Source organism: Triticum urartu, chromosome 6, assembly GCF_003073215.2.
Source record: "Triticum urartu cultivar G1812 chromosome 6, Tu2.1, whole genome shotgun sequence".
NCBI lineage: Eukaryota > Viridiplantae > Streptophyta > Magnoliopsida > Poales > Poaceae > Triticum > Triticum urartu.
In genome coordinates this window covers 502,167,448-502,311,626 of record NC_053027.1, presented here as the reverse complement: position 1 = coordinate 502,311,626, position 144,179 = coordinate 502,167,448, and the positions used below count along the sequence as shown (strand labels likewise).

The 144,179-nt window shown below is 46.6% G+C and overlaps 1 long non-coding RNA gene across 2 annotated transcripts; it reads left to right on the top strand.

Annotated features, from left to right (window-relative positions):
* The first annotated feature begins 67,050 nt into the window (after nt 1-67,050).
* On the top strand, nt 67,051-126,939 carry LOC125514608. Of its 2 annotated transcripts, XR_007286534.1 has the most exons (7): nt 67,051-67,332; nt 67,895-68,138; nt 69,988-70,081; nt 70,272-70,355; nt 125,232-126,047; nt 126,214-126,354; nt 126,676-126,939. It is a non-coding gene; the product is annotated as an uncharacterized LOC125514608 (long non-coding RNA). The 2 variants fall into 2 exon arrangements; XR_007286533.1 differs by having other exon boundaries at nt 125,232-126,354.
* Nucleotides 126,940-144,179: the final 17,240 nt, after the last annotated feature.

The window sequence follows — 144,179 nt, the reverse complement described above, 5'->3', positions numbered from 1 at the left end:
TTAGATAGACATCCCTCTAATCCTCTAAGTGATCACGTGATCCAAATCAACTAAACCATGTCCGATCATCACGTGAGATGGAGTAGTTTCATTGGTGAACATCACTATGTTGATCATATCTACTATATGATTCACGCTCGACCTTTCGGTCTCCATGTTCCGAGGCCATATCTGTATATGCTTGGCTCGTCAAGTATAACCTAAGTATTCCGCGTGTGCAACTGTTTTGCACCCGTTGTATTTGAAGGTAGAGCCTATCACACCCGATCATCACGTGGTGTCTTAGCACGAAGAACTTTCACAACGGTGCATACTCAGGGAGAACACTTCTTGATAATTAGTGACAGATCATCTTAAAATGCTACCGTCAAACTAAGCAAAATAAGATGTATAAAAAGATAAACATCACATGCAATCAATATAAGTGATATGATATGGCCATCATCATATTGTGCTTGTGATCTCCATCTTCGAAGCACCGTCGTGATCACCATCATCACCGGTGCGACACCTTGATCACCATCGTAGCATCGTTGTCGTCTCGCCAATTTTATGCTTCCATGACTATCGCTACCGTTTAGTGATAAAGTAAAGCATTACAGCGCAATTGCATTACATACAATAAAGCGACAACCATATGGCTCCTGCCAGTTGCCGATAACTTGGTTACAAAACATGATCATCTCATACAATAAAATTCAGCATCATGTCTTGACCATATCACATCACAACATGCCCTGCAAAAACAAGTTAGACGTCCTCTACTTTGTTGTTGCAAGTTTTACGTGGCTGCTACGGGCTTAAGCAAGAACCAATCTTACCTACGCATCAAAACCACAATGATAGTTTGTCAAGTTGGTGCTGTTTTAACCTTCGCAAGGACCGGGCGTAGCCACACTCGGTTCAACTAAAGTTGGAGAAACTGTCACCCACTAGCCACCTTTGTGCAAAGCACGTCGGGAGAACCGGTCTCGCGTAAGCGTACGCGTAATGTCGGTCCAGGCCGCTTCGTCCAACAATACCGCCGAACCAAAGTATGACATGCTGGTAAGCAGTATGACTTATATCGCCCACAACTCACTTGTGTTCTACTCGTGCAAATAACATCAACGCATAAAACCAGGCTCGGATGCCACTATTGGGGAACGTAGTAATTTAAAAAATTTCCTACGCACACGCAAGATCATGGTGATGCATAGCAACGAGAGGGGAGAGTGTTGTCTACGTACCCTCGTAGACCGACAACGGAAGCGTTATGACAACGCGGTTGATGTAGTCGTACGTCTTCACGGCCTGATCGATCAAGCACTGAAACTACGGCAACTCCGAGTTTTAGCACACGTTCAGCTCGATGACGATCCCCGGACTCTGATCCAGCAAACTGTCGGGGAAGAGTTCCGTCAGCACGATGGCGTGGTGACGATCTTGATGTTCTACCGTCGCAGGGCTTCGCCTAAGCACCGCTACAATATTATCGAGGATTATGGTGGAGGGGGGCACCGCACACGGCTAAGAGAACGATCATGAAGATCAACTTGTGTGTCTAGGGGTGCCCCTTGCCCCCGTATATAAAGGATCAAGGGGAGGAGGCCGGCCGGCCCCTATGGCGCGCCAAGGAGGAGTCCTCCTCCTAGTAGGAGTAGGACTCCTACTAGGAGGGGGAAGGAAGTGGGGAGGGAGAAGGAAAGGGGGGCGCCGCCCCCCCTCTCCTAGTCCAATTCGGACCAGGGGGGAGGAGGCGCGCGGCCCACCCTGTCTGCCCCTCTCTCTCTCCACTAAGGCCCATATGGCCCATTACTTCTCCCGGGGGGTTTCGGTAACCCTCCGGCTCTCCGGTTTTCTCCGAAATCACCCGGAACACTTCCGGTGTCCGAATATAGCCGTCCAATATATCAATCTTTATGTCTCGACCATTTCGAGACTCCTCGTCATGTCCGTGATCACATCCGGTACTCCGAACTAACTTCGGTACATCAAAACTCATAAACTCATAATATAACTGTCATCGAAACCTTAAGCGTGCGGACCCTACGGGTTCGAGAACAATGTAGACATGACCGAGACACGTCTCCGGTCAATAACCAATAGCGGAACCTAGATGCTCATATTGGCTCCTACATATTCTACGAAGATCTTTATCGGTCAGACCACATAACATCATACGGTGTTCCCTTTGTCATCGGTATGTTACTTGCCCGAGATTCGATCGTCGGTATCTCAATACCTAGTTCAATCTCGTTACCGGCAAGTCTCTTTACTCGTTTCGTAATACATCATCTTGCAACTAACTCATTAGTTGTAATGCTTGCAAGGCTTATGTGATGTGCATTATCGAGAGGGCCCAGAGATACCTCTCCGACAATCGGAGTGACAAATCCTAATCTCGAAATACGCCAACCCAACATGTACCTTTGGAGACACTTGTAGAGCTCCTTTATAATCACCCAGTTACGTTGTGACGTTTGGTAGCACACAAAGTGTTCCTCCGGCAAACGGGAGTTGCATAATCTCATAGTCATAGGAACATGTATAAGTCATGAAGAAAGCAATAGCAACACACTAAACGATCGGGTGCTAAGCTAATGGAATGGGTCATGTCAATCACATCATTCTCCTAATAATGTGATCCCGTTAATCAAATGACAACACATGTCTATGGTTAGGAAACATAACCATCTTTGATTAATGAGATAGTCAAGTAGAGGCATACTAGTGACGTTTGGTTTGTCTATGTATTCACACAAGTATTATGTTTCCAGATAATACAATTCTAGCATGAATAATAAACATTTATCATGATATAAGGAAATAAAATAATAACATTATTATTGCCTCTAGGGCATATTTCCTTCTCACCCGAGCGCTATTTGCGGATGTCCTAGAGGGGTCTCGTATTGTAGCCACACAGTGCGGGCAGGACATTATTTTCGAATGAATACAGTCGTATTTTGTCTTGTATGATGACAACAAATCCGCTTTGTGATATAATTTATGTTTTGATTGTGTCCTCCTGTGCGGCCGTGTTATATGAAATCTGGGGGTTGGCTAGTCGTCGGCTTCTTCCCTCACGTAGGTAGTATCGAGGTGTTCGGGATGGTATCTATACAATCTTGATCCAATTATATGGTCCTTGAAGGAGTTGTTTAGCGCAACGAACCAGGCAACCAGACTATATAGCTTGAACGCCCTCACTTAGCCATAGGAGTTTTATAATAAAACATAGGCATAGCCCCTGCTATACGAACCAGGGTGCTGTCAGCGTCTGATCGGGAAGTACCGATCCTTCGCGTAATGCGGAAAAATCTCCAACGATTTGAGACCTCCGAACAGCTGACCGGCTCTCGCCATATCATGACAATCAGTTTTCGGCTTTCTCTACTGAGGTGCTCATCCGGTTTAGACCAGGGCACAATCGCAGTAGTTCTCCCTTTACTACGCTAGCCGATGTAGCAGAACATAGGATAGCAAGCACAGGAGCCGGGCAACCCAACTATTGACCAAAGACATGATTCGGAGCCAATGCATATAATGCTAAATTCGGGGTGCCAAACTATACATACAAGAAGTGTTCGGACTTTTGTTGCCGTAATGTGGGGTGCTATAAAGCCCCTGGAAAACATCAAAATGTACCAAAGTGTACGGGTGCTACCTGATGGGGTTATCCACGGGGAAACTGAAAAAATAAAGAAAAGAGAGAAAGAAAACAGAAAAGATGTAAAGGTAAAAAGCCGGGGTCCTACAGCTCCAGCTACAAATGTTTTCACCGTAATGTAATTGGTACGTCAAGGCGCATTGATACAAGTAGTGCAATAAGCAATAGGCTATTTAACATGTTGAAACTAGGGAAGAGCTGCATGTGGGTCTTGGAAGACAGGTAGAGTTATCCTTAATGGAATCACCTAAAAAGTCCCCGTATGTCTGCGCTCCTCGCCATCTTGGTGTGTTTATCCTTCAAGAGGACCGATAACCAGACCACCCGATGGGGTCTGTGGGATTAAAACCTGAAATAAAACAAGAAAAAGTGAAAGTATGTGTGTATCCGATGTCAGTTGAGCCGTGCCGTGGATCACAAGCTAGCTATGCCTCCGTCGATGCCCATGGAATTTTCAGTGCGTAGTTATGTATGCGTGGCACGCAGGCCACCGCTTGATCGGGACTGAGACGGAGGCTGGATTGCTAGTTGAGCTCCTGACGAGCCGAGCTCTCCTGCTGCAGAGTAGTCCGGACCCTCTTAAGGGTGTCCGAGGGCTCGGCAGCCGAATGAAGGTTCTACTTGAGAAGGCCGCTTTGTACTTCTGCTGCTAGGGCAGCTGTGTGCTCTTCTGTATAGAGAGAGCGTTCCTTATTGCCATTGACTGTTATGACGCCGCGTGGGCTGGGCATCTTGAGCTTGAGATAAGCATAGTGTGGCATTGCGTTGAATCGAGAAAACACAGTTCGTCCGAGTAGTGCATGATAGTCGCTACGGAGTGGGATGATATAGAAGACTAACTCCTCGCTTCGGAAGTTGTCCAGAGATCCGAAGACAACCTCTAATGTGATTGAGCCCGTACAACGGCCTCTACGCCTGGAATGACTCCTTTAAAGGTGGTCTTTGTAGGCTTGATCCTTGATGGGTTAATGCCCATTTTCGCACTGTATCCTGATAGAGTAGATTGAGGCTGCTACTGCCGTCCATGAGGACACGAGTCAGGTGGAACCCATCAATTATTGGGTCTAAGACCAATGCGGCTGAGCCTCCGTGATGGATGTTAGTCGGATGATCCCGGCGATCAAAGGTGATCGGGCATGACGACCATGGATTGAATTTTGGGGCGACTGGCTCTATCGCATAGACATCCCTGAGTGCACGCTTGCGCTCCCTCTTGGGGATGTGGGTAGCATATATCATGTTCACTGTTTTGACCTGAGGGGGAAACTTCTTCTGTCCCCCTGTGTTCGGTTATCGTGGCTCTTCATCATCGTCCTCGCTTTGCGATCCCTTTTCCCTGTTCTCAGCATTTAATTTGTCTGCCAGTTTGAAAACCTAGCACTCTCTATTTGTATGATTAGGAGGCTTGTCGGGGGTGCCATGAATCTGGCATGGACGATCAAGTATGCGATCCAAGCTGTATGGGCCCGAATTGTTCTTTTGGAACGGCTTCTTCCCCTAACCGTACTTAGAGCCACTGAATCCGGCATTGACCGCCGTATCCTCGGTGTTGTCACTGTTGTTTCGGCGCATGTATCTATTGCGTCGAGACTTGTCTTTGTTGCTTTTAACTTCAGGGGTGTCGGCGTCGCTTGCATTGTTTTTTGCTATGGGCCAACCAACTGTCCTCGTCCGCACAAAAGCGGGTCATGAGTGTCGTGAGGGCTGCCATGGATTTTGGCTTTTCTTGGCCGAGGTGGCGAGCAAGCCATTCGTCGCGGATTCTATGCTTAAAAGCTGCTAGAGCTTCGGCGTCCGCACAGTCGACAATTTGGTTCTTTTTAGATAAGAACCTTGTCCAGAATTTCCTAGCGGACTCTCCGGGCTGTTCAACTATATGGCTTAACCCATCAGCGTCCAGAGGTCGAACATATGTACCTTGGAAGTTATTGAGGAAAGCCTCTTCCAAGTCCTCCCAGCAGCCAATAGAATTTTCAGGCAGACTGTTTAGCCAATGTCGAGCTGGCCCTTTGAGTTTTAGAGGGAGGTATTTTATGGCGTGGAGGTCATCTCCGCGGGCCATATGGATGTGGAGAATGAAGTCCTCGATCCACACCGCAGGGTCCGTGGTTCCATCGTATGATTCTATGTTCACGGACTTGAATCCTTCGGGGAATTCATGATCCAGGACCACATTAGTGAAGCAATGAGGGTGTGCGGGGCCTCTATATCGAGCCGTATCGTGATGCAGCTCTGGTAGAGTCCGTCTGCGGTGTTCGGCCCCCGCATGACTGGGTTTGTCACGTCCGAATAGGTGGCCGTGGTCACGTGTCGAGGCGCGTCCTCGTGATCCGTAGATTAATCTTGTATGTCCTTCTTTATTGTTCAGCTTCTTCCGGAGGTCACATGTATGGACGTGGGCTAATTTACCTCTGCCTGAGTGATGAGGTGGGGCGGGCTGGTGTTTGGCATGAGTTGCTGTTTTGTCCCGACCACGTGGTGGTCGGTCGGCCATATTGTGCGATGGTGGTATGTACTCCGGCGCCTCCTCGTCGAACTGAGGTAGCAATTTGCACTTTGGGTAGCTTTTGGTTGGGCTCTTGAGGCTATATTCTTCGGCTGCTAGGACATTAGTCCATTTATCATTGAGCAGATCTTGGTCAGCTTGAAGCTGCTGCTGCTTCTTTTTCAGGCTCCTTGCCATGGCTATTAGCTGGCGCTTGAAGCACTCCTGCTTAAGAGGTTCCTCGGGCACGATGAAATCTTCGGTGTCGAGGCTCACCTCATCTTCGGAGAGCGGGAGGTAATTATCGTCCTCCGAATCTTCGTGTGTGGCCTGTTTAACAGGGCTAACCTGCTCATCTTCCCGTTCATCTTGTTTGTTTGCTTTATCGACGGGGTCTTCGTTGTCTTCAACACCTTCAAGAGTGTCATCTTCTCCTATGCCGGTGTTGCTGTCTTTACTGCGGCGTGACTTAGAGCGGCGCCGATGACGCTGGCGCTTGGACTGTATTTCGGAAGGTGATGACCCATAAGTATAGGGGATCTATCGTAGTCCTTTCGATAAGTAAGAATGTCGAACCCAACCAGGAGCAGAAGGAAATGATAAGCGGTTTCCAACAAGGTATTCTCTGCAAGTACTGAAATAAGTGGTAACAGATAGTTTTGTGATAAGATAATTTGTAGCGAGCAACAAGTAACACAAGTAAATAAGGTGCATCAAGGTGGCCCAATCCTTTTTTTAGCAAAGGACAAGCCTGGACAAACTCTTATATGAAGTAAAGTGCTCCCGAGGACACATGGGAATATCGTCAAGCTAATTTTCATCACGTTCATATGATTCGCGTTCGGTACTTTGATAATTTGGTATGTGGGTGGACCGGTGCTTGGGTGCTGCCCTTACTTGGACAAACATCCCACTTATGATTAACCTCTATTGCAAGCATCCGCAAATACAACAAAAGTATTAAGGTAAACCTAACCATAGCATGAAACATATGTATCCAAATCAGCCCCTTACGAAGCAACGCATAAACTAGGGTTTAAGCTTCTGTCACTCTAGCAACCCATCATCTACTTATTACTTCCCAATGCCTTCCTCTAGGCCCAAACGATGGTGAAGTGTCATGTAGTCGACGTTCACATAACACCACTAGAGGAGAGACAACATACATCTCATGAAAATATCAAACGAATACCAAATTCACATGACTACTAATAGCAAGACTTCTCCCATGTCCTCAGGAACAAAAGTAACTACTCACAAAGCATAAACATGTTCATAATCAGAGGGGTATTAATATGCATATAGGATCTGAACATATGATCTTCCACCAATTAAACCAACTAGCATCAACTACAAGGAGTAATTAACACTACTAGCAACCTACTAGCACCAATCCCGAACTTGGAGACAAGAATTGGATACAAGAGATGAACTAGGGTTTTGAGATGAGATGGTGCTGATGAAGATGTTGATGGAGATTTCCCTCTCCCGATGAGAGGAGCGTTGGTGATGACGATGGCGGCGATTTCCCCCTCCGGGAGGGAAGTTTCCCCGGCAGAACAGCCCCGCCAGAACCCTAGATTGGCTCCGCCAAGGTTCTGCCTCGTGGCAGCGGAGTTTCGTCCGAGAAGATGGCTTATGATTTTTTTCCCATCGAAAGAGTCCATATAGCAGAAGATGGTCACCGGAGGGCCACCAGGGGGCGCGCCCCCCACCCTCGTGGGCAGGGTGTGGCCCCCCTGGTAAAGTTCTTGAGCTTAATGTTTTTTATATATTTGGAAAACATCATCCGTGAAGTTTCAGGACTTTTGGAGATGTGCAGAATAGGTCTCTAATATTTGCTCCTTTTCTAGCCAGAATCCCAGCTGCCGGCATTCTCCCTCTTTATGTAAACCTTGTAAAATAATAGAGAATAGGCATAAGTATTGTGACATCATGTGTAATAACAGCCCATAATGCAATAATTATTGATATAAAAGCATGATGCAAAATGGACGTATCAAAAGGTTTATCCTCAACTGGGTCTTCCTTATCGTCGCCGCTTTTCTCCTTTGGTGCATCCACCATGTATATGTCATACGAGGAAGTGGCCGTCCAGTGTCCGATGAATGGCGGGTTCTGGGCCTCTTCTTCTCCGGCATCGTCGTCCATACCGTCGATGTCCTCGGAGTCATAATCAAGTTCGTTGGTCAAATCCTCGATCGTGTCTATAAAGTGGGTGGCGGGTGGGAAGTAAAATTCTCCATCGTCAGCCCCTAGTTCGAGCCGGATATAGTTCGGCTGAGAGTCCTGTTGGGGATCGTTGCAGAAATTAAAATTTTCTACACATCACCAAGATCAATCTATGGAGAGACTAGAAACGAGAGAGAGAGAGGGGATTGCATCTTCATACCCTTGAAGATCGCGATGCGGAAGCGTTACAAGAACGCGGATGAAGGAGTCGTACTCGCAGCGATTCAGATCGCGATTGATTCCGATCTAAGCGCCGAACAACGGCGCCTCCACGTTCAACACACGTACAGCCCGGGGACGTCTCCTCCTTCTTGATCCAGCAAGGGGGAAGGAGAAGTTGGGCACGACGGCGTGGTGGTGGAGCTCGCGGTTCTCCGGCAGGGCTTCACCAAGCTCAACGGAGGAGGAGGGGGTGTTGCAGAGGGGGAGGGTTGTGCCTTGGATGTGGTGGTGCTGCCCTCCCTCCACCCCTCTATTTATAGGGCGAAGGGGGGAGGGGGGCGGCCCCTCTAGATGATATCTAGAGGGGGCGGCGGCCAAGGGGAGGGGGCTTGCCCCCCCCCCCCCCAAGCCAAGGGGGCGCCCCCTTTAGGGTTCCTCCCCCAACCCTAGGCACATGGGCCCTAAGGGGGGATGGCGCCCAGCCCACTTAGGGGCTGGTTCCCTTCCACATACAGCCCATAGGGCCCTCCGGGGCAGGCGGACCCTCCTGGTGGACCCCCCAGAATCCCTTCGGTGGTCCCGGTACAATACCGATAAACCCCCGAACACTTCCGGTGACCGTATGATGACTTCCCATATATATATAAATCTTCACCTCCAGACCATTCCGGAACTCCTCGTGACGTCCAGGATCTCATCCGAGACTCCAAACAACATTCGGTAACTGCATACTATTTCCCATAACAACTCTAGCGTCACCGAACCTTAAGTGTGTAGACCCTACGGGTTCGGGAATCATGCAGACATGACCGAGACATCTCTCCAGCCAATAACCAACAGCGGGATCTAGATACCCATGTTGGTTCCCACATGTTCCACGATGATCTCATCGGATGAACCACGATGTCGGGGATTCAATCAATCCCGTATACAATTCCCTTTGTCTACTGGTATGATACTTGCTCGAGATTCGATCGTCGGTATCCCTATACCTTGTTCAATCTTGTTACTAGCAAGTCTCTTTACTCGTTCCATAACACATCATCCCGTGATCAACTCCTTGGTCACATTGAGCTCACTATGATGATGTGTTACCGAGTGGGCCTAGAAATACCTCTCCTTCACACGGAGTGACAAATCCCAGTCTCGATTCATGCCAACTCAACAGACACTTTCGGAGATACCCGTAGTGTGCCTTTATAGCCACCCAGTTACGTTGTGAGGTTTGGCACACCCAAAGCATTCCTACAGTATCCGGGAGTTGCACAATCTCATGGTCTAAGGAAATGATACTTGACATTAGAAAAGATTTAGCAAACGAACTACACGATCTAATGCTACGCTTAGGATTGGGTCTTGTCCATCACATCATTCTCCCAATGATGTGATCCCATTATCAACGACATCCAATGTCCATGGTCAGGAAACCATAACCATCTATTGATCAACGAGCTAGTCAACTAGAGGCTCACTAGGGACATGTTGTGTTCTATGTATTCACACATGTATTATGATTTCCGGATAACACAATTATAGCATGAACAATAGACAATTATCATGAACAAGGAAATATAATAATAACCATTTTATTATTGCCTCTAGGGCATATTTCCAATAGTCTTCCACTTGCACTAGAGTCAATAATCTAGTTACATTGTGATGAATCGAACACCCATAGAGTTCTGGTGTTGATCATGTTTTGCTCGTGGAAGAGGTCTAGTCAACGGATCTGCGGAATTCAGGTCCGTATGCACTTTACAAATATCTATGTCTCCATCTTGAACATTTTCATGAATGGAGTTGAAGAGACGCTTGATAGGCCTGGTCTTCTTGTGAAACCTGGGCTCCTTGGCCAGGGCAATAGCTCCAGTGTTGTCATAGAAGAGAGCCATCGGGCCTGACGCATTGGGAATAACTCCTAGGTCGGTAATGAACTCCTTCATCCAGATTGCTTCATGTGCTGCCTCTGAGGCTGCCATGTACTCCGCTTCACATGTAGATCCCGCCACGACGCTTTGCTTGCAACTGCACCAGCTGACTGCCCCACCATTCAAAATATACACGTATCCGATTTGTGACTTGGAGTCATCCAGATCTGTGTCGAAGCTAGCATCGACGTAACCCTTTATGACGAGCTCTTCGTCACCTCCATAAACGAGAAACATATCCTTAGTCCTTTTCAGGTACTTCAGGATATTCTTGACCGCTCTCTAGTGTTCCATGCCGGGATTACTTTGGTACCTTCCTACAAACTTACGGCAAGGTTTACATCAGGTATGGTACACAACATGGCATACATAATAGACCCTATGGCCGAGGCATAGGGGATGACACTCATCTTTTCTCTATCTTCTGCCATGGTCGGGCATTGAGCCGTGCTCAATCTCACACCTTGCAGTACAGGAAAGAACCCCTTCTTGGACTGATCCATATAGAACTTCTTCAATATCTTGTCAAGGTACGTGCTTTGTGAAAGACCAATGAGGCATCTTGATCTATCTCTATAGATCTTGATGCCTAATATATAAGCATCTTCTCCAAGGTCCTTCATTGAAAAACACTTATTCAAGTAGGCCTTTATGCTTTCCAAGAGTTCTATATCATTTCCCATCAATAGTATGTCATCCACATATAATATGAGAAATGCTACAGAGCTCCCACTCACCATTTTGTAAACACAGGCTTCTCCATAAATCTAAGTAAACCCAAACGCTTTGATCATCTCATCAAAGCGAATGTTCCAACTCCAAGATGCTTGCACCAGACCATAGATTGAGCATTGGAGCTTGCATACCTTGTCAGCATTCTTAGGATCGACAAAACCTTCTGGCTGCATCATATACAATTCTTCCTTAAGGAAACCATTAAGGAATGATGTTTTGACGTCCATTTGCCATATCTCACAATCATAGAATGCGGAAATTGCTAACATGATTTGGACGGACTTCAGCTTTGCTACGGGTGAGAAGGTCTCATCGTAGTCAACCCCTTGAACTTGTCGATAACCCTTACCGACAAGTCGAGCTTTATAGATGGTCACATTGCCATCCGCGTCCGTCTTCTTCTTAAAGATCCATTTATTTTCTATGGCTCGCCGATCATCGGGCAAGTCTTTCAAAGTCCATACTTCGTTTTCATACATGGATCCTATCTCGGATTTCATGGCTTCAAGCCATCTGTTGGAATCTGGGCCCGCCATCGCTTCTTCATAGTTCGAAGGTTCACCGTTGTCTAACAACATTATTTATAGGATAGGGTTGCCATACCATTCTGGCGTGGAACGTGTCCTTGTGGACCTACGAAGTTCAGTAGTAACTTGATCCGAAGTTCCTTGATCATCATCATCAACTTCCTCTCTAGTCGGTGCAGGCACCACAGAAACATTTTCTTGAGTTGCGCTACTTTCCGGTTCAAGAGGCAGTACTTCATCAAGTTCTACTTTCCTCCCGCTTACTTCTTTCGAGAGAAACTCTTTCTCTAGAAAGGATCCATTCTTGGCAACAAAGATCTTGCCTTCGGATCTGAGGTAGAAGGTATACCCAATAGTTTCCTTAGGGTATCCTATGAAGACAAATTTTTCTGACTTGGGTTCGAGCTTTTCAGGTTGAAGTTTCTTGACATAAGCATCGCATCCCCAAACTTTCAGAAACGACATCATAGGTTTCTTCCCAACCCATAATTCATACGGTGTTGTCTCAACGGATTCGACGGAGCCCTATTTAAAGTGAATGCGGCAGTCTCTACATCATAACCCCAAAATGATAGCGGTAGATCGATAAGAGACATCATAGATCGCACCATATCTAATAGAGTGCGATTACGATGTTCGGACACACCATTGCACTGAGGTGTTCCCGGCGGCGTGAGTTGTGAAACAATTCCACATTTCCATAAGTGTGTGCCAAATTCGTGACTCAAATATTCCCCCCCACAATCTGATCGTAAGAACTTTATTTTCCTGTCACGTTGATTCTCAACCTCATTCTGAAATTCCTTGAACTTTTCAAAGGTCTCAGACTTGTGTTTCATTAAGTAGACATACCCATATCTACTCAAGTCATCAGTGAGGGTGAGAACATAACGATAACCACCGCGAGCCTAAACGCTCATTAGACCGCACACATCAGTATGTATGATTTCCAATAAGTTGGTTGCTCGCTCCATTGTTCCGGAGAACGGAGTCTTGGTCATTTTTCCCATGAGGCATGGTTCGCACGTGTCAAATGATTCATAATCAAGAGACTCCAAAAGTCCATCTGTTTGGAGTTTCTTCATGCGTTTGACACCAATGTGACCAAGGCGGTAGTGCCACAAGTATGTGGGACTATCATTATCAACCTTACATCTTTTGGCATTCACACTATGCATATGTGTAACATCACATTCGAGATTAAATGAGAATAAACCATTGACCAATGGGGCATGACCATAAAACATGTCTCTCATATAAATAGAACAACCATTATTCTCAGATTTAAATGTGTAGCCATCTCGCATTAAGCGAGATCCAGATATAATGTTCATGCTCAAAGCTGGCGCTAAATAACAATTATTGAGGTTTAAAACTAATCTCGTAGGTAAATGTAGAGGTAGTGTGCTGACGGCGATCACATCGACCTTGGAACCATTCCCAACGCGCATCGTCACCTCATCCTTCGCCAGTCTCCGCTTATTCCGCAGCTCCTGTTTTGAGTTACAAATATGAGCAACTGCGCCGGTATCAAATACCCAGGAGCTACTACGAGTGCTGGTAACATACACATCAATAACATGTATATCATATATACCTTTGGTATTGCCGACCTTCTTATCCGCTAAGTACTTGGGGCAGTTCCGCTTCCAGTGACCGTTTCCCTTGCAATAAAAGCACTCAGTCTCAGGCTTGGGTCCATGCTTTGGCTTCTTCCCGGCAACTAGCTTACCGGGTGTAGCAACTCCCTTGTTGTCCTTCTTGAAGTTCTTCTTACCCTTGCCTTTCTTGAAACTAGTGGTTTTATTGACCATCAACACTTGATGTTCCTTTTTGATCTCCACCTCCGTTGATTTCAGCATTGAATATACCTCAGGAATGGTTTTCTCCATCCTGCATATTGAAATTCATCACAAAGCTCTTGTAGCTAGGTGGGAGCGATTGAAGGATTCTGTCAACGACCGCATCATCCGGGAGATTGACTCCCAGCTGAGACAAGCGGTTGTGCAAACCAGACATTTTGAGTATGTGCTCGCTGACAGAACTATTCTCCTCCATCTTACAACTATAGAACTTGTTGGATACTTCATATCTCTCGACCCGGGCATGATCTTGGAAAACCATTCTTAGCTCTTGGAACATCGCATATGCTCTGTGTTGCTCAAAACACTTTTGGAGCCCCGGTTCTAAGCTGTAAAGCATGCCACACTGAAGCAGGGAGTAATCATCACTACGCGACTGCCAGGCGTTCATAACGTCTTGAGTTGTTGGGAAAACAGGTGCTTCACCTAGCGGTGCTTCAAGGACATATGCTTTCTTGGCAGCTATGAGGATAATCCTCAGGTTACGGACCCAGTCCGTGTAGTTGCTACCATCGTCTTTCAGCTTGGTTTTCTCTAGGAACGCGTTGAAGTTGAGGGCAACATTAGCATGGCCATTTGATATACAAGACATATTGCAAAGATTTTTAGACTATGTTCATGATAATTAAGTTCATCTAATCAAATTATTTAATGAACTCCCACTCAGATAGACATCCCTCTACTCATCTAAGTGATACATTATCCGAGTCAACTAGGCCGTGTCCGATCATCACGTGAGACGAACTAGTCATCATCGGTGAACATCTTCATGTTGATCATATCTTCTATATGACTCATGTTTGACCTTTCGGTCTTCCGTGTTTCGAGGCCATGTCTATACATGCTAGGCTCGTCAAGTCAACCTAAGTGTATTGCGTGTGCAAATCTGGCTTACACCCGTTGTATGCGAATGTTAGAACCTATCACACCCGATCATCACGTGGTGCTTCGTAACAACGGACCTTATCGACGGTGCACAATTAGGGGGGAACACTTTCTTGAAATTATTGCGAGGGATCATCTTATTTAAGCTACCGTCGTTCTAAGCAAATAAGATGTAAAACATGATAAACATCGCATGCAATCAAATAGTGACATGATATGGCCAATATCATTTTGATCCTTTTGATCTCCATCTTCGGGGCGCCATGATCATCATTGTCACCGGCATGACACCATGATCTCCATCATCGTGATCTCCATCATCGTGTCTTCATGAGTTGTCTCACCAATTGTTACTTCTACTACTATGGCTAACGGTTAGCAATAAAGTAAAGTAATTACATGGCGTTTTCAGTGACACGCAGGTCACACAATAAATTAAGACAACTCCATGGCTCCTGCCAGTTTTCATACTCATCGACATGCAAGTCGTGATTCCTATTACATGAACATGATCAATCTCATACATCACATATATCATTCTTCACATCCTTTTGACCATATCACATCACACGGCATATGCTGCAAGAACAAGTTAGACGTCCTCTAATTGTTGTTGCAAGTTTTTACGTGGCTGCTATAGGTTTCTAGCAAGAACGTTTCTTACCTACGCCAAAACCACAACGTGATATGCCAATTTCTATTTACCCTTCATAAGGAGCCTTTTCATCGAATCCGATCCGACTAAAGTGGAAGAGACAGACACCCGCTAGCCACCTTATGCAACTAGTGCATGTCAGTCGGTGGAACCTGTCTCACGTAAGCGTACCTGTAAGGTCGGTCCGGGCCGCTTCATCCCATGATGCCGCCTGATGTCTACTACACAACCTTCTTCTTGTAGACGTTGTTGGGCCTCCAAGTGCAGAGGTTTGTAGGACAGTAGCAAATTTCCCTCAAGTGGATGACCTAAGGTTTATCAATCCGTGGGAGGCGTAGGATGAAGATGGTCTCTCTCAAACAACCCTGCAACCAAATAACAGAGAGTCTCTTGTGTCCCCAGCACACCCAATACAATGGTAAATTGTATAGGTGCACTAGTTCGGTGAAGAGATGGTGATACAAGTGGTATATGGATGGTCGATAAAGGTTTTTGTAATCTGAAAATATAAAAACAGCAAGGTAACTAATGATAAAAGTGAGCGTAAATGGTATTGCAATGATAGGAAACAAGGTCTAGGGTTCATACTTTCACTAGTGCAAGTCCTCTCAACAATAATATCATAATTGGATCACATAACTATCCCTCAACATGCAACAAAGAGTCACTCCAAAGTCACTAATAGAAGAGAACAAACGAAGAGATTATGGTAGGGTACGAAACCTCCTCAAAGTTATTCTTTCCAATCAATCCGTTGGGCTATTCCTATAAGTGTCACAAACAGCCCTAGAGTTCGTACTAGAATAACACCTTAAGACACAAATCAACCAAAACCCTAATGTCACCTAGATACTCCAATGTCACCTCAAGTATCCGTGGGTATGATTATACGATATGCATCACACAGTCTCATATTCATCTATTCAACCAACACATAGAACCTCAAAGAGTGCCCCAAAGTTTCTACCGGAGAATCACGACGAAAACGTGTGCCAACCCCTATGCATAGGTTCATGAGCGGAACCAGCAAGTTGATCACCAAAACATACATCAAGTGAATCACGTGATATCCCATTGTCACCACAGATACGCACAACAAGACATACATCAAGTGTTCTCGAATCTTTAAAGACTCAATCTGATAAGATAACTTCAAAGGGGAAACTCAATCCATTACAAGAGAGTAGAGGGGGAGGAGAAACATAAGATCCAACTATAATAGCAAAGCTCGCGATACATCAAGATCGTGTCACCTCAAGAACACGAGAGAGAGAGAGAGATCAAACACATAGCTACTGGTACATACCCTCAGCCCCGAGGGAGAACTACTCCCTCCTCGTCATGGAGAGCACCGGGATGATGAAGATGGCCACCGGAGAAGGATTGCCCCCTCCAGCATTGTGCCGGAATGGGTCTAGATTGACTTTCGGTGGCTACAGAGGCTTCTAGCAGCGGAACTCCCGATCTATTGTGCTCCCTGATGTTTTTAGGGTATATGGAGATATATAGGCAGAAGAAGTACGTCAGGGGGGCCACGAGGGTGGAGGGCGCGCCCCCCTACCTCGTGGCCTCCTTGAAGCTTCCCTTACGTGCACTTCAAGTCTTCTGGGCTTCTTTCCTTCCAAAAATGGGTTCCGTCAAATTTCAGGTCAATTGGACTCCGTTTGGTTTTCCTTTTCTTCGAAACCCTAAAACAAGGTAAAAAAAAGAAACTGGCACTGGGCTCTGGGTTAATAGGTTAGTCCCAAAAATGATATAAAAGTGTATAATAAAGCCCATAAACATCCAAAACAGTAGATAATATAGCATGGAGCAATCAAAAATTATAGATACGTTGGAGACGTATCAGCATCCCCAAGCTTAATTCCTGCTCGTCCTCGAGTAGGTAAATGATAAAAACAGAATTTTTGATGCGGAGTGCTACTTGGCATAATTTCAATGTAATTCTTCTTAATTGTGGCATGAATATTCAGATCCATAAGATTCAAGACAAAAGTTTAATATTGACATGAAAACAATAATACTTCAAGCATACTAACTAAGCAATCATATCTTCTCAAAATAACATGGCCAAAGATAGTTATCCCTACAAAATCATATAGTCTGGCTATGCTCCATCTTCACCACACAATGTATTTAAATCATGCACAACCCCGATGACAAGCCAAGCAATTGTTTCATACTTTTGATGTTCTCAAACTCTTTCAATCTTCACGCAATACATGAGCGTGAGCCATGGACATAGCACTATAGGTGGAATAGAGTGGTGGTTGTGGAGAAGACAAAAAGGAGAAGATAATCTCACATCAACTAGGCGTATCAATGGGATATGGAGATGCCCATCAATATATATCAATATGAGTGAGTAGGGATTGCCATGCAACGGATGCACTAGAGCTATAAGTATGGGAAAGCTAAAAAAGAAACTAAGTGGGTGTGCATCCAACTTGCTTGCTCATGAAGACCTAGGGAAATTTGAGGAAGCTCATCATTGGAATATACAAGCCAAGTTCTATAATGAAAAATTCCCACTAGTATATGAAAGTGATAACATGAGAGACTCTCTACTATGAAGATCGTGGTGCTACTTTGAAGCACAAGTGTGGTAAAAGGATAGTAACATTGTCCCTTCTCTCTTTTTCTCTCATTTTTTTATTTGGGAATTTTCTCTTTTTTTATGGCCTCTTTTCTTTCTATATTTTTATTTGGGCTTCTTTGGCCTCTTTTATTTATTTTTCGTCCGGAGTCTCATCCCGACTTGTGTGGGAATCATAGTCTCCATCATCCTTTCCTCACTGGGACAATTCTCTAATAATGATGATCATCACACTTTTATTTTTCTTACAACTCAAGAATTACAACTCGATACTTAGAATAAGATATGACTCTATATGAATGCCTCTGGCGGTGTACCGGGATGTGCAATGACTCATGAGTGACATGTATGAAAGAATTATGAACGGTGTCTTTGCCACAAATACGATGTCAACTACATGATCATGCAAAGCAATATGACAATGATGGAGCGTGTCATAATAAACGGAACGGTGGAAAGTTGCATGGCAATATATCTCGGAATGGCTATGGAAATGCCATAATAGGTGGGTATGGTGGCTGTTTTGAGGAAGGTATATGGTGGGTTTATGATACCGGCGAAAGGTGTGTAGTATTAGAGAGGCTAGCAATGGTGGAAGGGTGAGAGTGCGTATAATCCATGGACTCAACATTAGTCATAAAGAAATCACATACTTATTGCAAACATCTATTAGTTATCGAAACAAAGTACTACGCGCATGCTCCTAGGGGGATAGATTGGTAGGAACAGACCTTCGCTCGTCCCCGACCGCCACTCATAAGGAAGACAATCAATAAATAAATCATGCTCCGACTTCATCACATAACGGTTCACCATACGTGCATGCTACGGGAATCACAAACTTCAACACAAGTATCTCTCAAATTCACAACTACTCAACTAGCATGACTCTAATATCACCATCTCCATATCTCAAAACAATTATCAAGTATCAAACTTCTCATAGTATTCAACACACTCATAAGAGAATTTTATTATTCTTGAATACCTAGCATATTAGGATTTTAAGCAAATTACCATGCTATTTAAGACTCTCAAAATAATATAAGTGAAGCATGAGAGTTCATCTATTTCTATAAAATAAAACCACCACCGTGCTCTAAAAGGATATAAGTGAAGCACTAGAGCAAATGACAAACTACTCTGAAAGATATAAGTGAAGATCAATGAGTAGTCGAATAATTATGCAACTATGTGAAGACTCTCTAACATTTAAGAATTTCAGATCTTGGTATTTTATTCATACAGCAAGCAAAACAAAAGGAAATAAAATGACGCTCCAAGCAAAACACATATCATGTGGCGAATAAAAATATAGCTCCAAGTAAAGTTACCGATGAACGAAGACGAAAGAGGGGATGCCTTCCAGGGCATCCCCAAGCTTAAGCTCTTGGCTATCCTTGAATATTACCTTGGGGTGACTTGGGCATCCCCAAGCTTAGGCTCTTGCCACTCCTTATTCCATAGTCCATCAAATCCTTACCCAAAACTTGAAAACTTCACAACACAAAACTTAACAGAAAACTCGTAAGCTCCGTTAGTATAAGAAAATAAATCACCACTTCAAGGTACTGTAATGAACTAATTATTTATTTATATTGGTGTTAAACCTACTGTATTCCAACTTCTCTATGGTTTATAAACTATTTTACTATCCATAGATTCATCAAAATAAGGAAACAACACATGAAAAACAGAATCTGTCAAAAACAGAACAGTCTGTAGTAATCTGGATCAAACGTATACTTTTGGAACTCATAAAATTCTAAAATAAATTTCTTGACCTGAGGAATTTATCTATTAATCATCTGCAAAAATAATTGACTAAATAGAACTGTCCAAATAAAAATGGCAGCAATTCTCGTGAGCGCTAAAGTTTCTGTTTTTTACAGCATGATCAACAAGACTTCTCCCAAGTCTTCCCAAAGGTTCTACTTGGCACAAACACTAATTAAAAGCATAAAACCACATATAAGCAGAGGATAGATGAATTATTTATTACTAAACAGGACCAAAAAGCAAGGAACAAGAATGAAATTGGGTTGCCTCCCAACAAGCGCTATCGTTTAACGCCCCTAGCTAGGCATGATGATTTCAATGATGCTCACATAAAGGATAAGAATCGAAACATAAAGAGAGCATCATGAAGAATATGACTAGCACATTTAAGTCTAACATACTTCCTATTCATAGGGATTTTGTGAGCAAACAACTTGTGGGAACAAGAATCAACTTGCATAGGAAGGTAAAACAAAGATAACTTCAAAATTTTAAGCACATAGAGAGGAAACTTGATATTATTGCAATTCCTACAAGCATATGTTCCTCCCTCATAATAATTTTCAGTAGTATCATGAATGAATTAAACAATATAACCAGCACCTAAATCATTCTTTTCATGATCTACAAGCATAGAAATTTTATTACTCTCCACATAAGCAAAATTCTTCTCATTCGGGATAGTGGGAGTATCATAAGAGACTTGAATACTATAAATTGTTTCCACATTAAAAGAGTAATGTTCAGAAAAGGGGTAACCATAATCATGGCAAGTTTTATAAATATAATCACTACTTTTTATAGCATAAGTATCAGCACAATAATCATCATAGGTAGGAGGCATGCTATCATCATTATAAATTTGCATATCAAAACTTGGGAGACTAAAAATATCATCTTCATTAAACATAGCTTCCCCAAGCTTAGGACAAACATTAATTTCAGAAAATATATTCTAAAAAACATCATCTTCATCAAACATAGCATCCTCAAGCTTGGGAATTTTCATATCATAAGCATAATCACTCTCATAATTAATAGTATGGATAGCACCAATAGTATAGCAATTATCATATTCTTCCAAGCAAGTGCCAAAAAGATTTTCAAGATCATAAGAAGTATCATTATCTTCCACAATTATATTTTCATGAGGTACAGTAGTAATAGGAGCAGCATTATTTGGGAGAGATATCTTTTTACCTCTCTTCCTTTTTCTTTTCTTCTTCTTCACCACATCATGTGTGGGTTCAATCCTCTTTTTGGAGCTCCTTATTAATGAGATTCGTTGAATAGGAGGCTCCTCCACGTTACCTGATTCATCATAAGAAATAATAGGAGGGTATTGGGAAGCCTCTTCCCTTTCATCAGTATTCTCTTCATCTTCTATTTGTTTTGTTTTCTTTATGTAATTGGCAATATAAGGGTTTTCAATACAATTCACCGCACAATACATATAAATTTCCTCTAGATCAAATCCAAGAAGTTTATAACAGGCAAGTTCTGGAAGATAATTAGTTATACGTTTCATTTCTTCGTAACTCATAAGCAAACTAAGTTCATTATGATGTGCAAGGGAAATCAAGTCATCACAATTTTTGGACACGATACGATCATGAAACAATTTGCATTGGGTATTGAAATGATCATGTTCATTGCAAAGCTCACAAGTATGGCCAATATAATTTAAATTTTTAGCACATTCATCTAGCCTTTCTTGTAACAATTTAGTTTCTAAGTACTTATGCCTCTTGCAATATCTATCTTCCCTATTTGGTGTGTGCGTACAAACCCAATGTACTCCACAAAAATTGACATGTTTATAGGAGACATCATCACTAGTGCAATCATCATTAGTATCATGGATATTCAAAGAATTCGTACTAACAACATTGCAATCATGATCATCATTCAAAGATTTAGTGCCAAACATTTTATAGATTTCTTCTTCTAGCACTTGAGCACAATTTTCCTTTCCATCATACTTACGAAAGATATTAAAAAGGTGAAGTGTATGAGACAAACTCAATTCCATTTTTTATAGTTTTCTTTTATAAACTAAACTAGTGATAAAACAAGAAACTAAAAGACTCGATTGCAAGATCTAAAGATATACCTTCAAGCGCTAGCATCCCCGGCAACGGCGCCAGAAAAGAGCTTGATGTCTACTACACAACCTTCTTCTTGTAGATGTTGTTGGGCCTCCAAGTGCAGAGGTTTGTAGGACAGTAGAAAATTTCCCTCAAGTGGATGACCTAAGGTTTATCAATCCGTGGGAGGCGTAGGATGAGGATGGTCTCTCTCAAACAACCCTGCAACCAAATAACAGAGAGTCTCTTGTGTCCCCAACACACCTAATACAATGGTAAATTGTATAGGTGCACTAGTTCGGTGAAGAGATGGTGATACAAGTGGTATATGGATGGTAGATAAAGGTTTTTGAAATCTGAAAATATAAAAACAGCAAGGTAACTAATGATAAAAGTGAGCATAAACGGTATTGCAATGATAGAAAACAAGGCCTAGGGTTCATACTTTCACTAGTGCAAGTCCTCTCAACAATAATGTCATAATTGGATCACATAACTATCCCTCAACATGCAACAAAGAGTCACTCCAAAGTCACTAATAGCGGAGAACAAACGAACAGATTATGGTAGGGTATGAAACCACCTCAAAGTTATTCTTTCCAATCAATCTGTTGGGCTATTCCTATAAGTGTCACAAACAGCCCTAGAGTTCGTACTAGAATAACACCTTAAGACACAAATCAACCAAAACCCTAATGTCACCTAGATACTCCAATGTCACCTCAAGTATCCGTGGGTATGATTATACGATATGCATCACACAATCTCAGATTCATCTATTCAACCAACACATAGAACCTCAAAGAGTGCCCCAAAGTTTCTACCGGAGAATCACGACGAAAACGTGTGCCAACCCCTATGCATAGGTTCATGGGCGAAACCCGCAAGTTGATCACCAAAACATACATCAAGTGAATCACGTGATATCCCATTGTCACCACAGATACGCACGACAAGACATACATCAAGTGTTCTCAAATCTTTAAAGACTCAATCCGATAAGATAACTTCAAAGGGGAAACTCAATCCATTACAAGGGAGTAGAGGGGGAGGAGAAATATAAGATCCAACTATAATAGCAAAGCTTGCGATACATCAAGATCGTATCACCTCAAGAACACGAGAGAGAGAGAGAGATCAAACACATAGCTAGTGGTACATACCCTCAGCCCCGAGGGAGAACTACTCCCTCCTCGTCATGGAGAGCACCAGGATGATGAAGATGGCCACCGGAGAAGGATTGCCCCCTCCGGCAGGGTGCCGGAACGGGTCTAGATTGACTTTCGGTGGCTACGGAGGCTTCTGGCGGCGGAACTCCCGATCTATTGTGCTCCCTGATGTTTTTAGGGTATATGGAGATATATAGGCAGAAGAAGTACGTTAGGGGGGCATGAGGGGCCCACGAGGGTGGAGGGTGCGCCCCCCTACCTCGTGGCCTCCTCGAAGCTTCCCTTACGTGCACTTCAAGTCTTCTGGGCTTCTTTCCTTCCAAAAATGGGTTCCGTCAAGTTTCAGGTCAATTGGACTCCGTTTGGTTTTCCTTTTCTTCGAAACCCTAAAACAAGGTAAAAAAGAAACTGGCACTGGGCTCTGGGTTAATAGGTTAGTCCCAAAAATGATATAAAAGTGTATAATAAAGCCCATAAACATCCAAAATAGTTGATAATATAGCATGGAGCAATCAAAAATTATAGATACGTTGGAGACGTATCACCGCCGAATCAAGATAATACTAGTAACGGCAACTAAATTGAAAAAATTGATGCCCACAAAATCTTGTATTCTACTCGTGCATAGAAACTATGCATAGACCTAGCTCATGATGCCACTGTTGGGGACCGTTGCAGAAATTAAAACTTTCTACGCATCACCAAGATCAATCTATGGAAAGACTAGCAACGAGAGAGAGGGGATTGCATCTTCGTACCCTTGAAGATCGCGATGCGGAAGCGTTACAAGAACACGGATGAAGGAGTCATATTCGTAGCGATTCAGATCGTGGTTGATTTCGATCTAAGCGCTGAACAACGGCGCCTCCGCATTCAACACACGTACATCCCGGGGACGTCTCCTCCTTCTTGATCCGGCAAGGGGGAAGGAGAAGTTGGGGAAGAGCTCCGGTAGCACGACAGCGTGGTGGTGGAGCTCGCAGTTCTCCGGCAGGGTTTCGCCAAGCTGAACAGAGGAGGAGGGGGTGTTGCAGAGGGGGAGGGTTGCGCCTTGGATGTGGTGTTGCTACCCTCCCTCCACCCCTCTATTTATAGGGCGAATGGGGAAGGGGGCTGGCCCCTATTGATGATATCTAGAGGGGGGCGGCGGCCAAGGGGAGGGGGCTTGCCCCCCAAGCCAAGTGGGCGCCCCCCTTTAGGGTCCCCCCTGTAGCGACCCGACCCGAATGGATCATGTCTCTGTGCTTAAGTGTCATCCCTCGATCGGTATGCTGACACACATAGTACTTGAGGATTTATAACAGAGGTAAATCACATGTATAAAGTAACGTAAATACTATTACCTCAATCCAAATAGAGGAAGTAACAACAAGGTTGTGGATTCCCATCAGCACCAACGGCAAAGTTGAGTGTAGAAATCGTAACCCTAACGCATCACTTACTCGTCGTAAGACTCCTACAACATGAGACATTGCAGCCACAAAGGGTCAGTACATTGAATGTACTGGCAAATTCACACCATAGGATAATGATGAATAAAGGCTATCACAACATGCATATATGGCTGGTGGAAAGGCTTTACGGTTATAATATTTTTGCGAAAAGCAATTTTTCCCTACATCAAAGGAATATAATTTATTTAACTACAAAGTTGGTTGAAAAATATTGAGAAGGTAAACCCCCTCTCAATCCCAATTAAAAGGTAATTAATAACCCAACAAAATTAATTTAGAGTGATGAGATCAACATGATAATCCAAGAACCAGATACTCAAGATGTCCATAACCGGGGACACGGCTAATCATGATTAGTTTGTACACTCTGCAGAGGTTTGTGCACTTTTCCCCACAAGACTCGATCTCCTCCGTTGGATTTCTCGCACTATAATATGTTTGAGAAACGGATGACTGAGACACAGTCTTTCCGAAGAGGTCTCCTTAACCGATAGATAGGCATGTACACCTACAATCCCCTACATCTGTTAGCCCATCATGGAAAGGTTTCCCACAACTTACTCAACTATGCCAGAGCCCATAATGGCATGTGGCTGCGCACGGAAGTTTCTAGCATGAATAATCTTATGATCCCTTTGAGCCTGGGTGGCAGTCCATAGGAGAATCACATGGTACCCTGGGATTTCCAAAAATACAGGCAATCACTGGGTTCCCCAGGTGCCTCAATCCACCCAGATGTGCATTAAAGTTGCCACCTCACGTTAACCATTAATTAACAACTCACATATGTCATGAAAACACTCACCCAATCCACGTCTACAAGCATAGCATAGCAATATAAGCAACATAGAAGTAACTCCCAAAGGTTTGATAATAAACAGGTGAATAGGTACTACCTCAACTACTTCCCAACCCATAATTTATTCAGATCCTAAACATGCAATTGTTTGAGGATTGAAACTAATGCATAAAAACTGGGTATGAAAGGGATATGATCAAAGTGTGAACTTGCATGTATTGTTGATGAAGATGATTCGCACTCAAAACTCTCGATAGTTCTACTTGTCACACTTCGGTCAATCTATCGTAAGCAAGTAATAGCAATCACACATGAGCAATCGTTCCAAAGATCGGAAAGAACGAAGAAAACAACTCGAAAAACTTCAAAAACAAGCAAATAAATCTTGCAACATAAAACAATTTCTAACGGTACCAAAATAAGTGAATTTGGCCTTATCAGAAAGTTTAGGTCAAGAGCTTCGATATGCAAAAAGAATCAACTCAAACAGAGTTATAAAACTCAAGTTATGATCAAACGAAGTTCAAATACAAAACTGTTTGAATTCAAATTTTAAAATTTTCAAAAACATGTTTAAGTTGAGAAGTGGGCATTGGTTTCGTTGAATTTGGATAAAGAGAAAAAAGATGTTGTCGTTTGAAAACCAGGGGCTAAATGGTAAAATATAACTACAACTAGGTCCTTGGCAGAAAACTAAAATAAAAGAAAAAGAATAAATAGCGAATGTTCGCTATCGAATGCTAACGAACGAAAACGTTCGCTAAAATTGTCTAAATGGAGAACGTTTGCTACTTAACGATCTAATAAAAATAAAATCGATCTAATAATACAAAACCGAATTAAATAGAAAAAACGGGCAGGTTAGCGGCTTATACTGGTTCACCAAATAAAACCGGCGGCGACGACGAATGGACTTCGGCGAGGGTGGCGCGGCTCCGGTGAGGTGCGGGCGACGGCGACTGCGGCGGGCGACGGTGTGGCGGCGAGCAGCGAGGCGGGGCGGCGGACTAGGTGGCGGGGCGGCTCGCTTGCGGCGGCGGCGGCGGCGAAGCGAGAGGAGGAGAGGGTCGGGGTGGCCTCGCCTTTTAAAGGCGGAGGAGGAGGCGGTTGCGTGGGGAAGGGGCAGAGGAGGCCGGGCAAAGCACGGCGGCGGCGGTTGCGTGCTCGCTCGGGACTCCGTCCCGAGCTGGAAGACAAGCGAGTCGCGGCGTCGGGCCAGCTGGGCCGTGGCCTGGTGATTTGCTGGGCTGGCCCTGTTCGGCAAAGAAGAAGTTTTTTTAAACACACGAAAATAAAATAAAATAGAACCTAGGCATATTTTATATCAAAATTTTCTACAACATGGACATTTTTGTCAAGTCAAATAAAATCGAGAAAAATTCAAATAATTCAAAGAGTGTTACTGCCCTACTAAACTCCAATAAAAATCATTTTAAAAATTACCAAAATTAATTCAACTTATTTCTCTCCAATTTTATGTCAGGACCCCGATTCCAAGTCACATCGATCTAGCCGGTAACACCTCATATCACATTGCGGCCTCACACACGGTATCCCACGGGTGTCGCCTTACCATGGCCCCGGACCGTTTGCGCCTTTTGGCTCACGTATATGATAGTGTCGCTAGCATCCATATGACAGAGAACCCGGGCTAACATGGCTAGTCGTGAACCCAAAGCGGCACAGACCTATGGAGACAGGCATACATGAATCACATCGAACATGTCGGTCATCAGCGAGTGAATCCAGGCTGCAGCACTGGGCTAACAGGACTCCGGATGTCACCGCGTGACATTTCCCCGAAGGGACAGACATAGGAACAAAGTGAAACACATGTCGGCCAGTCAAGTGTCCAGAGCAGTAGTGCTGGGCTAGCAGGACTCCGGTGAACCGGACTGTAGCGGACTACTATCGCTCAGGAAGCACTAGACTACATTTCCCCATATGAGAGGCTGCCAAGGATAAACAACTAGATTGTCGGATCCCGCTCATACCGAGCATTTCAATCATACACACAATATGCCCGATATGAGTGCATACAACATGGCATCACAACAAAACTCTACAACTCAAGTACTTTATTTAAAGGCTCCAGAGAGCCATACATAACATGTTCATACAGGTAGGGGTCACACGACCCGACACTCAAGTCATACAATCATACAAGCACATGCGGACGCAACTAGTCTGAGTACAGATACTAGAAAGAAGGAAGGCTTCTCGAAGCCTGTCTATCTACATAGGGCCCTCCATGGCCAGGATCACCACCTGGGTGGCTAGTCACTCGTCGACATCAAGGTCTACGTAGAACCCATCGGAGGGGGTGGTGTTGTCGTCTGAAAACAGTAATGAAGCAAACATGAGTACAAAGGTACTCGGCAAGTCTTACAACAGAACCTACTATACATGCTCTTTCTCAAGAAGGTGGTGGAGTTATTGCAGCAAGCCAGCTTTGACTCTTGGCTAAGCTATCCTACGAGACTCCACTAGTAAAATAGTTTTCGCACACGAGTCCACTAATCACCAACACAATACTCCACCAGGGATCCTCCCTCGTCATTCTACGAGAGGGCCATCCTCGGTACTCACACTTATCTTGAGTCTTTTAATAGTATCCATTAACTTGTCTATGAACTGTATAGGCAACCAAGTAGTCCTTTACTGCGGACACGGCTATTCGAATAGTTTTATACCCTACAGGGGTGTACTTCATCACACATGTTTCCACCACTTAGCGTCTGCACACGACATGTGCTCGGCAAACTTCAAGCGAAAACCGACGTGGGTGTAGACCACGACCTGACTAACCGCACAAGTCTCTAGTCCAGGTTTATCGCCTATTCAGGTTCCATCCGCAAGGAAATCCGGTCGGGGTGTCCTCAACGGCCCCAAACGATGTGTACAAGGTCCCGAGACGCCAAACGGGCGCCCGGCATACCCGGCCACAGTGTATCTACCGCATCATAGCCCACCCCTAGGGTCAGCGCTACGCACGGCCGCCAACACATAACCTACAAACACCAGAAACTAGTTGCAGCTCCTGGACAGAGGGCGAGAGGGGTCAGTAAGTCGAGCGGGGTCATATTTCAGGGCCCAATGTGTGGTAGTAGCTGAATCTTAAATCACGCATACAGATCTCAGTTCCTACAAACGGCCTCAATAAAACAACCCACCATGTACTCCTACATGACCTCTCATTGATACCTTTACCAAAACATGTTCAACACATCCCTCACATTACCGACATAATCATTTCACTCTAGCCCATCACCCAGATGAACCAAACCCAACACAACTCTAAGCATAGCAGGCATAGCAAGGTAGGAATCACACACATGGCTCAATCAACTCCTACACATGCTAGTGGGTTTCATCTAGTTACTGTGGCAATGACAAGTCATGCAGAGGATAAGGGTTCAACTACCGTAGCTCACAGCAGTTTGAATCGCGTTGTCTTAATATAGTAAACAAGAGCGGAAGCGAGAACATGGGATTGTATCGGAATGATCAATGGGTTGCTTGCCTGATGTAGTGGTAGTAGGGTACTGCCCTTCAGATGGATACTCGGGGTTATCCTCGGAGGCAGAACCTACCACGAAAGACACACCGAACATAATCAACACATGACAATATGCAACAATATGATGCATCCTATGACATGGCAAAATGAATGTGTCTTGGCCTAATGCAAGCTAAAACAGAAAGGAATGAACCCATTTGAATCAAAGATTCAAATGATAATTCATTTAACTTAGCCTTATTAGTGCATTATCTTATTTTGCTTAAACAGCAAGGTTAACTTGTTTTTTCATCCATGAAACCATTACAGATGGATAGATTGAATTTTTCTGATCATTTCTCATATATAAATCTTTGCATTTGGAGTTATGGTTGATTTTCTATGATTTTTAGAAGTTTTGGCTATTTTCTGGAATTTCCTATTAAAGAATAAATCCAGTAATTGAATTAATGCGTCAGCATGACATAGGTGTGACGTCAGCCGGTCAACCGGGTCGGTCAGGTCAAACCTGACTGGTGGGCCCTTTCTGTCAGTGACTCAGCTAACTAATAGGATTAAATTAACACTAACTAACTGTCAGTGGGGCCTGGGCCCATATGTCAGTGACTAAACTAATTAAAATTAGTTAGTATTAATCCTAAACTAATTAACAGGCTGGCCCCACCTATCATAGACTCAGGGGAAAGTCAACCTGGGCCCACACGGGGTCAAACAGGGTCAAACTCGCCGGCGTTTAGCCGCCGGCGAGGCCAGACGCGGCGGAGCAGCGCGGGTTTTGCACTCCGGCGACCAAAAGGACGGCGGCGACCATATACGTGATGCGGGGAATGATCCGCGTCGAGTGGTGGCAGTGGGTGGAGCTAGGGTGGCCGGAAACGACGCCTGCGACGAGTTTGGCGACGACCGGAGCTCGGGTGAGGCCGAAATAGTCGCTAGGGGCACGGAGAGGCGCGTGGTTTAGTGCGTTGAGCTCCTGGGGGTGCGGTAGGGCTAGTGGATAGGGTGGCGCGACCATTGGGTGGCCGGAGCGTCGTCGGCGACGAGCTCCGCGGCGGCGCGTGCGGGTGAGCTACGTGCAGTCGCTACTGGGCTCGAGAGAGGGAACAGAGAGGGTGGGGAGGTGGCTAAGCTCACGGGGGTCACGTCGAGGCAGTCGGCGAGGTCGGGGATGAGCTGATGCGGCGGGGACGGTGAAGGGGATCTCCGGTGGCCGGAGTTGAAGACGAGCTCGGTGCAGCGTCTCCGGGGCGAGCGAGCGCTCGGGGATGGGTCGGGGTGAAGCAGTGGACGACGGCGGACCTCGTGGACACGATGGCGCGGCGCGAGGACGAGGGAGGGCGCGGCTACAACGACGGTGCGGCGGCAGGGGCGTCGGCCATGGTGGGGAACAGCGAGGGAGAGAGGCAGGGGGAATGGCGTGTCCAAGGGCTTCGGCGCGCGACGTGGAGGCGTCCAGGCGTCCAGGGGCGCGGGCGGCAAGCAGGTGGTGCCGTGGCGAGCTCAGGCACACCGGCGTCACCTCCCTACCTGCCTGGCGGGGAAGAAGCAGCTGGCTGGCGCGGGCTAGCACAGTGCTGGGCCGCGAGGTGGGCTGGCTGGTGGGCTAGGTGGGCTGCGCCAGGTAAGTTCCTCTCTCTCTCTCTCTCTCTCTCTTTTCTGTTTTTTTATTTATTCTATTATTTCTGTATCTTCAGGGCTTTATTAAAAATGCCAGGGCATTTCCAAAAATCATAAAACTAATCATGGCTACCGCTTAGAATATATCCAACAGCAAACATTTTAGTTTATGATTATTTGAGCATTTAAAATATTTTATAGTATTTAAATTCCCAAATGCAAATACTATAAGAATTAATCCAATGACCTTAAGATGTCCTAGAAAAATGTGCACCATTTTTGTCAAAGGTTTTAACCCAAAACAAAAAAGGTGGGCTTTTTAGAAGGGCATTTCAGGTTCATTGAAAAAGTTTTTAGTAAACCCTAGTTGTTCCAGGGGGGTGCTGGGGGTTCTGTCATCCCCATTTCAGTTTTCTGGGAATTTAAACATGATGCACATGTTCAACCAATCCTAATGCATGACTAACACAGGGATGTGACAACTCACCCCCACTCAAAAGAATCTCGTCTCGAGATTTAGGATCCTCCGGGAAGAAGGTGGGGTACTCGAGTCGAAGACGATCCTCCCTTTCCCAAGTGGCTTCTTTCTCGGAATGGTGTGACCATTGAACCTTGAGAAACTTGATATTATGGCGTCGAGTGGTATGCTCGGCTTGATCAAGGATACGAACGGGATATTCCCGATATGAGAGGTTATCTTGTAGATCAAGCGTTTCATGGTCCACTCCATGGATAGGATCCGCGAAGCAACGCCTGAGTTGAGAAACGTGGAAGACATCATGAACTCTGGAAAGATGCGAAGGTAGTTCCAATTGGTAGGCAACTTCTCCTCGTTTGGCAAGAATGCGAAAGGGTCTGATGTAACGAGGAGCCAATTTGCCTTTGATACCAAAACGATGGGTTCCCTTTAACGGAGTAACCCGAAGGTAAGCCTTCTCGCCGACTTCATAAGTCATGAGCTTATGTTTACGATCATATTGGCTCTTTTGACGAGATTGGGCTGTTTTCAATTTCTCATGAATAACGTGAACCTGCTCCTCTGCTTCCTGAATCATATCCGGGCCAAAGAGTTGTCTTTCCCCGGTTTCTGACCAGTTAAGAGGCGTTCAACATTTTCGTCCATAGAGAACTTTGAAAGGAGCTTTGCCCAAGCTAGCTTGATAACTATTGTTATAAGCAAACTCCGCGAATGGAAGGCATTTCTCCCAACCCATTCCGAATGAGATGACAGAAGCTCGGAGCATATCTTCCAGAATTTGATTGACTCGCTCTACTTGACCACTTGATTGAGGATGGAAGGCGGTGCTAAAAGAGAGACGAGTTCCCATAGCATTTTGGAAACTTTCCCAAAATCGAGAGGTGAAGAGACTCCCACGGTCTGAGTTAATTTCCAATGGAACACCATGAAGAGACACTATTCGGGAGATGTATAAGTCAGCTAGCTGGCTAGCGGTGATACTCTCACGAACAGGTAGAAAGTGGGCTACTTTGGAAATACGGTCGATCACGACGAAGATGGCATTATTCCCTCTCTTGGTCCTGGGAAACCCAGTAATGAAATCCATACTGATTTTATCCCATTTCCACTCAGGAATAGCCAAAGGTTGAAGGGTGCCAGCAGGCCATTGATGCTCTGCTTTAACACGACGACAGACGTCGCAGCTAGCAATGTATTGAGCAATTTATATCTTCATCCTAGTCCACCAAAACCTCTGGCGTAGGTCTTGATACATCTTGGTACTACCGGGATGAATTGTGAGAGGGGAGTCATGAGCTTCCTTGAGAATCAACTGGCGTAGATGTTGTTTCTTGGGAACCACCAAGCGGTTCTCGAAGAAGACAACACCTTGCTCATCCATGGAAAAATATTTAGCAACTCCGCTAGCAATGTTTTCCTTAATCCGGAATATGCCCTTATCACGCTTCTGGGCAGCTATGATTTTATCCGTAAGGGTAGGTTTCGCCACCAGGGTGGATAGGAATCCTCGAGGAACAATGTGAAGATTAAGCTTACGAAATTCCTCATGGAGAAGTGGTTGACTTTGTTGTAACATTAGATTGATACAATAGGACTTACGACTTAGTGCATCAGCCATGACATTGGCTTTGCCCGGGGTGTAAGTTATTCCTAAGTCGTAATCCGAGATCAACTCGACCCAACGTCTTTGCCTGAGATTCAAATCCGGTTGGGTGAAGATATATTTCAAACTTTGGTGATCGGTGAAGATCTCGCAACGATTACCGAGAAGGTAATGTCACCACATTTTGAGTGCATGGACTACAGCTGCAAGCTCTAGATCATGTGTGGGATAGTTTTCCTCATGTGGGTGTAATTTCCGTGAAGCATAGGCAATTACCTGACGATCTTGCATGAGTATGCAACCTAGTCCTTGTCGCGAGGCGTCGCAATAGATAATAAAGTCCTTGGAGAAATCTAGTGGTACCGGTACGGGAGCAGATGTCAGGCATCTTTTCAGTTCCTGAAAGCTGAACTCGCACTGTGGAGTCCACTCAAACTTTTTATCTTTCTTGAGGAGTTCAGTTAGAGGTTTAGCAACCTTGGAGAAATTCTCGACGAAGCGGCGGCAATAGCTCGCTAAGCCAAGGAAGCTCCGAACTTGCTTGACCGTCTTAGGTGGAGTCCAATCAAGGACGGCTTGAACTCGCTCGGGATTGACAGCAATACCCTTACCAGAGATTACATGGCCTAGATTGGTCACTTCTGGCAACCAAAATTCACACTTGGAGAATTTGGCATAAAGGCGATGCTCTCAAAGTTTCGTCAATACCAGCCTTAGATGTTCGGCATGTTCCTCTTCATTCTTGGAGTAGATGAGTATGTCATCGAGGTATACTACGACGAATTTATCCAAATACTCCATGAAGACCGAGTTCATTAACCGAGAGAAGGTGGCTGGGGCATTGGTTAGCCCGAAGGACATAACGGTGTACTCATATTGGCCATAGCGAGTAACAAAGGCCGTTTTGGGAATGTCCCCGTTCCTGATTTTGATTTGATGGTAGCCCAATCTCAAATCCATCTTGGAAAAGACTGAGGATCCAGCGAGCTGATCATACAGATCGTTGATCCTGGGAAGCGGATACTTGTTCTTGATGGTGACCAAGTTGACAGGTCGGTAATCTACAACCATCCGATCCGTTCCATCCTTCTTCTTGACAAAGAGGACGGGGCAAGCCCAAGGAGAGGAACTAGGACGGATGAAACCCTTTTTCAAGGACTCATCGAGTTGGTTCTTAAGCTCGGCTAGTTCTAAGGGTGCCATCTTATAGGGTCTTCTAGAAATTGGAACGGTTCCTGGAACAAGGTCTATCACAAACTCGACATCCCTGTTAGGTGGAACACCTGGCAGTTCTTCTGGAAAGACATCCGGAAAGTCTCGGACTACCGGAATATCCTCAAGGTCTGGAAGGGGGTTGGCATTTAGGGAGTAAAGCTGGCGCTTGGCCACTCGAGTTAAGACATTGACTGTCTTGCCCGATGGGTGAGTAAATTGAACGGTTCTAGTGGCACAATCAATCTTAGCATAATGAGCTGACATCCAGTCCATACCCAAGATGATGTTTATGTCCGAGGACTTGAGAGCTATTAAGGATGCAAGGAAGACAAGTCTATCGACAAGAATTTCGTTCCCATGGCTTACTCTAGAAGTTTGCCATCTAGAGCCAGGGGTTTGAATTTCCATGGTAGCGGGCATGTCACAGAATGTCGTGTTATGCAATCGAGCATAGTTCTCGGATATGAATGAATGAGATGCTCCAGTATCTAAAAGAACAGATGTCGGATGGCAATTAACAAGGAGCGTACCAAGGACGACATTAGGATCCTCATGAGCCTCCTCGGCTGAAACATAGTTGACATGGCCACGTGCAGTGGTGACCGGCTTGGCGTAGATTGTCTTTCCCGCTAGCTTACCATGATCAACGGACTATCTAGACTGATTGGGGTTGTTGTTCTGAGGACACTCTCGACTATAGTGACCCGGCTCTCCACACTTGAAACATGTCACAACATTGGGGCGTGGAGCAGCATTAGCAGCGGGGCCACCATAGGGCTTGGACGGTGCAAACTGCTGGTTGGGATGAGGCGCCTCAAAGGATGGCCTCGGAATGAACCTGGGTGGCAAAACCGGCGGATCTCGGGTAGGGGGTCCCGAACTGTGCGTCTAGGCCGGATGGTAACAGGAGGCAGGGGACACGAAGTTTTACCCAGGTTCGGGCCCTCTCGATGGAGGTAAAACCCTACGTACTGCTTGATTAATATTGATGATATGGGTAGTACAAGAGTAGATCTACCACGAGATCGAAGAGGCTAAACCCTAGAAGCTAGCCTATGGTATGATCGTTGATGTGTATGTTGTCCTACGGACTAAAACCCTTCGGTTTATATAGACACCGGATAGGGTTAGGGTTACATAGAGTCGGTTACAATGGTAGGAGATCTACATATCCGTATCGCCAAGCTTGCCTTCCACGCCAAGGAAAGTCCCTCCCGGACACGGGACGAAGTCTTCAATCTTGTATCTTCATAGTCCAGGAGTTCGGCTGAAGGTATAGTCCGGCTATCCGAACACCCCCTAATCCAGGACTCCCTCAGTAGCCCCTGAACCAGGCTTCAATGACGACGAGTCCGGCACGCAGATTGTCTTCGGCATTGCAAGGCGGGTTCCTCCTCCAAGTACTTCGTAGAAGATTTTGAACACAAAGATAGTGTCCGGCTCTGTAAAATAAGTTTCCACATATTGCCATAGAGAGAATAATGTTTACACCAATCTAATCTGCTGACGTATTCTGTAGCGTGACACACCACGGCCAAGCCTTTATCCGAGTCATTTCATTATCCCACCTCAACGCGTTATGCGAGGTGGTTTCCTTGGCACGTCTTGTTAAAGCAGAGATCGTGTCCCCTTATCCCGGGATTCTCATCAATACGGGCGTGGGTAACCCAACCGCGCCATTGATTATGGCGCTTGGAGATAAGCGGGTTTTACCAGGCTGGTGGGGACATGTAGTTGCGTCCACCCATATAAGGGGATAAGGATCCACCCTTTCACATACGCCTTCTTCCTCCTTCGCCTATCCATTCTTGCACACTCGAGCTCCAGCGCCCAAGTCCGCACTCCCCACCTCAACCTTCTCTAGCCATGTCCGGAGCGGGAGGCAAGTGGATGGTCTCCTCCATCACGGAGGGACATATCAAAAAGCTGAGGAAGGCCGGATACCTATCTAACGACATCGCGTATCGGCTCCCCGAAAAGGGGCAGCTCATCCCCACCCCTAGGCCCCATGAGAGGGTGGTGTTCCTCCCCCATTTCCTCTGCGGACTGGGCTTCCCTCTCCACCCATTTGTCCGGGGGCTCATGTTCTACTACGGCCTGGATTTCCACGATCTGGCCCCGAACTTCGTCCTCAACATCTCGGCGTTTATCGTCGTGTGTGAGGCCTTCCTCCGCATCCGCCCCCATTTTGGCCTATGGCTCAAGACTTTCAATGTCAAGCCGAAGGTGGTGCGTGGCAACCAGGCGGAGTGTGGAGGCGCCATGGTGGGCAAGATGGCCAACGTCCTATGGCTCGAGGGCTCCTTTGTGGAGACCCTGAAGGGGTGGCAATCGGGGTGGTTTTACATCACCGAGCCGCGCGACGCCGAATGGGTCGCACCCCCCAAGTTCCGATCTGGACCCCCTACGCGGCTCACCTCCTGGAAGGAGACGGGCCTGTCGTGGGGCAAGAAGGGAGAGTTGACCGGACTCCAAACATGCGTCCAAACCCTGGTGGACAAGAAGCTCAAACTTGTCAACGTAGTCCAGGTTATGCTCATCCGCTTGATCCTCCCGTGTCAACAACGGGCTTTCAACCTATGGGAGTTCGACCCGGCGCGGCACCAAACTCTGAGCAGGCTCTTCGACACGACGTACGAAGATTCCTGGAAGGTGCTTTTCAAGGGTGCCGAGGCTCCCGCATCCGCTACCGAGGATCGCGGATTCAGTGCGCAGCGTCACGCTCTCGTGGTAAGCTGTTTTTTCCTTTTACAGGGTATCAGTTTTTCATAGTTTGACTCCATGCGGGATCTGAGCTCCCTTACCTTTGACAGGATTGGCAGGTGCCATCCGGACAGATCAACTGTCCGGCTCCTTTGCCCGAAGGCCCAGCGGACGCTCGCTTAGTGAAGCTACTGGTTTCGGCACCCTATGTGGTGCCAGAGAAGAAGGCCGCAAAAAAGGCCGTGGGGACTCGAAAGAGTGCCCGGCGCCAGGAGGTGTCGGATCCATCATCCGATGGTTCCGAGGCGCATTCCTCCCATGAAGACGAGGAGGAAGAAGAATAAACCTCTCCCCCTCCAGCGGGAGGAGAGAAGAAAAGGAAGGCCGCCCTCTCTGGGGAGGCCAGAGGGTCCAAGAAGGGGAAAAGCCTTCCTCTGGACTACTCCACCGACGCCGACGACGGTGGAGAGGAGTGGTAGCCCAGGGCCAAGCCCCTGGCAAAATTGTAAGTATCCGGATACCAGAGTAATTTATAGTATTCGTTTATTGCACAACTTTCCCTTACGTCGAATATGTTTATGCAGCCCACCCAAAGACCAGCTCGACGCATCGTCGAGCGGCTCACTGGACTCGTCGGATGTAAACTCGCTTCCGACGGCTTACTCCCCCCGCCCTACGGACGACACCGAAGTGTTGTCCCAACAGGTTCCAAGCCGGGAGGAGGTGGTCCTGGAGGCGCCGCAAGGCGACCTCCCGGACTCCAGGAGTAAAGGGGATGAAACCCCCCAGGGCTCCAAGTCTGGCTCTAGGCCGGACACTGCTCCGGAACCTTCAAAGGTTCCAGAGTCTGGCGGGGGACCTCCTTCCAAGAGGAGTAAGTCCATCGTGCCGGTGGCCCTCTTCCAACCGGAGGCACCGGACAATATGTTGGAGGCGCTCCAAGGCGCCTCCATCGACGAGGAGCACCGCACTATTATGAGTGCGGTGGTCCAGAAGGTTCAGTCCGCCAAGAGCGGACTGACTGAAGCTTGTACTAGCCTTTTGACAGGCTTTGAGGTAAGTAAAGAATGTGTAAATAATAGTACCGCATAGACAGTAGCCCCTGATGCTCTGTTGGGTGTTCGGGAAGAAAAGCCGAATAGAGGATCAAAATAGAATTCGCAGGAGTCTAACAAAAATGAGTCAATATGCATATGCAGGCTTCCCTGCTTGCGTCCGCCGCACTGACTGCGGAAGTGGACATGCTAAAGCAGAACCTCGAGCGGTCCGAGCAAGAGCTCGGGCATGTCAAGAAGCAGCTCAAGGACAATGAAGGTAAGAAATACCTTATTTTAAAATATATATAAAAGGTGCAATTGCAAAGAATGACAGGATTATCGTGGCTATTTTAGGGGCCACGTCTGAAGTGGCGACCCTTAAGCAAGCGCTGGTCGAGGCCGAGAAGAGGGCGGCCTCGGAGCGCACCGAGCGGGAGAAGTATGAGGCCGAGGTTGGCAAGGTGCGGCAAGAGCTCCAGGCTCTCATGGAAAAACATGAGAGTTTGGAGCTTGACTCAAAGACGCGAGCGTCCGAGCTCGCGGTGGCTATTGAAAATGCCAAGTCTGCCAAGGCCGAATCCCAGAAGACCCTCCAGGAGTTGGATGAGGTGAAGAAGATAGCAGCGGGTAAGGCATTCTTTATGCAAAGCAAACACATAAACGCGAGTTACTTGTTACTTACCCAAATCCAGAGCTCTCCAGGAGCGTTCGCAGATCTACCTCGGAGTGTGTCCGATGCCGCCGCATTCTATCGAGCCGAGGAGGGAAGCTCGACAGAGAAGGTGTTCTGGTCTCAGTATGCTGAGGCCGGACACCCCGTGCCCCTGAGCGACCAGCTGAAGCAACTGGTCGAGCTCCACAAGGCGGCCAAACAGGCCATGAAGGGCCTCATTGTTCGGCTATGGCCTGGAGGGGCTCTGCCTGGGAGCTATTTCGGGCTGGTGCGGCGGTTGGTGGAGGCCTGTCCAAGGCTCGAAGTCATCAAGCGCTCCGTCTGCATTGAAGGTGCCCGTAGGGCCCTTGCCAGTGCTAAGGTGCACTGGGGCAAGCTGGATGCTGAGAAGCTGGTGAAGGACGGGCCACCGTCGGGGAAAGAGCATCGCAAGCCCGAGAATTACTATAAGGATGTTCTGAAGGGAGCCCGCCTTGTGGCGGATGAATGTTCTAGGGATGTAATTTTTGAGTGAAACTTGCTCGTTTTGTCCTGTGCGCTGAAAACTTGTTCATATGCGCTAAGAAATTCTATTGGAATTTAAAATATTACCTTCTGTGCGGCTGTTTATCAATTCTGAGAGATGGCGAGTCGTCGGCTTCTGCCCCCGTGCCGCTAGTGCTGGGGTGTTCGGGGATAAACCTGAGCGCTCTTTTTCCCATGTTTGGGTCCTTCGAGGGAGGCGCTCAGCCCAACGAACAAGGCAATCGGACTATAATGCGTGAACACTCTCACTTAGCCATAGAATTCTATAATTTTAAATTTTCGGCGAAGCCCCTGGTATTCGGAAGACCGAGTTCGGGGCGCTATCCATGCCTTGGCCGGACAGAGCCGGCTCCTCGCCCTAAGCGGCATAAGTCTTTAAGGACTCGAAAAACCTCTCGAACAGCGACCAGCTCTCGCTTCATCATGACAGTCAGTTTTAGCTTTCTCCACTTAGGTGCTCGACCCAGCTCAACTGGGGCACAATCGCAGTGGTTCTCCTAGTGCTACCTTAGCCGATATAGTGGAACATAAGGCACCAAAACATAGGAGCCAGGCAAACCCAACTATTGACCCAAGACATGATACGGAGCCGATGCATATAATGCTATAAGTTCGGGGTGCCGCACTTGTTAAAGTGTTCAGACTTCTCACACCATATTGAGGGGTACTAAAGCCCCTGGGAGTTCCGTACTGCGGTGTGGCTTGTCTGCTTCCCTGGTTCTTACATCGTTTGTGCGGCAATTGAACTGCCGAACAGGCCTTCCGAAGGATGGAGTCCTAAAAGTAAGAGAAAATTAAAAAATCGGCAGCTCCTGGTACGGTTTAAGCCGTATTTTTGGGCGTTCCGTGATGGTGCCCCTCCCCCTGTACCCATGGTATCTCTAGAGCGTAGTTATGTACGCGAAGTACCGGCGTCACCTTTTTGCGAGGGTTGGGGTTGGGGCCGCGTTGCTACGCCTGCTCGGATCGTGCCAGGCGGTCTTGTTGTAGGTTACTCCAGGAGCGCTTGACGGTGTCCGGTCGTTTAGTGGCCGGATTGGAGAACTGCCTGGAGAGGCTGCTTTGTACTTCCGCTGCAAGGGCCGCCGTGTGCTCCTCCGTTCGGAGGGAGCGTTCGGTGTCTCCATTGACCGTAATTACTCCTCGAGGGCCTGGCATCTTGAGCTTAAGGTATGCGTAGTGCGGTACCGCATTGAACTTAGCGAATGCGGTTTGCCCGAGCAGTGTGTGATAACCACAGCGAAATGGGACTATGTCGAAGATTAACTCCTCACTGCGGAAATTATTCGGAGATTCGAAGACCACTTCAAGTGTGACTGAGCCTATACAGTTGGCCTCTACACCTGGTATTACGCCTTTAAAGGTCGTTTTGGTGGGCTTAATCCTCAAGGGATCTATGCCCATTTTCCGCACTGTATCCTGGTAAAGCAGGTTCAGGCTGATGCCGCCGTCCATAAGGACTCTAGTGAGATGAAACCCATCAATAATTGGGTCTAGGACCAATGCGGCGAATCCGCCATGACGGATGCTAGTGGGATGGTCCCTTCGATCAAAGGTGATCGGGCAGGAGGACCATGGGTTGAACTTTGGGGCGACTGGCTCTACCGCGTATACGTCCCTTAACGTGCGCTTCCGCTCCCTTTTGGGGACGTGGGTTGCGTATATCATGTTCACCGTCCGCACTTGTGGGGGAAAACCCTTCTGTCCACTGTTGTTCGGCGGCCGGGGCTCCTCATCGTCATCGCTATGCAGCCCCTTGTCTTCATTTTCGGCGTTTAACTTGCCTGCCTGCTTGAACACCCAACAATCCCTGTTGGTGTGATTGGCCGGCTTTTCGGGGGTGCCATGTATTTGGCACAAGCGGTCGAGTATTCGGTCCAAACTGGATGGGCCCCTAGGATTCCGTTTGAATGGCTTTTTCCGCTGACCGGATTTAGAGCCTCTGAATCCGGCATTAACTGCCGTATCCTCAGCATTATCACCGTTAATGTGGCGCTTCTGCTTGTTGCGACGCGACCTGCCACTATTGTCCCTGGTGTCCGAATTACCAGGGTTCTTGGTCATATTGTTGCTACGAGCAAGCCAGCTGTCTTCTCCCGCGCAAAAGCGGGTCATGAGTGTCGTGAGTGCTGCCATAGATTTTGGCTTTTCCTGTCCAAGGTGCCGGGCCAGCCACTCGTCATGGATATTGTGCTTGAAGGCTGCTAGGGCCTCAGCGTCCGGACAGTCGACTATTTGATTTTTGTTTGTTAGGAACCGTGTCCAGAATTGCCTGGCCGATTCCTCTAGCTGCTGAATTACGTGACTTAGGTCATCGGCGTCTGGGGGTCGCACATAAGTGCCCTGGAAATTGTCGAGGAATGCGGCTTCCAGGTCCTCCCAACAACTGATTGATCCTGTTGGCAAGCTGTTAAGCCAATGCCGAGCTGGTCCTTTAAGCTTGAGTGGGAGGTATTTGATGGCATGGAAATCGTCGCCGCGGGCCATGTGGATATGAAGGAGATAATCCTCGATCCATACCGCAGGATCTGTTGTGCCATCATATGATTCGATGTTTACGGGTTTGAAACCCTCGGGGATTTGATGATCCATTATTTTGTTTTTAAAGCATAGTGGGTGTGCGGCGCCTCTGTACTGGGCTATATCATGACGTAGCTCCAGTGAGCTTTGTCTACTGTGTTCGGCCCTGCCGAATTTGTGGCCGGCGTGACAGTTACCGTCTCGAGCCGTGGGGCGCCCACGCGATCCGTAGATCGATCTTGTTTGCCTTGCCTTGTCCTCCAACATGTCTCGTAAGTCCGGCGCATATTCCCGTGCCTTGGTATGGGGTGCGGCTTGAGTGGAGGGCTGGGAGGCTTCTCTGTCGCGGTCACGAGGTGGCCGGTCGGCCGCATCAAGTGCTTCCTCCTCTAATCGGGGTAGCAACCTGCGCTTTGGGTAGCTCTTGGAGGGGCGTTCGAGTTTATGCTCTTCGGCCGCAAAGGACTTCAGTCCATCTGTCGACCAGCAAATCTTGATCAGCTCTAAGCTGTTGCTATTTTTTCTTGAGGCTTCTTGCCATGGCCATAAGCCTGTGTTGAAAACGCTCTTGCTCGACGGGATCCTCTGGCACGACGAATTCGTCGTCGTTGAGGCTTGCCTCGTCTTCGGAGGTAGGCATATAATTATCGTCCTCGACCTCTCTGTCTGCCGCTCTCTCATGAGGGCTGGTTTCTCCATCCTCCTGTGCTAAGTCTTGCTGGAGGGGGTTTTCTTCGGCACTTTCCGGAGTGTTATTATCTCCCGTGCTGGAATCGCCATATTTGTTTTGGCGGGATTTTGAGCGGCGCCGCTGACGCCGGCGCTTAGGCTGTTTCTTGGAGGGGTCATCCTCCGCTGTTCCATCGCCATCTCCCTCTTTTGGGGTGTCCACCATGTATATGTCATATGACGAGGTGGCTTTCCAGGGCCTAGTAGGCGCTGGTTCTTCATCATCTCCTTCATCGGCTTCCATACCGTCGAGGTCTTCGGAGTCGAAGTCGAGCATGTTGGTTAAGTCGTCGACAGTGGCTACAAAGTGGGTGATGGGTGGGCTTTGAATTTCTTCATCATCTGTACCCCAACCTTGCTGACCGTAGTCCGGCCAGGGCTCTCCTGATAAAGAGAGAGACTTCAATGACCTCAGGATATCGCCGAAAGGCGAGTGCTGAAAGATGTTCGCGGTAGTGAACTCCATGATCGGCGCCCAATCGGATTCGATCGGCAGGGGCGCGGAGGGTTCGGAGTCCGGAGAGGAGTCCGGCTCCTTGGAGTCACGAGTCTCGCAGAGTACGGGGCTGGTGTTCGGCTCAATCACCGTTGGGGTCACAGTCCCCGGGGTGGCGTCCAACCGCCCATCCTCGATCGGCGCGGTTGGCTCCAAATTAAGGGTCGGAGCCGATGCGGGTGCGGCCTCCAGGGCACTATTCGGCGGCAGAGCTAGATCATGCTCGTCGTGACAGTGCGACGCGCTCGGCAGTGGCTCGAATCCGTCGAAGATCAAGTCCCCACGGATGTCAGCCGTGTAGTTTAAACTTCCAAATCTGACCTGACGGCCAGGGGCGTAGCTTTCGATCTGCTCCAGATGGCCAAGTGAATTGGCCCGTAGTGCGAAGCCACCGAAGACGAAGATCTGTCCGGGGAGGAAGGTCTCGCCCTGGACTGCATCGTTATTGGTGATCGTAGGAGCCATCGAGCCTGACAGCGACGACACAGAGAAACTCTCAATGAAAGCACCAATGTCGGTGTCAAAACCGGCGGATCTCGGGTAGGGGGTCCCGAACTGTGCGTCTAGGCCGGGTGGTAACAGGAGGCAGGGGACACGGAGTTTTACCCAGGTTTGGCCCCTCTCGATGGAGGTAAAACCCTACGTCCTTCTTGATTAATATTGATGATATGGGTAGTACAAGAGTAGATCTACCACGAGATCGAAGAGGCTAAACCCTAGAATCTAGCCTATGGTAGGATCGTTGATGTGTATGTTGTCCTACAGACTAAAACCCTCCGGTTTATATAGACACCGGATAGGGTTAGGGTTACATAGATTCGGTTACAATGTTAGGAGATCTACATATCCGTATCGCCAAGCTTGCCTTCCACGCCAAGGAAAGTCCCTCCCGGACACGGAACGAAGTCTTCAATCTTGTATCTTCATAGTCCAGGAGTCCGGCTGAAGGTATAGTCTGGCTATCCGAACACCCCCTAATCCAGGACTCCCTCAATGGCCTCGGAATGAACCTGGGTGGCAGTGTCGTGCTTGGAATCCACACCCGGCGCTTCTGAGATCCAGAGCCGGATGAAGAGCCAAAATCACGATAGTGCTTGCGTGAAGCGTCATAATCAGACTGGCCTGTGTCAGCACTGATGGCTTTGTTGACCAACTTCTGAAAGGAGGTGCACTCGTGCAGACGAAGATCGCGGTGAAGCTCAGGGCTAAGTCCCTTGCAGAACCTTGCCTGCTTCTTAGCATCGGTGGATACCTCTTCAGGAGCATATTGTGCCAGATTCCCAAATTCACGACTATATGCATCCACAGTCAGTCTTCCTTGGGTGAAATTGCAAAACTCTTCCCTCTTGCGATCTATGAGACCTTCCGGAATGTGATGCTCACAGAAAGCCTCACTGAATTCAGCCCAAGTAGTGATTTGGCCGGCCGGGCGCATAGCTTCAAAATTTTCCCACCAAAGGCTAGCAGGGCCTTCGAGGTGATAGGCAGCATAAGTAACCTTATCAGCTTCGGCTACGTTGGCAGAACGTAGCTTGTGGGTGATGCTGCAAAGCCAGTCATCCGCGTCGAGGGGCTCGATGGAATGGTTAAACTTTGGTGGGTACAGCTTGATAAAGTCATTGATTGACACCAAGTCATTTCGCTGATGGCGTGCAGTGTTCTGCTCAATCCGCTCCAGCAAGCGGTTAGTCTCACGCTTGTTTCTTTCCGCCTCCAGCATCACTTCGGCCAGAGAAGGCGGGTGAGGCAGATTTTCACCCCTAACTGCACTGGCTTCCCCCTGCTCCGGGGCAGCAGGGTTGCTGCGGGTGTTGACCATCCTAGGGGAAAACAAGACAACGGTTTAGATAAGGATGGCACAAACTTAGCAAGGAAGTGCAGAATGTAACGGATAACACGGAATGCAGAGATGTTCATCCGTATGTCATGGTAATATAGAACTGCCATATATATACCAACGGTCTTACATACCATACATAGTTTAGTACAAGCCCAGGCTACAGTACAACTATGATGAAAGATGTTACATCTCATCGGAGGCATTCCAAGCTCCTATACATTATTTGTCTACACCTCCGGGATTGATTACACACAAAGTCATATTCCACAATTCACGCAGGACAGTGGAGATACAACTATTACAATACTAGTGATACTACTACTAACTCAGACAGCTCCGTAGTAGTCCTCATAGAAGTCACCTCCATAGCCTGGAAGTTCAACGTGATCATCCGGGAACAGACGGTCCTGAGGAGCATGTGGACCAAAGGGGCTAGGATGAGGTCTTGGACCAACAAACGGTGGCCTGCGGGAACCATGGGGTGGGGTGATGCCTCCCACATCACGCCAATCCACCATGTCTGGCAGAGCAGATCTCACAGGATACAGATCCCTTGTATCCATACATCCAGCTTGCACCGCAGGTGCAAACCGAGTCAAAGTGGCCCAATGATCAGCACGGGTGTTGAAAAGCTCCAGTCTCACGGCCCGATTCTCTCGGTCCTTATCCTCGAGCATCTCGGCAGTGGTACGCGTTAGTGAGTCCTCCTGAGTGGATTCAGCATAGATAGCCTGGAGATACCCTTGCGCTCCCGGAAGTGAAGCTGGCATATAACGGAAGTCGGTGTTCCGAAGCAGGCCAGTCCGGACTCGCATGATGGTCATCATGGAATAGGCAGCATCCTGCACAGCCATCTCAACAGTAACCCCGAGTCCATAGGAACAGTGGAGGGGCTCGGTAGATCCAGGATAAGAAGGAAATATCCTAACGGTGCAGAAATATTGGCTTTGATTAAAGTCTCGGAATTGCTCTTCGACAGTGTATTCGGGATACCAACGGTAACCTGTCTTGATCATTACCCGGACTAACATAGCGGTATGACCGGGCACATCGAGGCACCGGGTCAGGCGAACCACTTGGTTTTGAGCACGAGTGGCCATCTGAAAGCACAACCACAATGCAAGACATTAGAATTTCTAGGGAAAATTGGACAGCATAACAGCTGTAAATGCTCAGGAAAAGATTTGAGACATCCACAACAGTTTGCAATACCACTCAACAACATCATATCAAGGTTCGGATTCAACTGGCAACATACTAAAAGTAGTAGAAACTGTACTGAGGCTTGTAACAACAATCCTATAAGCTAATACGGATTAGTAACACGTGAACCTGATAGAAGAAGAGAGCCTAGTCCTTAACCCATGTTGAATGAGAAGAGAATGACTCAGATCAGAGGGCATAAGGTAAAGGAGTAAAAGAGCCTTACGTTCCCTCCCACAATCAATTCCCCTACATATAACTAAAGCATTTCTAGACTCGACATCGACCAGTTTGGCTCAACGAACCTACAGGCAGTCCGGCTCTGATGCCAACGCTGTCAGGACCCCGATTCCAAGTCACATCGATCTAGCCGGTAACACCTCATATCACATTGCGGCCTCACGCATGGTATCCCACGGGTGTCGACTTACCATGGCCCGGGACCGTTTGCGCCTTTTGGCTCATGTATATGATAGTGTTACTAGCATTCATATGACAGAGAATCTGGGCCGACATGGCTAGTCATGAACCCAAAGCGGCACAGACCTATGGAGACAGGCATACATGAATCACATCGAACATGTCGGTCATCAGCGAGTGAATCCGGGCTGTAGCACTGGGCTAGCAGGACTCTGGATGTCACCGCGTGACATTTCCCTGAAGGGACAGACATAGGAACGAAGTGAAACACATGCTGGCCAGTCTAGTGTCCAGAGCAGTAGTGCTGGGCTAGCAGGACTCCGGTGAACTGGACTGTAGCGGACTACTATCGCTCAGGAAGCACTAGACTACATTTCCCCATATGAGAGGCTGCCAAGGATAAACAACTACATTGTCGGATCCCGCTCATACCGAGAATTTCAATCATACACACAATATGCCCGATATGAGTGCATACAACATGGCATCACAACAAAACTCTACAACTCAAGTACTTTATTTAAAGGCTCCAGAGAGCCATACATAACATGTTCATACAGGTAGGGGTCACACGACCCGACACTCAAGTCATACAATCATACAAGCACAGGCGGAAGCAACTAGTCTGAGTACAGACACTAGAAAGAAGGAAGGCTTCTCGACGCCTGTCTATCTACATAGGGCCCTCCATGGCCAGGATCACCACCTGGGTGGCTAGTCACTCGTCGACATCAAGGTCTACGTAGAACCCATCGGAGGGGGCGGTGTTGTCGTCTAAAAACAGTAATTAAGCAAACATGAGTACAAAGGTACTCAGCAAGTCTTACAACAGAACCTACTATACATGCTCATTCTCAAGAAGGTAGTGGAGTTATTGCAGCAAGCCAGCTTTGACTCTTGGGTAAGCTATCCTACGAGACTCCACTAGTAAAATAGTTTTCGCACACGAGTCCACTAATCACCAACACAATACTCCACCGAGGATCCTCCCTCGTCATTCTACGAGAGGGCCATCCTCGGTACTCACACTTATCTTGAGTCTTTTAATAGTATCCATTAACTTGTCTATGAACTGTATAGGCAACCAAGTAGTCCTTTACTGCGGACACGGCTATTCGAATAGTTTTATACCCTGCAGGGGTGTACTTCATCACACATGTTTCCACCACTTAGCGTCTGCACAGGACATGTGCTCGGCAGACTTCAAGCGAAAACCGACGTGGGTGTAGACCACGACCTGACTAACCACACAAGTCTCTAGTCCAGGTTTATCGCCTATTCAGGTTCCATCCGCAAGGAAATCCGGCCTGGGTGTCCTCAACGGCCCCAAACGATGTGTACAGGGTCCCGAGACGCCAAACGGGCTCCCGACATACCCGGCCACAGTGTATCTACCGCATCATAGCCCACCCCTAGGGTCAGCGCTACGCACGGCCGCCAACACATAACCTACAAACACCAGAAACTAGTTGCAACTCCTGGACAGAGGGCGAGAGGGGTCAGTAAGTCGAGCGGGGTCATATTTCAGGGCCCAATGTGTGGTAGTAGATGAATCTTAAATCACGCATACAGATCTTAGTTCCTACGGACGGCCTCAATGAAACAACCCACCATGTACTCCTACATGGCCTCTCATCGATACCTTTACCAAAACATGTTCAACACATCCCTCACATTACCGACATAATCATTTCACTCTAGCCCATCACCCAGATGAACCAGAGCTGACACAACTCTAAGCATAGCAAGCATAGCAAGGTAGGAATCACACACATGGCTCAATCAACTCCTACACATGCTAGTGGGTTTCATCTAGTTACTGTGGCAATGACAAGTCATGCAGAGGATAAGGGTTCAACTACCATAGCACACAGCAGTTTGAATCGCGTTGTCTTAATGCAGTAAACAAGAGCAAAAGCGAGAACATGGGATTGTATCGGAATGATCAATGGGTTGCTTGCCTGATGTAGTGGTGGTAGGGTACTGCCCTTCAGACGGATACTCGGGGTTATCCTCGGAGGCAGAACCTACCATGAAAGACACACCGAACATAATCAACACATGACAATATGCAACAATATGATGCATGCTATGACATGGCAAAATGAATGTGTCTTGGCCTAATGCAAGCTAAAACAGAAAGGAATGAACCCATTTGAATCAAAGATTCAAATGATAGTTCACTTAACTTAGCCTTATTAGTGCATTATCTTATTTTGCTTAAACAGCAAGGTTAACTTGTTTTGTCATGCATGAAACCATTACAGATGGATAGATTGAATTTTTCTGATCATTTCTCATATATATAAATCTTTGCATTTGGAGTTATGGTTGATTTTCTATGATTTTTAGAAGTTTTGGCTATTTTCTGGAATTTCCTATTAAAGAATAAATCCAGTAATTGAATTAATGCGTCAGCATGACATAGGTGTGACGTCAGCGGGCCAACTAGGTCGGCCAGGTCAAACCTGACTGGTGGGCCCTGTTTGTCAGTGACTCAGCTAACTAACATGATTAAATTAACACTAACTAACTGTCAGTGGGGCCTGGGCCCATATGTCAGTGACTAAACTAATTAAAATTAGTTAGTATTAATCCTAAACAAATTAACAGGCCGGCCCCACCTATCATAGGCTCAGGGGAAAGTCAACCTGGGCCCACACGGGGTCAAACAAGGTCAAACTCGCCGGCGTTTAGCCGCCGGCGAGGCCAGACGCGGTGGAGCAGTGCGGGTTTTGCACTCCGGCGACCAAAAGGACGGCAGAGACCATCTACGTGATGCGGGGAGTGAGCTGCGTCGAGTGGTGGCAGTGGGTGGAGCTGGGGTGGCCGGAAACGACGCCGGCGACGAGTTTGGCAGTGGCAGGAGCTCGGGTGAGGTCAAACTAGTCGCTAGGGGGCACGGAGAGGCGCGTGGTTTAGTGCGTTGAGCTCCTGGGGGTGCGGTAGGGCTAGTGGACAGGGTGGCGCGGCCATTGGGTGGCCGGAGCCTCGTCGACGACGAGCTCCGCGGCGGCGCGTGCGGGTGAGCTATGTGCAGTCGCTACTGGGATCGAGAGAGGGGACGGAGAGGGTGGGGAGGTGGCTGAGCTCACGGGGGTCACGTCGAGGCAGTCGGCGAGGTCGGGGACGAGCTGATGCGGCGGGGACGGCGAAGGGGATCTCCGGTGGCTGGAGTTGAAGACGAGCTCGGTGCAGTGTCTCCGGGGCGAGCGAGCGCTCGGGGATGGGTCGGGGCGAAGAAGTGGACGACGGCGGAGCTTGTGGACACGATGGCGCGGTGCGAGGACGACGGAGGGCGCGGCTACGACGACGGTGCAGTGGCAGGGGCGTCGGCCATGGTGGGGAACAGCGAGGGAGAGAGGCAGGGGGAATGGCGTGTCCAGGGGCTTCGGTGCGCGACGTGGAGGCGTCCAGACGTCCAGGGGCGCGGGCGGCAAGCAGGTGGCGCCGTGGCGAGCTCAGGCACGCCGGCGTCACCTCCCTGCCTGCCTAGCGGGAAAGAAGCAGCTGGCTGGCGCGGGCCAGCACAGTGCTGGGCCGCCAGGTGGGCCGGCTGGTGGGCTAGGTGGGCTGCGCCAGGTACGTTCCTCTCTCTCTTTTTTCTATTTTTTATTTATTCTATTATTTCTGTATCTTCAGGGCTTTATTAAAAATGCCAGGGCATTTCCAAAAATCATAAAACTAATCATGGCTACTGCTTAGAATATATCCAACAGCAAACATTTTAGTTTATAATTATTTGAGCATTTAAAAAATTTTATAGCATTTAAATGCCCAAATGCAAATACTATAAGAATTAATCCAATGACCTTAAGATGTCCTAGAAAAATGTGCACCATTTTTGTCAAAGGTTTTAACCCAAAACAAAAAAGGTGGGCTTTTTAGAAGGGCATTTCAGGTTCATTGAAAAAGTTTTTAGTAAACCCTAGTTGTTCCAGGGGGGTGTTGGGGGTTCTGTCATCCCCATTTCAGTTTTCTGGGAATTTAAACATGATGCACATGTTCAACCAATCCTAATGCATGACTAACACAGGGATGTGACATTTTATGATGTAGGGAATCATTTTACCCTAATTTCCATACATTTTATTTTTTGAGAAAAATAATTTGAATAAAAGTCAAATAACTCCAAATTGAAAATAAATTCCAAAAGGCTTTAAATTTAATTCTTTTAAAACTTCCAACTCATATTTCATATATTTTGAAGAAGTCATATTATCTTCTCTCGTGAAAACCATTGAGTTGCTTAAAGTTTCTGAATTTGAAATATTTTCAAATGAAATTCAAATGTTTTCAAAAACCCTTTTCATTTAAATAAATGGAAGAAGTCATGTCATCTTCTCTCAGGGGTTTTGTGATGAAAAGAATTTGAATTCCCGGGGATCACAAATGAAAAATGAAAGTTTGGGAAAGTCCTTTTATTCCCTCTCATTTAACTTCAAAAAGTTTCGAATTTCACTCAATTTCAGTCAATCAATCACACAACAATCAAACAATCAATCAAATCTATCTATTTATTATAACATTCCAAAATTTAGAATTTTGGGATGTTACACCCCCAACCCTAGGTGCATGGGCCCTAAGGGGGGATGGCGCCCAGCCCACTTAGGGGCTGGTTCCCTTCCACATACAGCCCATAGGGCCCTCCGGGGCAGGCAGACCCTCCCGGTGGACCCCCTGAATCCCTTCGGTGGTCCTGGTACAATACCGATAAACACCCGAACACTTCCGGTGACCGTATGATGACATCCCATATATATAAATCTTCACCTCCGGACCATTCCGGAACTCCTCGTGACGTCCGAGATCTCATCCGGGACTCCAAACAACATTCGGTAACAGCATACTATTTCCCATAACAACTCTAGCGTCACCGAACCTTAAGTGTGTAGACCCTACGGGTTCGGGAATCATGCAGACATGACCGAGACATCTCTCCGGACAATAACCAACAGCGGGATCTGGATACCCACGTTGGTTCCCACATGTTCCACGATGATCTCATCGGATGAACCACGATGTCGGGGATTCAATCAATCCCGTATACAATTCCCTTTGTCTACCGGTATGATACTTGTCCGAGATTTGATCGTCGGTATCCCTATACCTTGTTCAATCTCGTTACCGGCAAGTCTCTTTACTCGTTCCATAACACATCATCCCGTGGTCAACTCCTTGGTCACATTGAGCTCATTATGATGATGTCTTACCGAGTGGGCCCAGAGATTGTTGGGGAACGTAGTAATTTCAAAAAAATTCCTACGCACACGCAAGATCATGGTGATGCATAGCAACGAGAGAGGAGAGTGTTGTCTACGTACCCTCGTAGACCGAAAGCGGAAGCGTTAGCACAACGCGGTTGATGTAGTCGTACGACTTCATGGCCCGACCGATCAAGCACCGAAACTACCGCACCTCCGAGTCTAGCACACGTTCAGCTCGATGACGATCCCCGGACTCCGATCCAGTAGAATGTCGGGGAAGAGTTCCGTCAGCACGACGGCGTGGTGACGATCTTGATGTTCTACCGTCGCAGGGCTTCGCCTAAGCATCGCTACAATATTATCGAGGATTATGGTGGAGGGGGGCACCGCACACGGCTAAGAGATCAATGATCAATTGTTGTGTCCATGGGGTGCCCCCTGCCCCCGTATATAAAGGAGCAAGGGGGGAGGCGGGCGGCCTAGGAGGAGGGCGCACCAAGGGGGGAGTCCTACTCCCAACGGGAGTAGGACTCCTCCTTTCCTTGTTGGAGTAGGAGAGAAGGAAAGAGGAGGAGAGGAAGAAGGAAAAGGGGGTTGCACTCCTTGTCCAATTCAGACCAGAGGGGGGCCGCGCGCCTCCTTCCTTTTAGCCTCTCTCCTCTATTCCCGTATGGCCCAATAAGGCCCATATACTCCCCGGTGAATTCCCGTAACTCTCCGGTACTCCGATCAATACCCGAATCACTCGAAACCTTTCCGATGTCCGAATATAGTCGTCCAATAAATCGATCTTTACGTATCGACCATTTCGAGACTCCTCGTCATGTCCCTGATCTCATCCGGGACTCCGAACTCCTTCGGTACATCAAAACTCATAAACTCATAATATAACTGTCATCGAAACTTTAAGCGTGCGGACCCTACGGGTTCGAGAACAATGTAGACATGACCGAGACATGTCTCCGGTCAATAACCAATAGCGGAACCTGGATGCTCATATTGGCTCCCACATATTCTACGAAGATCTTTATCGGTCAAACCGCATAACAACATACGTTGTTCCTTTTGTCATCAGTATGTTACTTGCCCGAGATTCGATCGTCGGTATCTCAATACCTAGTTCAATCTCGTTACCGGCAAGTCTCTTTACTCGTTCCGTAACACATCATCCCGCAACTAACTCATTAGTTGCATTGCCTGCAAGGGTTAAGTGATGTGCATTACTGAGAGGGCCCAGAGATACCTCTTCGACAATCGGAGTGACAAATCCTAATCTCGAAATACGCCAACCCAACATGTACCTTTGGAGACACCTGTAGAGCACCTTTATAATCACCCAGTTACGTTGTGACGTTTGGTATCACACAAAGTGTTCCTCCGGTAAACGGGAGTTGCATAATCTCATAGTCATAGGAACATGTATAAGTCATGAAGAAAGCAATAGCAACATACTAAACGATCGAGTGCTAAGCTAACGGAATGGGTCAAGTCAATCACATCATTCTCCTAATGATGTGATCCCGTTAATCAAATGACAACTCATGTCTATGGTTAGGAAACATAACCATCTTTGATCAACGAGCTAGTCAAGTAGAGGCATACTAGTGACACTCTGTTTGTCTATGTATTCACACATGTATCATGTTTCTGGTTAATACAATTCTAGCATGAATAATAAACATTTATCATGAAATAAGGAAATAAATAATAACTTTATTATTGCCTCTAGGGCATATTTCCTTCAGTCTCCCACTTGCACTAGAGTCAATAATCTAGTTCACATCGCCATGTGATTTAACATCAATAGTTCGCATCTTTATGTGGTTAACACCCATAGTTCACATCAACATGTAACCAACACCCAAAGGGTTTACTAGAGTCAGTAATCTAGTTCACATCGCTATGTGATTAACACCCAAAGAGTACTAAGGTGTGATCATGTTTTGCTTGTGAGATAATTTTAGTCAACGGGTCTGTCACATTCAGATCTGTAAGTATTTTGCAAATTTCTATGTCTATAATGCTCTGCACGGAGCTACTCTAGCTAATTGCTCCCACTTTCAATATGTATCCAGATTGTGACTTAGAGTCATCTAGATCAGTGTCAAAATTTGCATCGGCATAAACCTTTATGACAAACCTTTTTGTCACCTCCATAATCGAGAAAAATATCCTTATTCCACTAAGGATAATTTTGACCGTTGTACAGTGATCTACTCCTAGATCACTATTGTACTCCCTTGCCAAACTCAGCGCAGGGTATACAATAGGTCTGGTACACAGCATGGCATACTTTATAGAACCTATGGCTGAGGCATAGGGAATGACTTTCATTCTCTCTCTATCTTCTGCCGTGGTCGGATTTTGAGTCTTACTCAACTTCACACCTTGTAACACAGGAAAGAACTCCTTCTTTAACTGTTCCATTTTGAACTACTTCAAAATCTTGTCAATGTATGTACTCATTGAAAAAACTTATCAAGCGTATTAATCTATCTCTATAGATCTTGATGCTCAATATGTAAGCAGCTTCACCGAGGTCTTTCTTTGAAAAACTCCTTTCAAACATTCCTTTATGCTTTGCAGAATAATTCTACATTATCTCCGATCAACAATATGTCATTCACATATACTTATCAGAAATGTTGTAGTGCTCCCACTCACTTTCTTGTAAATACAGGCTTCACCACAAGTCTGTATAAAACTATATGCTTTGATCAACTTATCAAAGCGTATATTCCAACTCCGAGATGCTTGCACCAGTCCATAGATGGATCGCTGGAGCTTGCATATTTTGTTAGTACCTTTAGGATTGACAAAACCTTCTGGTTGCATCATATACAACTCTTCTTTAATAAATCCATTAAGGAATGCAGTTTTGTTTATCCATTTGCCAGATTTCATAAAATGCGGCAATTGCTAACATGATTCGGACAGACTAAAGCATAGATACGAGTGAGAAACTCTCATCGTAGTCAACACCTTGAACTTGTCGAAAACCTTTTGCGACAATTCTAGCTTTGTAGATAGTAACACTACTATCAGCGTCTGTCTTCCTCTTGAAGATCCATTTAATCTCAATGGCTCGCCGATCATTGGGCAAGTCAATCAAAGTCCATACTTTGTTCTCATACATGGATCTCATCTCAGATTTCATGGCCTCAAGCCATTTCGCGGAATCTGAGCTCATCATCGCTTCCTCATAGTTCGTAGGCTCGTCATGGTCAAGTAACATGACCTCCAGAATAGGATTACCATACCACTCTGGTGCGGATCTCACTCTGGTTTACCTACGAGGTTCGGTAGTAACTTGATCTGAAGTTACATGATCATCATCATTAGCTTCCTCACTAATCGGTGTACTAGTCACAAGAACAGATTTCTGTGATGAACTACTTCCCAATAAGGGAGCAGGTACAGTTACCTCATCAAGTTCTACTTTCCTCCCACTCACTTCTTTCGAGAGAAACTCCTTTTCTAGAATGGATCCATTCAAAGCAATGAATGTATTGCCTTCGGATCTATGATAGAAGGTGTACCCAACATTTTCTTTTGGGTATCCTATGAAGACGCACTTCTTCGATTTGGGTTAGAGCTTATCAGGTTGAAACTTTTTCACATAAGCATTGCAACCTCAAACTTTAATAAACGACAGCTTAGGTTTCTTGCCAAACCATAGTTCATACGGTGTCGTCTCAACGGATTTAGATGGTGCCCTATTTAACGTGAATGCAGCTGTCTCTAATGCATAACCCCAAAATGATAGTGGTAGATCGGTAAGAGACATCATAGATCGCACCATATCTAATAAAGTACGGTTATGACGTTCGGACACACCATTACACTGTGGTGTTCCAGGTGGCGTGAGTTGTGAAACTATTTCACATTGTTTTTAACTGAAGGCCAAACTCGTAACTCAAATATTTTACTTCTACGATCATATCGTAGAAACTTTTATTTTTGTTACGATGATTCTCCACTTCACTCTGAAATTCTTTGAACTTTTCAAATGTTTCAGACTTGTGTTTCATCAAGTAGATATACTCATATCTGCTCAAATCATCTGTGAAGATCAGAAAATAATGATACCTGCCACGAGCCTCAATATTCATCGGACCACATACATCAGTATGTATGATTTCCAACAAATCTGTTGCTCACTCCATTGTTCCGGAGAACGGAGTCTTAGTCATCTTGCCCATGAGGCATGGTTCGCAATCATCAATTGATTCATAATCAAGTGATTCCAAAAGCCCATCAGCATGGATTTTCTTCATGCGCTTTACACCAATATGACCTAAACGGCAGTGCCGCAAATAAGTTGCACCATCACTATTAACTTTGCATCTTTTGGTTTCAATATTATGAATATGTGTATCACTACGATCGAGATCCAACGAACCATTTTCATTGGGTGTGTAACCATATAAGGTTTTATTCATGTAAACAGAACAACAATTTATTCTCTTACTTAAATGAATAACCGTATTGCAATAAACATGATCAAATCATATTCATGTTCAACGCAAACACCAAATAACACTTATTTAGGTTCAACACTAATCCCAAAAGTATAGGGAGTGTGCAATGATGATCATGATCATATCAATCTTGGAACCACTTCCAACACACATCGTCACTTCACCCTTAACTAGTCTATGTTCATTCTGCAACTCCCGTTTCGAGTTACTACTCTTAGCAACTGAACTAGTATCAAATACTGAGGGGTTGCTACGAACACTAGTAAAATACACATCAATAATCTGTATATCAAATATACCTTTATTCACTTTGCCATCCTTCTTATCCGCCAAATACTTGGGGCAGTTCCGCTTCCAGTGACCAGTCCCTTTGCAGTAGAAGCACTTAGTCTCAGGCTTAGGACCAGACTTGGGCTTCTTCACTTGAGCAGCAACTTGCTTGCCGTTCTTATTGAAGTTCCACTTCTTCCCTTTGCCCTTTTCTTAAAACTAGTGGTCTTGTCTACCATCAAAACTTGATATTTTCTTGATTTCTACCTTCGTCGATTTCAGCATTACGAAGAGCTTGGGAATCATTTCTGTTATCCCTTGCATATCATAGTTCATCACGAAGTTCTACTAACTTGGTGATGGTGACTAGAGAATTCTATCGATCACTATTTTATCTGGAAGATTGACTCCCACTTGATTCAAGTGATTGTAGTACCCAAACAATCTGAGCACATGCTCACTGCTTGAGCTATTCTCCTCCATCTTTTAGCTATAGAACTTGTTGGAGACTTCATATCTCTCAACTCGGGTATTTGCTTGAAATGTTAACTTCAACTCCTGAAACATCTCATATGGTCCATGACGTTCAAAAACGTCTTTGAAGTCCTGATTCTAAGCCGTTTAAGCATGGTGCACTAAACTATCAAGTAGTCATCATATTGAGCTAGCCAAATGTTCATAACATCTGCATCTGCTCCTGCAATAGGTTTGTCACCTAGCGGTGCATCAAAGACATAATTCTTCTGTGTAGCAATGAGGATAAACCTCATATCACGGATCCAATCCGCATAATTGCTACTAACATCTTTCAACTTAGTTTTCTCTAGGAACATATCAAAAATAAAACAGGGGAGCTAAACACGAGCTATTGATCTACAACATAGATATGCTAATACTACCAGGACTAAGTTCATGAAAAATTAAAGTTCAATTAATCATATTACTTAAGAACTCCCACTTAGATAGACATCCCTCTAATCCTCTAAGTGATCACGTGATCCAAATCAACTAAACCATGTCCGATCATCACGTGAGATGGAGTAGTTTCAATGGTGAACATCACTATGTTGATCATATCTACTATATGATTCACGCTCGACCTTTCGGTCCCCGTGTTCCGAGGCCATATCTGTTATATGCTAGGCTCGTCAAGTTAAACCTGAGTATTCGGCGTGTGCAACTGTTTTGCACCTGTTGTATTCGAACGTAGAGCCTATCACACCCGATCATCACGTGGTGTCTCAGCACGAAGAACTTTCGCAACGGTGCATACTCAGGGAGAACACTTATACTTTGATAATTTAGTGAGGGATCATCTTATAATGCTACCGTCAATCAAAGCAAGATAAGATGCATAAAAGATAAACATCACATGCAATCAATATAAGTGATATGATATGGCCATCATCATCTTGTGCTTGTGATCTTCATCTTCGAAGCACCGTCATGATCACCATCATCACCGGCGCGACACCTTGATCACCATCGTAGCATCGTTGTCATCTCGCCAATCTTATGCTTCCACGACTATCGCTACCGTTTAGTGATAAAGTAAAGCATTACAGCGCAATTGCATTGCATACAATAAAGCGACAACCATATGGCTCCTGCCAGTTGCCGATAACTCGGTTACAAAACATGATCATCTCATACAATAAAATTTAGCATCATGTCTTGACCATATCACATCACAACATGCCCTGCAAAAACAAGTTAGACGCCCTCTACTTTGTTGTTGCAAGTTTTACATGGCTACTACGGGCTTAGCAAGAACCGTTCTTACCTACGCATCAAAACCACAACGATAGTTTGTCAAGTTGGTGTTGTTTTAACCTTCGCAAGGACCGGGCGTAGCCACACTTGGTTCAACTAAAGTTGGAGAAACTGACACCCGCCAACCACCTATGTGCAAAGCACGTCGGTAGAACCAGTCTCGCGTAAGCGTACATGTAATGTCAGTCCGGGCCGCTTCATTCAACAATACCGCCGAACCAAAGTATGACATGCTGGTAAGCAGTATGACTTATATCGCCCACAACTCACTTGTGTTCTACTCGTGCATAACATCAACGCATAAAACCTAGACTCGGATGCCACTGTTGGGGAACGTAGTAATTCAAAAAAATTCCTACGCACACGCAAGATCATGGTGATGCATAGCAACGAGAGAGGAGAGTGTTGTCTACGCACCATCGTAGACCGAAAGCGGAAGCGTTAGCACAACGCGGTTGATGTAGTCGTACGTCTTCATGGCCCGACCGATCAAGCACCGAAACTACAGCATCTCCGAGTTCTAGCACACGTTCAGCTCGATGACGATCCCCGGACTCCGATCCAGTAGAATGTCGGGGAAGAGTTCCGTCAGCACGACAGCGTGGTGACGATCTTGATGTTCTACCATCGCAGGGCTTCGCCTAAGCACCGCTACAATGTTATCGAGGATTATGGTGGAGGGGGGCACCGCACACGGCTAAGAGATCAATAATCAATTGTTGTGTCCATGGGGTGCCCCCCTGCCCCCATATATAAAGGAGCAAGGGGGGAGGCGGCCGGCCTAGGAGGAGGGCGCACCAAGGGGGGAGTCCTACTCCCGCCGGGAGTAGGACTCCTCCTTTCCTTGTTGGAGTAGGAGAGAAGGAAAGAGGAGGAGAGGAAGAAGGAAAAGGGGGCTGCACCCCTTGTCCAATTCAGACCAGAGGGGGGCCGCGCGCCTCCTTCCTTTTGGCCTCTCTCCTCTATTCCCGTATGGCCCAATAAGGCCCATATACTCCCCGGCGAATTCCCGTAACTCTCCGGTACTCCGATAAATACCCGAATCACTCGGAACCTTTTCGATGTCCGAATATAGTCGTCCAATATATCGATCTTTACGTCTCGACCATTTCGAGACTCCTCGTCATGTCCCTGATCTCATCCTGGACTCCAAACTCCTTCGGTACATCAAAACTCATAAACTCATAATATAACTGTCATCGAAACTTTAAGCGTGCGGACCCTACGGGTTCGAGAACAATGTAGACATGACCAAGACACATCTCCGGTCAATAACCAATAGCGGAACCTGGATGCTCATATTGGCTCCCACATATTCTATGAAGATCTTTATCGGTCAAACCGCATAACAACATACGTTGTTCCTTTTGTCATCGGTATGTTACTTGCCCGAGATTCGATCGTCGGTATCTCAATACCTAGTTCAATCTCATTACCGGCAAGTCTCTTTACTCGTTCTGTAACACATCATCCCGCAACTAACTCATTAGTTGCATTGCCTGCAAGGCTTAAGTGATGTGCACTACCGAGAGGGCCCAGAGATACCTCTCCGACAATCGGAGTGACAAATCCTAATCTCGAAATACGCCAACCCAACATGTACCTTTGGAGACACCTATAGAGCACCTTTATAATCACCCAGTTACGTTGTGACGTTTGGTAGCACACAAAGTGTTCCTCCGGTAAACGGGAGTTGCATAATCTCATAGTCATAGGAACATGTATAAGTCATGAAGAAAGCAATAGCAACATACTAAACAATCGAGTGCTAAGCTAACAGAATGGGTCAAGTCAATCACAACATTCTCCTAATGATGTGATCGCGTTAATCAAATGACAACTCATGTCTATGGCTAGGAAACATAACCATCTTTGTTCAACGAGCTAGTCAAGTAGAGGCATACTAGTGACACTCTGTTTGTCTATGTATTCATACATGTATCATGTTTCCGGTTAATACAATTCTAGCATGAATAATAAACATTTATCATGAAATAAGGAAATAAATAATAACTTTATTATTGCCTCTAGGGCATATTTCCTTCAGAGATACCTCTCCGTCATACAGAGTGACAAATCCCAGTCTCGATTCGTGCCAACTCAACAGACACTTTCGGAGATACCGTAGTGTGCCTTTATAGCCACCCAGTTATGTTGTGACGTTTGGCACACCCAAAGCATTCCTACGGTATCCAGGAGTTGCACAATCTCATGGTCTAAGGAAATGATACTTGACATTAGAAAAGCTTTAGCGGACGAAGTACACGATCTTGTGCTACGCTTAGGATTGGGTCTTGTCCATCACATCATTCTCCCAATGATGTGATCCCGTTATCAACGACATCCAATGTCCATGGTCAGGAAACCATAACCATCTATTAATCAACGAGCTAGTCAACTAGAGGCTCACTAGGGACATGTTGTGATCAATTATAGCATGAACAATAGACAATTATCATGAACAAGGAAATATAATAATAACCATTTTATTATTGCCTCTAGGGCATATTTCCAACAAGTCCTCTGCCAAGGACAGGTTTTTTTAATGAGTTTAGCACATCACCCAAAGGCGAGTGCTGGAAGATGTCTGCGGCGCTGAATTTGAAGATCGATAAACGATCAAACTCGGCGTCCACGGGCTCGCGCGGTTCGAAACCTACGGCCGGAGACGAGTCTGGCATTCCGGTGGCATAGGCATCTTGTGAGACCAAGTCCATGTGCGGCTCCAACGCCGTGGAGTCTGCGGCCTTTGAGGTGGGGTTAATCCTCCCGTCTTTGGATGGCGCGGCCTGCTCCGGCTCTAGGGCCAGAGCGGTTACAAGAGTGATCTCCCGGATGCGGCCCGATGACAGATTTAGGTCATGATCATCGGGGTGACCGGGAGCGGCCACCACGGTATCGAATCCGGCGAAGATCAAGTCTCCACGGATGTCCACGACGTAGTTCAAGCTCCCGAATCTGACCTGATGGCCAGGGGCGTAGCTTTTGATCTGCTCCAGATGGACAAACGAGTTGGCTCACAGTGCGAAGCCGCCGAACATGAAGATCTGCCCGGGGAGGTAAGTTTCTCCACAGACAGCGTCATTATTGACGATTGAAGGGGGCATCCAACCTTTCAGCGACAGCACATAGGAACTCTCCATGAAAGCACCAATGTCGGTGTCAAAACCGTCGGACTGTGCGTCTAAGGTTGATGGTAACAGGAGACAGGGGACACAATGTTTACCCAGGTTCGGGCCCTCTCTATGGAGGTAATACCCTACTTCCTGCTTGATCGATATTGATGAATATGAGTGTTACAAGAGTTGATCTACCACGAGATCGTAATGGCTAAACCGTAGAAGTCTAGCCTGTATGTCTAAGGTATTGAGTATATCCTTTCCGGACTACACCCTCCGGTTTATATAGACACCGGGGGGGATCTAGGGTTACATAGAGTCAGTTACATAAGAGGGAATCTTCATAGTTGTTCGCCAAGCTTGCCTCCCACGTCAAGGAGAGTTTCATCCGAACGCGGGTACAATTTCGGTCTTCATATCTTCACAGCCCATCAGTCCGGCCCATAGATAACAGGCCGGACGCCCGAGGACCCCTTAGTCCAGGACTCCCTCAATGACCATGCCCCCACTTTATGAATAAACGTGCTTATAGTATCTTCATGACCCTGATTCTCTCAGTCTGTACGTACCAAACAGAAACATTTGAAAACAAACAAGCACACCAGTGCTACTAATTTATGCATAACAGTGCCCCTTTACCTACACACCTTCGAATGCCCATGTCAGAGGAAACATAGAAAAAAGAAAGGCACACACGTGCCTCTAATTTATGTATAACTATGCCTCTCACAAATTGACACACATCCCAAAAAACATCAAAAAAAGATGCATAGCCCTGTCCTCTTCTACATCTAAAGTACAACAATGAACAGTTAGGTTCATATCGGTTTTATATATCCAAATAACATTATACTCTAGCATTGATTTCTAAACAACATCTATTCTCTTCAAAGGCTATAACTAACATCATTGCGGTAGAAGACTGAAGAGAAAAACAAGTCTCCCATCACACTCTTTGAAGGTTATGAGCACCAAGCTGTTTACTTCAATAGACGATGCCTGTAGAAAATCACCGAACCCTTGCTTCTTGAACACCATTCTATCACCCAAGCTGATGAAGTAGGAACAAGGAGTGCTCACATATATATCATCATCGTGAGATTCCAAAGTAACTTCAAGAGTCAAAACACCACTCCTAGGAAATGACACAAATCCCTTCAAACTCCTCACAACCATACCAGGAATAACATGAAAAAACATCAAGCTATTAGAAATAAAACAAAAATTAAAACTATAAAAAGATGAAAATAATAATAAATAAATAAATAGAAACTAATAAAAATAATGGAAAATAAATATGACCATATGATGACCATTAACATTCATGGAATTAATCCTGTGAACAAAAGGACAACAAAGTATGTAGTTGTCATCAAATAGTTGTCGTCACGTGAAATACATTTGCTGATAATTGAGATCAGCACCACGAGTGTAAAAACAACTGCCAACAAGTTCCTTCTTAGAATCGCTTAAATCCTCAAGAGCTACAAAATAAAATTCCACATGTTCAAGGGAATAGAAAATTATCTGAAATGAAACAAGCTAAATACTTCCTTAAAAATAAACTGTACCAACAGAAGGTAAAGGGGACAACATATCTCCACCCCTATAAAAATCAACACCAATCAACGTTCCATAGTGCTCAAGCCTAATGGTCATTATATCACGATGACGAAGACCACAATCAGTTATCAATCATTCCCAGGAAGAACCATGGAATTTGCCGCTCACCCGACCATGACTAAGCAGAACACCATACAAATCACCCTCACTGGAGTGAAGAGCAAGATCAGTATCTTTGTCACCCCTCCTTCTGGCTGAAGCCCTACTACTGAATGTAACGAGCAAGATGAGCTCTAACACTGCACGAAACATATTGCAAAACGAATCAAAATAATCATCATAATCAGAAAAAGAAGACCTAGAATAATTTTCATTCAAAACAACATCAGCAGCATCAAAAGAAATAAGTATGTGTGCAAAAAATTGAACAATTATAAAATGTTATTCTTACAACACAACTCAAGCAACGCCGATCCAGCACCACAATGAACACATCTACATAAGAATCAAAAGAGGAGCAAGGGCCACTCGGCATACGGCAAAAAAGACAAGCCATACCTACAAAGAACACAATGAATATTAAGAACTAATTGCACAAACCAAGTTGAAAGTTGACATCTGATAGTGTTGGAAGCCCCCACCCATAATCACCCCATAAATCTACATTGCCCGGAAATATAATGGAAACAACAAGGGAAACAAACCGGAAACAGGGAACCAACGAATGAAGGCCGTAGACAACGATGCCTGTGTGAACGGCGAAGCGCCATGGACGGTAAAGAAGGGTTGCCCTAAGCAGGCGATAAGAGCGGCGGCCACGACGCGCGGCAAGGACGTCAATGAAAGCCCAGTCAGCGACGACGGGTCAGCGACACCAGATAAAAACAGATCAAAACTCTATTAGAAAACACTAAAAGATTAAGGACTAAACTGGAAAAAGGAAAAACCAGAAAGAAAACCGGAAATCATTGGAGTGCCCCTCCGCGCGACAAGTGTCACGCGCGAAGCTCCCCGTAAGAGTTTCACGAGCGCTCCGCGCGCGACAAGTCGACTAATTGTTGTGAAGAGCACTCCTCAACTAGGGCGTGTTTGGTTGCTTTCGCTGTCGGGCCTGGCTCAAAGGGGAAAAACAACCAGGCTGAGCAGGGCCTGGGTGAGCCAAAACAGGGTCAAAAACATAGATGACCAGTTGATTTGTTGCCTGCATTGGGGGTCTTGTCATCAAGATGCAATTTTCACCCCGCGTTTGGTTGTATACATGCATATGATTAGGAGTTAACAACAAAACTTAACGGCCACCAGATTTGGCTTCCCTCTGCCCATCATGCCCACCGCCATCTCCCGGCGACTATGGACGCGCCCGGCACCTGGACTCCTCCATGTGTGGCACCGTGGCCGCGCCCAGCTCGCCGGCGCCTCGCCGCTCCTCGCCGCGCACACTCCCACTTCCTTCTCCCCAAAATTTCCCCCAACAAAGCAAGCCACCTTTAGCTCTGCCTCCGAATGCCTTCTTCATAGACGTGCCCGAGCCCGTCGCGATGGCCATCGTCGTGTCCCACGCGGTGCTGCTGGCGGCCGTCGCATCACTCGCATGTCTCGCCTACGCGGAGCCACCTCCGAGCGAGCGGTCCGCGCTGCTGGCGTTCCTCATGGCCGTGCCCCACGAGAGGAGGCTCGGCTGGAACACCTCCACGCCGGCCTGCGCCTGGGTCGGGGTCACGTGCGACGCCGCCCAGTCCACCATCGTTCAGCTACGCCTCCCGGGGGTCGGCCTCTTCGGCGCCATCCCACCGGGAGGACATGCTCGAACTAGAACATGGTGAACTAGAACATGATGTAGGAGTACTCAGAGGACACGTACATGGTGCACGCCATGGGGATCCCGCCGATGTAGAACTCGAGCCCGAAGCTAGCACTCGGACTTGGAGGACGCATACATGGTACATGGTGCAGGGTGGCGTAGCTCACGTTGTGGCCGACGAGCTCGCAGGCGCCCGTCCTTGCCGCGCTCGCCCACACCCGCGCTCCGCGCTCGGCTCCCTGCCGTGTCCGCGCCGCGCCCTGCTCCCATGGCGGATGAGATCGACGGGATCTGAAGTAGAGGGAGAGAGGGGATTGAGGATTAGGGAGAGGGTGGGATTAACTCGAGACACACGTCTCCAGGAGCCACCCACGTGCGCCTCGAAGCATCGCTCGAGCCTGGCTCTAAAGAAACTGCCGATTCGGCCGTTCCCAACAAGGCAGACACAGGGGTGCTTTAAGAACCGTGTCACGCGAGCTCAACAATGTATGTAATATTTTTTTACAAGATTGCCTCAAAGTGCTTGCTAATCGTCTCAAAGTGATTCTTCCTAACATTATATCTGAGGAGCAGTCAGCTTTTGTCCCAGGCAGGCTCATCACAGATAACATCATATCTGCATATGAGTGTCTTCATTTTATGAAAAGAAACAGGTCGAAGAACAATAGTTATTGTGCATTAAAACTCGACATGATGAAGGTTTATGACAGAGTTGAATGGGAGTATCTCAGGGCAATTATGCAGAAGCTGGGGTTTGCCACGTCATGGGTTAATATAGTTATGAACATGTGAGCTTGGTTTCCTTCACAGTTTTGTTTAATGGAGTTAAATCAGAGGAGTTTAGACCTACACGAGGTATTCGACAGGGAGATCCCATCTCTCCATATCTCTTCTTGTTGGCAGCGGAGGGCTTTTCGTGCCTTTTAAAATCCCAAAACCAGTCATCCCAGCTCGGCGGCATTAAGGTGGCCCCAACGGCTCCGCCGGTGAACCACCTTCTTTTCGCGGATGATAGCCTGCTGTTTTTCAGGGCGAGTATTGATGGAGCGGAATCAGTATCAAACCTATTCGATGCATATTGTTTGGCGTCGGGGCAGAGAGTTAACAGGGACAAGTCATCTATTTTCTTCAGTAGAGGGACACCGGAGATAGTACGCAATGCTGTCAAGGGTTTCTTGCATGTTCCTAATGAGTCATTGAGTGATAAGTATTTGGGATTGCCGTCGGATGTTGGTCACTCTAAGAAGGGCACTTTTAAATATTTGAGTGACCGAGTTTGGGATAAAGTGAAGGGGTAGATGAGTAAATGTTTATCATCTGGAGGCAAAGAGGTGCTCATCAAATCTGTCGCCCAAGCAATCCCGGTCTTCTCTATGTCTTGCTTTAAACTACCTAGAGGATTGTGTGACCATTTAAAGTCTATTATTCGCAAATTTTGGTGGGTGTGCAAGCAGGGACAGCGCAAGCCAGCTTGGGTCTCATGTGATGTGATGACTAGACCAAAATACTTGGGAGGACTTGGATTCAGAGATCTAGAGTTGTTCAATTTGGCGCTGTTAGCAAGGCAAGCATGGCGCATCTTGCAGGAACCTGAGACTTTAAGTGCTCGAATATTGAAAGCCTCTTATTTCCCAGACAAGTCACTTCTTGAGGCGGAGTTGGGGTCTCGACCATCGCAGATTTGGCGCGCTATTCTGGATGGCCGAGATGTGCTTAAGCAAGGGCTTATTCGGCGAATTGGCAATGGTCGAACGACAGATATTTGGGAAGACAACTGGATACCGAAGGAAACAGTGCCGAGGCCTATAACGTCGCTGGTAGATTCACCACCTAGAAAAGTTGCGGATCTGCTCCTTCCAGTGGCAACTACATGGAACGAACCATTGATTCGATCGGTCTTCCTTCGTTTTGATGCCGACGCAATCCTCAAAATACCAGTGTGCACAAGGAACTTGGAAGATTTTTGGGCTTGGTACCCGGATAGCAAGGGTAAATTCTCTGTGAGTTCAGCATATAAATTTTTGGTCAAAACTAAACTACAGCGAGAAGATTGGCTCGAGGGCCGGTCCGGGGCCTCCAATACTGCAACGGAGGAGAAGGCCTGGGCTAAACTATGGAAGCTCCACATTCCTTCTAAGGTGAGGGTGTTTGTTTGGAGGTTGGCTCGTCATTCTCTGCCTACAATTGATGTGTTGCACAAGAGGAACATGGCAGACCGTGACTCTTGTCCGCTATGCGGGGCCAAGGATTCTTGGCGACATGCACTACTCTCTTGCACGATGTCTAGGTGCATTTGGGCATTATCAGACGAGTCCCTTGTGGCTACAATGAGTGGCAATGAAAATCCGAGTGCCAAGTGCTGGATCTTTGAACCGTATGAGACCTTGATCAGGCAAGTTTCACTCGGTTGATTGTGACGTTATGGTCGATATGGTATGCTCGCCGCAAGGCTGTCTACGAGTCTATCTTCCAGAGTCCTCACAAAACGGCTTCTTTTGTGAATAACTACATCTCTGAGTTGGATCAGCTGGCAAAGTTAGAGGCCCGACCACCGGTTACTTTAACACCCCAAGCCGAAGTTAAAAGGTGGTTGGCTCCGGCAGCGGGTTTCTCCCTGTTTGGTTGGGTAACCCCCACGACCCAAACCGTGTACCTATGAACATTCTCTTGAATCAATAAAATGGTGAGTTGCGAATCAACCTGTGGTTGAGATGGTTAGGTGGACAGTGGTATCCCCAACTCATCAGTGTTCAAATCCTGGTGCTCGCATTATTCCTGGATTTATTTCAGGATTTCCAGCAATGCGCTTTCAGTGGGAGGAGACGTTCCCGCCGACGACGAGGCGTCTGCGGTGACTTCGTAAATCTCAAGATGATATGCCGGCTCAGTCTCTCAGAGATGCTCATAAGGGTAGGGTGTGCGTGTGTGTGTTCATAGGGGTGAGTGTATGCGCGTGTATATGAGCGCATGTGTCTGTACTGATGCTCAAAAAAAAGTGGCGAGTTTTTCTCAAAAAATAAATGTATGCGAGAAACCAAACAACCGAGGTTTGAAAAGATGCTGCAGCGTGCGGGTCTGATTGGGCTCGATGCGCGCAAGCAAACTGGCCTTAGTGATTTCGGTATTCCAAATCCCGTCGTTGCCCGCCTGGGCCTCGACATATGGCCCAACAAAGCCCAATCCCACACCCAGAAGAAGAAGCGAACAGGAAAGCAAAAGCAATGACCGCGTCGGTCGGATTCTTCCTTCCCCACGGACTCCCCCGCGCCCCCGCCGCCCCTTCGATTCCCCAATCCCCACTTGCCCGTCTCCTCCACGGACCCCCAAAAATCCCAAATTGCCGGCGGAGCCCTAACTCTGTTGCTACTGCCAGATCATGAGATCAGGACACCTCCGGCGGAATCGGCGCCACACCTTGGAGGCTTGCGCTGCTCGGCGCGTCCCCCGTCGCGTCCTTCCTCCAGCTACACCTTCAGGATTCGCGCCGCTCTGGTCCGAGGGCTTTGGACCGTCTTCTTACCTCTGTGCACATGTATGATTTTGCCCTTGGTAGTCTCTATTCTTGGCCCTTCTGTCGTTGATGTAGGTGTGCACCCCCGATGCTATTGCAGCTGATCTCCCTAAAAGAAGTTTGGTCCCTATGCAATGCAATTCATTGATGCATCGATCTCTATTGATTCTGATTCGTGCACCAACTACTATTCTATGCAATCAGTAATTACAGTATTAGATATCAATGGACCATCAAAACTTCAGGAAAAAATTCTTATAAGCTGCTAACTCTTCAATCCTTGCTAGATTATCTGTCATGTAATTAGCTGATAACTTATGGCACATGTTCTTGTCATAGATGAGATACATTAGCCATGGCTTCTGGCTATCAATAGAAGCACGCAAACGTTCCCTAAGCACATTACTGATAATATCCAAACAATGACCCCATGTTAATGGCCGGCTATGTCTAAATACCATATTTAGTCGAAGTACTATTGCTTGTTTACCAGGGTGGGTTTTCTCTCTGGTAATATTTCCAATTCTTTGTTATTTAGATGCTACATGTTATAGTCTCAGGTTTATATTATTGTCCATTGTAGGTCTTATCCGTTCATGTGCAAAGCAGGACGATTACGCCATCAACGGGTGCTGGACACGGACTCTTCCACCCTCCTTTGCCAGTGTTGTGTCATGCTTGACCATGCCATCAACTTGTGTCAGACACGGACTCCACATGAACTCCCTCCTTTGCCACATAATAGACATCAAGCGCTCTATGGTAGCATCCAATCTCGCTGTTCTACCAACTTCGCCTGAACACCGACTGCCGGTGCTCCACCTCAGGTACGCTGGATCACATGCCAAGCTAAATGTGGCTCTTTTGTTTTTAAAAAGACATGAATTTTAGCTTCCATCGTTAATACCTTGCCATGTACGGACAGTCTGCAGATTTTGCAAACAAAAAGGGGAAACCTATAATGATGAGTGATGACTATGGTATTATATCCATCTAATTACCAGAATTAAATAGGCGTGTAGTATAGAGAGGGACATGTCAAGTTTACTATGAACTCAAACAGGACAGGTTTGACAAAAAACACACTTCAGGCTATCTAATTGATTATTATTTTAGGGAGCAAAGATGCACACCTGCCTTTCTTGCGCTGTGCTGGGTGTATAAAATTTCATTCTGATCACCTTGTGGGTTGGTGTGCTAGATTGCCGCCCTAACATGTTGTCGATTATATCTAATCAGTATACACTATGTTTCTGTGTTATGCTAATGTATTGGAATGAACATAAATTAACCGAGTATATTTACATGGCCTTATACTATGCTTTTCGGCTAGGTTGTTTTCAACTGGAGACAAATCAGTGTCATTGTCATGCATGGAAGAAGCGCTCGACCTTATTACTAACTAACATGTAAACAGCTGTGTTGCCTTCCTAGTCCGATCATGGATTTTAAGCATACTACTAACGACATGTTGGCGAGTGTGGCAGGTTTTACCTAATTCAAAACATGGCCAGTACTGATTTTCTAGCCTTCACGTTGCCAGTATACCCCATCTAAATTTCTGAAGTTTATGGACAGTACAACTAAATTTAGCAGCTGTTGCTAGTGAAACACAATTGGATAGAGCAAATTAATTGCTGTTGTACTAAAATCAGTAGGTTCAATTGGTTTTTGTGCAGCAGGAGGGAAGAAATTATATTACCTCCGTACTAAATACTTATCTTAGATTTGTCTAAATACGGATGTGTGTAACACTAAAGCGTGTCTAGATACATCCATATCTAGACAAATCTAAGACAAGTAATTCGGGACGGAGGGAGTATATGGTACATGCGAACCTGGTCATTTTATGTGATTTGTTGGACGACATTATGTATTTGGTTGTCAAATAGTTCTGTATCAGCAGATCCCTCTGTGGGTTCTGCAGGTGTATTGCTAATAGGTGTGTGGCTGGATGATTTTGAGAGATGATGTATTTGAGGTCTGGCGCTCATTATAATTGTGTGCTGGTAAAAAGGATAAAAGTGAAATTCTCCTGAGTTGCGTTTAATGTGTATGAGCCTACTCAGCATGAGCTTAACAGTTAGCGTTTTTGTGGTACTTACCTTGCTTGCCATATGTTCATATGGTTTCTTTGTTAAATGCACAAGGTATACTTGCTGTGATATGTCTTAGCACTTCTATAAGCTGACACAAGGTATGCTGATTGTAGTTATATTGATTCAGTTTAACAACAATGGTTGATATAGTGACAAAATTCCATTGTTGTATATAGCATCAGGATTTTTACAAGAACTTAACACCTCTTTTCTCAACCAGAATTTCAAATCATAGACGATGGGTGCTGAACTGCTAGAATATTTATGTCCTCGTTGCAATGCATATGCATATGTGCTAGTTTATTCCAAAAGAGAATCATGCTTTTTTGAAGGAGACTAGCTTCTATAGAGTTGCATATGTTTGTAACGTTTCCTTTTGCTACCTTGTCAAAGTGCAAATTTCCAGTTATTTTCGTGTGCCAATCCATTTATAAGCTGTTGTATGCTACAGTTTCGAACGAACTGCGGCAAATGTTGTGGTGATGAATCCTTGTTATTATTTACTGAATTTTTTGCCCTCCATCGCGCAGTTCAAAGGTTGGCAGATGCTTACTATTATGCTTTGGTCTATATGTAGGTTGTTGCTCGAGTATTTCTTATTGCAGACCATGCTGTAGAGACACATAAACCGCCACTGCTGCTTTTGCTTTGTGACATTTTCAGATCCACAGGTAGTTTAAGTCTAACTTGCTGCTGTGGTTAGGCCATATACCCAATAGATATTCAAATCTTCTATGTGCTGCATGGTAGATGCACTCTCACGCACCATCTTGGTGGTTGCACAGTGTCTAGTTACAATTCTTTGTAAGGTCATTAGTAAAACAGGCAAGTGTAACTCCCTTTTCCCCTCATTTCCTACAGATAGATCTGCTGATGGATTTAAGTTTTCATTCACCAACTTCAAATACTCAATTCCTCGGAGATGAGGATCGTTCTGCAGCTCATGTGAGTTCACTCCATAAGCATGATACAACATGCATGCATATTTGTTTGCACCTTATCATTAATATCTTCCTTTTGAAATTGCAAACATAGCTATTTATTTCAGTTACAATTTGTTACGGCGCTGCTAGAAGGAGGGCGCGAGAGGGCCGGCCGGGGGCCTTTTTGCCCACGGCCGGGCAAGAGGGAAGGGATTTCCTTCTTAATTCTTGCTTGATTACATTGATACATCTCCTCTCTTTATATAGAGAGGTTTACTTGACTCCCAAGCAAGGCTTACTTGACCCCTAAGCAAACGACTCTTATCTCTAATTAACCCTAAGACTAACGGGCCCATTAGGCCCATTACATACTCTAACACTACACCCCCACCTGGACATGCAACTTGTCCTCAAGCTGCAGCCTAACCAACTTATAACCATGACTCGACGCAACACAAACCTAACACCTAAAAACAAGCCTTTTACATCTCGGCTTGTTTTATTATTCTCAACCTGAAATGGACTGGGACGCTTTATTTTGGACCCCTTAACAAAAAGTGGACACCATCCGCACGTCGGACGTGCACGTGTACAGCCACCTGGATCCCATGGACACCATCTAGACAAAAGAAGTGCATGTGTAGGACCACCTGGAAGTGGTCGCAAGAGTGACCAGCAGAGGCGCTCTCGCGGCGGCCGGTGACGGAATGCAGTGGTGCTACGTGGTGCGCTGCTGTCGGTGACACCATGGCTTCTTCCTGCCGGACGGCTGTTGGTCTGCACCGCATAGGGAAGAGTGGAGGGCTTGCGATGGAGAATGACGAGGAGGGATGTGCCTCCCCAACCGCCGATGTCGCAGACTTTGAGGTCGTTGTCCGCGGGGAAAACAGCATGCCCACTGCCCGTGGGGGAAACCACATGCCCAAGATCCCCGGCGCAACGGATGAGATCAAGGTCCTTTGCGCAGCGAAGGGCAACTTGGAGGAGCGGCAGCTGCAGACCACGCATCTCCCGCACACGCCGACGTGCTAGGAGGCCGCGCGCAGTAGCCTGCAGCCTCACTGCCGCTGACACGTGGCGGGTAGCGATCTAAGACGGAAGCGGTGACGACGACGACAGGGACTGGACTTGGTGGAGCGGGACTCCCGCCGGCATGGTCGATGCGGGCCCGGAGCTGACCGACGGTGGCTGCAGCTGCAGCAGTTGCGGCGGTGGCGGTGGCGCACCGGGCAGCGGCTGCTGTGGCGGAGCGCCGGGCGAGGCCGCCAGGAGCGGCGGCTGCCACTACAGCCAGGGCTGGGCGGTGGTGGCGATGGATGGAAGCTGCAGTGGTTGCTGCAGTGGTCCGACGAGCGCGGCGAAGGCCGCCTGGTGTGGCGGCAGCCACGGCGGCGCGGGGGCGGCGATGGGCGCTGGAGGCGCGGCGGGAGCCGGCGCCGGCCACTGCGGGGCGGCGCCAGGCGACAGCTGCAGCTGGGGCAGCAGCGTCCCAGCGAATGCCGCGGAGGCCCCTGGATGCGGCGAGTACCACGACAGGGCCAGCGGCCCGGCAGTGGCGGTCAGCGGCAGGGGCGGCGGCGGCCCGTAGGGGCTGGCCAGGTACAGCCGGATCCCCTGGACGGCTGTGACAAGGTCGTTGAGGACCCCGGTGATCTCCTCCGGGGTGTAGACGGCGGACGGAGGTGCGGTGGAGGGCGCCGGCATCTGGGCGATGGCGGCGCCAGAGGATGCGACCAGCGGCGTGGACGGGGAGGGCAGCGGCGCGGTGTAGATGGCCAGCGACACGGTGGTGACGGTCGGCAGCGGAAGCGACGGGGTGGGCGGCGACGAAGCCATGATTGGAACTGAGCTACCTGATACCAAATTGTTATGGCGCTGCTAGAAGGAGGGCGCGAGAGGGCCGGCCGAGGGCCTTTCTGCCCACGGCCGGGCAAGAGGGAAGGGATTTCCTTCTTATTTCTTGCTTGATTACATTGATACATCTTCTCTCTTTATATAGAGAGGTTTACTTGACTCCCAAGCAAGGCTTACTTGACCCCTAAGCAAACGACTCTTATCTCTAATTAACTCTAAGACTAACGGGCCCATTACATACTCTAACACAATTACTTCTATAAGTTTTTGTGAAAGTTCGAAAGATTTTGTATTTTCCATCATGTAATGCACGCCCTAGGTTGGAGTAGAGATTGCCTTCTGGATGATGGTGATAAGTTAAGGCACACCCTTGTATTTACGTATGATATTATAGAGTACAATCATAGGCCAGACATCTAGTCAAACCTACATACGATTTCTAAAATGATATAATTATAACTGTAAACCTACATCAGAAGAATCCACAACACGTGTACTAGCAGTGCAGTGAAGAGAATTAGGAGGAATCATCTGGGAAGCCTTAAATGACAAGTGAGGTGAGGTAGCCCGAGGTAACAAACAAGGTGGTGTGGCGGGAAGACATGGTGGGATGGGTGGAAGAGGGCAATACATGAGTGGTAGGTGTATCGAGGAAATTGAGGCAAAAAATATTGTTAATGTGGGAGGCCAAAGGAGACGATGGACCTGGATAGAAATGACGAGACTCACGAAAAGTCACATATCGAGAAATGCGCATCCGGCTACCGATAGGATCCCAACACCAATAGCCCTTGTGCTCATCGCTAGACTCTAAGAAGACACATTTAGCAGGCTGAGCAGTCAGTTTGGGGCGTTCACAAAGGTAATAAGAACGCTACAAACGCAATAGAAAAAAAGAAGCGTTGAGTAGTCACGAAACGACCAAAAAGACGCTTGAGAGGAATCTCACCCTGTAGAGCAGAGGAATGGTGAATGTTGAGATAAGTTGAAGTAGAAATAACCTCAACCCGAAAGTGAGGCGGAAGAGAGACGACGACCATCAACGCACCGGCCACCTTTGTCTTAACCTTCTAGATCCACTTATAAGTGATGTCGGAGGAAGAGAAATGAGATCCCACGCGTTGATGCGGGCAAGAGTATCGATCTTCGATGCCATCACACGATGCCATTTAGGATGAATAACAAAGTCACAATAAGAAGTCGTCTCGGGAAGAGCCTCGGGAAGAGCAATGCAATAACAATATCGGTCAGTAGGAAGAAGCGGGCGAGCTCGGAAGCCATAAGTAGTCTGAGCTAGAGGTAGTGCGTTGCCAACAGAAGAAGACATAGTAGTCGAGGGACACGGCTCATGAGAAGAATCCACAACAAGCAGACGATCAGTGTATCGGAGGATCATGATGAAAAGAAGAAACATGAAAAGACGAAGTGCCAAGAGTGTCTCTACTAACGACGGGGGGAAGTACCATCGGTAGTAAGAACATGAACAAGAGAATCTAGAGGTGGAATGGAGGGCAAGTTAGAATGATCATAAGTTGTATGAAAAGACACCTGAGTACCAACGATCCATGGAGGTGTACCTGATATTGTAAAAAAGTGGTCTCTCCGTGCCACTAGGGGAAGTAGGAAAACTTGCAAAGCCTATCGATGAAGAACCAAAATAAGCAGCTTACAGACACCTACGTCGTGTAATCAATTTCCAGGGTAGCCAGGGGCTCAACTGAAGAGGTCGATGAAGAAGCATCATGTGATTAAGAACCAGAAATAGTCTTTTAGAAGTGATTGGGGAAGAAGCATCATGTGATTAAGAACCAGAAACAGTCTTTTAGAAGTGATTGGAGATCGTTCCAACCGGTTTTTCCGTTTCTTATTTTTATACGTTTCTCTATATCTTTGTTTTGTTTTTCTTTGGTTTCTTCCTGTTCGTTTTTTCATTCCTTTTCTTTCATAAATCTTTTGAACATTTCTCAAATTTGTGAACAAATTTCAATTCGTGAACTTCTATTAAATCCGCAAAGAATTTTTGACATTGCTAAAAAGTTGATTTCCCCAACGTTCTTCAAATTCATGAATATTTTTTGAATTTTTCTAACCTTTTCCTATTCATAAATACTTTTGAATATGTGAACATTTTTCGTAGACATGAACAGTTTTGGAATTTGTGAATCGATTTTAGAATCCGTGAACATTTTTTGAATTAGTCGCCAACATTTTTTGAATTCCTGAACATTTTTGGAAAAATGTGTGAACTTTTTCTCAAATGTGTGAACATTTTTGGAATTCGTGAGCATTTTCTTGGAATCTGCAAACATTTTTTGAATTTGATGCAAACATTTTATGAATTCATGAACTTTTTTTTGAATAGATGAACATTTTTTTGAATATGTGACATTTTTTAAATTCCTAAACATTTTTTGAATTCATGAACTTGTTTTGAATACGTGAACATTTTTTGAATATGTTAATGTTTTTTAAATATGAGAACATTTTTGGTATCCCCAAACTTTTTTTTGAATCCGTGAACATATTTTGATTTCACAATGAACATTTTTTGAATTCATCAACATTTTTTGGACTCATAAACTTATATTGAATTCGTGAATATTTTTTTGAATTCGCAAACATATTTTTTGAATTTGTGAACTTTTATTGAATTCACAAAGGCCTCTTTCAAATTTGCCTTTCATGTTAGTAGATTCTGAAAATATGTTGTGATGTATAAAGAATTACAGTCAATGCTATGTTTAGTGTTTCGGTCAAATTAGTATTTGAAAGCAGTGGTTAAAAGTTTGCCAAAAAAGGAGATTATCATTTGGCCTTGATAAACGATGACTATATCTCACTGCTCGGTCCTGTTTGCATCAAAAGCGTGTCCCACTTTGGAGAAGAATACACCAACCATTTTGGTAGTGGGCCGAATTCATCTCAACGATTATGTTTAGGCCTCATTCCCCTAATACGCTAGTCATAGTCTCCTTCCTTGTATTTTTGTTAGTCTCACTCACAAACACATTGATCCACGAGTGGGAATTCCAACAGCCATGGCGGCATTGTTCCCTCCATGAGAGAATGAAGGCTTTAGCGACATCGTGTGAGAGGCATGAAGGCTCTAGCGACATTGTGTGAGAGGCATCGCAGCTAGCGAGTTTGCCACCATCCTAGCCACAACGACAATGTCGCAAAGCATATATTGGAGGGTAGAGGTGCACTTGAACAAGGGCACTATACTTTGTTTCTTCTTTCGGGCAAGTGGCAGCTAGATAGATAAGTCTCCTGACAAGATGAAGGTAACACGTCGGATCAGACAAAGTGTCACCATTGGTGCGTGGAGGTGAACATTAAGCTCCATGGGAGTCTCAAAGTGCGCTCATCAGTAAGAGCGGCACAAGCAAGAAGATTTTGGATTACTTTTCTTGAGCAAGAAGAGATCGTAATCCCAAGAAAGTAGCGGAGAGGGCCAAGATCAGGCATAAGAAACTGTTCACTAAGACGTGCCTTCATAATTCCAGCGACAACCACCATAGAGGCAAAACACTCAAATCAGGTGCTAGGGCTTGCTTATAACTCCATAGAGCGAGGAAGAAGACATAGCATGTCATCAGGAACAGAATACCCAAGTGGTGGTTGCATGTAAACCTTCTCACGTAGCTCACCATTAACAAAGGCATGCTTAGCATCAAGCTGGGCCACAACAAAAAGTGTTTGAATAGTGGTCATATGGTTCACAGAAGCAAAAAGTCTTATCGGAATTAAGGCTATGCTCCTGCTGAAAGCCACAAGACACTAGATGAGCTTTGTAACGCTCAACAGAGCCATCCGGGCGAGTCTTAACCTTGTAGACCCCTTATAAGTGATGGGATGAAGGCGAGGAGGAAGAGAAACAAGATCCCACATGTCGGTGCGCTCAAGGGCATCAACCTCTTTTGCCATTGCAACATACCGGGATGAACAACATCATGATAAGAAGCCGACTCATGAACAGTAGCACTAGCGCTTGGAAGACCAAGGCGGTCAACTGATGGAAGGCGAACGAGCACGCAAGCCATAAGTAGGCTGAGACGGGGAAGATGGCATATTAGTAGACACATCTACAACACGTAAATGACGTGTATAAAAGTGATCTCAGGTGATTGTGACAAGGAAGCCACCGGTGATGAAGGTGTTGAATTTTGTGATAGGCGAGGTGTGGAAATCATAGGAGATGATGTTGGATTTGCAATAATTGAAGAAGCATGACCAGTATGATGTTGGATTCCCCGTTGATCCGGCTTGGTGTTCTTGTCCTGTTTGCGGGTTTTGTGTCACGCACTTGATTAAGCATCCCACGTTCTAATATTGTGCGCCCTTGGCCTTGACGATAGGTAGCGCCGTGTTCTCGGGCGTGTCCCATGGGTAAAATCCAGGTATGCGCCGATTGTCTGAGCTCCTGCTCACCATTGGTGGTGCTCGAGCGTGCGGTTATGGTGTGGCCCAGCAAGGGAACACGGGATGTGGGATCGAGACAGTACACATAGCAACCCACCACCAGGCAAAGGATGCCCATCCAGACTTTTACAGGGAGCGGAGGTGGACACAAAGGTGGATGTTGAGCACCATAGGAGTCTGAATAGTGCGCTCACAAGTAAGAGTAGCACGAGCAAGAAGATCCTGGATATACTTCTCTTAGGAAATAAAGAAGTCAGAGGTAGAAGAAACCTCAATCTGAAGGAGGTAGTGACAAGGACCAAGATCAGACATAAGAAACTCACTATGACGAGCCTTCACAAAGGCAATGTAAGAGTCATCGCCAGTGATGATTGACATGTAGAAGTAGTGTTCGACCATGAGTTGAATGGTGAAGCGGCATTGGGTGGGCGAGGGTAATACTTGAGTGATAGATGTATCGAGGAAATTGATGGAATAAATGTCGCTGAGGGCGGGGGGGGGGGGGGGAGGAGATGATGGACCTCGATAGAAAGGACCGAGACTCATGAGAAGTCACAAACAGAGTAATGCGCATTCGACTACCGATAGTATCTCAACACAAATAGCCCTCATCATTAGACTCTAAGAAGACGCATTCAGCAGACTGAGCAATCAAGTTTGGGGCGTTCACAAAGGTAAGAAGAATGCTGCGGATGCAATAGAACAAATGAAGCGTCGAGTTCACGAGAACAACCAAAAAGACACTCGAGAGGAATCTCATTGTAGAGGAAGGATGAATGTTGGTGAGATAGGTCGATGTAGAAATAACCTCACCCAAAAGTGTGGCGGAAGAGAGGCAATGACCATCAACGCACCAGCTTCTTAAGATGACGACGCTTGCGCTCAACAACACCATTCTGAGCATGAGCACTAGGACAAGAGAACTGAGCTAGTGTGCCATGCTTAGCAAGGAATCTACGCAGCAAATGAGAGATATACTCACAAGCAGAATTTGCATGGAAGACAAATAATAGGAGTGAAGAAAATTGGGTATGAACCCTGGTGACAAACTTCTTACAGATAGATAAGACCTTACAACAAGAAGGCGTAAAATATATCCCTGCGCACCAAGAGAAATTGTCTATAGAAGTAGTATAGTAGAAATGGCCGACTTTCGATGTAAAGGGAGTTGGACCCCAAATAATAGAGTAGAGATTGAAAGGACGTCGAGACACAGTCTCGCTATGAGGATAATCTAATCGAACCTATTTACCAAGTTGACAAACTTGACAATCTAAAGACACATCGCTAGAGATAGATCCAACAAGACCACATCAAAACAAGGATGGATGACGAGAGCCACACAAGTGAAACAAAATGATGATGCCACCTAGAGGTGCTAGACGAGGTATTAGATGCGGAGAGATTAGCGATGATGGCAACAAAGGGAAGGTGAAGCCAGTCAAGATTGGAAGGACGCGAAGATAATCTCGCTATGAGGATGAGCTAACCGAACTTGTTACCAAGTCAACAAACTTGACAGTCTAAAGACACATTGCCAAAGATAGATCCAAGAAGACCATACCAATTTTTTTCCACGTTCGAGAACTTTTTTCAAATTTGTAAACTTTTTCCAAACCCATGACCTTTTTGTTCTTCCAAATTCACGAACTTCTTACTGAATTCATGTTTGAAAGCCATAGGAAGGGTACAAACTCCCAAACTTTTTTTCTTCCAAATTCACAGTGGCGTCCGAGCATTTGGCTATTGTGGCATCCATCAAGGGAACACAGACGTAGCATCAAGGAAGGGCACAAAACAACCCACAGCCAGGTAAAGGATGCCCAACCAGACTGGCAAGGAGCGGAGAGTGCATGGGAGGTGTGAGGGAAGAGGGCACTTGGAGGAGAAAGACATTCTTGACATCAAGTTGAGAGACATACCAGCGGCGAACAAAAACCACAACAAGAATTGTGCAACGAGTGGCCATGTGTGCCATAGGAGCAAATGTCTCGTCGTGGTCATGATCATGTTTCTGCTGAAAGCCATAGGCCACTATATGAGCTTTGTAATGCTCAAGAGAACCATCTGTATTAACCTTGTAGACCCACTTATAAGTGATGGGACGAGCATACAAAGGAAGGGAAATGAGATCCCACGTGATGGTGCGCTCAAGAGTAGCAATTTCCTCTGCCATCGCATGCTACAGTTTAGGCTGAACAATGGCGTCACGATAAGAAGTCGTCTCGAGAAGAGCGGCCTAGAATAACCATATTGGTCAATAGGCGGAAGCGGGTGAGCGCGAAGCCATACATAGGTTGAGCTGGAGGTGGTGAAGCTGCGGGTGATGATGGCGTGGGTCTACAACAGTAGTGCGGGAATAATAGTAGGATGGGTGGACGAGGGCAATACATGAGTGATAGGTGTATCAGGGACACTGAGTAAAGAAATATTTTCAATGGGGAGGCAAAGCAGAGGATGGGTGTGGATAGAAAGGACGAGACTCATCAAAAGTCACTTACCGAGAAATGCACATCCGACTATTGACAACCCTTGTGCTCATAAGTGTAACCTAATAAGACACATTCAACAAACTGAGTAGTAAGTTAGGTTGTTCACGAGTAGCAAGAAGAATGTAGCAAACGCAACGAAACAAGTGGTAAATGTCCAAATGAAGATATCGTAGAGCACGGAGGAGGCGACTAGCGTGCCGAAGCGGGAGTGCAGACAAACTTACTTGGAATTTGACAGGATATGAAATGTCCGGGCGAGTGACATCTAAATAGACAAGACTGTCAACAAGATGACAATAGTACATTAGATCAGACAAAGCCTCATCGTTAGAAGTACAGAGGTGGATGTTGGGGTCCATAGGAGTCTCAATAGTGCGCTCATCAGAAAGAGCAACACAAGCAAGAAGATCCTAGATATACTTCTCTTGAAAAGAAAGAATAAACCTCAATCCCAAGGAAGTAGCGAAGAAGACCAAGATCTTAAGAAACTACTCTGTAAGACGAGCCTTCACAGAGGCAGTGTACTTAGAGTTGTCGCGAGTGATGATCACGTCATCAACATATAGAAGATTTTGACCATGAGCGTAAGGTGGATATAAATTGCAGATCATGAGCATTTGACAAAACCGATTCTAGTCACCACTGAGACGGAACACTGAAATCAGACCAATGAGTTTGCTTAAGGTCATAGATAGGGCGACGAAGACAACAAATCATGCCATCAGGAACAGGATACCCAGGTGGAGGCTACATGTAGGCCGACTCATGGAACTCACCATTAAGAAAGACATTTTTGACATCAGCTCAGAGACAAATCAGTGGCGAATAGAAGCCACAACAAGAAGTGTGCGAAGAGTGGTCATTTGGGGCATAGGAGCAAATGTCTCATCATAGTGGCTACATGTAGGCCGTCTCATGGAACTCACCATTAAGAAAGACATTTTTGACATCAGCTCAGAGACAAATCAGTGGCGAATAGAAGCCACAACAAGAAGTGTGCGAAGAGTGGTCATCTGGGGCATAGGAGCAAATGTCTCATCATAGTCACGACCATGTTCGTGCTTAAAGCCACGAACCATACTACGAGCTCTTTAATGCTCAAGAGAACCACCAACGTATTAACCTTCCAGACCCACTTACAAGTGATGGGATGAGCACGAGGAGCAAGGGAAATGAAATCTCACGTGTTGAGAGAAATTGTCTATAAAGGTAGTAATAGTGATGGCCTCCTTTCGAGGCAAAGCGAGTCGGACCCCAGATATTAGAGTGAACAAGATTGAAAGGACGTCGAGACACAGTCTCACTATGAAGATAAGCTAACAGAACCTGTTTACCAAATTGACAAACCTCATAGCATAAAGACACATCACTAGAGATAGATCGAAGAAGACAATGACAAACTAAGGATGAGAGACGAGATCTACACAAGTGACCAAAACGATGATGCCAGAGCTGGTAGACGAGGTAATAGAGGCGGAGAGATCGGTGTCGATGATAGCTGAGGGAAGGTGAAGCTAGTCAAGCTCCTAGAGGCCCTAGGAGTCACAACATTAAGGGCCAGCACCAAGTAGTGTACCCGTGTGACGACCCTAATCCTAACCCGCTTGGCTCCCGACCAAACGTCTGAAGTTTATTTTTTTCAAATTCCTGAAGTTTTTTCAAATTTGCAAAAAAATATTTCCAAATTCATGACCTTTTTTTTTCAAATTCATGAACTTCCTCCAGAATTCGTGCGTGAACATTTTTCGAGTTCCTGAACCATTTCAACTTTGTGATTCTTTTTTCCAATTTGTGAGCATTTTTCACCCCTTTCCCATGCCAAACCTTATTCAACGCTTAAGGCACCACGTTCTATTCTTTTTGGTAGAAAGCGCACACCCTGTTCGACCTTCGGCCTTGGACCATTTACTTCGCACCGCATGCTCGTATTTTTCTTTTTCTCATGTTACAATTTTGGGAATCTTTTTGGGCCTTCTTGAAGGTACCCTAGGTTTTTTGGGCCGTTTTTCGTATGTTTTTACTTATGTTTTGACCGTTTTCAGTGGGGGGGGGGGCATGGGAGAGTATGGACGTGGATAGAAAGGACGAGACTAATCAAAAGTCACATATCGAGAATTGCGCACTTGACTATCGATAGCCCTGGTGCTCATCACCGTAACCTAAGACGACACATTCAACATACTGAGTAGTCAGTTTGGTGCGTTCACGAGAAGAAAGAACATAGCAAACATGTTGAATCATTTGGTAAGTGTCCGAATGAAGATATCATAGAACGTGGAGGTGACTAGTGGGTTGAAGCGGGAGCGTAGACAAACTGACCTAGACTATGACGGGATATGAAATGTTCGGGCGAGTGAGATCTAAATAGACAAGACTCCCAACAAGATGACAGTAGCGCGTCAGATGAAACAAAGGCTCACTGTTAGAAGCACAGAGGTGGACGATGAGGTCTATAGGAGTCTAAACAGTGTGCTCATTAGTAAGAGCATCACGAGCAAGAATATCTTGGATATACTTCTATTGGCAAAATTAAGAAGCCATCAGAGGTAGAAGAAACCTCAATCCCAAGGAAGTAGTGAAGAGGACCAAGATTAGGCATAAGAAACTACTTGGTAAGATGAGCCTTCACAAAGGCAATGTAGTCAGAGTCGTCACGAGTGATGATCATGTCATCGACATATAGAAGATTTCGACCATGAGCAGAAAGGTGGGTATAAATTGCAGATCATGAGCACTCCCCGAAAACCAACCATAGTCACCATCGAGATGAAATGCTCAAGCTAGGCATGATGGGTTTGCTTGCAATAGACATGGCGATGAAGACAACAAATCATGCCATCAGGAACAGGATACCCAGGTGGAGGCTACATGTAGACCGTCTCATGCAACTTGCCATTAAGAAAGCCTTTTTCGACATCAGCTGAGAGAAACCAGTGGTGAATAGAAGCCACAACGAGAAGTGTTCAAAGAGTGGTCATGTGGGGCATAGGAGCAAATGTCTCATCATAGTCATGGCCATGTTCATGCCTAAAGCCTCATACCACAACACGAGCTTTGAAACGCTCAAGAGAACCATAAGAGTCTTAACCTTGCGACCCACTTACAAGTGATGAGACGAGCACGGTGAGAAAGGGAATTGTGTTCCCATGTGTCGGTGCACTCAAGAGCAGTAATCTTCTGTGCCATCACTTGTTGCCATTCAGGGTGAGCAACAACATCACGATAAGAAGTCGTCTCGAGAAGAGCGACACTAGAATAACCATAGTGGTCAATAGGTGGAAGCGGTTGAGTGTGAAAGCCATAAATAGGGTGAGTTGGAGGTGTTGCATGGCCAACAGAAGGAGACATGGTAGTCGAGGGAGATGGCTACTGAGAAGATATGAAGAACCTTGAGGAGCTTTAACCCAAGGAGGAGGCACATTCAGACCACAATATGAGCTTTGTAACGCTTAAGAGAAACCATTAGAGTATTGTAGACCCACTTACAAGTGATGGAGCGGGCATGGGGAGGAAGGGATATGTGATCCCACGTGCCGATGCACTCAAGAGCAGCAATCTCCTGTGACATCACATGCTGCCGTTTAGGATGAACAACGTCACGATAAGAAGTTGTCTTGAGAAGAGCGGCTCCAGAATAACCATAGTGGTCAATAGGCGGAAGCGGTCGAGCGCAGAAGCCATAAACATGATGAGATTGAGGTGGTGCATGGCTATGGGAAGGAGACATGAGAGTCGGGGGAGATGGCTAATCAAAAGAACCATTAGTCTTAAGAGAACCATTACAGTCTGAACCTTGTAGACCCACTTACAAGTGATGGGACGAGCATCGTGTTCCCACGTGTCGGGCGCTCAAGAGAAGTAATCTCCTATGCCATCGCATGTTGCCGTCCAAGATGGGTAACAATGTACGATAAGAAGTGGTCTTGAGAAGAGCAACACCGGAATAACCATAGTGGTCATTAGGCAGAAGCTAATGAGTGTAAAAGCCATAAATAGGGTGAGTTGGAGGTGGTCCGTGGCCAAGAGAAGGAAACATAATAGTCGAGGGAGATGGCTATTGAGAATAAGATATGAACAATCTTGAGGAGCTTCAGCCCAAGGAGGAGGCTCATTCAGACCACAATATGAGCCTGTAATGCTCAAGAGAAACCATTAGAGTTTTACCTTGTAGACCCACTTACAAGTGATGAGACGGCACGGGGAGGAAGGGAAATGTGATCCCATGTGCCGATGCACTCGAGAGCAGCAATCTCTTGCGCCATTGCATGCTGCCGTTCAAGATGAGCAACAACGTCATGATAAGAAGTTTCAAGAAGAGCGACTCCAGAATAACCACAGTGATCAATAGGCGGAGGCAGCAAAGCGCGGAAGCCATAAATAGGGTGAGCTGGAGGTGGTGCATGGCTAAGGTAAGGAGACAAAGTAGTCGGGGGAGATGGCTAATCAAAAGGAGATATCAAGAATCTTGAGCTTCAGCCGCAGGAGGCACATTCAGAGCTGGTTGAGGGTCATCTACAACTTCTCGAGTACAACTCTCAAGCACTTGCTCTAACCTTTCTTGCTTTGGAGCATTGCTCTTGGATAGCTCAGAGAGCTATTTCGTCTGAGTGAGGATGGTGATCTAAGCTTCTTCATGGGAAAAGCTTTTTGATGAAGCCCATGAGCAAGGAGGTAGTAGATACATTTTCTTCATCAGGCAAAAGAATCCACAACACACGGGCGACCAATGTAGTAATGAAGAGGATGAGGGGGAATCACCGGGGAAGCCTCATGGGACGGGCGAGGTGAGGTAGCCTTAGGCAACAAACGAAGTGGGGAAGCCACAAGTGATGACGACGTGCGTCTACAATAGTAGTATGGGAAGACACGGTGGGATGGGTGGATGAGGGTAATACATGAGTAATACGTGTATCTGGGAAATTGAGGAAAGAAATATCTTCAATGGGGGAAGTACATGGGCGATGATAGAAAGGACAACCAGAAATGTGCCTCCAACTACCCATAGCATCCGAACGTCAAGGGCCCTTGTGCTCGTCGTTGTAACCTAAGAAGACACATTCAATAGACAAATAGTTAGTTTGGTGCTTTCACTGGGGGCAAGAAGAAGTAGCAAACGCAATGAGAAAGGATAAATGTCCAGATGAAGATATCATAACACATGGAGGAGGTGACTCTAGTGGGTCGAAGTGGGAGCACAAACAAACTGACTTAAAGTGTGAAGGAACATGAAATGTCTGGACGAGTGACATCTAAATAGAGAAGACTCCCAGCAAGATGACAATAGCTCGTTAGGTCAGACAAAGGCTCACCGTTAGAAGCACAGAGGTGGACGTTCATGCCCATAGGAGTCTCAACAGTGCGCTCATCAGCAAGAGCAAGAAGATCCTGGATATACTAATCTTGGGAAATAAGAAGCCATATGAGGTAGAAACCTCAATCCCAACAAAGTAGCAAAGAGGATCTCGATCAGGCATAAGAAACTACTCAGTAAGACGATCCTTCACAAAGGCAATGTACTCGGAGCCGTTGCAACTGATGATCATGTAATCGACATAAAAGAGTCTGACATTGGGCTGAAAGGTGGACATAAAGCGCAGGATCATGAGCACTCGCCAAAAACCAACTGCAGTCACCATCGAGACAAAACGCTCAAGCCATGCACGATGGGTTTGCGCCATGGAGAAAGTGACGAAGACATCATATCATGCCATCAGGAGCATAATACCCTGGTGTTGGCTACATTAAAACAAACATTCTTGACATCAATCTAATAGACAGACCAATGGCGAACATAAGCCATAGCAAGAAGTTTGCGAAGAATGGTCATATCCCTTGCCATTGCCCGCATTGTAGGCTGATGCCTCTGGACAGGGATTGATGGACCTGCAGTAGCTACTTTAAGCTGCCTCCCTGTGTTGCTGTGGCTACCTTCCTCTCCTCATTAGTGGGGTGTTGCCTTCTAGTTGCTCCCTAGCTTGAATAATGGCGAGGTTGAGGCCCATGGTCATGGGAGATGATACGTTCAGTGGTGACCGTGAAGGGCTGATTCGTGTAACTCTCTTCATACTCCATTGATGTTCCCTGCTCTTGCCGTGTGATGTGAGATTGACAATCTTCTCTCTCTGTGTGAATTTGCTGGGAGTTGCATGTTCTTAGATTCGTTCTACTCATGTTGATGCAAAAGAAACAATCAAGTTGTAGGGGTGCACATTGTTCATATGTTGGACCAAATGCCGCACCAAAATCGGTCAAAGTCAAACGAAACTAGTCCTCCATGATGGCATCGACAAGAGTTGTGGTCTTCACCAGATCACTCACTCCAACTTGCATTAGGTTGTGTGCCGTTTGCTTCATCATCAACCATGTTATTTTTATTAAAGTTAAGCTTAGAAAGGGCAGCTTAGTCTATATTGCTTACTATGGTAGTCAAGTATCTAGAGTACCATGTTCTGAAAACACCTATGGTAGTCAAGTATCTAGAGTACCATGTTCTGAAAACACACACGATGCTTCAAGCTATCCATACGCTAAGATTGCAACATAATACCTATGCTCGGGGTTTGTGGCAAAGATGCCAAATTGGCCTATACTGGCTCATTATTATGTTGCAAGGGAATGCACTTTCGACAAATTGACACAAACAACATGCACAAGTGACACAGGATTTAACGTGGAAAAACCTCCTCAACTTGAGGAGTAAAAAACCACGGCTGTGGACCGACCGGTTCACGCAACTTCATTATGAGAATGATGAGTACAAAGTCTGCTCTAGAACCTCTAGAGAGATTTACAACACACTCTCCATGTTGCCAACCGGCAACAGCAACAACAGCCACAAGAAACAAGATTTCAGCAAAGCAGAGTTTACACAGTTTCTGTACCCTCCAGTGTTTTGCAAACTGCTCTTAAATCGCTGAACCAAACAACACCAAATTTGGCAGACAATTAGACACACGAGTTCCTGAGATCCCCTCCAAATTTCAGCTCAATCAGACATCGTTTGCCTACCCAAAGTATTCGTCTCCCAAAACTACTCTGTTCTGAAACTGCAGCAGTCAGAGCTGACAAAACCACTCTCAAATCTGATGCTCCACTAACCCAATCCTCAAACTAGCCAACCAGATCGAAGTACTCAAAGTAAGGAACGAGCTCACCAAGCTTGGGGTCGATCCAAGCACGTTTGAGCCTCGAATCACCAGCTTGAACACTGTCTAGTCAGATGCAGCAAATCTGGACAGAACCTCTACTTCTTCTTCCTCTCTCTCTCAGGTTGTGGTTTGTCTTGTGTGTTCTCTCTCACACTCTCACGAATGGCAGCCACCGCCAGCAGGGGTGGAGTGGCTAGGGTTTTCTCCTTGCTTCACTTCACTTGGAAGCACTCTCAACCGTTGGATGCAGCGAGGATCAACGGCTGACATGTGTTGGACTTATGGGCTGATGTTGGGCTGCCAACGCACCTCCGTGTGGAGGGACTTAGCCCAACAAACTCCCCCTCCCGACATCATGGAGGGTCTCACTGCCTTCCGGCAGCCATGCCAGCGAGTCGGCGGCATACTTCAAGTTTCTTCCTTGTCATCACTTTTGTCAACATATCAGCCCCATTGTCATCGGTGTGAACCTTCTCAAGTTGCATTTTCTTGGAATACAACACATCTCGAATCCAATGATAACGGACCTCTATATGCTTAGACCTTAAATGAAAGCTTGCATTCTTACTTAAGTGGATAACACTTTGGTTGTCACAAAACAACACATATTTGTCTTGCTTAAAACCAAGCTCACAAGCCAACCGTTTCAGCCACAATAGCTCTTTGCTCGCCTCTGTTACTGCAATGAATTCAGCTTCAGTTGTATTCAGTGCCACACACTTTTGCAGCCTGCTTTGCCATGACACCGCTCCCCCTACATAGGTAACCAAGTAACCTGAAGTAGACTTCCTTCTGTCAACATCTCCAGCCATGTCAGAATCTGAAAAGGCAACCAGCTTGGCTTCACCACCACCAAAGTAAAGTTTCATATTTGTGCTGCCCTGGAGATATCTCAAAATCCACTTCACGGCTTCCCAATGAGGTCTTCCTGGATTGGACATAAATCTGCTCACAGTACTAATCGCATGAGCAATGTCAGGCCTTGTACATACCATAACATACATCAAACTCCCAACCGCTGAAGCATAAGGAACATGATGCATTTTCTTTTTCTTCTCATCAGTGGTAGGACATTGCTTTCTGCTCAACTTGAAATGGGCTGCTAGTGGACAACTCACAACTTTAGCATTTTCCATCCTGAACTTCTGAAGTACCTTCTCAATATACTTCTCTTGAGACAAGTACAACTTGTTGCAATTTCTGTCTCGCTCAATTCTCATCCCGAGAATGTTCTTTGCTGGATCTAAGTCTTTCATAGCAAAACATTTGCTCAACTCCTTCTTCAATTTAGCAATCCTAGAGACATTCTTGCCAACAATCAGGATATCATCAACATAGAGCAATAATATGATGAAATCATCACCTGAAAACCTCTGAATAAATACACAATGGTCTGAGCTACACTTCTTGTAGCCTTGCTCCCCCATGACAGTTTCAAACTTCATGTACCATTGTCTTGGTGCTTGTTTCAGGCCATAGAGACTTTTCTTCAGCTTGCACACATAGTCTTCTTTGCCTTTCACAAGAAACCCCTTAGGTTGCTCCATGTATATTTCTTCCTCCAACTCACCATGAAGGAATGCAGTCTTCACATCCATTTGCTCAACCTCCAAGTTGAGACTTGCTGCCATGCCAAGGATTACTCTTATGGATGTCATCTTCACAACCGGAGAAAAGATCTCATCATAGTCAATGCCTTTTCTCTGGCCGAATCTTTTTACAACTAGCCTGGCCTTGTACCTTGGATGTGACGTGTGCTCTTCTTGCTTGATTCTGTAGACCCACTTGTTCTTCAAAATTTTCTTGCCCTTGGGCAACTTCACCAGCTCATAAGTATGATTCTTATGCAAGGAATCCATCTCTTCTTGCATAGCATTTTTCCACTCCTTGTGCTCATCTTCCATTGCATCTGCAAAGCATTCAGGTTCTGAACCGTCAGATAATAACACCATGTATTGATCTGAGGGATACCCGCTGGAAGGAATTCGACCCCTGTTGGATCTTCTGAGTGGAGCAGCTGGTGGACTTTCTGGTGCTGGTGCTTCCTGCTGATCCGGATCATCAACTTCAGCATCATACTCTTGTTGCTGCTGCTGGGGAGTATCTTCTTCACTTGCACCACCATGTACATCATCTTGTACATCTTCTGCATCTGCTTCAACTTGCACGAGAGCTGGAGCTGCAGGAACTGGGTCAGAATCAATCATGTCTTGCTGCCGCTGAGGAGGAACCTGCCCCTTTGTCTTCACAATATCCTCAATTGTTTGGTCTTCAACAAACACAACATCACGGCTTCTTACAACTTTCCTTGTTATAGGGTCAAACAGCTTGTAGCCAAACTCATCACCACCATAGCCAAGAAAGATACACTGCCGTGTATTCGAATCAAACTTTGACCTTTCATCTTGAGGGATATGAACAAAGGCCTTGCACCCAAAAACCTTCAGGTGGTCATATGAGATGTCCTTGTCACACCAGACCCTGTTAGAAACATCTCCCTGCAAAGGATAACTTGGTGAGAGATTAATAAGATAAACTGCAGTCATCAAAGCCTCACCCCAAAAGTGTTTGCGTAGTTTTGCACTTGACAACAAGCATCCAAATCTCTCCACAATTGTCCTGTTCATCCTCTCAGCAAGACCATTTAGCTATGGTGTCTTCGAGGGAGTAAATTGATGCCTAATACCTTGTTGCTTGCAATATGCATCAAATGGCCCAATATACTCTCCTCCATTATCAGTGCGAATGCACTTTATCTTCTTCTCAGTTTCTCTCTCAACCGAGGCTTGGAATTGCTTGAATACACCTAGTACTTGATCTTTGGTCCTCAAAGTGAAGGCCCAAACTTTCCTGGAAAAGTCATCAATAAAAGTCACAAAGTACTTAGCACCACCAAGAGATCTTACCGACATTTTGCAAACATCGGAATGTATCAAGTCCAGCTTCTCGGGCTTCTTGTGAGGAGGTAGAGTCTTGAAGGCAACTTGGTGTTGCTTCCCTGCTAGACAATTTGAATATTTCTTGATGTGAACCCCTTTCACACCCTTCAAAAAAAATTCTTCACTAGCACTTTCATCCCCTTCTCACTCATGTGCCCAAGTCTCTTGTGCCATAGAGCACAATGATCATCCTTCTCTAGTGCATTGACAGAAGCACTAAAGAGCTTAGCATGAACATGATACAACACCGAGACCATTAAAACCCAACAACATTAATTAGAAGTAACATGATGAGATTCACATGATATTCAAGTACTAGATACTCAAGTTGTCCATAACCGGGGACACGGCTAATCATGATTAGTTTGTACACTCTGCAGAGGTTTGCGCACTTTTCCCCACATGACTCGATCGCCTTCGTTTGTTTTCTCGCACTACATGGGGTTTGAGAAACGGATGACCGAGACATAGTCTTTCAGAAGCGCTAGCACCTTACATGTGGGGTAGACCGTACCACTTACAACCCCTACATCTGCTAGTCCACCCCGTAAGAGTTCGCACAACTTAGTCAACTATGCCAGAGCCCATAGTAGCATGTGGCTGCACACGGAAGTTTCTAGCATGAATGATCTTATGATCCCTTTGAGCCTGGGTGGCGGTCCAAAATAAAACAGGCAAGTCCTGATAGACATCAGGTGCCTCAATCCACCCAGATGTGTGTTCAAGTTGCCACCTTAGATAAACCATTAAAATTATCAACTCACATCTGTCATGGATATCACTCACCCAATCCACGTCTACTAGCATAGCATGGCATAATAAGCAAACGTAGAAGTAACTCCCAAAGGTTTCATAATAATACAGGTAATAGGTACTACCTCATCTACTTCCCATCCCACAGTTTAAATAGATCCTAATCATGCAATGTGAGAGGACTGATCTAATGCAATAAAACATGGGTTGTGCCTTGCTGATGATCCGCGAGACCTAGGGTTTCGATGTAACAAGCGGCGCAATCCGGGTGATCTATCGCAGACAAACAACAAGCACACAATAAGTACTCATCTAATGCACAGGTAAAACTCGAACAAGAGAACGAACCAGAAAGTTCAACTTAAGAACTCCGGTTGCAAAGAAAGAACGAACCGAACCAAGAAACGGAAACAAACGGCGGAAGAAAACAACTCGGTTCTAGCAAGTTGAATCTAGGTCAAATTTTACCGAGGCAAAAGCTTGTTTAAGTTGATTAGACGGAACGGTGTTTTCGAAACGAAACTCCAGGCGCTTGAATCACCTGATTCCGGTAAACGAGCGAGAAGAAAGACTAGAACGAAGATCGGATCTGAGATCACGATCGCGGAATAAATCCGACGAAAAGAAAGAAGAAACGGTTAAACGAACGGGCGTCGTTAACCGGGAAAAATCGGTGATCACGTTCGTTGAGACGAACGGTCCGAAAGAAGAACGAAAACCGATCTAGGGTTTCGGAAAAGAAAACCGAAACAAAGAACGAAAGAAAACCGGAACGGTTAAGAAAGAACCGGAACGGTTTAGAAGAAAAACTGAACCGAGGGGAGAAAAAGAGACGCGGCGCGGGACAACCTCGGCGAGGCTCCGGCGAACGGCGGCTAGGGCGGCGGCGGCGGCTATAGGGCGGCGGCGGCGGGTGAGGGGCGCGGGGTGGGGCGCGGCTAAGGAGGAGAGGGGCTTGGGATTGATGTGAGGAGAGGGGGGTTTGGGGTGTATTTATATAGGTGGGGGGGATTACTTGGGGTAGGGGGCAAGCAAAAGAGGGAAAACAAAACAAGGAAAGGGGGGGGGCTAACCGGCCTAGAGTCCCGCTGGGACTCGGCCTGAGGCGGCGGGCGCGCTGCTGGCGCCTGGCGCGCGCTGGCTGGCGCTGGCCGGCCGGCCTGCTGGCTGGGCCTTGGCCCAAGGCGCTGCGAAGATTTTTTTTAAATCGGTTTCGCGCGCAGAAAAACAAAAAAAGAAAACTACTAAACGAACTCAAAATCTAAAGTAAATTTTCCCCGACTCCTAAAAATGAGTCGAACAAAATGAACTTTTCTCCGGACCTAAAATGCAATTTTTGAAAACACGCATTTTTCGCGATCCAAATAAAATGCAACCAAACACCAAAAACCAAAATTTGATTTATTCATTAGATCTTCATTCTTTCCTAAATTTTTGGGAAAAGTCATATTATTTCCCTCTCTCATATTTGATATTGGGAAAATAATTGAAGATGAAATAAATAAATCAAATGATCCTCTTTTTCCAAAATTTGAGAAAACTCTCAAATATGAAAATAACGAAATCTCCAACTCTCTCCGAAGGTCCTTAAATTGCGTGAAATTTCTAGGATCGACGAAAATGCAAAAAAATATGATATGCATGATGATCTAATGTATAACATTCCAAATTGAAAATTTGGGATGTTACACCAAATTGAAAATTTGGGATGTTACAAACCTACCCCCTTAAGATGAATCTCGCCCTCGAGATTCGGATTGGCTAGAAAATAGGTGAGGGTGGTCCTTAAGCAAATCTTCTTCTCTTTCCCAGGTGGCTTCATCCTCTGAGTGGTGGTTCCACTGAACTTTGCAAAACTTGATAACCTTGCTGCGGGTAACTCTGCTGGCATAATCGAGAATCTTGACTGGCTTCTCCTCATATGTTAAGTCATCCTCCAACTGAATCGCTTCGAGTGGCAGGTATCTCTTAGCGGTACTTCCGCCATCTTGGCATGACATTTCTTCAGCTATGAAACATGGAATACATCATGAACTCCTGTCAGTCCCTCTGGTAATTCCAACTTATAAGCGACTTCTCCCATACGTTGCAAGATCTTGTACGGTCCAACGAAACGCGGTGCTAAATTTCCCTTAACTCCAAAGCGCTTAACTCCTTGAAGTGGGGATACTCGGAGATAAACTCTGTCTCCGGTTTCGTAGGCTGTCTCCTTGCGTTTAGAATCTGCGTAGCTCTTCTGCCTGGACTGGGCTACCTTGAGCCTATCGCGAATCAACTTAACTTTTCATTCAGATTCCTTAATCAAATCTGGTCCAAAGAATTGACGGTCTCCAACTTCGTCCCATGACAACGGTGTTCTGCACCTCCTTCCGTATAAAGCTTCGAAAGGTGCCATCTTCAAGCTGGTTTGGTAACTGTTGTTATAAGAAAACTCCGCATACGACAAGTTATCGTCCCAACTAGATCCATAATCTAGTGCACAAGCTCTCAGCATATCTTCCAAAATCTGATTGACTCTCTCGGTCTGTCCATCTGTCTGCGGATGAAAAGCTGTGCTGAACTCTAGTCTGGTTCCTAAAGTTTCATGCAACTGATTCCAAAATTTTGAGGTAAATTGTGTTCCTCTATCTGATACGATACTCCTCGGAACTCCATGCAAACAAATGATTCTAGTCATGTATATCTTCGCCAACTTAGCACTGGTGTAAGTGGTCTTAACTGGAATGAAATGTGCTACCTTCGTCAAACGGTCAACTACTACCCATATCGAGTCATAGCTTGCCTTTGTCCTAGGTAGTCCTGTGATAAAATCCATGCCTATCTTATCCCACTTCCATTCGGGTATCGACAATGGTTGTAACAATCTTGCTGGCTTCTGATGCTCTGCCTTTACTCTCTGACATACGTCACAAACTGCTTACATATGCTGCAATATCCTTCTTCATTCCGGTCCACCAGAATGTTTTCTTCAAATTCAAATACATCTTGGTATTCCCTGGGTGAATCGAATACGGTGAATCATGTGCCTCGTGCAAAATCAACTTCCTGATCTCCGGGTCATTGGGCACATAAACACGGTCCTCAAACCATAAGGTATCGTGCTCATCCTCACGAAATCCCTTTGCTTTTCCTTCGCTCAATTTCTCTTTTATAGCAGCAATCTCCTTGTCATATTTTTGAGCTTCTCTGATTTTATCCATCAATGTTGACTGAATCTCCAATGCTGCTACATAGCCTCTCGGAACTATTTCCAAACATAGTTCACGAAGGTTTTCTGCTAACTCCTTTGGTATTTTCCCCGTCACTAGGGTGTTGACATGGCTCTTACGGCTCAATGCATCAGCTACCACATTAGCTTTTCCGGGATGGTAATGCAATCTCATATCATAATCCTTCATGAGCTCCAACCATCTCCTTTGTCGGAGGTTCAACTCCTTCTGAGTGAAAATGTACTTCAAAATCTTGTGATCCGTGTACACCTTACAATGATTTCCAATGAGGAAATGTCTCCACGTTTTCAATGCATGCACTACAGCTGCTAACTCCAAATCATGCGTGGCATAATTCAACTCATGAGGCTTCAGTTGCCGTGAAGCATACGAAACAACTCTCCCTTCCTGCATAAGCACTGCTCCAAGTCCTCGACGTGAAGCATCGCAATACACCTCATAATCCTTGGTCTGATCTGGAAAAATCAATACTGGTGAGGTAACCAAGCGTTTATTCAATTCCTGGAAACTAGCCTCACATTCCTCAGTCCAATTGAACTTAGTATCCTTCTTCAACAATTCAGTCATAGGCTTTGCAATCTTTGAAAAGTTCTCAATGAATCTTCGGTAGTATCCTGCGAGTCCCAGAAAACTCCGGATCTCTCCAACTGTCGTTGGTGATTCCTATTCGGTTACGGTCTCAACCTTAGTCGGGTCAACTGCTATACCTTCTCCGGATATAACGTGTCCGAGGAATTCAACTTCCTTCAACCAAAACTCACATTTGCTGAATTTGGCGTATAACTGATGTTCCCTTAGTTTCTCCAAAACCAAACGCAAATGTTCCTTATGCTCCTCTTCATTCTTTGAATAAACCAGGATGTCATCAATGAACACTACGACGAACTTATCCAAAAACTCCATAAACACTTTGTTCATCAGGTTCATAAAATAGGCAGGTGCGTTAGTCAATCCAAATGACATAACGGTATACTCATACAGTCCATATCTCGTGGTGAATGCTGTCTTAGGTATGTCCTGCTCTCGAATCTTCAACTGATGGTACATCGATCGCAAATCGATCTTGGAAAACACTTTAGCTCCTTGCAACCGATCAAACAGATCGTTGATCATTGGCAGTGGGTACTTGTTCTTGATGGTTACTTCATTCAATCCCCGATAATCTACAACCATCCTTAATGATCCATCCTTCTTTTCCACTAGAAGTACGGGTGATCCCCAAGGCGAAGAACTTGGGCGAATGTATCCTTTATCCAATAACTCCTTAATCTGATTCTTAATTTTCACCAAATCCTTTGCTGGCATCCGGTATGGTCGCTTCGATATTGGGCCTGTACCTGGCAATAACTCAATCAAAAACTCAATGTCTCTATCCGGTGGCATTCCTGGCAATTCCTCAGGAAATACATCGGGGTAATCCTTCACTACTGGTACTTCCTCCTGCACAACTCCTGTTAGGCAGTTTACTTGTGTCCTGTTTGGCACATGCCGGGATACATACTTGATCCTTCTTCCTTCTGGTGTGGTAAGCAAAATTGACTTACTAGCGCATTCAATTTTCCTTCATACTTTGATAACCAATCCATGCCTAATATCACATCCAATCCTTGAGATTCCAATACTATTAGGTCTGAGGGAAAAACATAGTTACCAATCCTTAATAGTAACCGATCACACCATCGTCTAGCCATAAACTCCGCTCCTGGTGAGCTTACTAACATGGGTGACCTAAGGGCTTGGGTTGGCAGGTTATATTTATCCACAAATCCCCTTGATATGAATGAATGCGATGCACCAGTGTCAAAAAGAACGAGTGCAGTAAATGACTTAACCAAAAACTTACCGATTACTGCATCGGGCTGATCTTCAACCTCCTCCACATTAACGTGGTTCACCTGTCCTCTATTGAAAGGGTTCGGCTTCTTCCCAGAGCTTCCATTGCCATTTCCATTCTGGCCTTCAGGGCATTCATTGGCATAATGTCCGGTCTTGGAACACTTGAAACAGGTGACTTGACTCAGGTCTCTCTTGGTTGGGGTCGATGGGGTGGTCCGGTTCTGGCCGTTGCTTCCTCCATTCCCATTACCATTCTTGTGGCCATTATGGTTGTGCGAGCTACCTCCTCCATGGGTGTGCTGAAACTGAAATCCCGGTTTAGGGGCAAAACGGGGCTTCTGCTGGGCTCCAGAGTTATACTTCCCCTGTCCATACTTCCTCTTACGGTTCTCAATCTGCTGTTGCTTCCCTTCAATCATGATGGCACGATCTACCCACTCCTGGTAGTTGTTGAAACTCGCTACCATCAACTTCATGCTTAGTTCATCATTTAGTCCTTCCAAAAACTTCTCCTGCTTAGCTGCATCCGTAGCAACGTCATCTGGGGCATAACATGATAACTTGCTGAAATCGTCAACATACTGGCCAACTGTCCTTCCTCCTTGGCGTAAGTTGCGAAACTCACGCTTCTTCATGGCCATAGCTCCTGCTGAAACATGGGCAGTGCGGAAAGCTTGCTGAAACTGATTCCATGTGACAGTGTCAACTGGGTAAGTGGCTGTGAAATTCTCCCACCATGCTGCCGCGGGTCCGTCAAGCTGATGTGCGGCAAACTTCACTTTCTCACCATCCGTGCATCCTGCAGTGGTCAACTCCCTTCCTATCTTGCGAAGCCAATCGTCTGCTACTATTGGCTCGGTGCTACTAGAAAACATCGGCGGGTTCAGCCTAAGGAAACGGGCTAAGTGGTCAACAGGTGGTGGTGGTGGGTTGTTGTTGTTGTTCTGCTGGTTCTGGACTAACATCTGCATCAACTGATTCTGTTGCTGGATCAACTGAGTGAGCCCCGGTGGGAATCCATTGTCACGTCTCGGAGGCATCTGAGGGTTTAGAAAAGACGAGAATTGAGAATAGAGTGAGGTCTAAAGGGAAAACACTACCCCAATGCACATGAGCAAATGCACACAAAATCACTTCATTCAATCAAACAAGGGCTTACAAACGGTCTAACTATCGCAAAAGTGCTCGACTATAATGTTTACATGGGGGATTACTACTACTATCTGGTGGTCATCTAGAAATTTGAACCGGTGGGAGACTCCATGATATCTGCTCCAGCTTCGTCTTCAAAGTCGGGTTCACTTGGATCCGAATCGGTGTCGTCGATGATGTAGTTGTCCGGACATGCGACGTACTTGTCTTCCTTCCTGGATGCTAACTTCCCCTTGAGGTCTTCAATCTCCTGCTTAAGATCGCCATTGTGCCTCGCTAGAGCTACGATTTCGTCCATGCAGTCCTTGCGTGTAGACTTCAGTTCTCCTTCTAGCTCGATGATCCTTGCCTTTGCATTCTTCAACTCTATTATGTCATTGCACATCTGGTTCTCGTGGCGTCGAATGTGCTGGTTTAACTCCTAGATGAATGATGCAATGGATCTATCCTTCTTGGTGCTGACTAACTCCCATTGTTCATTTCGGCGTCCGTAAATCTGGTAGATAGTGTCCTTGAGGTCTTCTTGGTAAACTTCTCCAATGCGTCCTATGGTGATATGAGCTGCCATGCTCTTTCCCAAACTCCAGGTTGGTGCATAGAAAACACTATCTATGGGCTTCGTGATTGGCGCGAATGTCCTTCCCGGAACGTGAGCTTGAATCTTCCAGCGCTCCTCTTCAGGCAGAGTGGCGTTGAAGGTTCCCGTGAAGCTTGGTAATCCAATGTTCAGGTACTTGGTGACTTCCTTCAGGTGAAATCCAAATGGTGTGCCTTCATCCGGTTGAGCGTACTTAATCTTCGCGTTCGTCATCCTAAAAGAGTAGAAAAGATGAGGGGTTTAGAAAATGAGAAGAGAATGGTGATCTATGGCTTTAACTTAGTGGTCGTGTCCTACAGTCAGCGTGTGTTCTGATACCATCTCTGTAGCGACCCGACCCGAATGGATCAAGTCTACTGTGCTCCGGTGTCATCCCTGGATCAGTAATGCTGACACCACACAGTACATCGAAGGATTTATAGCAGAGTGGCAATCACACACTTATTACATCGTTGTCTCAAAGAGAACTTATTACAATAAATATGGCTTAAGGCCATCTAATAACGATAACAGCGGAAGACTCGGAAGATAAATGGGTCCATCAACTCCAACGGCATCACTGAGTATAGGACCACGACCTAAAAGCACCTTACTCGTCGTCTGAAAAGTCTGCAACATGAGAAGTTGCAGCCCGAAAACGGGTCAGCACATGGAATATGCTGGCAATGTAACACATAGAGAGTAATGGAATGAAACAGCTATATTATATGCATATATGGCTGGTGGAAAGCTCTATGGTTACAGTTTTGCGTAAAGCCAGTTTTTCCCTACTGCAAAGGAATAAATTTATTTAACTATCATGGTGGTTGTGAAACATCGAGAATGGTTGACAGCATTCCGATCCCAATTAAGTGAACAATTAAAACCCAACAATATTAATTAGAAGTAACATGATGAGATTCACATGATATTCAAGTACTAGATACTCAAGTTGTCCATAACCGGGGACACGGCTAATCATGATTAGTTTGTACACTCTGCAGAGGTTTGCGCACTTTTCCCCACATGACTCGATCGCCTTCGTTTGTTTTCTCGCACTACATGGGGTTTGAGAAACGGATGACCGAGACATAGTCTTTCAGAAGCGCTAGCACCTTACATGTGGGGTAGACCGTACCACCTACAACCCCTACATCTGCTAGTCCACCTCGTAAGAGTTCGCACAACTTAGTCAACTATGCCAGAGCCCATAGTAGCATGTGGCTGCACACGGAAGTTTCTAGCATGAATGATCTTATGATCCCTTTGAGCCTGGGTGGCGGTCCAAAATAAAACAGGCAAGTCCTGATAGACATCAGGTGCCTCAATCCACCCAGATGTGTGTTCAAGTTGCCACCTTAGATAAACCATTAAAATTATCAACTCACATCTGTCATGGATATCACTCATCCAATCCACGTCTACTAGCATAGCATGGCATAATAAGCAAACGTAGAAGTAACTCCCAAAGGTTTCATAATAATACAGGTAATAGGTACTACCTCATCTACTTCCCATCCCACAGTTTAAATAGATCCTAATCATGCAATGTGAGAGGACTGATCTAATGCAATAAAACATGGGTTGTAGAAAAGGTATGATCAAAGTGTTACTTGCCTTGCTGATGATCTGCGAGACCTAGGGTTTCGAAGTAACAGGCGGCGCAATCCGGGTGATCTATCGCAGACAAACAACAAGCACACAATAAGTACTCATCTAATGCACAGGTAAAATTCGAACAAGAGAACGAACCAGATAGTTCAACTTAAGAACTCCGGTTGCAAAGAAAGAACGAACCAAACAAAGAAACGGAAAACAAACGGCGGAAGAAAACAACTCGGTTCTAGCACGTTGAAACTAGGTCAAATTTTACCGGGGCAAAAACTTGTTTAGGTTGATTAGACGGAACGGCGGTTTCGAAACGAAACTCCGGGCGCTTGAATCACCTGATTCCGATAAACGAGCGGGAAGAAAGACTAGAACGAAGATCGGATCTGAGATCACGATTGGAAAGACGCGGAATAAAACCGACGAAAAGAAAAAGAAGAACGATTAAACGAACGGGCGTCGTTAACGGTCCGAAAGAAGAACGAAAACCGATTTAGGGTTTCGGAAAAGAAAACCGAAACAAAGAACGAAAGAAAACCGGAACGGTTTAGAAGAAAAACTGAACCGAGGGGAGAAAAAGAGACGCGGCGCGGGACAACCTCGGCGAGGCTCCGGCGAACGGTGGCTAAGGGCGGCGGCGGTGGCTTAGGCGCGGGGCGGCGGGTGAGGGGCGCGGGGTGGGGCGCGGCTAAGGAGGAGAGGGGCTTGGGATTGATGTGAGGAGAGGGGGGGGTTATGGGGTATTTATATAGGTGAGGGGGGATTTACTTGGGGTAGGGGGCAAGCAAAAGAGGGAAAACAAAATAAGGAAAGGGGGGGGGCTAACCGGCCTAGAGTCCTAGAGGGACTCGGCCTGGGGCGAGAGGCGGCGGCTGCCTCGCCTGGCGCCTGGCGCGCGCGCGGCTGGGGCTGGGGCCTGGCCGGCCGGCCTGCTGGCTGGGCCTTGGCACAAGGCGCTGCGAAGATTTTTTTTAAATCGGTTTCGCGCGCAGAAAAATAAAAAAAAACTATCTAAACGAACTCTGAAAAATCTAAAGTAAATTTTCTCCGACTCCTAAAAATGAGTCGAACAAAATGAACTTTTCTCCGGGCCTAAAATGCAATTTTTAAAAACACGCATTTTTTCCTATCCAAATAAAATGCAAGCAAACACCGAAAACCAAAATTTGATTTATTCATTAGATCTTCATTTTTTCCTAAATTTTTGGGAAATTCATATTATTTCCCTCTCTCATATTTGATATTGGGAAAATAATTGAAGATGAAATAAATAAATCAAATGATCCTCTTTTTCCAAAATTTGAGAAAACTCTCAAATATGAAAATAACGAAATCTCCAACTCTCTTCGAACGTCCTTAAGTTGCGTGAAATTTCTAGGATCGACCAAAATGCAAGAAAATATGATATGCATGATGATCTAATGTATAACATTTCAAATTGAAAATTTGGGATGTTACACACCATCCACAAGGTTGACGGTTTCATCAGAAACAACAGTGATCTTCTCCTCAATAGTGGAACCAAATCTGCCCTCATTTTCTTCATGCATAACAAGCATGATGTCCTGTTCTACTGCAGTATGTCGGCGTTCTGGGAACGGGGGTCCCCAGACTTGCCTGCCTGCGGCCTGCGGTGTGGCTCAGGTGGGGGCCCAGCGTGGCCGATCTTCATCAGCCCAAGCTCAAGACCCTCGCGAGGGGCCAAGCCTCGCGGGGCGGATGACAGGAAGCTTCCTCAAGAGCGGCCTCATCAGGCAGGCTCGCGAGGAGGCGGAGAGATCAATGCAAGGGTACCTTGCGAGGATCCCATGACGCAAGCCATGACGATCAAGGCCAGGCGGGCGCCGGCCTGCGCAGGGTCCTTGTTTCCCCTTTGGTGCAAAGAGGGCAAGCATAGGCCAAGGTATCAGGCAAAGGTTACCATTCCGATGCAACGAGACCAAGACCAGCCGGACGGCCGGCCGGAGGTCACCGTGGAGCCCAAGACGACGTCATCACCAGTGCTTTTGGCAGCCGAAGACCACCTTTGGTCAGGATAACTTGTACTAGATGTTCCTCTTCAAAATGGCCAATTGTTGGCGCCCTTCCCGCTCAATTATTCAGGGAGAGGCTCAGGGCCTCTATAAATAGAGCTAGCCTCCACAAATGGGGGGGAGGGAAAAACCCAGTAGAGACTAAGTAGAACACACCACACCAGCTCAAGAACACCCCTCGCGAGGCTGTTCTTCCCTTGTACTGTCCATCATCAGCCCCATAGGCAATCCACCACACCACACACTGGAGTAGGGTATTACACCACAACGGTGGCCCGAACCAGTATAAACCTCGTGTCTCCTGTGTTCTTCATCATTTTCATCTTAGTTCGCATGAGAGGATCGGACGTAGATCGGTAGGGAAAGATCTCCGCGCGCACCCTAGTGTTTGAACCTCAAGGGTCTGCCGGAACCCGAAATCCGACATTTGGCGCGCCAGGTAGGGGAGCGCCGGAATCTTTCTTCCACTGTTCGCGTGTGATCTTTCGTCGTGTCCATGGCTGACGCTCGTCGGGCTCGCGCCAAGCGCCGGGCTGCTCGCGCCACTCGCGTCGCCCAGACGGCGCCCATCGGCGGCCCCCTCGTCGTTCCCCGTCGCCCGCCGCCAACGCCGCCACCGTCCCGGCGGGGAACGAGCAGCAGGCCTCGTCCCAGCATCCTTCGGTGCGGCGGGATGGCCGCACCGCCACCCCGTCGCTGACTCCAACTGGCTCGTCGTCCCACGCCCGTCGCGCACCCATGGATGCGCACGCCTCACTGCTCTTGGCGCGGGAGCTCTTGCACTATCGCCCCGTCGACGACCTCTACGAGGACTGGCTCGCCCGCATCACCGAGCTCGTCAGTGCCGCAGGGGGCTCCCCCTTGCGGTCCCTCTCGCTGCCTCGCCCTCCGTCCCGTGCAGGGGGCGAGGATCAGGAGGCGCCTCCGCCGCCTCCTCCCCAAGAAGGTGCCTTGGCTCCAAGGCGCGCGGCCCCCTGACCCTCCACGTCCGGCGCCTGCGCAGCAAGAAGGGAGCTGCCAAGAGATCCCACGTCCCCGGGAAGGTGCTCGCGCGCTCCTAGCGCCGACGCACCAAGATCGCGCCCCAGCGCCTCCACGACAAGACCCCGCGCTGCTCCCAGTGGCGGCGCATGGTGACCCGCAAGAACAAGTCCAGCACCAGCAAAGGGCGCCGGTGGCCACGACGGGCTGCCTCGCCTTCACCCCCGAGCTGCGCGGCGTCACATGGCCAGGCAAGTTCAAGCCTGACCTCCCTCCCCGCTACGATGGCACAGCGGACCCCGCGGAGTTCCTGCAGCTCTACGGGCTGGGCATCGTAGCCGCCAACGGAGACAAAAAGGTCATGGCGAATTGGTTCCCCATGGCGCTCAAGGACGGCGCCCTCACCTGGCTCCTGAACCTGGCTCCTGGCACAATCTCCTCCTGGAGCGAGATGCGCACCCGCTTCATCGCCAACTTCCAGGGCACTCGCGACCGGCCCCCGGCTGTGAGCGACCTGCGCCGCATCAAGCAACAGCCAGGAGAAACCCTACAGAAGTACATCCAGTGCTTCAACTACGCTCGCCTCAAGATCCCCAAGGTAACTGAAGAAGCTATCATCTCAGCCTTCTCCGACGGCGTGCGCGACGTCAAGATGAAGGAAGAGCTAGCAATCCATGAAGACCTGTGCACATCCCTGGAGCTGTTCAACTTGGCGACCAAGTGCGCCAGGGCTGAGGAAGGGCGTCTCTCCCTCCTCGAGCTCCCGGCAGCCGACCCAGAAGAAAAGAAGCTCAAGGCCAAAGACGTGAAGCGCAAGGGGGATGTCGTGCTAGCATCGGAACCGGACACCAAGCGAGGCAGGGATCAGCCTGAGTCATCCAAGGGCGGACCGTACTGCGTGTACCACGATGTCCACACCCACAACACCAACGAATGTCAAGAGCTCAGAGCCATGCGAGATGGGCGAATCGGCCGACGCCCAGAGCGCAACGACAGGGGCTATGGCTGAGGAGGAGGAAGAGGTGGCGGACGATGGGAAGACCGTGGCCTTCGCCAGGGATGGCGTGACCGCCCTCGCGAGGACCGCTGGCAGGACCAGCCTCGCGAGGGAGGCTGGAGGGACCAGCCTCATGAGGACCACCCGCACGGCAATGCAGGCCTCCCTCCTCTGCCGCCTCCACCAAGGAGGAACGAAGACCAACACCAAGACGATGGGGCTGGGGGCTTCCAAGAGCCGCGTGCAATTGCTTGCATCTTGGGTGGCGCCCAGGCCCCAGCCTCACAGCGCATCTTCAAGCAGTTTGCTCGCGAGGTGAATGCAGTCCTTCCCAAGCTTGAGGCCACGCGCCCTCTCAGGTGGTCTACGTGCGCGATCACATTCAGTTCCGCAGACCAGCTCAAGTGTGTGGCAACGGCCGGAATCCTCCCGATGCTTTGCTCCCCAGTCATCAGCAACGTGCAGGTCATCAGGACCCTCATCGATGGCGGGGCAGGACTCAACGTCATGTCCGTCGAGACGTTCGACAATCTCCAAGTGTCGTACGACCAGCTTCAGCCGACCAAGCCTTTCTCAAGAGTCACCGATGGTTCCACTGTTCCAATTGGGCAGGTTTGCCTTCCGGTCAGCTTCGGGCAACGCAACAACTACCGCACCGAGCTCATCGACTTCGACGTCGCTCACATCCACCTGTCGTACAACGCCATCCTCGGGTACCCAGCCCTAGCCAAGTTTATGGCAGTGACTCACCATGGTTACAATGTCCTCAAGATGCCAGGAAGCGGTGGAGTCATCACCGTACCCTGTGAAGAAAGGGACGCAGTGTGCTCGCTTGAGCGTGCGTTCCAAGCCGTAGCAATCGAAGACCCAGATCACAGGAGCGGGAGGCCTCCCGAGGCGACCCTCAAGAAGAAGAAGACCTCACCTGACCCGAGCCACAAGGAGGCAGGCACCTCCGGAGGTATTGCGTCAGGATTCGCGCCCGATCAGGGAGCGCCACCCTCTCACGCATAGGAAGGCGCGCCCGGCGCCCTCCTTAGGCGGGGCTCGGGGGCTCTCTCTTAGAGAGCCGCCGACCTTGCCAAGGTCGCGGGGGAGGCGCTCGGGCACCACTTGGAGGGGTGCTTTCAAGCACGCTTCCCTCAGGAAGGTACAAGTCAAAGGAGACCAAACCCTCAGGAGTTCATCGCAAGGAACACCCATGAGCTACAAGAGTCCAGAGTCATGCGCGGCAGCCGCCGCTTACCTGGCATGGCCCCACATCCAGGCGAGGATGGAGGACTGCGCGTCTGCGTCGACGTACCAGGGCTTAACCGAGCTACGTCCCAGGAGCGCCTATGGCCTTCGGCCGTAGGGCGCTGCGAGGGACCACCTCACAGCTACGTTCGCATGCCCTTCGGCCTGCCGAGCGCGGTCGCCGCACACCAACGCCTGTTGTGGAGCATTCTGGAGGCTTAGGAGGTCAGGCATCGCGCGGTCCTGGCGGAGGTGGCGATGGTCCCCGAAGACCTGCACGCGCCATCGGAGCCTCCCGAGGCCCGTGGGCCTGGGGGCTCATGAGGGCTGACGTCTTCACCCTGCATTGCTCACTTCCTCAGTATCACTTCATCTTCAACAGCACCAGGTGACATCTTTCAGAGTTCTACTTTCAGCTGGGAGCGCCCACAGGGCTGCACCATTCCCAGGCCGCGTGGGTCCGTCCCGCGGCATGTATCCATTTTGGTTATGCTCTTTACTTACCTTGTTGGGGGCGCCCCTCGGGCTGCATCATCCCCACGCCGCTCAGGACCGACCCAGCGGCGGTTGCTTTTACCTGCGCTTGCTTGAAATTGGATTTCCTCCTACGTGCTTAACATACCTGACCTAATCACCTGCTCGATCGACGTCTATCTGAAGAGCCGCTCGCTCTGGCACGGCGCGTGCGCACGGGTCCGTCCCTGCAGCGTTGATAAACCTGAGTGGTCGAGCTCTGGCCTCGGCAGCCCCGCACGGCGCCACCTCACCAGGCCCTCAGTGCCCTGACCGCTTCGTTGGAGTGACCATAGGTTGGCCGGCGACCGTAACGACAGGCCTTGTTTCTCCTCATGATTGGTGTGCAGGACCTACTCCAGGAGCAACGTTGGGGGCATCGTGAGCTCTCTCTCCCCCTCTTCGGCACGGACCGCTTGCACGTTAAAGGGGGGGGTACCTGAGCATCGCGACTCATGGGCTCTTACTGGCTCTCCAGCCCTCACCCCCTGGCCTTGATCCACGGCATCGCGACCTGTCATACCAGGGGCAGCTGAGCTCGCTCGAGGGCCGGGACCTGAGGACGTAGAGCGTTAAGGAAAGTGCGGGGGAGTGGGAAGAAGCTCGCGAGGGCCTAACCCAGCACTACCTCGGCCACCGCCTCTTGGGTCGGGCGCCTCTCCGAGGAACTACGTCAGACGCACAAGATAAGTCGCGCCCTCGCAAGAGCTAGACCAACGCAGCGCTAAATCCCTGCCCAGTGCAACTCTGTCACGGTGACGCTACCTTCCTTTCTCGCCCAGTAAGGATTGCTTGAGCGCTAAAGGGGACCTCCCGAGCATCGCGACTCGGGGGCTCTTACCGGACCTCGGGCCGCTCACCTCCTGGCCTTGACCACGGCATCGCGACCTCGCATACCAGCGACGGCTGAAGCTTGCCTGGGGACTGGGACCTGTCAGCGTAGAGCGCCAGGTCCTCGTGAGGATAGAAAGGGGGAGCTTAGCCGGAACAGAACGGACACCTCACGCCAATTCATATTAAGGATATAGTATTTACAAAAGGCACGACAAACGCCTTACATACCCCCGCAGGGTGTTGCTTTAATTCCTCGCAGGGAACAAAAGGTGCTAACCCTAAGGGACGCTACTTGCTAGCACCTCCCCAAGCGACGCCATCATCAACAGTGGGCTGCCCAGTGACGGCGCCAATCTCATCCAGATCAGTGGCGTCGGCGGCCCGATGCAGCTGCCCCACTCCGAGCGCGGCGCGAGCTCGGAGGCTCGTAGCTGTCGTTTCTCGTCTCTGGGGTCGCGAGGAGTTCGGGGGAGCCGCTGAAGCCCTCAGTCCCTCCGCTGCTACCTGAGGAGCTGCAGGAGGACCAACGGGCGGGGCTGGTCCTCACCAGTTCGTCACCCCTGCCGCTTCCCTTAGAGCAGCATTCCAGCCGGCGTCCTTCTGCATCAAAGACCTTGAAGAACATCAAGGAGGCGCCGTCGTATTCAAGATGGATCACCAAGGCGCCGTCCGCGCGACAGACCCGGGAAATCTCACCCCAGCCCCGGGTCATGAAGACCTTGCCCGGAGCGACGACCGCGACCTCCGCTCCGGTTGCAGGGGTGCCATAGTCGGCATGCTGCAGCCAGAGCTCTAGGGCCCCGCTCGGCGGCATCTCGAAGGCGAAGGAGGAAGGAAGGCGGATCCACGAAATTGGAGGCATGGCGGCATGGAGCATAAGCTCGCGAGAGGAGCGCTCCGCGTGGACTCCAGGGGGGACGACGCGCACCACTGTGACTCGTCGGCATCGGCGGTGACACTGTCGGTGTTGCTCGGCGCCCTTCCCCCTGGGCCCTACGACACGGGCGTACAAGGGCAGCGGAAACCCAGGCGGCGGACGCTCGTACCACGGCCTCGACACCTCCTGTCAGGCGCCTTCGTCCCGGCGAAAGAGGATTGGCCGCTTCTTCGGCGGGAGGGGGTCAGGACCCTCTATGGGGGCCTTTCCCTTCTCCTCAGCTGAAAACCGACGGATCGGTGCCATTGGTGCAAGAAGAAGAGGAGTAGCAAGGATGAGGAAGAAGAAGAGGAGTAGCAGAAAGGGGTGAACTGAGGAAGCTCACACGGCCCCGTACTTATAGCCGGGGAAGGCCAACCGCCGAGCACCATGACCTCAAGTAATCATGACCCATATCTCGGCATGCAGTAACTTGTCAAGTCGTGCAGTTGCCGAGGCGTCGTGGGAAGTGCAAACGCCCACGTCCAATCAACTGCCACGCGGCGCCCAAGGCCCAGGCTGCTAGGGCCCACGACGCTTCGTGCTTGCCCCTTCGCTTCTCTGCTAAGCCAAGCCCGCGCGCGCCTTGGGCTCGGGGGCTACTGTCGGCGTTCTGGGAACGGGGGTGCCCTGACTTGCCTGCCTGCGGCCTGCGGCGTGGCTCAGGTGGGGGCCCAGCACGGCCCATCTTCACCAGCCCAAGCTCAGGACCCTCGCGAGGGGCCAAGCCTCGCGGGGCGGACGACAGGAAGCTTCCTCAAGAGCGGCCTCATCAGGCAGGCTCGCGAGGAGGCGGAGAGATCAATGCAAGGGTACCTCGCGAGGATCCCATGACGCAAGCCATGACGATCAAGGCCAGGCGGGCGCCGGCCTGCGCAGGGTCCTTGTTTCCCCTTTGGTGCAAAGGGGGCAAGCATAGGCCAAGGTATCAGGAAAAGGTTACCATTCCGGTGCAACAAGACCAAGACCAGCCGGACGACCGGACGGAGGTCACCGTGGAGCCCAAGACGGCGTCATCACCAGTGCTTTTGGCAGCCGAAGACCACCTTTGGTCAGGATAACTTGTACTAGATGTTCCCCTTCAAAATGGCCAATTGTTGGCGCCCTTCCCGCTCAATTATTCGGGGAGAGGCCTAGGGCCTCTATAAATAGAGCTAGCCTCCACAAGGGGGGAGGAGGGAAAAAACCCAGTAGAGACTAAGTAGAACACACCGCTTCAGCTCAAGAACACCCCTCGCGAGGCTGTTCTTCCCTTGTACTATCCATCATCAACCCCAGAGGCAATCCACCACACCACACACTGGAGTAGGGTATTACACCACAACGGTGGCCCGAACCAGTATAAACCTCGTGTCTCCTGTGTTGTTCATCATTTTCATCTTAGTTCGCACGAGAGGATTGGACGTAGATCGGTAGGGGAGAGATCTCCGCGCGCACCCCAGTGTTCGAACCTCAAGGGTCTACTGGAACCCGAAATCCGACACAGTAACTCGGTTGCCCTCTATGTCACTATCATTGTCAACTTGCTTCTGATCTTGCTTCTTTTTATTTTTGTCTTTCTTCCACTTGTCACATTGCCACTTAATGTGGCCCTTCTGATGGCAGTGATGGCACTCATAATCAGCATACTTACTTTTTGATTTGCTCCTACCTCTTTCTGCCCCTTTACCTGGACCTCTGCTCTTACTTCTCCCCCTGGACTGAGTGACCAGCACCTCTGAATGTGAGGAAGAATTAGCTTCAGCCACCTTTCTGGACTCTTCATTTAGTACCCTGGTTTTCACAAGATTCCAAGTGACAACTCCATTAGGTGCTGAATTGCAAACAGTGACCTTAAAGGTCTCTCAGCTGTCCGGTAATGAGCCTAGTAGCAGCAAAGCTCTCACTTCATCTTCAAATGTTATTCCCATTGAAGAAAGCTGATTTATAATGCCTTGGAATGTATTCACATGATCTGCAATTAGAGTGCCCTCTTTGTACCTCAAGCACATCAATTTTTTGATCAAGAACATCTTGTTTGTACCTTCTTTTCGGGCAAACAACTCTTCCAATTTCTGCCATAAGGTGCGTGCATGTGTCTCATCAATGATATGGTTCAAAACATTGTCATCGACCCATTGCCGAATAAACCCACAAGCTTGGCGATGAAGTACCTTCCACTGACATTCCTCAATGCCCTCCGGCATCTCAGTGGAGAACACTGGCTTCCAGTATTCTTTCACATAAAACAAGTCCTCCATCTTGCCCTTCCATGCTTGATAGTTTGTACCATTCAAAGATATCATCCTGCTGGTATTCACTTCCATCTTTCACCACAAGAAACTCAGCAATTTGCACAAGCAAACCAAGGCTTTGATGCCACTTTGTTGGGGCTGGAAAGCAACAATGCGCTGCACAAATTCACCGACACGACAAATATGCACACTACACAGCCCCTTCCACTTGTGATGAACTTTGAGGACAGCTTCAACCAACAAGTAAGCAGCGGAATAACACAAACAACATGCACAAGTGACACAGGATTTAACGTGGAAAAACCTCCTCAACTTGAGGAGTAAAAAACCACGGCTGTGGACCGACCGGTCCACGCAACTTCACTATGAGAATGATGAGTACAAAGTCTGCTCTAGAACCTCTAGAGAGATTTACAACACACTCTCCATGTTGCCAACCGGCAACAGCAACAACAGCCACAAGAAACAAGATTTCAGCAAAGCAGTGTTTACACAGTTTCTGTACCCTCTAGTGTTTTGCAAACTGCTCTTAAACCGCTGAACCAAACAGCACCAAATTTGGCAGACAAGTAGACACACGAGTTCCTGAGATCCCCTCCAAATTTCAGCTCAATCAGACATCGTTTGCCTACCCAAAGTATTCGTCTCCCAAAACTACTCTGTTCTGAAACTGCAGCAGTCAGAGCTGACAAAACCACTCTCAAATCTGATGCTCCACTAACCCAATCCTCAAACTAGCCAACCAGATCGAAGTACTCAAAGTAAGGAACGAGCTCACCAAGTTTGGGGTCGATCCAAGCACGTTTGAGCCTCGAATCACCAGCTTGAACACTGTCTAGTCAGATGCAGCAAATCTGGACAGAACCTCTACTTCTTCTTCCTCTCTCTCTCAGGTTGTGGTTTGTCTTGTGTGTTCTCTCTCACACTCTCACGAATGGCAGCCACCGCCAGCAGGGGTGGAGTGGCTAGGGTTTTCTCCTTGCTTCACTTCACTTGGAAGCACTCTCAACCGTTGGATGCAGCGAGGATCAACGGCTGACATGTGTTATGGGCTGATGTTGGGCTGCCAACACACCTCCATGTGGAGGGACTTAGCCCAACAACAAATTCCTATAAAGGCTAACTTCTGGCAGAGCGGAGCGGAGGTCTGTCGCCGAGTTGATCCGTATCATGCCAGGCCAGCGTCATGTGAGGCACCACAAGCTCAATGCCAAGGTGGCTGGACTCGAGTGGGTGTAGTGTTCCTCTCGATCCCCATCCTATATCCAAATTGATGCACGTAATCCATCGAAATCATTAATTAAGGAGTACTCGTTGCAAAGAACACTCCACTTTCCCAGGTCGCGACAAGTGGCGCACATGCAGTGCGCCACTTGTCGCAACCTGGGAGTTTTTCCCTTTTTTCGTAGATCTGTTTATTCAAAACGTTTTATCTCTTAAACCGTGCGTCCAAATCTCGAACCGTTTTCACCATTGGATTCCTCGCGTCGAGATCTTCAAAACTAGATCCCATGTTGATAGGTTTTGACGAACTTTTTTTTTCACGAAAAAAACTGGACGAAAAAACTGAACCGGGAGCACGGTTTTTTTCTCTTTCCGAAAGAGGCACGCCCGTGCCTCTCGCGAAGTCACAACCGTGCCTCTCGTGGAAGCAAAACCGTGACTCTCGTGGAAGGAAAAAACAGAAAACGTGTTTTTTTGTTTTCGAGAGGCATGGCCGTGACACTCGCGAAAACACAACCGTGCCTCTCGGGAAAGCAAAACCATGACTCGCGCGAAAGAAAAAAAACAGAAAACGCGTATTTTTTTCCCTTTCCGAGAGGCACGGCCGTGACTTTTGTGTAAGCACAACCGTGCCTCTCGCGGAAGCAAAACCATGACTCTCACGAAAGAAAAAAAACAAAAAACACGTTTTGTTTTTCCCTTTTCGAGAGGCACGGCCATGACTCTCGCGAAAGCACAACCGTGCCTCTCGCGGAAGCAAAACCGTGACTCTCGCGAAAGAAAAAAAAACAGAAAACACATTTTTTATTTCTGAAAGGCACGACCATGACTCTCGATAAAGCACAACCATGCCTCTCGCGGAAGAAAAACCGTGACTTTCGCGAACGAAAAAAAAGAAAACGCGTCGAAAAGCTAAGAAAGACCGGGGGAAAACCAAAACGTCGAAAAAAACCCAGAAAAAAACCCGTTTCAAAAGCCAAAAATGCGTGCGAAAAAAACAAAATCCGAAGGGAGCGTCCAGAGCGCGACACGTGGCGAATGGCTGAGAGCGCGCCAAGTGGCGCTGATCGTTGCGAGGCTCCCGAAGGAGCGCTCGTTAATTAGTTGCTCCCGTAATCCATACTTGTACTATTATGACCGGCCGGACCTATGGCCGTAGGAGGCCCATCGGGCAAGCTTAGCCCACAAGTTATCTTAGTTTTATTTCACGTCATGGTTATATAAACAAGTTGTAAGACTATTTTCAGATTTAAGCAATAAGACTATTCTACTGCCCTGCTCCCAGAGGAGACGAAAACCCTAAACCCTAGCCGCCTCCTGTCTCAGCCGCCGCCGCACCTCCCGTAGGGACGGCGCCTCGCCGCCGGCCGCCGCGCTCCAGCCCTCGCCCACTTCCCTCTTTCCCCTACAAGCTACGTCCTATGCCGGGGAGAACCCTAGCTCCTATCACCTTGGTATCAGCTAGCTTGGTTTCGACCATGTCATCACCACCACCAAGCCCGTCGTTGCCCCTCGCCACCACCTCCGTCGCGCCATCGCCGAGCCTCTCCCCGGCATCGCTGGCCCTCCCCTCGGCGCCGATGGGTTCCACCGTCGGCACATCTACCGGCCAGTTGCCGCCCCGCTCCACGGGTCTGCCGCCATCACCCTCCATCACGCCGCTCGTCTACTCCTCGGAGGCGATGACCGGTGTCCTCAATGATTTGGTCGTCGCGGTCCAAGGCATCCGGCTGTTCCTGGCCAGTCCGTACGGCCCCCCCCAACGCCTCTGCCGCCGGCCGTCTCCTCCGGACCGCCGGCCCTGCCTTGGTTCTCGATACCCGCGGCGATCGCCGGGGCCCATCCATCGCTCCAGCCGCCGCCCGCCCCAGCGTCGTCCTGGCCGCAGTGGCCCGCGCCGGCTCTCGCGGCGCCACCCGCGCCTTCCGTGCCCGCCCCAGCGCCGGTCCAGCTCCCACCGCCGCCGCCCAGCTCCGGACTGGGCCAGTCCTCACCGGTAGGCCTTCCGATCTAGCAGGTCCGGTTTCCGCCGTCACCGTCCCCGATCCCGGCCTGGCTAACCGGGACGTCGCCACCGCCAGTTTACACGGAGGCCGGGGACCCACCAGTACCCACGCTGCAGTCTAGGGCCTCGTCGGCTCCGCGGGGGCTTACGACGGCCTCCCCACCGTTGACTGGGCACCGTCATCATCACTTCTCTGCACCGCCGAGCCGGTCAGCCATGGCGCGCTGACCCAGATGCCGCCACAGTTCGCCAAGATCGACTTCGCCACTTATGACGGCACAGAGGACCCGCTTAACTGGCTCAACCAGTGCGAGTAGTTTTTCCGTGGATAGCGCACACTCGCGTCGGAGCGCACTTGGCTGGCATCCTACCACCTCCGCAGTGCAGACCAGAGATGGTATTACGCCCTCGAGCAGGACGAGGGCAGCATGCCCCTGTGGGAGCGCTTCCGTGAGCTGTGCCTCCTTCGTCTTGGGCCGCTGATCCGCGGGAGCCGCCTAGCCAAGCTGGGCCGCCTACCCTTCACCTCCACGGTGCAGGATTCCGCCGACCGCTTCCAGGCCCTGGCGTGTCACGCGTCGGGTGTGACGGCCCTACAGCGGGCCGAACTCTTTGTCGGCGGCCTTCCAGACCACATCCGCGTGGACGTCGAGCTGAAGGGGCCCCAAGACCTTCAGACGGCCATGTACTATGCTCGGGCCTTCGAGCGTCGCGCCTAGGCTTTGCCGCCGACGCCATCGACTCGAGGGGGCTGGCACCCCCCCGACCACCCCCGACAGCACCTGTGCCTCTGACCGCAGCACCGGCTGCTACCCCGGCCGCGACGCGACCTTTTCGGCGTCTCTCTTAGGCGGAGCAGATCGAGCGCCGACGCTTCGGGCTTTGCTTTAACTGTGATGCGTCCTACACACTGGGCCATGTCTGCTCGCTCCTCTTCTACTTGGAGAGGGCCGACGCTGCCGAGGAGGACACACCCGGCGACGGACTCGGCGACCCCGCTGCTGCGGAGCCCACGCCCGCACCCGCTCCGGCGACGGCCCTCGTCGTCTCACTCCATGCGCTGGCTGTCATCCGCTCCGAGCGAACGATGCTCTTACCGTTGACGATCCACGACGAGTGTCTGGTGACCCTCCTGGATACAGGCTCCATGCATAACTTCCTGTCTGAGGCCACCATGCGGCGCCTAGCGCTCCAGCCGACAGGCGGGGAGCAACTTCGGGTCACCGTGGCTAACGGCGACCACCTCCGCTGCCATGGGCTCGCACGGGACGTGCCCATCATATCGACGACGAGCACTTCACCATCACGTGTGCCGGCATCGACTTGGGCTGCTTCGACTTCATCCTTGGTGTCAACTTCTTGCGGACTCTCGGTCCCATCCTCTGGGACTTCGACGCCCCGACGATGACCTTCTGGCGTTTCGGCCCCCGCGTCCGGTGGTAGGGCATTGGAGGCACCCCGGCGCCACCCCAACTCCAGTTGGCCGCGGCCACCATCGAGGCCAAGCATCCTCTGTTGGGCCACCTCCTGCAGCAGCACCATGACCTCTTCGAGGAGCCACAGGGCCTCCCATCGGCCCGGGTCTACGACCACCGTATTCATCTTCCACCGGGCTCGCCACCGGTGGCAGTACGGCCCTACTGGTATCCTCAGCTGCAGAAGGACGAGCTGGAGTGGCAGTGCGCGCTCATGCTCACCGCGGGCATCACCCGGATCTCCACATCATCGTTCACCGCGCCGGTCCTCCTCGTTCGCAAGTCGGACGGCACGTGGCGTTTCTGCATCGACTACCGCGCCCTTAATGCTCTCACACTTAAGGACAAGTTTCCTATCCCAGTGGTCGATGGGCTCCTGGATGAACTACATGGGGTGCGCTTCTTCACCAAGCTCGATCTCCGGTCGGGGTACCACCAGGTGCGCATGCACCCGGACGATATCACCAAGACAATGTTTTGGACTCATCATGGCCACTTCGAGTTCTTGGTGATGCCCTTTAGACTCTCCAACGCCCCGGCGACCTTCCAGGCTCTGATGAACGATGTCCTCCAGCCCTACTTACGTCGGTTTGTGCTCGTTTTCTTTGATGACATTCGTATCTACAGCGCTTCATGGTCAGAGCACCTCCAACACGTCGCCATCGTCTTCAACGAGCTTCAGGTGCAACATCTTCATCTTAAGCGCTCGAAGTGCTGGTTCGGGACACCTTTCATCGCTTACCTCGGCCACGTCATCTCGGCCGAGGGGGTGGCCATGGACGCCGACAAGGTGGCGGCCGTCGCCGCCTGGCCGATCCTGCAGTCGCCGCGAGCTCTTCGCAGATTTCTGGGCCTTGCGGGATACTACCGGAAATTTATCCGGGAGTTCGGCCTCATCACGGCCCCGCTCACGCGCCTGCTTCGTCACGATGCCTTTTCTTGGGATGAGGAGGCAACCACAACGTTTGAGGCCCTCAAGGGGGCCCTCACGACGGGTCTCGTTCTACAGATGCCTGATTTCGACCACCCATTCATCGTCGACTGCGACGCCTCCGGTGTGGGGTTTGGTGCGGTCCTTCATCAGGGCGATGGACCCCTCGCCTTATTCAGCAGGCCCTTTGCCGCTCGCCATCTTAAGCTGGCGGCCTATGAGCGCGAGCTCATTGGCTTGGTACAGGCGATGCGTCGCTAGCGGCCCTATCTTTGGGGTCGGTCTTTCCAGATCCGTATGGACCACTACAGCCTCAAGTTCATGCTGGATCAGAGGCTCTCGATCGTGCTGCAACACCAGTGGATCAGTAAGCTCTTTGATTTTGACTTCACAGTCGAGTATCGTCCGGGCCGCCTTAACACCGTCACCGACGCCCTGTCTCGGCATGACACCGACACCGTCGACGGTGCTTCTGAGGAGGTGGCATTCTGCATCCGCTCGGGGCCCTCCTTCACCCTCTTCACCGACATCCGTCCGGCGACTGCGGCTGCACCAGACGCACTCCTCCTTCAGCAGTAGCTGGCTGCGGGGGAGTTGGATGAGTCGTGACGCCTCGTCGACGGATTGCTCCTCCATGGGCGCCAGGTCTTTGTTCCCGCACACGACGATCTCCGTCATTAGGTGCTGCTGCTCGCCCACTCGGCGAGCCATGAGGGTGTGCAAAAGACGCTCCATCGTCTACGCGCCGACTTCTACATTCCAGGAGATCGTGCCCTGGTCCGTGACTGGGTGCGGTCTTGTGAGACGTGCCAACGCAACAAGACGGAGACTCTGAGGCCGGCTGGCTTGCTCCAGCCTTTGGAGGTGTCGTCTCAGGTCTGGGTGGACATTTCCATGGACTTCATCGAGGGCCTTCCCAAGGTGGGCGGCAAGTCCGTCTCACGGTGGTCGACCGCTTCTCCAAGTATGCTCACTTCATCGCACTCGAGCATCCCTACACGGCGGCATCCGTCGCTCGGGCCTTCTTCGACGGTATTGTCCGTCTCCATGGGTTTCCCTCTTCGATCATCAGTGACCGGGACCCTGTGTTCACGGGGCACGTGTGGCGTGACCTCTTCCGGCTGGCGGGCGTTCAGCTCCGCCTTAGCACGGCCTTCCACCCTCAGACGGACGGCTAGTCCGAGGTCGTTAACAAGGTGATTGCCATGTATTTACGTTGTGTCACAGGTGATCGCCCTCGCGCATGGGTGGACTGGCTCTCGTGGGCGGAGTACTGCTACAACACCTCTTATCACTCCGCCCTCCGTGCCACGCCTTTTGAGGTGGTTTATGGCCGGACGCCCCCGCCGATTCTTCCTGTTGATCCGACCCTGGCGAGGACCGAGGCGGCCGGTGCTCTTCTGCGTAACCGTGACAAGATGCTGGCAGAAGTCCGGCAACGCCTCCTTCAGGCCCAGCAGTTGGCCAAACACTACTACGGCGGCAACCATCGCGAGGCGGAGTTCGCGGTGGGTGATTGGGTGTGGCCGCGTCTTCTTCATCGCTCTACGCAGTCACTGGACCCACACGCGAAGCGGAAGCTGGGTCCTCGCTATGCCATTCCCTTTGTTGTCCTGGAGAACATTGGGAAGGTGGCTTACCGCCTTCAGCTTCCGGCGGGTGCGCGCATGCACGTTGTCTTTCATGTGGGGCTGCTCAAGCTTTTCCGTGGAGAGCCACCCGCGGTTCCTCCTGCGCTGCCGCCGATCACCGATGGACGTCTTCTTCCTGAACCGGCAAAGGCGTTGAAGGCTCAGCTGTGTCGCGGCTCCTGGTACATGTTGATTCAATGGGCTGGACTTTCAGAGGAGGACGCTACTTGGGAGCAGCGCGAGGAGTTCCGCCAACACTACCCAGACTTCCAGCTCGAGGACGAGCTGTTGCGCAGGCGGGGAGAGATGTTATGACCGGCCGGACCTATGGCCGTAGGAGGCCCACCGGGCAAGCTTAGCCCACAAGTTATCTTAGTTTTATTTCACGTCATGGTTGTATAAACAAGTTGTAAGACTATTTTCATATTTAAGCAATAAGACAATTCTATTCCCCGCTCCCAGAGGAGCCGGAAACCCTAAACCCTAGCCGCCTTCTGTCTCAGCCGCCGCCGCACCTGCCCGCAAGGACGGCGCCTCGCTGCCGGCCGCCGCGCTCCAGTCCTCGCCCACCTCCCTCTTTCCCCTACAAGCTACGCCCTAAGCCAGAACCCTAACTCCTATCATGTACCTTAAAAATTATACCCAATTTTTGTACTTAGGAGATCACTGTGACACGACGGCCACAACGACTGACACGTTAGCCATACCCTCAAGCATGGTTCATCACCATTTGATCCGTTGGTGCAGGGTAGCGTCGTGACGTGGCACGCTCTAGCTTCACCCCTGATAATAAGACTATATTTTCATTCATATAAGCACCGCATATCAAGCACGTGTAAGCATACAACTTGCATGAATCGTAACAATATCCATTAGCCGGTCTAAACTATAGCATGAATCTAGCCTGCTAATTAAAGTGTCACAACCTTATCAGGACTGCGATCTCAACTTTATTTTTTATGCAATATATGTGCTGCTTTGTACACGCACGCACGCACGCATGCATAACCTAGTATGGGCTCACCCCCCGCGTGGTTGCCCGGCAGGTTGTAGCTGCAGATGATGAACAAGCCGTCGCAGACGACACGGACGAGTTCTGGGCCGTGACCGCCATGGCGGACGCGAGAGCTAAGACATGACCGTCATGGGGGTCCACGTGATTCTCTTAATGTATCTAAACTCGCACCGACGTCAATAATGATTTTGTAACATAAAAAAGCATAGAAAAATATATTCCCATAGCATACGACAAGCCAAACACAATACTGTGAAAACAAACCCAAATTCAAAAAATAGTACTCCATCGAATTGAACTAAAATTACGACATTAATTATACATGAAATGAAGTACTTGTTCGCACATGAACACGTCACCATGTACCTTCAATGCCGAGGGTAATGCACCGTAGCTCACGTCGAAGGAGACCCGTCCGAAAGCGCGGTACGCAAGCAATTCGGCGGGCGCTTTTGAGCACCTGAAACCCCACGCACCCGGGAGGGACCCCGTCTGGACGCGCGGTGGCTATGGGCTGCCCTAGGTCGATTCGCTCGCCCCTAGGACCTCGAGGATCGCTGCCCTTCAACACGAAGAACGAACGAAGAATAAGAGAGAAAGAACAAGGGAGACATGTAAAAATTAGGGTAAAAGGTACTATATTGATTTGTCGATTGTGTGTTGTTCAATCGGCCGTCACCTCTCATCTATTTATGAGGCAGTTGGACTTCCCGTACAAGAAAAGGATTAAAAATTCCGTTCAAAACATCAAAAACCCTAACCTAACTCGGACAGGAATCTTTGGCAATCTTCCGGATCAACTCGGTCTCACCGATTGGTTTGCTTCGGTCCCACCGAGTGAACGTGGCCAACTCTCTTTAACTTTATGTAATTTCCCGGATCAACTCGGTCTCACCGATTGGTTTGCTTCGGTCCCACCGAGTTAACGTTGCCAACTCTCTGGTAATTTTCCGGACCAACTCGGTCTCACCGATCAAACCAAACTCGGTCGGTCCGAAATGACTCTGCAGCTTCTATTTATGATCTTGTTTTGCCTCCACAGGTTGCATCCGAACTCGTATTAAGACGATTTTTATATCAAAATCAATCGTTTCGACGAGACGCACAACTTTCATGTTGAAACAGTTTTCATCAGAGGCCATCTTGATTGAGTTTCATGTCTTTCTTTACTCTTGTGTCAACATGAGCATCTCTGAACTTGTCATAACTTTTGTGTCCGAGCTCCGTTTTAGACCATCTTCTTATCCATCTTGACCTTCTTGAAGAGAGCCATCTCATGGTGACTTCCAATCATAAGTTTGAATTAATCTTGATATAGCTTTAAGCAGATTTTACGATTTTGCCACTTTTGAGCGTCAACACATGCCCCCCTGTTTTTCGGCAAAACTAGCGCGCCGAAAAATAACTTGTACCATGTTTGTTCTAAGGATGATGTCAACACTGCATCGGCCATTTATAGATGTTTAGGGCGATAAATCTATGTCGGCCATGTTCATGCTTAGGGCGATAATTCTATATCGGCCATTGATTTTAGCTTCTTATTTACATCATATCTTGGAACCGATTACCACCAATCGGCTTTAAAGAGATGGGAATGAACCCGTTCCTTGTAGAGAGGTCACGCCGTGTTAAGCAAGTAACATCAGGATGATTCCAATCCACCGATGCATCGGCTAAAGCAACACAAGCCAAATTATCCGCGTGAATGCCTTCTACCTCATCATCAACCCATTGTATTAGGAATTGATGCATGGTAGATGGCACACATCGGTTAGCATGAACCCAATCGCGGCCTAATATAACATTATAGTTACCTTGCACATCAGCGATGAAGAATGTGGTGGCCAAAGTTTTGCTTCCCACAGTGAGTTCCATGCACATCACACCTTTGGCCTCTATCTTTTCTTTACCCTCAAATCCATTAAGTACCATATTGGTCTTCATCAATGCATCATCATCTAACCGCAACTTCTTGAAGACCGAATAGGGCATAAGATTTACCATGGCACCATCATCAACAAGCATCCTAGCAACCGGTGATCTGTTAATATGACCTTTGACGTACAAGGGCTTCAAGTGTTTCATCGATTCTTTTGGCTTCTCGAAAATAGCATTCTTAGGACCAAAATCCAGATGGGCCACCTCCCCTTCTTCACCTATAGCATGAAACTCGTCATGTAAGTAATACACCATATTAATATCCATACCTTCCCGAACCGGCGTAGATTTGTAATCCACCATCTCATCTTCATCTCCCAATGCGTATATTGGGCTTAAAGTTTCCTCAATTGAAGGGGCTGTTTCAGGTGGTGTGGACGATGTAATAGGGGTCGCATCATCCTCTTTTGGTGGTGAACGTGTTGCTGCAGCTAATGTAGAAGCATCTGTGTTTTCTTTTTGTTTAGGCCTCCACACTTGTTTTGTGAGCGTCATGGGCCGAATTTCGTTGAACAAATCGTCCCTTTGCTTCTGAACTTGGCGCTCTACCTTCTCGTGGTTCCTCATGCGTTGTAATCTCTTTTTCATTGTCTTAGTTAAACCTGAAGGACACCACCTAGGTTGAATACATTTGGGATCCCTATGTTTGGCCCTGCTTGTGCTAGCCTCATGATCATTAGCCATGGAACCCTGTTGAACAATAAGAAGATCACCATTAGAATTAGCCAGATTACCAACAATCGGCTTTGTGATCTCCTTTTGCTTGTCGCATTTCGAAATTTCCGCATTAGGTGACTTAACACGTCACACTTTTTTATTGACCTTTCTTGGAGAAATTTTTGTTGGCCGATTAGCAACATGGCTCGAACGGCCTTGTGTGGGATAATAAAGCCTCTCACGAGCAGGCCTTCTAGGTGTTGTCCACCCCATGCGCAAAGCATTAGGAGCCATTGGGGGCTGCCCCCAACCCCCATTGAAATCTCCCATGTAATATTGTGCAAAGGGGGGTTGTGACATCCATGGTGTCGGTGCCCATGACCCATATGGCCTTGCATGGCGTCGAAACTCTTGCTCCGGAAGCAATCTTGAACACTTTGAATGCGATGGCCGATTAGAGCTAGAACCAGCCGCTTGATTTGCATATTTGGATAACATCATATCAAAAGTTGACTTGATTCTCTTGTGCTTAGTTTCATTCCTTTTCTACTTGCCAACTTCTGAATTCTTGGGCTTGATCAATTTAACATGAGTATCCTCTTGTACTTGTGGTTGCCCCCTGAGTGTAGCATTTTTATAGTGATCTTCAACACTTACTTGCCATCGGGTTGCTTCTCAAGCACAATATTTCTTCCCAAGACCTTGTCGCCCTCCTTGCTATTCCTGGGTTCACCAATAACAATATTATCTTTATTAGCGGATTCGGCTATGTTAGGCCGAATTAACATTTTCTTCCCTTCCAAGTCTATGGTGTTTATCGGGAAGGGCTGTTTATCAACTTGTATCTCAGCAAAATTCAATCATCCGTCATTAATGGCCAATTGTATCTGTCGCCGGAAAACATTGCAATCGTTAGTAGCATGAGAAAATGAATTATGGTACTTGAAATAAGCATGCCGGTTTAGCTCCTCAAACGGTGGTATGGTGTGTGATATTCTAATCACCTTGTCTTGCAAGAGAGCATTAAATATTTTATCACACTTTGATATATCAAAAGTAAACCTCATCTCCTCATCACGGTTCTTGCGAATCGGCTTAAGAGCATTGCACATATAGGGTTTGGCCTTTGAGGACCAAACAAATTCAGTAGTATAGACATCAACCTCATTGTCTGAATTATCATCATTGTATTCAACCATATGCACTCTAGGACGATCGATTGTAGACCTATGAACCTCTTTACTTCGACTCTCTTGAGCCAAAGCTTTTTGTAAGACTTAGTTAATATTCAAAAACTCATAACTTTGTAGCCTCTCTTTAATATGAGTTTTCAAGCCATTAAGAACAAGATCCGCCAAGTCTCTTTCAGTTATCACTAAGCTATAACATCGGTTTTTTATATCTCTAAATCTCTTGACATAATCGGTGACCGATTCATCATGTTTTTGCCTAACCGATGTAACATGTGACAATTTAAGCTCATTATCGCCGCTATAAAAGTGATCATGAAACTTTTTCTCTAATTGCGACCATAAGAGAATTGAACCATGTGGTAAAGCAGCAAACCATGCAAATGCGGTGCCAGTTAAAGACAAGGGAAATAAACACACTTTCAACTCTTCTATGGAACCTGCTTCACCCAACCGTGCTAGATACTGACTCACATGCTCCCAAGTTATTTTCGTGCCCTCTCCACTAAATTTGACAAAATCAGGAACCTTGCACCCTTGAGGGTACAAAACTGCATCAAAGTGTTCAGGATAAGGCTTTTGGTATACACGAATCTTTACTTTCGGCTCGTTTCCGAAAGTTTCTTGAAACATCTTATGCAAATCCTCACTTAATTTGGCTAAAATTGGATCCGAGGTAGAAGAAGATGTTTGTGGCAATGATATAGGAGCAACCTGAGCACTAGCTAGTGGTGCAACTTGTGGGGATGGGCATCGAACCATAATTCGGCGGAAGACCAAACAGGCTTGCGCCTGTAGGTGGTGTGACAAAGTGATTCGGCGTTGATGCCGAATTGGGCACACTCATAATAGGGTTAGGATATGCAGGTGCAGCCACAAGTTGGTTGGTTTGACTAGGATAAAAATTCAACGGCATATTATATTGTTGTTGCATAGGTGGCGCCGATGAAATAGGTAAAGTTGGACTAGGGTTTTCAGATATACCAACAATACCACTAGATGACGGAGGCATATTTTTTGAGCATTATCACTAGCCATAAAAGAATTGTATGCCATCACATTACCCTTACTAACAAGACTCTGAATCACAGCCAATTGCTTTGGAGAAAAAACTTTGCTCACAGTGATTTCATCTTGTTCGTCAATGAGAGGAGGGGAATTGACATTTCCAACCGAAGTGATGTTGCCTTGATGGTCCTTCTTGAAACTTGAAAGAAACGCCTCCAAATCCTCCTCCTCGTGCTTCTTCTTGAGCGCCTCAAAAGCCTCTTCACGCTGCTTCTTGCGTGCTTTGTAGGCTTGGCGATGTTCATTCGGTAGTTCATCAAGACCGGGCTTAATGATGTTATCGGCGCTAACTTTTGAGGGCTTGGGGAGATCCGACATGGTTGATGTTATCTTTCGTCCCCAACGGAGTCGCCAAAAAGTGTGTTCACACACGAACACGTCACCGTGTACCTCCAACACCGAGGGTGATGCGCCGCAGCTCACGTCGAAGGAGACCCGTCCGGTAGCACGGTACGGAAGCAATCCGGCGGGCGCTTTTGAGCACCCGAAACCCCACGCACCCGGGAGGGACCCCATTTGGACGCGCGGCGGCTATGGGCTGCCCTAGATCGATTCGCTCGCCCCTAGGACCTCGAGGATCGCTGCCCTTCAACATGAAGAAAGAATGAAGAATGAGAGAGAAAGAACAAGGGAAAGATGTAAAAACTAGGGTAAAAAGTAGTATATTGATTTATCGATTGTGTGTTGTTCAATCGGCCGTCACCTCTCATCTATTTATGAGGCAGTTGGACTTCCCGTACAAGAAAAGGACTAAAAATTCTGTTCAAAACATCCAAAACCCTAACCTAACTCAGACAGGAATCTCAATCTTCCGAATCAACTCTGTCTCACCGATTGGTTTGCTTCGGTCCCACCGAGTGAACGTGGCCAACTCTTTGTAACTTTCTGTAATTTCCCGGATCAACTCAGTCTCACCGATTGGTTTGCTTTGGTCCCACTGAGTTAACGTTGCCAACTCTCTGGTAATTTTCCGGACCAACTCGGTCTCACCGATCAAACCAACTCGGTCGGTCCGAAATGGCTCTGCAGCTTCTATTCCTGACCTTGTTTTGCCTCCACAGGTTTCATCCAAACTCGTATTAAGACGATTTTTATATCAAAATCAATCGCTTCGACGAGATGCACAACTTTCATGTTGAAACAGTTTCCATCAGAGGCCATCTTGATTGAGTTTCGTATCTTTATTTGCTTTGGTGTCAACATGAGCATCTCTGAACTTGTCATAACTTTTGTGTCCGAGATCCGTTTTAGACCATCTTCTTACCCATCTTGACCTTCTTGAAGAGAGCCATCCCATGGTGACTTCCAATCATAAGTTTGAATTAATCTTGATATAGCTTTAAGTAGATTTTACTATTTTGCCACTTTTGAGCGTCAACAGTACTATCTACGTAGAGGTATCTCTTTTCATAGCCTTCCAGTTGGAGTTCTGCTCACAAACGTCCCCGACGTCTGCGGGCAGGAAGACAACGAGAATGCATCATGTCCTTCATCCACAGAACTCGGCGGTAAAGCTCGTAGCTCACATACCCATCCTAAAATAAAAAGCGGATGAGAATAAAAATCTAGGAAAAGGAAAAACATGCTATTCTTGTAATAAAACAAAAATACAAAGACAGAAAATCCACATAAATGAAATTTTCACTTACAATTGCCGCATATTTCAGGTGGTCGAAGGAAAGCGGCTTCCATTTCCAGTAGTCATGATGACCTTGTGGAAAAGATGACTTCATACTCGAGTAAGATTTGTTTACGATGGCTCCCGCCAGATTTGCCATGGAGTCCCTTAAATCGCCGCCTTTGATCATGGGATCCTCTTGAAGGTCGATGTGATACTCTCTTGGAATTTTGAAGAAATTATTTGAGAGAACTTCTCTATCGTTCCTGACATTAACACTAGCGAAAGTTATACCTCTGTTCTAAAGGAAATCCTTCAGAGCATGGCACTTTGTCCTGGCCTTGCACAAGTGATAGACAAGAACATGCTTGCGCATTGCCAGTTGCATGACGGGACTTTTCTGTACCGATGAAAATAATCCTCTCGTGCGTACTCCAGATCAAGACCAACAAACTTGTAGCTGTCCTCACGCAACCATTTCTCATAAAGAGCAATAGTCTCCTCCACCTTGTAGGGCTCGTTGGTGTACCACACCTCGAGCTTGGTGTTACCGTCGCATCTATAAAGAGATGCTCAGTAGTCTTCCAGAAGTCATCCATGGAACCGAGGGTGAGAGTGCCAATGGAGTTTGGTTGTGCTTCTCCGGCGTAACTCAGACGCGGTGAGGTTGATGGGAACTGCATGTAGTTCTGTGGCGAGAATACGACGTGGTGACCTCTCGGAATAGACCAGTATTTAAGCTTGGGTAGAGATGACTCAGTTACCATGCCCATTAAATTGGATTGGGAACCGTGAATAGACGGTTGTGCTTCTGCAGCTTGTGGAACTGTGCACTTCTAAAGTCACGGCTGCCATGTTGTAATCGAGGAGCCTCTAAATTAACTCTAGCACGGTAACCGGCACACTGAATACTCACATCCAACAGCCATCCCATCGGTCATCAGCTCATCTTTTGATTGAGAGAAGAATGGCGAGGAGCCAAGCGAATACCCTATCGTGCAACTTAGATGTCGAATACATATACTACACAGGGAGTGAAGCCAAATAGAAGCACAGTTCGGCTGGCAACAAAGCCACAAGCGTGCCTCCACCTTGTTTAAAGACGTGCCTCTATGATATCGACAGACGTGCATCTCTAAGTATGCGTGCCAAAAAAAACATTGCGAAAACAAAGGCACGACCATGGCTCTTACTTAGGTATAACCATGGGCTCTCATAAAGATTCACGCCTGACCCAACGGACATTTGAAAAACAAAAACACGACAGTGGCTCTCTGGGTCAACAAGTGACTGAAAACATTGCAAACGCAGAGCCACGAACCATGACTCTAGTTCAGGTGTAACAATGCCTCTGTGACTCTCTTTGGTGAATGATCATGCCTCTCCTGGATTTGTCTCCCCTGACGTAACGATCATGCCTCTCCTGGTTTCACGACCGTGCATCTCCTAGTGTCAATACCGTTACTCTCCTAAAGATACACCCAACCCTATCTGATTAAACATGTGATTGAAAACGTTTAAATCACACAAGCACGACCATGCTTTTCGGCTTCTAGAATCGTGCCTCATATAGGTCTATGAGGCATGACAGGCAGGTGGACGAGTCCCGTGGGAGCCAGCTCAGCTAGATGACTCCAGTGGGAGGCGGTTGGACGAGCAAAACGTCTCGTGTCCCCGTAACCCCTCAGAATGCATGCACCCTCCACAATCAGCACTCATTCCATTTCGCGGAAAAAATAAGCATTCATTACCTCTCTTGCTCTCTCGCGTCTCCTTTATATTTTAGTCTGCTCTGACTCCTTGAGCCACAATGCTAGCCATCTGCCTTTTCAGTCGTCTGCTTCTAGGGTTCGTGCTTCTTGGCGCACACAATCTGATTTCACATTATTTCTTATAGGGTTTTTATTGGGTTTCTGGATTAATTTCTAAGGCGTACTTCTCATAGATTGGTCACAGGTGCTTGCCCTAAACTTCCTCCACACCATCCCTATTCGTCAACGGCTGTTGTTCTTCTTCCTCGGGTACAAAGCATATGCGTCAGCATGCTCGGATCCGTCTTTATGTTTTGAAAATGATATTTTAATTATTATTGTTTTACGTTTAGGGTTTTGACTTGTTAGGTATTGAAGTATTAGATCTGATACGACGTCTTCCTTCTCTAAAGAAATATAAAAGCGTTTACATAACTAAAGCAATGATCTAAACACTCTCATACCGCTTTGTGGAGGGAGTAGATGAGAGTAGATTTCTGGTCAATTTGTAGTTGTTGTCTACCTTTGTACCTATATCCTCAAGCTCCTGATACACATATTTTTAAATTGGTTGACGTTGAACCATGTTTTAAATTATGATATTCTTGTTTATTTAACATAGTTGTTTTGAATTTTGTAGGTATGGTTTGCCCTACTTGCCGCCACCCAGGCGGCCCTTGTCAACCACATCTTGAAGCTCTCCAGCAGTTTGAGGTTATTCTTGATGAGAATTGCTGGAGACGCATGGTTAATAAGCATCTTTACTATAGTTATCTGTTTATCTTAAACACTAGTCGTTTGGTAGAATTACAACTATTAGTTGCTTACAACACAATAGAAATCGTCACTCTTCTTCGCATCCCTTTGCACCTATATTAGGTTCCCCTATTGTCACTTCTTTGTACTTGTACTCTGTTTTCTTTTCTGTTGGTTTGCCGGTTTATGCCTTAATTATTCTAGTGTGTCTTTAGTTCCACTTAAAAATCGTCCACCTATGCCAAAATTTGTAGTCATTAATGTATCATACCATTATGTTGTTATCTTTAATTGTTATCAAATATTCATATGCAATCTAAGAAAACTTTTAACGTTAATGGTCGGTGAGTTCAAATTTATACTTACAGGTTGTTATTTTTACTATTTTTCCAGTATGTACCTTGTAATGTTAGAGCTTTTCTCGCTAAATACATTGATGAGATGAAGGAAGATGCAAGAATATTGCATAAAGAGCAGGTAGAGCTAGCCCTTCTTACCCATGAAGGAAGGTCTTACAATGCTTTGTTTAAGCATAGGGTGAACTACACCAAGTTTTGTGATGGTGGTTGGTGCAACTTTGCGTATGATTATGATCTACATGCTGGAGATCGCATAGAATTTTAACTATCAGATGAGGGACTAAATCTGGCAATACAAACATATCGGGGTGAGAAAAGGTTGCTTTCATTACCTCACGTTGGTAGGTATTTAATATTCCAAAATAATATTTTTCGTTGCATGTGATACACATGCATGATGCTAAATAATATTAACCCCGTGTTGGATATATCTTTATGTAACTTTGAATACTTGGTCTTTTTCTAGCTCTCAACGATCTTTCTTCTAACGATTTCGACCATGTTCAGTGTTGTGTCTACTCTCGGGATATTGAGCTTACCTACGACCAGACACGCTTCTTTCTACAACACCTTATCCGAGATATTTTCATCTGCTGTCGTCTGTTTGTCCACGTGTTGACTCCCACTAACACCAAAGACTGCATCATGGTTAGTTACATCTGTCCTTGTTAAAATACCAAACATACTTTGCTTCGTATGTATACATCTACTCCTCTATGGTATTGAGTTAATCTTGCTTATATACTAAATTATAAAGAAATGATTTATTAATCCTAAAACAACAAAACTTTTGTTGCTCTCTTAATCTATTCTTTTATCTTCTTACTCGTGAACTTGAACATGCTAAGAAATATATTAGTTTCCATATGTAGTTTTTTAATGATTGCGCACTCACCATATTCGGTATTTTTTAATGTCCAAGTGGAAAATCAATGCTTTTAATTTCTCTTTAATTTCTGTTTCTTTTAGAAAATTTCGAGGAGTGTTGTCTCGACCCTGAAGAGATGGGTGGATGTGCCAACCAATGCCAGGGTGACTCTTGAAACTCCTGATGAACCTACTCATGTCATCACTCCTTCGTCATACTACACTCCTTCATCATACCACATCTGCAAAAAAGACGGCTGGATGGTAATTGAAAAGTCTTCTTTCAGATACTTCATATCAGCTGCATCCTTTGTTGAAGAGAATGTTGTTCTGGTCACATTCAAAGAGCACAATGATCATTTTGTGTCCATCATCATTCAGCTCATTCCGTAGACTCTGTTAGTACCAGCACTTAAAATGGAAGAAACGGTGCATCTCGTGAGATGTTTAGGGGTCGTTTCGTGATGATGACTCTCAAGAGAAAATGAGTGGTTACTATTAGTTTGGTTATTAGGATGGTACCAATGTAACTCTTATGGAGCAAGTGGTTGTTTGAACTATCCGAATGATCTTTTGGAACTAATGTAGCTCTTATGGACTCTCAAGTGGATGTTTGACCTTTCGAATTTTCACAATTCTAAAATTTGAAAAACAAACAAATAATTTTTATTCAACTCTAAGTCAAAAATCAAACAAAATCAAGAATCAGTTTTTGCATCAAAAACTATAACAATAGCATCTTATCAAAGTTATTCAAACCATCTATTCAAAAAATCTTAATTAAACGCCAAACATGACTCCATGTTACTAGTGCACACTATGTTTTCCTCACCGACTTTTTTTAAACATACAATCGTGCACCCAATAACATAATAACAGTGTCTCATTCAGTAAGGAATATTGTTAACCGAAAAAATGTTTTGACCACAGAGGCACGACCATGACTCTGCTGCATGTTCCACCGTGACTCGACTACCTTCAGAGGCCAAGATGGAATATGCACATCATTCGAAACAGATGGAACACGCGGGCAACACGTGACAAATATAACATTTCATTGAACAAAATAAGAGAAACCCTAAAAAAGTTGATCTAACAAATGCATGTTTTCGTAACTCTACTCCTGGAACCGCCGGATGACTTTGGAACTGTTCTTTGTGGGTTACCTTTTTGCACGACAAAGTAAAGATCCTATTCATTTTACAGAATCCATTTCCATCTTCTTCCTTGGACATTTCTCGTCGGCCGCAACAATTCACCACCGCATACCTGCAGCCATGGACGACGAGAAACTAACAACAGCCAACAAACACGTCACTGCCCATGGTACAACCGTGCTGCAGGTGATGTACACCAACGATCCAAAGACCATGGAGCAAACCATCAAAATGTACGAGTAATGACTATAGGAGGAGAAGAACAAGTTCACCGGTCTCGACCTCGAGTACACACATAAGAGTAGTTACAGACGTCGAGGGATCACCATTGTGCAACTTTCCATGCGCAAGCATGTCCTCGTGTACCACTACTGCAGGTCCAAGCGCTCCCAGGCGTTGCTTGACTTCCTGCAACGCAAAGCAATAACTTCCACTAGCGTCGACACCAGGGCAACAAAACCATGCTTGCCCGTGCATGGATCAGAATTCCAGACGAGCACCACGTCGACATACAGAGACAGTTCTATATCAAGGGTTGTGGAGTGATACGTCTCCAACGTATCTATAATTTTTGATTGCTCCATGCTATATTATTTACTGTTTTGAATGTTTATGGGCCTTATTATACACTTTTATATCATTTTTGGGACTAACCTATTAACCCAGAGCCCAGTGCCAGTTTCTGTTTTTACCCTGTTTTAGGGTTTCGAAGAAAAGGAAAACCAAACGGAGTCCAATTGACCTGAAACTTCACGGAACTCATTTTTGGAAGGAAAGAAGCCTAGAAGACTTGGAGTGCACGTTGGGGGATCTGCGAGGAGTTCATGAGGCAGGGGGCGCGCCCACCCCCCTGGGCGCGCCGTCCACCCTCGTGAGCCCCTCGTGCCCCCCCCTAACGTACTTCTTCTGCCTATATATCTCCATATACCCTAAAAACATCCGAGAGCACAATAGATCGGGAGCTCTGCTGCCAGAAGCCTTCGTAGCCACCGAAAACCAATCTAGACCCGTTCCGGCACCCTGCCGGAGGGGGCAATCCTTCTTCCATGGCCATCTACATCATCCCGGTGCTCTCCATGACGAGGAGGGAGTAGTTCTCCCTCGGGGCTGAGGGTATGTACCCATAGCTATGTGTTTGATCTCTCTCTCTCGTGTTCTTGAGGTGATACGATCTTGATGTATCGCGAGCTTTGCTATTATAGTTGGATCTTATGTTTCTCCTCCCCCTCTTCTCTCTTGTAATGAATTGAGTTTCCCCTTTGAAGTAATCTTATCGGATTGAGTCTTTATAGATTTGAGAACACTTGATGTATGTCTTGCCGTGCGTATCTGTGGTGACAATGGGATACCACGTGATTCACTTGATGTATGTTTTGGTGATCAAGTTGCGGGTTCCGCCCATGAACCTATGCATAGGGGTTGGCACACGTTTTCATCGTGATTCTCCGGTAGAACTTTGGGGCACTCTTTGAGGTCCTTTGTGTTGGTTGAATAGATGAATCTGAGATTGTGTGATGCATATCATATAATCATACCCACGGATACTTGAGGTGACATTGGAGTATCTAGGTGACATTAGGGTTTTGGTTGATTTGTGTCTTAAGGTGTTATTCTAGTACGAACTCTAGGGCTGTTTGTGACACTTATAGGAATAGCCCAACGGATTGATTGGAAAGAATAACTTTGAGGTGGTTTCGTACCCTACCATAATCTCTTCGTTTGTTCTCCTCTTATTAGTGACTTTGGAGTGACTCTTTGTTGCATGTTGAGGGATAGTTATGTGATCCAATTATGTTATTATTGTTGAGAGAACTTGCACTAGTGAAAGTATGAACCCTAGGCCTTGTTTCCATCATTGCAATACCGTTTACGCTCACTTTTATCATTAGTTACCTTGCTGTTTTATATTTTCAGATTACAAAAACCATTATCTACTATCCATATTGCACTTGTATCACCATCTCTTCGCCGAACTAGTGCACCTATGTACAATTTACCATTGTATTGGGTGTGTTGGGGACACAAGAGACTCTTTGTTATTTGGTTGCAGGGTTGCTTGAGAGAGACCATCTTCATCCTACGCCTCCTACGGATTGATAAACCTTAGGTCATCCACTTGAGGGAAATTTGCTACTGTCCTACAAACCTCTGCACTTGGAGGCCCAACAACGTCTACAAGAAGGTTGTGTAGTAGACATCAAGCTCTTTTCTGGCGCCATTGCCGGGGAGGTTAGCGCTTGAAGGTATATCTTTAGATCTTGCAATCGAGTCTTTTAGTTTCTTGTTTTATCACTAGTTTAGTTTATAAAAGAAAATTACAAAAAAATGGAATTAAGTTTGCCTCATATGCTTCATCTTTTTAATATCTTTCGTAAGTATGATGGAAAGGCAAATTGTGCTCAAGTGTTAGAAGAAGAAATCTATAAAATGTTTGGCACTAAATATTTGAATGATGAGAATAATTGCAATGTTGTTAGTATGAATTCCTTGAATATCCATGATGCTAATGATATGCAAAGCCACAAGCTTGGGGAAGCTATGTTTGATGAAGATGATATTTTTGTTCCCCAAGTTTTGATGAGCAAATTTATTATGATGAAAGCATGCCTCCTATCTATAATGATTATTGTGAAGACATGTATGCTTTAAAGAACAATAATAAACATGAAACTTGTCATCTTGATCTTAATTTTCAATCACATGATAGTTATTTTGTTGAGTTTGCTCCCACTATTATTCATGAGAAGAATTTTGCTTATGTGGAGAGTAGTAAATTTATATGCTTGTAGATCATGAAAAGAATGCTTTAGGTTCTGGTTATATTGTTGAATTCATTCATGATGCTACTGAAAATTATTATGAGGGAGGAATATATGCTTGTAGGAATTGCAATAATATCAAGTTTCCTCTCTATGTGCTTAAAATTTTGAAGTTGTGCTTGTTTTAGCTTCCTATGCAAGTTGATTCTTGTTCCCACAAATTGTTTGCTCACAAAATCCCTATGCATAGGAAGTGGGTTAGGCTTAAATGTTCTAGTCATATTCTTCATGATGCTCTCTTTATGTTACAATTCTTATCTTTTATGTGAGCATCATTGAAATCATCATGCCTAGCTAGGGGCGTTAAACGATAGCGCTTGTTGGGAGGCAACCCAACTTTATTTTTGTTCCTGTTTAATAATAAATAATTCATATAGCCTCTGTTTATATGTGGTTCTATGCTTTTAATTAGTGTTTGTGCCAAGTAGAACCTTTGGGAAGACATTGGGAAAGTCTTGTTGATCATGCTGTCAAAAACAGAAACTTTAGCGCTCACGAGAATTGCTGCCATTTTTATTTGAAGAGTGCTATTTAGTTAATTCTTTTTGCAGATGATTAATAGATAAATTCCTCAGGTCAAGAAATTTATTTTAGAATTTTTTGAGTTCCATAAGTATACTTTTGATCCAGATTACTACAGACTGTTCTGTTTTTGATAGATTCTGTTTTTCATGTGTTGTTTACTTATTTTGATGAATCTATGGCTAGTAAAATAGTTTATAAACCATAGATAAGTTGGAATACAGTAGGTTTAATACCAATATAAATAAATAATGAGTTCATTACAGTACCTTGAAGTGGTGATTCATTTTCTTATACTAACGGAGCTTACGAGTTTTCTGTTAAGTTTTGTGTTGTGAAGTTTTCAAGTTTTGGGTAAGGATTCGATGGACTATGGAATAAGGAGTGGAAAGAGCCTAATCTTGGGGATTCCCAAGGCACCCCAAGGTAAAATTTAAGGACAACCAAAAGCCTAAGCTTGGGGATGCCCCGGAGGGCATCCCCTCTTTCGTCTTCGTTCATCGGTAACTTTACTTGGAGCTATATTTTTATTCGCCACATGATGTGTGTTTTGCTTGGAGCGTCAATTTATTTTGTTAGTATTTGCTTGCTTTTATTTATAAAAATGTTTTGCATCTTTTATTTCAATAAAAGTGGCATTGATAGCCTTTACTATGCCTATGTTACAAGTATACATGTCGCTGTTTAAAAACAGAAAGTTTACCGCTGTTGCAATAATTCCCTAGAAAAGTAAGAATGTGATAAAATGTTGAAACCTTTTGCATATTAATATCTGATAAATTTACTACAGTGGGAATTTTATTTCATAATTTTTGGAGCTAGGGAAGTATGGATGTTGCAGCATTCTTTACAGACTATCCTGTTTAGGAAGATTGCTGTTATGTTTGCATTGTTTGCATATGTTTGCTTCTTTAATGATTCTATTTGAGGATAGGACTATTAAATATGCAGAGGCATTTAGTATGCAATGTAAAATAATAATTTTAGTGATTTGCTACAGTAGAGTATGATAAGGTTTTTGCAATGGTTTATACTAACTTATCTCATGAGTCCTTGTTGAGTTTTGTGTGGATGAAGCTTTTGAGATTTAGGGAGACCGTGATATGAGAGGAATTAAGGAGACACAAAAGCTAAAGCTTGGGGATGCCCAAGGCATCCCAAGATAATACTTCAAGAAGTCTCAAGCGTCTAAGCTTGGGGATGCCCCGGTTGGCATCCCACCTTTCTGCTTCAACAACTATCGGTTAGTATCGGTTGATCCTAAGTTTTTGCTTCTTCACATGTGTTCGCTATTATTAGATGTCATTTTATTTTGCTTTGCTTGATGTTTGAATAGAATACCAAGATCTGAAATTATTAAATGTTGGAGAGTCTTCACATAAGTTGCATAATTATTCGACTACTCATTGATCTTCACTTATATCTTTCGGAGTAGTTTGTTGATTGCTCTAGTACTTCACTTATATCTTTTAGAGCATGGTGGTAATTTTATTTTGAAGAAATATATGAACTCTCATGCTTCACTTATATTATTTTGAGAGTCTTAAATAGCATGGTAATTTGCTTAAATAATCCCAATATGCTAGGCATCCAAGAATAGTAAAAACTTTCATATAGAGTATTGAATACTAAGAGAAGTTTGATGCTTGATGATTGTTTTGAGATATGGAGATAATAATATCAAGTCGTGCTAGTTGAGTAGTTGTGAATTTGAGAAGTGCTTGTGTTGAAGTTTGCAATTCCCGTAGCATGCACGTATGGTAAACATTGTGTAACAAATTTGAAACATGAGGTGTTATTTGATTGTCCTCCTTATGAGTGGTGGTCGGGGACGAGCGATGGTCTTTTCCTACCAATCTATCCCCCTAGGAGCATGCACGTAGTGCCGAGGTTTTTGATGACTTGTAGATTTTTGCAATAAGTATGTGAGTTCTTTATGACTAATGTTGAGTCCATCAATTATACGCACTCTCACCCTTCCATCATTGCTAGCCTCTACGGTACCGTGCATTGCCCTTTCTCACATCGAGAGTGGGTGCAAACTTCGCCGGTGCATCCAAACCCCATGATATGATACGCTCTTTCACACATAAACCTCCTTATATCTTCCCCAAAACAGCCACCATACCTACTTATTATGGCATTTCCATAGCCATTCCGAGATATATTGCGATGCAACTTTCCACCATCCAGTTTATCATGACACATTCATCATTGTCATATTGCTAGCATGATCATGTAGTTGACATAGTATTTGTGGCAAAGCCACCGTTCATAATTCTTTCATACTTGTCACTCGTGATTCATTGCATATCCCGGAACACCGCCGGAAGCATCCATATAGAGTCATACTTTGTTCTAGTATCGAGTTGTAATCATTGAGTTGTAAATAAATAGAAGTGTGATGATCATCATTCAATAGAGCATTGTCCCCCAAAAAAGAGAAAGGCCAAAAAAAAGGCCCAAAAAAAGAAAATAAATAAAAGGGGCGATGCTACTATCCTTTTACCACACTTGTGCTTCAAAGTAGCACCATGATCTTCATGATAGAGAGTCTCCTATGTTGTCACTTTCATATACTAGTGGGAATCTTTCATTATAGAACTTGGCTTGTATATTCCAACAATGGTCCTCCTCAAGTTCCCTAGGTCTTCATGAGCAAGCAATTTGGATGCACACCCACTAGTTTCTTTTGTTGAGCTTTCATACATTTATAGCTCTAGTGCATCCGTTGCATGGCAATCCCTACTCCTTGCATTAATATCAATCGGTGGGCATCTCCATAGCCCATTGATTAGCCTCGTTGATGTGAGACTTTCTCCTTTTTGTCTTCTCCACATAACCCCCTCATTATATTCTATTCCACCCATAGTGCTATATCCATGGCTCGCGCTCATGTATTGCGTGAAAGTTTATGAGTTTGAGATTACTAAAGTATGAAACAATTGCTTGGCTTGTCATCGGGGTTGTGCATGATGAGAGCATTCTTGTGTGACGAAAATGAAACATGAATAAACTATATGATTTTGTAGGGATGAACTTTCTTTGGCCATGTTATTTTGAGAAAACATAATTGCTTAGTTAGTATGCTTGAAGTATTATTTTTATGTCAATATGAACTTTTGTCTTGGATCTTTTGAATCTGAATATTCATGCCACAATTAAGAAGAATTACATTGAGATTATGCCAAGTAGCACTCCGCATCAAAAATTCTGTTTTTATCATTTACCTACTCGAGGATGAGCAGGAATTAAGCTTGGGGATGCTGATACGTCTCCAACGTATCTATAATTTTTGATTGCTCCATGCTATATTATTTACTGTTTTGAATGTTTATGGGCCTTATTATACACTTTTATATCATTTTTGGGACTAAACTATTAACCCAGAGCCTGCCAGTTTCTGTTTTTACCCTGTTTTAGGGTTTCAAAGAAAAGGAAAACCAAACGGAGTCCAATTGACCTGAAACTTCACGGAACTCATTTTTTGAAGGAAAGAAGACTAGAAGACTTGGAGTGCACGTCGGGGGATCTGTGAGGAGGTCACAAGTCAGGGGGGGCGCGCACTCCACCCTCGTGAGCCCCTCGTGCCCCCCCTGACGTACTTCTTCCGCCTATATATCTCCATATACCCTAAAAACATCCGAGAGCACAATAGATCGGGAGTTCCGCCGCCAGAAGCCTCCGTAGCCACCGAAAATCAATCTAGACCCGTTCCGGCACCCTGCTGGAGGGGGCAATCCTTCTCCGGTGGCCATCTACATCATCCCGGTGCTCTCCATGACGAGGAGGGAGTAGTTCTCCCTCGGGGCTGAGGGTATGTAACCGTAGCTATGTGTTTGATCTCTCTCTCTCTCTCGTGTTCTTGAGGTGATACGATCTTGATGTATCGCGAGCTTTGCTATTATAGTTGGATCTTATGTTTCTCCTCCCCCTCTTCTCTCTTGTAATGAATTGAGTTTCCCCTTTGAAGTAATCTTATCGGATTGAGTCTTTATAGATTTGAGAACACTTGATGTATGTCTTGCTGTGTGTATCTGTGGTGACAATGGGATACCACGTGATTCACTTGATGTATGTTTTGGTGATCAACTTGCGGGTTCCGCCCATGAACCTATGCATAGGGGTTGGCACACGTTTTCGTCGTGATTCTCCGGTAGAACTTTGGGGCACTCTTTGAGGTCCTTTGTGTTGGTTGAATAGATGAATCTGAGATTGTGTGATGCATATTGTATAATCATATCCACAGATACTTGAGGTGACATTGGAGTATCTAGGTGACATTAGGGTTTTGGTTGATTTGTGTCTTAAGGTGTTATTCTAGTACGAACTCTAGGGCTGTTTGTGACACTTATAGGAATAGCCCAACGGATTGATTGGAAAGAATAACTTTGAGGTGGTTTCATACCCTACCATAATCTCTTCGTTTGTTCTCCGCTATTAGTGACTTTGGAGTGACTCTTTGTTGCATGTTGAGGGATAGTTATGTGATCCAATTATGTTATTATTGTTGAGGGAACTTACACTAGTGAAAGTATGAACCCTAGGCCTTGTTTCCTATCATTGCAATACCATTTATGATCACTTTTATCATTAGTTATCTTGCTGTTTTTATATTTTCAGATTACAAAAACCATTATCTACTATCCATATTGTACTTGTATCACCATCTCTTCGCCGAACTAGTGCACCTATACAATTTACCATTGTATTGGGTGTGTTGGGGACACAAGAGACTCTTTGTTATTTGGTTGCAGGGTTGCTTGAGAGAGACCATCTTCATCCTACGCCTCCTACGGATTGATAAACCTTAGGTCATCCACTTGAGGGAAATTTGTTACTGTCCTACAAACCTCTGCACTTGGAGGCCCAACAACGTCTACAAGAAGAAGGTTGTGTAGTAGACATCATGGAGAAAGGGACTCCATGGGTGACCCTGCAGCGGCCATCATCGACCCCTCATACAAGAACATGGAGAAATCATTCCCAAAGGAGAAGCAACAATACTGGGAGTGGGAGCCGCTTTCCCTGCTACACCTTGAGTATGCAGCAAAAGACGGGTATGTTAGCTACGAATTGTACCATAGAATCCTAATCATCAAGGATGGGCTACATCACCTCCTCCAACAACCATTGAAGGAAAGGCTCCGCGCCCGTAAGAACAAAGATGAGGGATCTTCGAGCGTCTGGAAGCGCTGGAAGGGAAACAACGGGTGGTAAATTGCTAGAAATTGGATGTCTACATTAAACTAGGGATTTCTAAATTAAACTAGTAGTATCTAGTAGTATGATAATTTAGATTGAATGAACATATATTGTAACTATGATTGTTGTTGGACAAAGATATTGTGTGTACTGTATTACTGATTTATGTTGAAAATAGTGGTATGCTGATGTACAAATGGATAGTACCTTTTACATGTCTAAATGCAATTAGTAAGTTATCTTCTATTGAGCGAACATATGTTGTAACTATGATTATAGAAGGACAAAGATGTCACACGTTATTGTATTATAATTTTCATACTTACTTTGTACAAAATGCAAGAATATGTGATTATATGGTTGTTAACTTTCTGTAAAATGCTTATTCAAGATCGACGTGAATAATTCATAAATATTTCTGAGAAACTTCAATATATCCATGTCCAGGTTTTCTGCAACAGTGTGAGATCTTAAACAAATTTTATATTCCATTGCAGTAAACACAGAGAGCACTTTGAGAGTCTTAGCGCATTGAAAAAAATTAAAATCAGACAACCATCATTTGACATCAAACACTGTCTAAATATAGGACCACACCTCTACTACAAGATAGAGGCAAGACCGTGACTCTTCTACACCTACCACTGTGACTCTAATGCATATAAAACTATGACTCTTTTGAAACTACCACCGTGACTATACTATATCCACGACCGCCACTCTGATGCATCTACCACCGTGCCTCGGCTAGGTTCGGGGTCGTGCCACTCTCATCAAATGTGTCAACCGAAATAACTGAAACACAGAGGCACAATCGTGCCTCTAGGTAATATAGGAACGTGCATCCACTTCGTTGATGAATCGTGCCTCTCCGACTAAACCTGTTTAGAGCACAAACATTGAGACGACAAACAGACAAACGTGACTCTTCATAGTATAACACCGTGCCTCCTCCGACATCACAAAAGTGCCTCCCTAAAAAGAGATGTTGACAGAAAAAACATTCGGAACACAGAGGCAAGGGACAAGCACTTTGAGAGTATTAGCGCATTGAAAACAAATTTAAATCACACAACCATCATTTGACATCAAACACTGTCTAAATATAGGACGACGCCTCAACTACAAGATAGGGGCAAGACCGTGACTCTTCTACATCTACCGCTGTGACTCTAATGCATATAAAACCGTGACTCTTCTGGAACTACCACCATGACTATACTGCATCCACGACCGCCACTCTGCTGCATCTACCACCATGCATCGGCTAGGTTTAGGGCCGTGCCACTCTCAGTAAACGTGTCAACCGAAATAACCAGAACACAGAGGCACAACCGTGCCTCTAGGTAATATAGGAACATGCATCCACTTCGCCGACAAATCGTGCCTCTCCGACTAAACCTTTTTAGCGCACAAACATCAAGACGACAAACACACGAATGTGACTCTTCATAGTATAACATCATGCCTCCTCCAGCATCACAACAGTGCCTGTCTACACAGAAATGTTGACGGAAAACACATTCGGAACACAGAGGCAAGGGACAAGCACTTTGAGTGTCTTAGCGCATTGAAAACAAATTAAAATCACACAACCACCATTTGACATCAAAATTGTCTAAATATAGGACCACGCCTCAACTACAAGATAGAGGCAAGACCGTGACTCTTCTACATCTACCGTTGTGACTCTAATGCATATAAAGCCGTGACTCTTCTGAAACTACCATCGTGACTATATGCATCCACGACCGCCACTCTGCTGCATCTACCACCGTGCCTCGGCTAGGTTCGGGGCTGTGCCACTCTCAGTAAACGTGTCAACTGAAATAACTGGAACACAGAGGCACAACCGTGCCTCTAGGTAATATAGGAACGTGCATCCACTTCACTGACGAATCGTGCCTCTCCAACTAAACCTTTTTTGCCCACAAACATTGAGACGAAAAACACACAGATGTGACTCTTCATAGTATAACATTGTGCCTCCTCCAGCATCACAACAATGCCTCCCTAAAGAGAGATGTTGACAGAAAAAACATTCGGAACACAGAGGCAAAGGAGAAGCACTTTGAGTGTCTTAGCGCATTGAAAACAAATTAAAATCACACAACCCCCATTTCACATCAAACACTGTCTAAATATAGGACCATGCCTCAACTACAAGACAGAGGCAAGACCGTGACTCTTCTACATCTACCGTTGTGACTCTAATGCATATAAAACCGTGATTCTTCTGAAACTACCACCGTGACTATGTTGCATGCACGACCACAACTCTACTGCACCTACCACCATGCCACGGATAGGTTTGGGGTCGTGCCACTCTCAGTAAATGTGTCAACGAAAATAACTGAAGCACAGAGGCACAACCGTGCATCTATGTAATATAGGAACGTGCATCCACTTCGCTGACGAATCGTACCTCTCCTATTAAACCTATTTAGCACACAAATAGTGAGACGACAAACACACGGACGTGACTCTTCATAGTATAACACCATGCCTCCTCCAGCATCACAACTATGCCTCCTTAAACAGAGATGTTGACAAAAAAACATTCGTAACACATAGGCAAGTGACAGGCATTTTGAGAGTCTTAGCGCACTAAAAATAAATTAAAAACACAAAACCACCATTTGACATCAAACACTGTCTGAATATGGGACCACGCCTCAACTACAAGACAGAGGCAAGACCGTGACTCTTCTACATCTACCGTTGTGACTCTAATGCATATAAAACCGTGACTCTTCTGAAACTACCACCGTGACTATACTACATCCACGACCGCCACTATGTTGCATCTACCACCGTGCCTTGGCTAGGTTTAGGGCCGTGCCACTCTCAGTAAACGTGTCGACCAAAATAACTAGAACACAGAGGCACAACTGTGCCTCTAGGTAATATAGAAACGTGAATCTACTTTGTTGACGAATCGTGCCTCTCCGACTAAACTTGTTTAGCGCACAAACATTGAGACGACAGACACGCAGACATAACTCTTCATAGTATAAAACCGTGCCTCCTCCAGCATCACAACAGTGCATCTCTCAAGAGAGATGTTGTCGGAAAAAAACATTCATAACACAGAGGCAAGGGTCAAGCAACAACAATAAACAAAATACTCAGCGTATACATTTTTCGAACACAAAAGCATGATCATGCCTCCAATCTATGATAAACGCGCCTATAGTATCTTCATGACCCTGATTCTCTCTGTCTGTATGTACCAAACGGAAACATTTGAAAACAAACAAGCACACCAATGCTTCTAATTTATGCATAATAGTGCCTCCTTTACCTACACGCCTAAGTACCGCTGACTGCCCATGTCAGAGGAAACATAGAAAAAATAAAGGCACACATGTGCCTCTAATTTATGTATAACTATGCATCTCACGAACTGACACACGTCCCAAAAAACATCTAAAAAAGAGATGCACAACCCTGCCTCTTCTACATCCAAAGTACAACAATGAACAGTTAGGTTCATATCGGTTTTATATAGCTAAATAACATTATACTCTGGCATTGATTTTTAAACAACATATATTCTCTTAAAAGGCTATAACTAACATCACCGCGGCAGAAGACTAGAGATAACAACAAGCCTCCCATCACGCTCTTTGAAGTTATGAGCACCAAGCTGGTGACTTCAATAGACGATGCCTGAAGAAAATCACTGAACCCTTGCTTTTTGAACACCATTCTATCACCCAAGCCAATGAAGTATGGACAAGGAGTGCTCACATATATATCATCATCGTGAGATTCCAGAGTAACTTCAAGATTTAAAAAGCCAGTCCTAGGAAATGACACAAATCCCTTCAAACTCGTCACAACTATACCAGAAATAACCCGACAAAAACATCAAGCTATTAGAAATAAAAACACAAATTAAAAACTATAAAAAGATGAAATAATAATAATAAATAAATAAATAGAAACTAAGAAAAACAGTGGAAAATAAAGCTGACCATATGATGACCATTAACATTCATGGAATTAATCCTGTGAACAAAAGGACAACAGAGTATGTAGTTGTCATCAAAGAGTTGTCGTGACATGAAATACATTTGCTAATAATTGAGATCGACACCATTATTGTAAAAAACAATTGCCAACAAGTTCCTTCTCAGAATCGCTCAAATTCTCAAGAGCTACAAAATAAAATTTCACAGGTTCAAGGGAACAGAAAATCATCTGAAATGAAACAAGCTTAATACTTCATTAAAAATAAACCTTACCAACAGAAAGTAAAGGGGAAAACATATCTCCACCCCGATAAAAATCAAAACCAATCAACGTTCCATAGTGCTCAAGCCTAATGGTCATTATATCACGATGACGAAGACCATAATCAGTGACCAATCATTCCCAGGAAGAACCATGGAATTTTCTGCTCACCCGACCATGACTAAACATAACACCATACAAATCACCCTCAATGGAGTGAAGAGCGAGATCAGTATTTTTGTCACCCCTCCTTATGGCTAAAGCCCTACACTCCTGAATGTAACGAGCAAGATGAGCTCTAACACTGCACGGAACATACTGCAAAATGAATCAAAACAATCATCATAACCAGAAAAAGAAGACCTAGAATTCAAAACAACATCAGCATCACCAAAAGAAATAAGTATTGAAGGAAATATGCCCTAGAGGCAATAATAAAGTTGTTATTTATATTTACTTATATCGTGATGAATGTTTATTACTCATGCTAGAATTGTATTAACCGGAAACTTAGTACATGTGTGAATACATAGACAAACAGAGTGTCACTAGTATGCCTCTACTTGACTAGCTCGTTAATCAAAGATGGTTAAGTTTCCTAACCATAGACATGAGTTATCATTTTATAAATGGGATCACATCATTAGAGAAGGATGTGATTCACATGACCCATCCGTTAGCTTAACACTATGATCATTTAGATTATTGCTATTGCTTTCTTCATAACTTATACATGTTCCTATGACTATGAGATTATGTAACTCCCGAATACCGGAGGAACACTTTGTGTGCTATCAAACTTCACAACATAACTGGGTGATTATAAAGATGCTCTACAGGTGTCTCCGATGGTGTTTGTTGAGTTGGCATAGGTCGAGATTAGAATTTGTCACTCCGATTGCCGAAGAGGTGTCTCTGGGCCCTCTCGGTAATGCACATCACTATAAGCCTTGCAAGCAATGTGACTAATGATTTAGTTGCAGGATGTTGCATTACGGAATGAGTAAAGAGACTCGCTAGTAATGAGATTGAACTAGGTATGATGATACCACAAATCGAATATCGGGCAAGTAACATACCGATGACAAAGGGAACAACGTATGTTGTTATGCGGTTTGACCGGTAAAGATCTTCGTAGAATATGTAGGAACCAATATGAGCATCCATGTTCCGCTATTGGTTATTGACCGGAGATGAGTCTCGGTCATGTCTACATAGTTCTCGAACCCGTAGGATCCGCACGCTTAACGTTCGATGACGATCGGTATTATGAGTTTATGTGTTTTGATGTACCGAAGGTAGTTTGGAGTCTCGATGAGATCGCGAACATGACGAGGAGTCTCGAAATGGTCGAGGCATAAATATTGATATATTGGATGACTATATTCGGACATCGGAATGGTTCCGAGGTGTATCTGGTATTTATCGAAGTGCCGGAAGGGTTATCGGAACCACCGGGGAAGTTATGGGCCTTGGGCCTTAAGGGAGAGAGAGGGAGCAGCCAAGGGCTGGCCGTGCGCCCCCACATGGGCCTTGTCCTAATTGGACTAAGGGGAGGGACGACACCCCCTCCTTCCTTCTCCGTCCCCTCTCCTTCCTTATTCTCCTAGTAGGATTAGGAAAGGGGGGGGTCCAACTCCTACTAGGACTAGGATTGCCCCCCTTGGGCGCGCCCTATAGGGCCGGCCGGTCTCCCCCTTGCTCCTTTATATACGGGGGAAGGGGCACCCTAGAACACACGAGTTGACAATTGTTTTAGCCGTGTGTGGTGCCTCCCTCCATAGAAACACACCCCGGTCATATTGTCGTAGTGCCTAGGCGAAGCCCTACATCGGTAACTTCATCATCACCGTCACCACGCCGTCATGCTGACGAAACTGTCCCTCGGCTGATCTGAACATGTGCAGATCACGGAGGTGCCGTGCTTTCGGTACTTGATCGGTTGGATCGCGAAGACGTTCGACTACATCAACCGCGTTACTTAACGCTTCCGCTTTCGGTCTACGAGGGTACGTAGACACACTCTCCCCTCTCATTGCTATGCATCTCCTAGATAGATCTTGCATGATCATGGGAATTTTTGTGAAATACTGCGTTACCCAACAGTGGTATCAGAGCCAGGTCTATGTGTAGATGTTATATGCACGAGTAGAACACAAAGGAGTTGTGGGCGTGGGTATATACATATTGCTTGTCGTCACTAGTTGTTTCTTGATTCGGCGGTATTGTTGGATGAACCGGTCCGGACCGACATTACATGACCGCGTTCATGAGACTGGTTCTACCGACGTGCTTTGCACATAGGTGGCTGGCGGGTGTCAGTTTCTCCAACTTTAGTTGAATCGGATTCAATGAACGGGGTTCTTTCTGAAGATCAAAAAGCAATCACTATACCGCGTTGTGGTTTTTGATGTGTAGGTAAGAACGGTTCTTGCTAAGCCCGTAGCAGCCACGTAAAACTTACAACAACAAAGTAGAGGACGTCTAACTTTTTTTGAGGGCATGTTGTGATGTGATATGGTCAAGGCGTGATTATATAAATTATTGTATGAGACGATCATGTTTTGTAACACATTTATCGGCAACTGGCAGGAGCCATATGGTTGTCGCTTTATTGTATGAAATGCAAACGCCATGTTATTGCTTTACTTTATCACTAAGCGGTAGCGATAGTCGTAGAAGCAATAGTTGGCAAGACGACAACGATGCTACGATGGAGATCAAGTTGTCAAGCCGGTGACAATGATGATCATGACGGTGCTTTGGAGATGGAGATCAAAGGCACAAGATGATGATGGCCATATCATATCACTAATATTGATTGCATGTGATGTCTATCCTTTATGTATCTTATTTTGCTTAGTACGACGATAGCATTATAAGATGATCTCTCACTAAGGTATAAGTGTTCTCCCTGAGTATGCACCGTTGCTACAGTTCGTCATGCCGAGACACCACGTGATGATCGGGTGTGATAAGCTCTACGTTCACATACAACGGGTGCAAGCCAGTTTTGCATAAGCAGAATACCCAGGTTAAACTTGACGAGCCTAGCATATGCAGATATGGCATTGGAACACTGAGACCGAAAGGTCGAGCGTGAATCATATAGTAGATATGATCAACATAGTGATGTTCACCAATGAAACTACTCCATCTCACGTGATGATCGGACATGGTTTAGTTGATATGGATCACGTGATCACTTAGATGATTAGAGGGATGTCTATCTAAGTGGGAGTTCTTAAGTAATATGATTAATTGAACTTTAATTTATCATGAAATTAGTGCCTGATAGTATTTTTGCATGTCTATGTTATTGTAGATAAATGGCCCGTGCTATTGTTCCATCGAATTTTAATGCGTTCCTAGAGAAAGCTAAGTTGAAAGATGATGGTAGCAACTACACAGACTGGGTCCGTAACTTGAGGATTATCCTCATTGCTGCACAGAACAATTATGTCCCCGAAGCACCGCTAGGTGCTAGGCCTGCTGCAGATGCTACTGATGACGTTAAGAATGTCTGGCAGAGCAAAGCTGATGACTACTCAATAGTTTAGTGTGCCATGCTTTATGACTTAGAACCGGGACTTCAACGACGTTTTGAACGTCATGGAGCATATGAGATGTTCCAGGAGTTGAAGTTAATATTTCAAGTAAATGC